Source organism: Lepidochelys olivacea (assembly GCF_965140295.1).
Source record: "Lepidochelys olivacea isolate rLepOli2 genome assembly, chromosome: 5".
NCBI classification, from domain to species: Eukaryota; Metazoa; Chordata; order Testudines; family Cheloniidae; genus Lepidochelys; species Lepidochelys olivacea.
Genome location: NC_140415.1, coordinates 30,745,819 through 30,868,275, shown reverse-complemented (window position 1 = coordinate 30,868,275; position 122,457 = coordinate 30,745,819). Strand labels below are relative to the sequence as shown.

The 122,457-nt window shown below is 41.3% G+C and overlaps 3 protein-coding genes across 5 annotated transcripts; all 3 read left to right on the top strand.

Annotated features, from left to right (window-relative positions):
• Positions 1-10,438: 10,438 nt before the first annotated feature.
• PAIP1 (poly(A) binding protein interacting protein 1) lies at positions 10,439-55,510 on the top strand. 2 transcript variants are annotated; one of them, XM_084629154.1, is made up of 11 exons: positions 10,439-10,818; positions 12,687-12,856; positions 16,826-17,014; positions 22,538-22,650; positions 32,535-32,646; positions 33,850-33,975; positions 40,847-40,953; positions 46,947-47,064; positions 47,234-47,288; positions 49,121-49,214; positions 54,172-55,510. In XM_084629154.1, the coding sequence occupies exons 1-11, from the start codon at positions 10,566-10,568 to the stop codon at positions 54,263-54,265; spliced, it is 1,431 nt and encodes a 476-aa protein (XP_084485280.1). In that variant the 5' UTR covers positions 10,439-10,565; the 3' UTR covers positions 54,266-55,510. The 2 variants fall into 2 exon arrangements, with proteins under 2 accessions (XP_084485280.1, XP_084485281.1); XM_084629155.1 differs by lacking the exon at positions 10,439-10,818 and adding an exon at positions 12,372-12,447.
• Positions 55,511-68,168: 12,658 nt separating this feature from the next.
• On the top strand, positions 68,169-89,967 carry LOC311520978 (uncharacterized protein C5orf34 homolog). 2 transcript variants are annotated; one of them, XM_084629017.1, is made up of 13 exons: positions 68,171-68,411; positions 68,927-69,154; positions 69,647-69,736; positions 71,611-72,275; positions 73,161-73,262; positions 76,374-76,497; positions 78,473-78,564; positions 78,870-78,939; positions 83,433-83,603; positions 85,299-85,393; positions 86,977-87,057; positions 88,399-88,439; positions 89,301-89,962. In XM_084629017.1, exons 2-13 carry the CDS (start codon positions 68,960-68,962, stop codon positions 89,489-89,491), a joined length of 1,917 nt encoding a protein of 638 aa, XP_084485143.1. In that variant the 5' UTR covers positions 68,171-68,411; positions 68,927-68,959; the 3' UTR covers positions 89,492-89,962. The 2 variants fall into 2 exon arrangements, with proteins under 2 accessions (XP_084485144.1, XP_084485143.1); XM_084629018.1 differs by lacking the exon at positions 83,433-83,603 and having other exon boundaries at positions 68,169-68,411; positions 89,301-89,967.
• A 4,728-nt stretch (positions 89,968-94,695) lies between these two features.
• TMEM267 (transmembrane protein 267) lies at positions 94,696-120,787 on the top strand. The gene is made up of 4 exons (XM_084628844.1): positions 94,696-94,971; positions 109,530-109,695; positions 111,862-112,249; positions 119,797-120,787. The coding sequence occupies exons 3-4, from the start codon at positions 111,926-111,928 to the stop codon at positions 120,130-120,132; spliced, it is 660 nt and encodes a 219-aa protein (XP_084484970.1). The 5' UTR covers positions 94,696-94,971; positions 109,530-109,695; positions 111,862-111,925; the 3' UTR covers positions 120,133-120,787.
• The last annotated feature ends 1,670 nt before the right edge of the window (positions 120,788-122,457 follow it).

Here is a 122,457-nt window from a genome sequence, read left to right as displayed (position 1 = left end):
AGCCCCAGAGCACCCACAGAGTCAGCGCCTATGGTATTAGGTCCTGCTGTGAGAAATCTTGGTAGGGCCCCAACAAAGATTGGGGCCCATTGTGCTAGACCCTGTACAGACACAATAAGAAAAAGTCCCTGCCCTGAAGAACTTGCAATCTAGTGCAAAATGTAGCAGTGAGTTTATGATGTGAGAGCTGAAACTGGGATCCAACTCAGCTCAAGTAGGGTCTATCAAACATCCATTTGATGGGGATAATTTTTAATCCCTGCAATGATGGGCAGGATTCACATGGGTGACTGAGAGGTGAAAAGCTCTAAAGTCCATAAACAATGCCCTGAGTCATCTAATCCCCACATAACACCTGAGAGAATGAGGCTTCTGGCTGTGTACCCTAACGGGTCAAAAGCTAGAAGGCAAATAAAGAGAAACTTCAACTTTTAAAAAAACATGATTTTTAGGCCAATCTCATTGTTTTTGGGGGGACCAAGTTTTGACAGTTTTGGAGCTTACATAGGCAGAGTCTCACATGTTGCTCTCAGCAGCTATGTCTTCACTCCAAAAAGGGCTTTTTTATTTTTTTTTTACAATGGGACAATGAGTGTGGATTAGCTATCCTGCTGTAAAATTTTTATGGAGACAAGATACTGTAGTTTTTTTTACCATGAGGTCAACTACACAAGGTCAGCACTATACCCTGTCCTATAGCTGACCTTGTGTAGTTGACATGATAAAAAACTACAGAGCCTTTTCTCCATTAGCATTTTACAACAGGATAGCTAACCTATTAGGAGCAAGAAGATGAGTAATGGGGCTAGAAGGGGTTGAGGGGCAAATGAGTTGAAAGTCTCTAGGTAAAGAGGAGGGGTGGGGGGCAAAGGGGTCATAGTAGTGGTCTACTAGAGACCACTGAATCAGAAGGAGGAGGTGGATGAGGTACAACAACTAACAGCAATATCTGAAACACAAAAGCTGGTAGTAATGGGGGCTTGTGATGGGGCAGCTGCCCCTCACTGGCAGAAAAGGGTTTAAAAACTCCCCTAAGGAGGTTGTGCCAGAGGCAGCCAATTTAAAAGGGGCTGAGAGGAGTACCCAATCTGGGCCAGGCAGGCTCGTATAAAAAGGGCTGCAGAGCAGAGTTCAGTCGCTGACTGGAGCTTGAGGGGAGAAAATTAGGCTCTTAGAAGAAGAAGCCCCCAGTGCCTGGGACACTTCAGTGCTACAAGCATGTACCGGGGGATCTAGAGAGCTCCTGGCAGGCTGCTAGGGCCTACAGGCTGAGGCCCTGAAGTAAGGACAGAAAAGGGTGCTGGAGCCACATAGAAAGTGGCCCCAGGACAAAGGACTGTAATTGCCACTGAGGTAGTGGCTGGATGGAGATTGCAAGTCCCCCAGAAGGGGAGAACACAGTGTGGCACAGCTGGATAGCAGTGTCACTGAAGAGGATGCCGCATTCCTGGAATTGGTGCGGGTCCTGGAGCGAAAGTGATAGCAGCGAGGCACCACCAGAGGAGGGTGCCCTGGTGAGCAAAGCTAATTCCCATGGCAGCCAGCAGGAGTCACCAGAGTGATGAGTCCCACCTCACCACCGGGCTGTTAACTGCCCAGACATCTGTTGGAAAAGTAATACAGCAAAACACAAAATCTCTAGTAAATTTTTGGAATATATTAGGAACAACTTCTTGTTTCAGAAGGTGAAAGAAATAATTAGGGGGACAGCTATTTCGGACTTGAGTCTGATCAGGGAGAAATTGGTTGTGAGTTTGAAAGTGGAAAGCAATTTGGATGAAAGAGATCGTGAAATGATAGATTTTATGATCCTAAAGAAAGGAACAAGTGAAAGCAGCAGAATCAGGACAATGGAATTCAAAAAAGCAGACATTAACAAACTCAGAAATAGTAAGAAAGGTCACATGGGAAGAAAATCTTCAGGGGAAAAATTCAGGAGATCAGGCAGTATCTCCAAGAGACAATATTCAAAGTGAAATAACTATCCCAATGTGACAGAAAGATAGGAAGAATTAAAAAAGCCAATATGGCTCCATCAGGAGCTCTTTAATGAAGTGAAAATCAAAAAGGAATCCTACAAATGGTGGAAACATGACAAATTGCTAAGGAGGAGTACAAAAGAATTGCGATTTGTCCGTACATATTTTTGCTAAGGGTAAGCCACAAAATGAATTACAGAAAGAAGACGTTCTATAAATATATTGGGAGCAAGAGGACAATGAAGGAAAACGTAGGTCCTTTATTTAGCAGGGAAAAGAGCTAATGCTCAATGACATCAAGAAAACGGAGGTATGTAAGGCCTATTTTGCTTCAGTCTTTGCTAAAAAGGTAAATTGCTATCAGATACTTAAGACAAGTAATGTTAAAGGGGAGAAGGAATGCAAGCCACAATAGGGAAAGAATAGGTTAAAAAACATTTAGATAAATTAGATGTACTCAAGTTAGAGGTCCTGATGAAATTCACCCTAGGGAGCTTAAGGAACCAGCTGAAGCAATCTTAGAACCATTAGCCTAGGCGCCGACTCTGTGGGTGCTCCACTGGGTGCTCTGCACCCACCAGCAGCCAAGCTCCCCTCCCCGCCGCACCTCACCTCCACCTCCTCCCCTGAGCACACCGCGTTCCCGCTCCTGTTATGCCATGAAACAGCTACTTTGCAGGGGCAAGCGCTGGGAGGAGAACCAGGGACACGGTGCACTCAGGGGAAGAGGCGGGGCGGGGATTTCGGGAAGGGGTTGGAATAGGGGCAGGGAGGGGATGGTGTTGGGGTGGGACTTTGGGGAAACGGTTGGAATGGGGGCGGGAGCAGAGTGGAGTCGAGCACCCACCGGCACCAGCAGAAGTTGGTCCCTATGACCATTAGCTATTATCTTTGAGAACTCATGGAGGACAGGTGAATTACCAGGGATCTTGAGAAGGGCAAATATAGTACTTATAGTTAAAAGGGGGCAAAAAAGGACCCAGGGGAAAAAAGAGGACTCAGGAAATTATAGACAATCATCCTAACTTGAATACCTCGAAAGACACTGGAACAAATTATTAAGCAATCAGTTTGTAAGTACCTAAAGGATAATAGGCTAACAAACAGCCAACATGGATTTGTCACAAAGAAATTATGCCAAGCCACTCTAATTTCCTTTTTGGACAGGATTACTGGCCTACAGGATGCGGTTAGGGGGAGGGAAGCTGTAGATGTGATACATCTTTAGTTTACTAAGACTTTTGACACAGCCCCACATGATATTCTTATAAGCAAACTAGGAAATATAATCAATTTACTATAAGGTGGGTGTAGAACTGGTTGAAAGACAGTACTCAAAGTAGTTGTCCAAGGTTTGCTGTAAAACTGGAAAGATATATCTAGTGGGGTCTGGCAGAGGTCCTGGATCTTGTGCTAGTCAGTATTTTCATTAATGACGTGGATAATGGAGTGAAGAGTAGGCGTATACAAATTTGTGGATGACACCAAACTGGAAGGGGTCGGAAATACTTTGGAGTACAGGATTAAAATTCTAAACAACCACGACAAATAGGAGAATTGGTCTGAAATCAACAAGGTTAAATTCAATAAAGAGAAGTGCAACATACTACAGTTAGGAAGAAAAAAAATCAAATACCCATATAGAAAATGGGGAATAATTGGGTAGGCAGCAGTACTGCTGAAAAGGATCTGGGGGGTTACAGTGGATCAAAAATGGAATATGAACCAACAATGTGATGCAGTTTCTAAAAAGGCTAAAGTAATCCTCTGGTGTATTAACAACAGTGTTGCATGTAAAACATCAGAAGTAATTGTCCTGCTATACTTGGTACTGGGGAGGACTTAGCAGGAGTACTGATTCCAGTTCTGGGCACCACACTTTAATATGGATGTGGACAAATTGAAGAGAGTCCAGAGGAGAGCAATCAAAATGATAAAAGGTTTAGTAAACCTGACCTATGAGGAAAAGTTTTAAAAAAACTGGGCATGTTTAATTTTGAGAAATAAAGACTGGAGGGGGAGGAGGCATCTGACAACAGTCTTCAGATACATTAAGAGGACTTTTATAAAGAGGACTGTGATTACTTGTTCTTTATATCCACTGAAGCAAGGGAGATTTAGGTCAGAAATTAGGAAAAACTTTCTAACTATATGGATAGGTAAGTACTGGAACAGGCTTTCAAGGGAGGTTGTGGAATCCTTGTCATAAGAGTTTAAGAACAGGTTGGATAAACACCTGTCAAGAATGATCTAGGATTACTTGGTGCTGTCTCAGTGCAAGAGGCTGGATGAAATGACCTCTAAAGGTGCCTTCCAGCCCTACATTTCTATGCTTTTGTGAGTCTATGAAAATCTGTTTGTAGGCCAGGCCTAATACTAAAGTAATAGTTTCACCATGGGTTGGTTATACCAATATAACTATACTGGTTAAATTCACACCTTAGATAATATTGAAAAAACTTTTCCATGCAGATGAAGCCTTAGCAGCAGTTATAAACGTCTTATGTAGTGCAGCTACTAGAGGATGACACAGAGCCACACCTTTGGAGTGAGGCGTCTACAGCTAGGAGCTTCCTGGGATGTGCAGCTACAGTGCTGCCAACTCTTGCAGCATTTGTTCCTGGGGGCACATGATGATATGAGACTCTGAGTCCATTAAAAAAAGAACTATGTTTTTGGCCCTCAGAGTTGCAGAGAAAAGCTTAAAAATGTGACTGATACACACCCGAATGCCTCCAAAGCTGGGTGACAAGTAAAATAAGTCCACATTCTTGATGAGTTTTTTAAATCTCAGATGTGTCTGGGAGCCTGGCTGATGATTTTTGAACATGTGGGGTGAGTCACACTGCACTAGCCAGGCAAAGTTTATTTCTTCCAGGGTAGCAGAGCCCATTTTATGCAGGGATGGCCCTAGACCAAATGGTACCCCAGGCGGGGAGCGTCTTTGATGCCCACCTCTCCCTTCCACTTCATTAGTTAAAATTTTCAATGACTGATGCACAATTTGTGTGCATAATTTATCCTTGTCATATAAGACAATAAATTTGCATGTTGGTAGCTGTAAATTTCTATTTATTCATGCCATACATAAGCAAATAAATCATTTTCTCTAAGCTTATAGAAACTTTTTAATTTTAAAAATAACTGAAGTGTACTAACATCTAGAAATTAAACTGTGCACCAATATTGGGTAGATCAGTATTACATAGTGTTAGCATAGGTGACAGCCTTAGAATGTTAACCCTAGTTGTTTAGTTCAAATAGTTGCTTTTCTCACCTTTGCCCTCATGAACTGAAGCACGGTGTCAGAGATCCAAAGACTGGCCAATGGCATTTTCAAGTGATGTCAGTCTCTTATCAGCCATCATCAAACCAAGATATGTTTTGCATGAGCAGAATCTTTAAAGCTATCCACACATTAGAAAAAGTGTCCTTCAGCTCTGCATCATGAATGAATTGGAGAACTTGGAGTGAAGAGTGCTTCCCATGTTGCAAAACATGATGGATGTTGTCCAATTCAATATAAAGATCTTTTTCATCAATTTCTGAACATCCCCCAGGTGTCAGCATCCGGTGAAGGTCTGTACAATAGATCAAGAATGTTTTCTTATTCACCGGCATCCTACTAAGCTCATTAAAAATAACCCAGCTGTTTTTGTGGTGCTTCATTTCTCTGAACTTTTCTTGGATTGGATGGACACTCAAGCAGCGTCAATGAGCAAGCAAAAAACCTCCCTCTCGAATTTTTTTTCCAAGCTTCCCATCACCTTAGCTCTGCCCTTATAACCAAACTGTCTCTTCTTCCAAGGAATACGAGTATCCTTGAAGACAGGCTCAACTCCTAAGTTTTCCACCATTTCTTTGGCAGCAGTGATGGCATCTTCAAATCTGTCTCTGTAGGCCACTACAAAATCAAGGCAGCTTCTCATCAAAGTAGTAGTAGTCACAATGTCCATCGACTGAGTTTGTAATGCCTTGCTTGCAATGTTTACTTGTAACAGGATATTGTGCCAAACCACAACTGAGACCAGAAATTTGAAGTCAATGATCTGGTTTGCCAGGCTTTATGCCTCATGTCGGATTCCAGCTTCAGCTTTAGTGCCAGGTTCATCAGGGCATTGTAAACCTCAGTCACTTGGTACCTCATTGGGCTTATGCTGTCAATGCAGCTCACCCAGCAAGTGTCATTTAGTGGCTTCACGGTCAGATTTGTAACATTGTCCGTGAGGATCTTCCACATGATAGTTGATGCTGAAAACAGGACATTTATCCTTTGCAGTATTCCAAAGAGAGACTGAATCTAAAGAAGATGACTCTGCATCTGACACAACCAGGTTGAGGGAATGGCAGCCACAAGGCATTAAGAAAGCTCTTGGATTCAGTGCAAGGATTGTTGCCTGGAAGCCACTGTTTCTTTCCTTCATGTTTGCACCATTGTCATAGCCTTGGCTGCAGCAGTCCTGAAGCTTTATTTTGTTCTCATTCAAAATGTTCAGAAACAGTTGTGTTAGGCCTTTTCCAGTAGAGTCGTCCATAGACCGGAAACCGATAAAGTTTTCCTTTACTTGGATACGGCCATCCTCGTCGTCAACAAATCATACTGTAAATGACATCTTTTCATTGTGACCAATATCGGGAGTGTAGTCTGTTATTACAGCATAGTTATTAGCTTTGCTGAGCCGCATCAATATGTTATCAAGCACCTTCCTCCTTCCCATAGGGACCAATCAATTTGTTTTGAATTGTTTTGCTGCAGTAATGGTTCATAGCTTCTTTATGAACTACTCAATGTGTGTGCTCATGCATAACATCGTATTTCCAAGGAGCTCTACCAAACCAAGGAAATTACCATTATGTTCTGTGAATAACTTATCTGACAAGCCCTGGAAAGCCATGTTATTCTTTGCAAGAGTGTAATTGAGATCAGACATCAAGCACATTCCTCCAGTGTTGGTTCTCTACATTAATAATGTGCTAGTTTTCTGCATCTATGCATTTAGTCAGCTTGAGCCTGGACTCTGCCTCCAACCATTTGGAGTAGACTGGGGTTCCCAAACTTTGTTCGCAGCTTGTTCAGGGTAAGCCCCTGGCAGGCCGTGAAATGCTTTGTTTACCTGAGCGTCCGCAGGTAGGGCTGCTCGCAGCTCCCAGTGGTCGTGGTTCGCTGTTCCCATCCAATGGGAGCTGCAGGAAGTGGTGGCCTGGCCCGTACCATTTCCCGGAGCTCCCATTGGCTGGGAATGGCAACCCGTGGCCACTGGGAACTGTGAGCAGCCATACCTACGGATGCTCAGGTAAACTGTCATGCCAATGGTCTAACAGGAAACTAAGTGTTGTCCACTGTAATAACTAAGTTATCACAGTCAACAAGGAGGGGATTATAAGGTTTGTTTTTGGCTTTTGCCATTTTGTTTGCCCTTCATGTTTGACACCCTTCTTGTTCGTCAGTTGCCACCCTTTTTTAGTAAGAGTGGGAAATAGCCTGCCTAGTAACAGGAGAGCATAAAAGGCCGGCATGCTTCACAGGGCATCCCAGAGGCAGCCCAGTGTCTGCAGAATAACATCAAGAAAGAAGATCAACATACCTGTTTGAGAGTTCCTGATCTGGTGTCGTTGTTCCTGATCCTCATCGTCCAGTCTGTGGTGTTCCTGGTTGTGGTCCTCTTCCGTTCCTGTTCCAGTCATGGTCCTGATCCTGTTGTGCCATCCTTGTTCCCCTCTTGGTATCCCTCTGAAATAGTGATGTACGGTTTTACCTGTTTATCTTGTTAACCCATTTCTAGTGTAGGGTCCTGGCTTCATGTCAAATTTGTGTGTTAACTACAGTAAAAACTTTGTAATCCAACATGTTGGAGGACAGGGGGTGCCGGTTAGTCAAAAATTCCAGTTAACTAAGAGTTATACTTACCAATAGAATATCAATTTCTAAAGAATTAGAATACAATAAAAAGAATAAAGTATAAAATGGTATACAGGTACTCACCAATCCAGTAGTAGTACTTCACTGGAGAGTGGTTGGTTTTCTGAAGCACTTAGTTGTACACAGGTAAAGTTTTCAATACAGTAAGTTCTTATGACACTACATATCACTATGGGCAGCGCATGGCATACACCCAGATTATTAAAAATACACAAACTATACTGAACATAGTTTAATCTTTCATGATTCAGAAGGCACTTCAGGATCTTCTAGTGCCTCAGGGTCATCATTCTCAACATCAATTCTTATTATTGTAGAAGGTTTAGGAGATTGGGCTGAATCTGTAATGACCTTATGACTCACCCTGGAAGCTGCTTTTTTGAATAAATCCCTGATAGCTTGCTTACTTGTCTTCTACCTCTTTTGCATAAAAGTAAAGTGCAGAATGTACAATAGCATAACCTCCTGAGCAGTATACTAGTCCTGGTTATTAGACTGAAGATTTGTATTGGGAGATATCAGAAATGCCAGTTAATAGAGCTTTCCAGTTGATAAAGTGCCAGATAAAACAGCTTTTACTGTACTCAGTTATTTTAATAAATCTTATTGTTTGCACCCCATTAATTGCCTAGTGCTCTTCCTTTGGTTGGCAGATCTGGGGGTGAAGGGGTGGGGAATGGAGGGGGATTGCTACTGGTGATCAGATACAGATCAAGGGGGCTTGGGGCTCCTCTGGCCATGGTGGGGAGGCTCAGCGCTCTGGCAGGCGGGACCTTGGGTGGAAGGGGTGGGGCCGTTGGGTTAGCCTCCCCAAAGGCAGGGGGTTCACCCGGCACTCATGGTTGTTCTGTTTCAGATCTTTTCCCATCAAATTTACCCTTTGCTGTAAACTAGATTTTACTTGAGCTTTTCACTTCCTGTACTGAACTCCTGAAGGCTTCTTTGGAGACATCTTTTATTTTCTACAAGGGAAAACAGAAACTAGTAGGCCTGGTTTACACTACACAGTTAAATCACGTAAGGCAGCGTATGTTCACTTAATTATGTCAGTGTCTACACTACAGCCTTGTCCCGCTGATGTAAGTGCCCTACTACACCGACATAATAATTCTACCTCCCCAAGAGGTGTACGGCTTATGTTGGTGTAGTTAGGGCAATGCGGTGTCTACATAGACAGTTACTTACGTTGGCTGTTAGCCAACAAAAGCTGGGCAGATAGAGCCCAGCTACCCCCTGCTCCTCATGAGAGTTGGAAGAATGGACCCTGCTCCCAGCTGGGAGCCAGGGCAAGAAGCTTAGACCCCACTCCCAGCGGAGAACTGGGAGGTGAGAAGCTCCAGGTGGCTTCCCCTATTCCCAGCAGGGAGCTGAGGGGGACGGGGCACAGTAGCCAGGCTTCCAGCAGGGAGTTGCTAGTGGAGCTGAGAGATCTTTGGCTCTCGGCTTCTCACACTGCCCCTTAGGTTGGTGGAAGTGCTCCTGGGGGGGAAGTGCACCACCAACACAAAGAAGGTAGTGTGGACATGCACAACTGCAGTAATTATAGGCCACAGCAGGCACCTGCCTGTTCTCCCCAGGGCGCTATAAGTTTACTTACCCTTAGGGAGAGCAAATGTCTATGTTCTGCAATCTTACAAAGTCATCAAACATATGTTAAGCATGGCAAAAGAAGTAACAGTATTTCTTTTATATTGTTGCATAGATAGGGTTCAATAGATACCTCTGGCATCTCATTAAAGATGTCCTTTATTAGTCACTACTTCCACTCTTCAAGTCTTAAAACACCAGTACAATTACCCAATAAAACAAGGTTCACGATATCATAGCTAGGCTCTCGCATCACTTCATTCTTCTCTCTCACTGACTGACTGGTCAGGAGGGGGATGGCTGACATCAAGGAAAATGTAATTTTATGTAATTAGATGTAAGGAGTCTAATAGGGGCGGGGTTGGGGGGGGGACGACTTTGGGGAAGGGGTTGGAATGGGGGTGGGGCAGGGCTGGAGTCCGGGCAGGGCCCAAGAGGGTGGGGGGGGGGTCTAGCACACACCGGCGCCAGCAGAAGTTGGCGCCTATGATCTGAAACATTTTACCTCAGTCTATTTTCCCTTTTGTCACTAACAACAAAAACAGCACCCGAAGCCCGGCACCCCCAAGCTCTGCACCACAGGCGGTCGCGTGCATGGCATGCCCCTAAATCCAGCCCTGTTCTTATGAATGGGTTCAGCTGGCAGGGAGCTGGCCCTTCCTTGAAGCTGCCCCCTGCTCCCCAGGAGAGTTGGGTCATGGCTGGACCCCACTCCCACGCCACCACCCTGCCCCAACCCATTCCCCGTGCCGTGAGGTGGGGAGAATTCTGAGCTATTTAATGCCCGTTAGACGCTCCTCCTAGGGACACCGGGTCGGGGCTCGCTTCCCCCTGCCCCGCCCGCCCTAGCCGCGCACCCCGACCCTCGGCGGGGTCCGGGTTACTATGGTGACGGAGCGGTGGGAGGCCTCCCGGCCGCTCGGGGGCGCTGTGAGCCGCCGCCCAGTGTGGGATGAAACTGAAAGTGAAGGGCTCAGGGCTGCCGAAGCCGCCGTGAGGGAGGGAAGCGGCCCGCGGGAGCTGCCTCGGGCCCGGCCCCTCGCTCCCTCCCCTCAGCGCTTGAGCGACCCGGCTCGAGCATGTCGGATTGCTTCGACCGGGCTCCTGGTGCCGGCCGAGGCCAGGGCCAGGGCCGGGGCCGGGGCCGAGGTGGCGGCGGCGCCCTGCTGAGCGGATCCGGCGCCGCGGAGAGCGGGAGCAGCGGGGCCCGTCTCGCAGGCAGCGGCTTCCACAGCTCGGGGGCCGCCGAAACGCAGCACAAGCCGGGCTTCCTGCAGCAGCAGGAGCCGCTTCGGCCGCCTAAGACAGCGCCGCCGGGCACCGGAAACGCAGGTACTGCCCGCCACCGGGCAACGGAGCCCCGGGGAAACCCTTCCTCCTCCTCAGTTACCGGGCACCGGGACTCCCCTCCCCCAGCTCTGGGGCGCCGCAGCCCCGGGGAAACCCCAGGGAACCCGCTCCCGTACCGGTCACTGGAGCCCGCTCCTTCTCCTGCTCGCTGGGACGCCGTCCTGCCCGCCGCGCGCCCTGCTCTTCGAGGGGCACCATAGCAGAGGCCCCGAGACCCACGTCTCGTCCCAGTGGCGAGCTGCCCTGCGCCCCTCGCCCAGGGGCCCTGACCGAGCGGCGACCTAACAGCCCATGATACAGCCGAGTGCCCCCCCACCCCCAACAGAACAGAGCCAGGTCCCCCCAGGGCGCTGTAACCATCTCGCTGGCGCCTGTACCCAGGTTGTTAGATGTGATGTTGCATTATATTATCGCCACAGGCTTCCCCTGACCATCCTCGTCTGTGTTTTCTATCCATCCACACGTCTCTTTTATTTGGCAGCAGATTGTGAGGTCTGTAGCTCAACCTTTCATAAATGGTTCCCTCCTCAGCTCTCTTCTAAAGCAAATTTTTTTCTGTAAAAATAGTTTACTGAAGCAGATAACAAAGAAACAATACTAGGTATCAAATTTTTTACTTCCATAGCTCAGCTAGCTAAAGATAACAAAGATATAAAAATACATGTGAAAACGCAGATAACTTTTTAAAACAAGAAATATCGCTTGATCTGTTCAGGCAATGACTTACAACAGGGTGAATGGGAGGGGGTGTCTGTTAAAATATAAATTCAGCAATTTTCATAGTATTTGTCAATAAATGACAGTCTTAGAAGAAAAGGAGTACTTGTGGCACCTTAGAGACTAACCAATTTATTTGAGCATAAGCTTTCGTGAGCTACAGCTCACTTCACTTTTTTTTTTTCTTTTTTCTTTTTGCGAATACAGACTAACACGGCTGTTACTCTGAAACCAGTCTTAGAAGAATTACTTTAAAAAAAGTTGAGAAATCCAAAAGATTAGCCAAATGTTTCTTCAGACATCTGTAATTTAGAAATGATGATTTTTGTAGTTTCAGATTTTTTGTATAATTGTCTTAAAGGGGACCTGCAAAAAAAGAAAAGAGGTTTTCGCTTCTTTCCAAAGTATAAAAAAGGCCTAAAATGTGTTTTGTTAAAAACAAAGTGGTTTTTTTGTGTTGTTTTGTTTTTGTTTTTAAGGTTAGAAATTCAGATCCTGTCTACTCTGGAAATTTTTGTGGTGATTAGAGAACTATTTAAGGCTTGGATCCTGCAAACACTTATGTATATGCTTTACTACCATGACTAGGCCTATTGCAGTAAATAAGCCTACTTAAGGTAGTAAACTTAAGCCGGTGCATAAGTGTTTTTATCAAAGCCTACATTATGACATCATAAGAAACTGAAAATTGAGCAACTGAAAAGAGAAGAGATTTTTAGTCAAATTGTATAGAAGTGTCTTGTTAAAACATTTGGGAGAAAATAATGTTTGCTAAAGATTCAGAGCCTTCTCCTGTTTTAGTTAAGGTACAAGAAATCACAAAAATCTGAGATCCTTACAAGTTTTCTAGCAAAACCAGTGAAGACCAGACTTGACATTTCTTAGAAATACCAGGTAAACAAAAAATCTCTTAAAACTAAAAACCTTTTAGGCCTTAAGAGCACAATACAAATTTTAAAAAGTTCTCTGCAGGTTACTTTATGTGTAACTCCTGAAGTCATCTTGTTTTCTCTTCCATCCCCCAAGAATATGAATTCCATTGTATGTTTTTTCCTTGTGTGAAATTACAGAACTTTGATAAATTCTAGGATTGAGGTGTTAACGTATAATGATGGCTTTTAAAATCTTTACAGAACATATGCCACAGACAAAAGTCCCCCCTGTATCACAAGATAAAATTGCAGCTCACGATTGTGGATCAGCAATGGCTAAACCTCAGTTGGTTGTGGCACCAGTGGCAATGTCAAAATTGTCAGTGAATGCACCTGAGTTTTATCCGTCGGGATATAATCCTAGTTTTACAGTAAGTGTTTAATATTCTGTCTTTGGTATCTAACTGGGTTCAAACTGTTTATTTTTTCTCATAATTTTTTGGTGTGAGATGTTACAGGTTTGAAAGCACTAGATTACCCCCACCAACTTCAGCCATGCCGGAGGTCCACTTCCTGCGGCAGTAAATTGGAATGTTAGGTGATCTGAATGAATATTACAGAATACGCAAAAGTCTTTGTTGTGGGTTGATTTTCTGTCCCAGATAACTTCATTCCTTCTTGATTACACTACAAATTGATTTGACCAATATCCCAGCAGGCAGTCTCTTCCTGAGACTGCAATGCTTCTTCATGACCAGCTTATAAGTATAATGCAAGGTGAACCTCTCTGACCATCTACGCTATTGTCTTGAGTGTTACCTCTGTAATAATTCCAGTCCTGGGGAGGCATGTGAGAATTCTTGGAGTCTTTCTTTCCATTTATTCCATGATAATCACTCAGATCATTTAGCATTCCAATGGCATTGTCTGAACAACCAACCCTCAAACTTCAATGCTGTTATTTTGTAAATGGTGGGACAATTATTTTTATATTATACTGAGAAACTATGTTTTGAGAAACAGGTGGAGAAATAAAAACTGGATTTTAAATATGATCCTTTAACATCACTTGTAACATATAAATGCTGATGTGTTTAACTGGCTAACAGGGTAAAAACTTTTTGTACATGGATGAAACTAAATTTATGTGACATCTGTGGTTGGTAGCTTCCAATTTCTAATCATATTCCAATTTTAACACGAGCTATATTAAAATATGGGGAAAGAGAACTGATTGTAATGGGTATAGGGTCCGTCACCTCTAAATCGGAAGCTTGTATTTGGAGCAACTATTGCTGTCAGACGTTCCATCGCCTAATAACCAGTAAGCTGAATACAAGGGGTAGCAAGTAGTATCGTTTGTCAGTTTCTGAAGACAAAGGAGTAGGGATGGAGATTGAGCTAAACCTTCCCTGAAAAAAGTGGTCCCTCCAGAGCATGGTGAAGGCACATAAATGTTGCCTTCTTTGTTCCAATTTGTCATGTCCTACATATTGATTAATGTTAATGGTTTTTTGATATGATGCTCCTGTTTAAAATGCTGGTACCCATTTTGCATGACATAAGGACCAGGACAGAAGTATAAATGGAAGCAAGAATACTTTGCTTTCTAAAGATATATTAATTTGAAATACGTAAATCAAAAGGTGCAGTACTTCAAAGCAGACTGCATAATTGGTGTAGGATAGAAAACTGTGTATCTCCTGTTTAATATATGTGAGTGTTTCTCATATGAGAATTAATTTTAAGATGTTTAATGATTTGATCAGATGACACTTACAACCAAAGGATTGTTGATTTCAGTTCATTAAAGATTCCCTTATACTTTTTTGCAAAAGTAAGCAGTTGAACTCTTATTCAGATCAAATTCAAATTGCATAATTACTTTGTGCCTAAAAGTCTCCCAGTGCTTTCACTTACAGTATTAGCTTCATAGTCTTATCTGCAGCATAGTGTTGCTGTGCACTGTTAAATAGCTGCTGTAGTTCAGAGATAACTGAAGTGATTCTTGTATCGCTTATATTTAAATTTATAAAGCCATTTGGAGTCCTTCAGGATAAGATGCTATGTGAATGTAAGAAGCTGCTGATGGCAAATCTATTTCAGTGTGCTAAGTTCCAGAGTTAATTTTTGGACTGTGTTTCTTTTTGTTAGTACTTCTGTATTATCTTCCTCTTTTTAAAAAAAAAAAAAAAAAAAGGTCATGGGTTTTACAGAGGGACAATCAGAAACAGCCTTTTTCTGGGTGCAGGGGGGCTCTGGGTGCAGGAGGGTGTGAGGCTCGGTGGAGTTGGGAGGTTTTGGGGAGCTTGGTGGGTGGGGTGTTTCTGTATGGGGAGTCCAGATGAACAGATTTGTGAGTGTTCAGAGCTTCCTGCAGCCGGGGGGAGGTTTCTGGGGGCGGGTCTGACCCAGCCCCAGCTGCTCTTTGCAGGGGAAGAGCAAGTTCTGTCCTTCCCCAACCCAGCTCTACCCACACAGGCTAGGAGCCACCAGCCAGGGCGTCCTCAGCCCCGCTCCCCGCCCCCAGTGGTGATTTATCTCTCCGCTGCCTACTCCAGGAACCCAAAAGCAGGAACCCACACTGCTGGGGTAGGGCACATGACCACTCTTGCATTTTCCCTTTGCTTCCCCATCAGAAAGTCATTTTTCTGCGGGGAAGCAAAGAAATATAGTTCAGTGGTTTGAGCATTGGCCTGCGAAACCCAGGGTTTTGAGTTCAATCCTTGAGGGGGCCATTTAGGGATCTGGGGCAAAAATTGGGGATTGGTCCTGCTTTGAGCAGGGGGTTGGATTAGATGATCTCCTGAGGTCCCTTCCAACCCTATGATTCTATGAAATATGTGGGGGACAGTGTTCACTATATCTGAGGGAACAAAAGCATTTTTCTCTCCCCTCCCAACCCTTATCTCTCTCTCTCTCTTCCCTCCCCCCCCCCCCCCCCCCCCCGCTTACTAAGGGTGGGACAGACTTGCAGCCAAGGATTTGACACACAGCTTTTCATCTGTTTCTCTATCTCTCTCTAAAACAAACAATTGGTCCTTCTGTGTATCAGGTGCCACCATGCTGGTCCTATATTGGTAGTAGTAATACGTATAATGCATTTTTCCCTCCCATTTGGTACCCAGTGTCCTCAGACATAATTCCCTCAAAACTATAGTACACTAGAGCTGTATATGATGGATGTGGTACAGAAGTTATCCTTTAAACTACAGAGGGGGCGTATTAATGCAGGGACACGTCTAAGCTAACTGAAGCTTGAGGCCACCCTCAAAAAATGAATTCAGTTTTATCCTCCTACTTCTCCAAGATGAATTGTTACCTTCCTCCCATCTCCAAGTCCTTCATCTTTATGCCAAATGAGGGTGTCCAGTACATCCCAATAGCTGCTGCTTCTGATTGTCAGCTGTTGCTTTTACTTGTTGCTGTGTCTGCACTCCCCTCTGACTGTGGAAGCAGATTTCAAGGATGCTGTTTGAATCTACACCTGTTCTTCTGTACCTGCCTAATGTGAATAGTGGTTGCTATGCAGTAACTCAGCAGTTATGGGAAAGAAGAATTTTACTTTATTTTAGAATACTTAATTTTTTTTCACATAATCACATGATAGTTTACTGGATTATTAAAGACTGCGATACTTCTTAATGTAGAAATACAATACCTAGCAAGCAGTGTAAGGATTTGTTAATTAAGCATTACATATAATAATAATTTGTGTAAAATCATTGTCAAGTTTAGTGTTGCTCAGATATTATTTAAAATTGACAATTGTGTTTCAATAATTTTTTGTTAACTCACTATAGAAGGGATTTGTCATCTTATATGGTATGAAGGAGTCTTTACAAAGTCACAGTTCCCCAAAGTACTCTTGAATCAGTTTGGTCCCTTCAGTAGGGTCTATAACTTATCAACTATTTGTCAACTTAATTTAGATAATGTATAGTCCTGTAAAATTGAACCAGATAAATATTTCTATTTAATTTTAAAACAAGTTAAGGGGAAAACATAAAATGTTTTTGGGAGACTGTTAAAAAATGTTGTTTGTGGGACTCATTGCTATAGGAAGTCATTGAGGCCAAGAGCTTAGCAAGATTCAGAAAAGGCTTGGAAATTTATATGGATAATAAGAATATTCAGCCTTATAATACTTAATACTAACAATTTTTGGAGGGGATATTAACCTTCATGCTTCCTGGTTTAAACCAATGTCTAACTATTAGAGATTAGGATGAGATTTAATGTGCGAGGAGAATCATCCCACAGGTGCCCACGGCAGGGTTCTTACACTTTCCTTGGAAATATCTGGTGCTGGCCACTGCTAGAGAGGATACTAGCACGTATTATTTTAGATTGCTTTTTAAGTAGCCTCTAACCATAGGTGTATTACTTCATTGCTCTAGGATTCCTCTTTTGAAGATGGAGGTGATGGCTATCCAACTCTGACAGAATACGTACAGGATTTCTTAAATCACCTCACTGAGCAACCAGGCTGTTTTGAAACTGAAATAGAGCATTTTGCAGAGACACTGAATGGTTGGGTCACTACAGATGAAGCATTACAAGAGCTTGTTGAACTCATCTATCGACAGGTAGCCTGTGTATTGTTCTGTTTATAGCATTGTTCTGTTGTAGGGTTTTGCTACAGAGCATGAATTTATTAAGTTGTGTAAGATACATATCACCAGGAATCCTAGTTTTCTCAGATAAAAAAACATAATCAGTGTTTCTCCAAAATTAAAATGAAATCGGACAGCGGGAGCCCCACTGCCCAGGGCTGACAGTATCAATTTCCCATATTCTTGTGCACGCGCTGGTGGTACCGGGTTCTGCTGTGTATGTTTTTATTTTTTTTAAATGCAACAACTAAAGAGTCTCTTTAAAACGCAAATTCTGTTTGTTTAATCTGTAGCAAATGGATTTCTAGGATTGCTGCATGTCACCGTATATCAACTAGCATTTCTGTGTACATGTAATATTTTTATAGTATATTCCCATTCATACGTGAGATTGATGTTTCTGGCAAAGCTTTTTCCCTGTAAATTGAAAATAGTGACTGGAAGTGGGTTACTCTTTCATAGCTGCAAGTGGGAGGATAAATATCACTTGTTTGTTTTTGTACTGCCATTTCCAGCTGTATTCATTTCTCTGTTGCTCTCTGATAATGTCTTGCAACTTAGGCATAGACTTTTTCTACACTGCAAAAAAAAAATAAATTAAAAAAAAGCACAACAGAGAGTCTGAGAGCCTGGGTCAATGGAGGTTGCAAGGTTCCTGCTACAGGGCTAAAAATAGCAGTGTACAGGCTGGGGCTGGAGTCCGGGTTCTGAAACCTGCAAAAGGGGTGGGTCTCCAGGTTCTGGCCTGAGCCCAAATGTCTTCACTGTTGTTTTTAGTCTCATAGTGCAAGCTCAATGACCCGGGATCTGAGACTCATTGCTGCGGGTCTTCCTTTCCTTCCTTCCTCCTCTCCCCCCCCCCCCCCCCCCCCATGTACATATATCTTTAGTTTGAGATTCACTGATATGTGGGACTGAAAAAGATACTTGTAGTCCTCCTTCTGAGGCTCACTTTTAGTTTCTTGGCGTTTGAGGGCTGCCAGGGGCATATGTTGGAGTTCATATAATAGAGATTAATGAAAGATGACATCAGGTTCCTTTGAATCCTCCTTTCATCACAATCAATGAGCAAGTTAACACTTCCCAGAGCTATTGTTGCATATTCTCTGTGAACTCAGACAGACGTTGCTTCATCAGTTAAAACTGAGTCAATTTTTGAAGGTTTTCCTCTTAATAACAGTTAGAGATTTACTTTTTAAAAAACAAAAGCTGAGACTGGAAAACAATTGAGGGATCTGCCTATATCCCTTTGTGTGCCTGACACTGGGAAATGCTTCTCTACTGGCTGAAGGTTCTATGCTTCCATTGGAATGTATCTATTTTGGAAGATCATGATTGAAGAAAGAGCTAATCTCTGAGGTAGGTAGGTCCAGTTCCATGGATGGCCATGAATATGAGGATGAAGATCTTGAATTGAACTATGTACTAATTGGGGAGGCATTGGAAAGAGCTGTGTTGCTAAGCTAATCATAGAACTGGAAGGGACCTCGAGAGGTCCTCTAGTCCAGTCCCCTGCACTCAAGGCAGGACTAAGTATTATCTAGACCATCCCTGACAGATGTTTGTCCAACTTGCTCTTAAAAATCCCTAATGATGGAGATTCCACAACCTCTCTAGGTAACTTATTCTAATGCTTAACCACCCTGACCGTTGGTTAGGAAGTTTTTCCTAATGTCCAACCTAAACCACCCTTGCTGCAATTTAAGCCCATTGCTTCTTGTCCTATCCTCAGAGGTTTAGAAAAATTTTTCTGTGCTAATGAGCTAATATCAATTGTTCTTTCAGGGCTTTTGGCTTAATTTCATGCAACATTTGTAATTGCTACTTGTTACAGAAAGTGAAAAATAACAAATGTTGATTGAAACAAAAATTGTATCCAGATTTAAAATAGAATTTGAGAACGATCTTAAAATATTTCAGGACGGTGTAAGTTTATAAAGTGGTTTTGGTATCTGATGTGTGAGATAATTTGAAGAATATTGAGCTGAATGAATGGTTGATCAGTCATATGGGAGACTAGCCTGTATAAAATTTCTCATATTTTTCCAAAAAGACTGATTCCAATTAAGCAAACAGTTCATCCAACCTTCCTTTATCAGTGCTTCATTTGGCAGCATCACTATTATTTCTCCAATTTTAATTCTCTATGGAGCACCATGAATAGAGAACTAGTGTATGAAACTCAAATTTATTGTGTGGGAGGGAGGGAGGGAGGAAATAGGTAAAACTTTTTTCCATGTATAAATATGGAAGTAGCAAGGAGATTTCACGTAGAGTAAAATTGTCTGACAATTTTAATTTTTTTTTTTTTTTAACAATTAACCAGGTTTTGCTTTAGTGTGTGTTTTTGAGTTGCTGTGATTTCCTCAAATGGGGTAGAGGAACCAGTGGAGATAAACCACCCAAAGTGATACAGTGCATAATGTATACGTTATGACTCCATCTTAAACATAAGGCACTTACAGTATCCACACCGAAAAGCTTGCAGTTCTGTATGTAAAACACAAGAATATAATATTTGATTTCCCAATCTACAAATTAGTTAGGCACACAATTATTCTTGTATCTCATACTAGATAAAATTATACTTTTACCAACTTAATTAATTTTTTCAGCATCTGACCTATTACAAAAATTTCAGATAAATAAATTCCGGTGTGTGATGAGCATTTGCTCAACTGCAGCTGTTCTAACTAGACAGAAGTACAGATCTTCTTAAAAAAAAAAAAAAAAAAAACCAACAGAAAACCTGTCAGTTCTGAATTCAGTTCTGTCTTCCATGATTTGACATCTACAACTTTCTACCATTTTGATGCAATGGTGTTGTCACACTGTCCTTTGGAAACATAGAATTTGGGCTTGAAACCTGAATATTCAATTTTTAAATGTCAGAGAATGACAAAATTTAGGATTACATTGCATTAACTACATTTTGGGTCTGAGGATGGGAAGAGGCGGTTTTGTTTTGGGTTCCGTTTCTGACCTTGATTGGATCAGTCATGTTGGCAAAGTATTGAAAAAGTTCCATAGAATCAATTTTCAATTTTGTTCTTGTGTGGTTCCAGTTCTTCACTTAGATCAGATGAGATTCCAGTGAAACTGCAACACTTTCTTCAGCCTGTAATCTTTCAAATCCCTCTGAAACCTCTTTCAATTATGTTTGTAATTTTAATACCCTCTTATATCAAATGGGTGCTGTTTCGATGGCCTGAATAGTGCAAATTTAATCATATTATCACTGTTGGATAGACACACAATCTTCCTAAGAGATCTAGAGTGTCTTAGGGAAGTTGAGGCATGATTTCTCCTTTTTCAACCAACCATTACACCAGTTAGTGGTTTGGGTTTTTTGTAATTTCCACAGTTGTGCTACTTGCTAAATGGGTTTTAAATAGTGTGCTGAATGCCCATACATTTTATTTTCATTAAGAAAATGGTAAAGATCTCCATGTCAGTATTTTTCTCATCCTTCTTGAATGGTATCTTTTGCATTTTGGACATAAAGCTGTGTGGTTTTAATTTCAGATGTAGAATTAATAATTAAGTAGGAATGCATTTTTCTTCTATGGCGTATAGCCATTATTCGATTATCCTGTTTGACAAACCAATTTACCTTGTCAGTATGGATTCTTAATTCTTTCCTATCTTTCTTTATTTGTAGTCTTTAGCAGTGGAGTCACAAGTATAAATTTGTCTGGTGGAGTATATCGAGGGAAAAGTGTTTCAACACTATTCAAACACTTCAATAAGTTATCTTTTAACTTATTCATTTTGTGCTACATTGAAGGTGATATTAGCATAAAGGAACTTTGTATCTTCCCTATCAAGTTCAAGTCTGGCATAATCACAGAATTTACCATTTTTGGGATGTTGCAGTCAAGCAAGCTTCTTCTGAAAGAAACTGAAATTGAAGAGTTGCTAGAAGTTCTGACTATGATGCCTGTATTGAGAATGTATTGCTTGCAGCAGCATCAAACTAATCAATTTTCTGCTATTTCATTTCAATAGAAAAAATTTCAATGACATGTTTGATTTTGAAGAATCAGAAGAAAATGGCTTCCTAGAAGAGCATGAATCCATTATTCATTCCTGAATAACTCTTGATAACATTTGTTTTAATTATTTCAGTCCAGTCATTTGTTTTGTACCACTTCCTTCATTCAGTTTTAGGCACGTTGAGTCAGGAATTAATAAGCAAATGTTTGCTAATCACTAAACAGTCAGTTTGTTTTACTGAACAATAGCTTTTCCATTTAGCTTTGCCTTTCAGAAAGAGAAACAACCATCTATGTGAATTCATCACTGAAGACTTAAAATGAACTAGCTGCCTTCATAGAGAGCAACATTATCAAATACCCAGCACACCTCCGTTTAGTTTCTAGACTCCAGCAAACCAAGCCCTCCTAACAGTTCACAATTGTACCCAATCCCATCTCTTCAGCATCTGACTGTTGATTGTAACTGCTAGCCATGACCCTCTTTCTAATCACCAATGTTATTTACCCGTTACCATTCTTCACAGGCTTCTAGAGGGCTCTTTAATTTTCATATTGCTCCTTAATAGGAATAACAAAAATCTTGATGTCCTTCCTTTTTCAATTTTTAGAATAGATTTTCATTCACAGATCAAAATGTTTCTACTGTTAAAAAACACAGCTTTTCAAATATTTTGCTCATTTAATTCGGAGTGATATAAATGTTCAAAAAATAGACCTCCCTTCCTCCCAAAATTAAGTACTGTCTTTTTTAGGAGAACGGGGAGAAAATAAAAGTTTTGCAACCTTGACTAGTTTATAATGGTTTTGACTCTGTTTCTCACGTGTTAAGTGCTTTGCCTGTTGAGTGATGCACAAGCATTTTTAGTTGAGGTTTTGGCTATTTTTATGTTCACAGCATTCTTAGGTTTCTGAACTTTGATCTAAGTATTGACATTTAGGTAAACAATAAATTACTAGTGGGCAAATAAACTGGGCATTGGGATGTGAAGGGGAGGAGGAATTAGGAGACACAGAATCATAGGGTTAGAAGGGACAGCAAGGGTCATCTTGTCTAACCCCCAGCCAAGATGTAGGATTTGTTGTATCTAATCCATCCAAGACACGTGGCTATCCAGCCTCCTTTTGAAAACTTTCAGTGAAGGGGCTTTCACAACCTCCCTAGGCACTCTGTTCCATTGTCTTACTGTTCTTACAGTGCCTTTATGCTGGCGGGTGTTGGCATTTTTATGAAGTCAGAACTTCACGGTGTGGGAAAGCTTGTTTGATATTGAATTGCCATTAGACTCTGAGCAATCCTTTGCTGAAATTAAGCATGTTACAAATAAGTTATTGAAGTTCTCTCTTTTTGCTTAGTCTGCTGCTCTATGATATAGCCAGCTTTTAAGAAATCCATTGGTGTTGATCAAGTGCTTTTACTGAAAGATAATCTTTATTTCCTAATGAGCTAATTTTCGTTTATTGTGAATAATAATTTATTTTTCTGAATTTATTTTGGAAGGCCACATCTGTCCCCAATTTTTCCTACATGGGAGCACGGCTGTGTAATTATCTATCTCATCATCTAACCATTAATCCACAAAGTGGAAACTTCCGGCAGTTGTTACTTCAGAGGTCAGTATCTACCTGTATTTTTATGATCAGGAAAAACTAGTATGCTTAAAAATGACTTGTTTTCCTCGTCTTGTATTTTCCCCCCCAAACTTAGTTAAAGGAGTCAAAATACATATTTAATATAAAGCAAGGTTCAGACTGACATTTTAAATGAAAGCTACATATTCGAGACCAAGATACTATTTTTTGATGAATTTATGAATTAATAAATTACTAATAAAGCTGACTGGAAACTAGTTCCTCCAAAAATCAGTATAGTATCCCCGACAATCTTTTTCAAATTTTTCATAATTTCTAAAGTGTCCTGAATTAGTCTCTTGTTTGAAAAGGAAAATGTGCTTCCTCGGTGAAGTAACTTGCACCTTCCCCTTGAAATTCAAGAGTGCCATATCTCTGCAGCATCTGTATCATATTGCTTCTGAATTTCTCTTGCATGTCAATATGCTCTGCTGCTGTAACCAACAGTTCTTAAATTCCCTGAATTGTTTGTGTTAAAACGATTTTTAGGATTTTGATATTTCACTTTTTTGTTTTCAAGTTTTTTATGTCTTCTGATTCAAACTGTAGAGAAATACACTTATGAGACTAAGGGAGATTAAATGCAGTATAAAAATAGGATTCTCTCTTCAGAGTTCTTTTGGCAAAGCACTTTATTTTGAATCAAGAGTTCTGTTGAGGTAATCCTGTTTTTGAAAGAGGAGTATTTTTGGCCTCTAATAAATTATGGGGAGCACTTTTTATTAGTCTGTATGGCAACAGGCTTGACAGATTAGTGCACTTGAAAGATATGCTTAAATTTACAGTTTTTCTTCATAAGATTTAGTCTTTAAAAGAAATTATTCTTCCTTTTGCTAAGGGTCCTTTGGGTCATTGTCAGAGCTGTAAAGATTTGTTCTTTTCCTCTTAAATCTTTCTTATACTGCAATCAGTAGATTTCTAGCTAAACACATGTTAATCAGCATTGAGGCTATCATCCTATCAGTGAATCGGGAGAAATCTGCTGCTGGGCAATAAGAGGCACTAATTCTTTCCCTTCTTAGGAGTCTGAATTTCTAACCCTTTGACCGCCCAGGAAAGATACTAGACATTGAATAGATGTTCTTTCTTTTAAATAACTTTTGACTTCTGTGGATTCCGAGGAACTCTCCAAAGGATCCACTCCTCTATTTCATTATTAATAAAATACTTCATTGGAGCATGTTCCATTACCATGTTGTTGAATATTTATTTCCTTCTTTCCCTGAGTGATTTGTGAGCATCATAATTATAGATTATTAATATTAAATATTACACTCAGATAATAAATATAGGACTTATATTTCTATCACTGACAATATTAATTTGTAAAGTCTACCGTGACCTTTGGTAAATTGTCCCAATAGTTAATTACCCTCATTGTGTAAAAACTTATACCTTACATTCTACTTTTTGTTTTGCTAGTTGTCAGATAATTTTATTCTAAGCAGTACTTTATTTCCCTGCTGGAAAGGCAAGGTTGACCACAACTCTGTGAAACTAAGTATAGTGCACAAGTGATTTGAGATAGAGATGGAAAGTTCAGTTGCTATTTAAAGCAAATTATTTTCTTAGAAAACAAATTAAGGACTTATTCAACCTCCCTTCTAGTTCTTCTATTCATTTGTTAGTTTCTGTTTTATTTTGTAACAAATGAAATTGGGGAAAACTCTTGGTTACACCCATGTGAGTTAAATAAACTTGTATAGCTTTTAGAAAACCATTATTTAATATATATTTATTAAAATTACAGGGTTAGTTACACCTCTGTCCCCTTTCGGGGTTGGGTCTCTTGTGCTTTCCTGTCTCAGGGTGGAATCTCATGATTCTTCCACTCTTAGTCCACATTTTCCAGTTGTTGTTAGAACTCAAGTTGCATGGCTTTGTGTGTGGAATACAGTTTTTGAAACGATGGTGTCAAGCTGTCTGAAGAGGCTCATGGACGTGAGTGCCAACCTTAGGGCAGATTGCCACAAACCAGGGCACAAGCCCCAAACTGGTTGTATGTTTTGTAGGGCTGTCAAGTGATTAAAAATATTAATAGAGATTAATTGCGTTGTTAAACAATAATAGAATACTATTTATTTAAATATTTTTCGATGTTTTTCTACATTTCCAAATATATTGATTTAAATTACAACACAATACAAAGTGTGCAGTGCTCACCGTATGTTATTATTTTTGTTACAAATACTTGCACTGTAAAAACTATTTAAAAGTAATATTTTTCCGTTCACCTCATACAAGTACTGGGGTGCAATCTCTTTATTGTGAAAGTGTAACTTACAAATGTAGATTTTTTTTATTTTTTTTGGTTACATCACTCAAAAACAAAACAATAAATCTTACAAGTCCACTCATTCCTACTTCTTGTTCAGCCAATCGCTCAGACAAACAAGTTTGGTTACAATTTGCAGGAGATAATGCTGCCCGCTTTTTGTTTACAATGTCACCTGAAAGTGAGAACAGGTGTTCACATGCCACTGTTGTAGCCAGCGTTGCAAGATATTTACGTGCGAGATGCGCTAAAGATTCATGTGTCCCTTCATGCTTCAACCACCATTCCATGCTGATGATGGGTTCTGTTTGATAAAAGTCCAAAGCAGAGTGGACAGACACATGTTCATTTTCATCATCTGAGATAGATGCCTTCAGCAGAAAGTTGATTTTTCTTTTTTGGAGGTTCGGATTCTGTGGTTTCTGCATCAGAGTGTTGCTCTTTTAAAGACAACTGAAAGCATGCTCCAAACCTCATCCTTCTCAGATTTTGGACAGCACTTCAGATTCTTAAACCTTGGGTCAAGTGCAGTAGCTGTTTTTAGAAATCTCACATTGGTACCTTCTTTGCATTTTGTCAAATCTGCTGTGAAAGTATTTTTAAAACAAATATGTGCTGGGTCTGAGACGACTATAATATGAAATATATGGCAGAATGCAGGTAAAACAGAACAGGAAACATACAATTCTCCCCCAAGGAATTCAGTAACACATTTAATTTATGCAGTATTTTTTTAACAAGAATAATCAGCATGGAATCATGTCCTCTGGAATGGTGGCCCATGCATGAAGGGGCATACGAGTGTTTAGCATATCTGGCACGTAAATACCTTGCAACACCGTCTGCAAAAGTGCCATGCAAATGCCTGTTCTCACTTTCTGGTGACATTGTAAATAAGAAGCAGGCAGCAGTATCTCTCATAAATGTAAACAAACTTGTTTGTCTTAGCAATTGGCTGAACAAGAAGTACAACGACTGCATGGACTTGTAGGCTCTAAAGTTTTACACTGTTTTATTTTTGAGTGCAGTTAAGTTTTAAAAAAAATCTACATTTGTAAGTTACACTTTCACTAGAAAGAGATTTCACTGCAATACTTGAATGAGGTGAATTGAAAAATACTATCTTATCATTTTACAATGCAAATATTTGTAATAAAAATAATATAAAGTGAGAACTGTACATTTTGTATTCTGTGTTTGTAATTTAAATCCAATATATTTGAAAATGTAGAGAAACCTCCAAAAATATTTAATAAATTTCAATTGGTATTCTATTGTTTAACAGTGCGATTAATCACGATTAATTTTTTTAATTGCTATTAATTTTTTTTTTAGTTAATCATGTAAGTTAACTGCAGTTAATCAACAGCCCTAATGTTTTGTATTAGATTCCACCAATCAAGTAACAAATGTGAACTTGACAAGCACTGTAACAGACAGTCCCCTGGGACACTCCAGTTTATCTTGCCACCCATGCAAGCCTGCCTTTGTGGTAGATGGTCCCTTCCACCAAAAATCACGACGATATTCTGGTTACTCCAAATCCCAACGAGCCAGTCACTTACCACAGGTCACTTTAGCTCTCTCGCCAAAGGCTGTGCTTGTAGCCAATTCTGTAATAAACTGAATACAGATTTATTAATTAGGAAAAAGAAATTAGTTATTTTACAAGGTTAAAGCAGATAACCATACACACAAATGAGTTAGTCTGAAATTCTAAAAAGGTGATCGTAGCTGCTCTGTCTGCAAGCATTATGTCTTTTAGGGCTAACCAAACTAAGCGACTTGGGGATCCCTGGCTTATGCTTAGAAATATTGCCCTCTCCCAATTCCAAGCAGCACAGTGATGATGATTTCTCCTTAATGTGGATTTCTATTCCCTTCCCCCAGCGTTCAAACTGTGATGGGATGAGTGCTTGTGCACCTAGAATCAAAATCGTAGGACTGGAAGGGACCTCAAAAGGTCATCTAGTCCAGTCCCCTGCTGTCTTCATAGGTGCGAGGGAAGCAATCGACAAAGTCTTTTGTCCACTGATGTTCCACGATGGTTTGTCTGGTGTTTATGGGCCTTTTTTTGTTGGGGAGGAAATGATATGGTAAACTAGTACATCGCACTTGGTAATGCTTCTCTCCTGACTGTGGGGTATACAATCTTAGCAAACTTTTTATAGTTACAGAGCAAACACTTAAATATCACCCGATGATACGGAATACGGATAATATTAGTAAGATTAATACATGCAGCATCATACAAGCATTTCATAAAGTCTAAAGACTAAATACATTCTTAGAACTCTAATATCTATTTTAACAATAGTAACACACAGGTGAGTCAGATTGGTTTCCAGCTATGCATGTGTCCGTGTTCAGTTAGGCTTAGGGACCTTGGCATGAGCTGGCACCTCGTCTGCCAGCATCACAGATGGCACTTTGGAAGAAAAGCTATAGAAGCTTAGGCTTGAAAAAAGCAGAAGCAGGGAGAATAAGGGCATGGCTATACTTTCAAATGTAGAGCACTTTGAGTTAAACCAGCCTTCTTAGAGTGCAGTAGGGAAAACGCTGCAGTCTGTCCACGCTGACAGCTGCAAGCACACTGGCATGTCCACATTTGCGGCACTTGCAGTGGCATTGGGAGCAGTGCATTGTGGGCAGCTATCCCACAGAGCACCTCTTCCCATTCTGGCGCTGTGGGAAGGGGGTGGGGAGTGCGGGGCATTCTGGGTGCTGTCCCAATGCCCTGTGATGCATCAGTTTGAATCCAAGCAATCCCTCTGCTTCCGTCCACAATTGGCACCATCTTTCAACATTTTTTGTACTGCGTGCTCTGTCTTCCTTTTCGGTCTGTGGGAATGGAGCCCAAACTGCTGAGGAATATGCTGACGAGTCTCACCAGCACATCGCATTTGGCAGTCGAGTTACTCCTTAAAATCCAAAGTGACAGTGAGGACTCCGACAATGATATCGACGCAAGTAACGCATACGACACAAGATTGCTTGTGGCATTCATGGACATGCTCACCACCGTGGAATGGCACTTTTGTGCTCCGGGAAATGAGCACTGAGTGGTGGGATCACATCGTCATGCAAGTCTGGGATGACGAGCAGTGGCTGCAGAACTTTCAGATGAGAAAAGCCACTTTCATGGGACAGTGTGAGGAGCTCGTCCCCACCCTGCAGCGCATGGACACGAGATTGAGAGCTGCCCTGATGGTGGAGAAGCGGGTGGCTTTTGCAATCTGGAAGCTGGCAACTCCAGACAGCTACCAATCGGTCGCTAACCAGTTTGGAATGGGGAAGTCGACCGTTGGAATCGTGTTGATGCAAGTTTGCAGGGCCATTAATCGCATCCTGCTCAGAAGAACTGTGACTCCGGGTAGCGTGCTTGACATTGTGGATGGCTTTGCACAAATGGGTTTCCCTAACTGCGGAGCGGCAATAGATGGCACACACATTCCAATTCTGGCTCCAGCCCACCTAGCCTCCAAGTACGTTAATCGGAAGGGGTATTTTTCTATGGTTCTCCAGGCGCTTGTGGATCACCGTGAGTGTGTCACTGACATTAACACAGGCTGGCCCAGAAAGGTGCATGACTCATGCATCTATTGGAACACTGGCCTGTTCAGGAAGCTGCAAGCTGGGACTTCTTTCCCAGATCAGATGATCACCATAGGGGAAGTCGAAATGCCCATTGTGATCCTTGCAGACCCCACTTACCCTTTAATGCCATGGCTCAAGAAACCCTACACAGGGAGCCTTGACAGCAACAAGGAGCGGTTCAACAACAGGCTGAGCTGGTGCAGAACGACTGTGGAGTGTGCTTTTGGCCGTTTAAAGGGCCGCTGGCGCTCTCTGTATGGGAAGCTGGACCTGGCTGATAACAGCATCCCCGCGGTTATAGCTGCTTGCTATACCCTCCATAACATTTGTGAAGGGAAGAGTGAATGATTCACTCAGGCATGAAACTCGGAGGTTCAACACCTGGAGGCTGAATTTGAACACTCAGAGAGCAGGGCTGTTAGAGGGGCCAAGTGCGGGGCTACAAGGATTAGGATGCCTTGAAGGAGCAATTTGAGGCTGAAATCCACCAGTAATGTTTGGTGCCCTGCACGGGAGTGAAGTGCATTGGTTCCAATGTTAGCAGGAATCTGTTTTTGCTACATATGATACACCGACTTCCAGTGCCTGTTGCTTTCCTGGGCAAGGTATCTTTCCGAAGGTATCTTTTACTTTATACAATAATAAAGAAAGTTTTCAAAGCCAAAAAATCCATTTAATGAAAAGAAAATGCATTTATTGAAAAGAAACACAACTGCCTGGGAAACACAAAGGGCAAAGGGATGGGGTGAGGAACGGTACAATCACAGGTTTGCGTATGTCCTGTTATCATACTCAGCCTTCCTGTTTGGAGTGCTGTGCAATGAGTGCTGCACTTCAGGATGTCTATACTGCATGGTGATGGGGGTTGAGTGCAGTGGGTAAGGGTTGTAGTTTTCAGGGCTGGGTGGTGAAGCTACAAGTGTTGGAGACAGCTGGTGGCAATAAGAACCCAGATGTTGGGGAAAGTGGGTTGGAGGTGACATGGGGGCACAAGGGAAAGAGTATTGGGACAAGAGCTGCGGGGGGTGGGGTGGGCATGGTAGTGCTCCGCCACGAGCTCCTGGATCGAGTCCGCTTGGTGCTCCATGATGCTTATCAGCCGCTCTGTGCTTTGGTGCCGGCAGTCCACATTCTGCTGGCGGACCCTCCTTTCACTCTCCCATCACTCCAGCACTTTTTGATTTTCATTAAGGGAGTGCTGCATGACTTCATGCAGCATGTCCTCTTTGCTTCTACATGGCCTCTTCCTGATTCTTTGCAGCCTCTCAGCCGGTGATAACATGGACGGCTGAGATCTCAAAGTTGGATCTGTAAAGGCAAAATGCAACACTTAACAGAGGCAGCATTGTTCACACCAGACAGAGCAATGATCCTCCGTACTTAAGGAGGGCAAGCACAGTCTGCACAATCGCATAATTTGCCTGTCCCAAAGTAAGCAAACATAATCCCCAGGAGCCCCAAAATGGTGAGTAAGCACAGGGTCAAGGGGGACTGATTCTTTCATGGCTGTATTGTCCTCTGGGTTTCTGTGCCTTGGGGAGAGCCAACAGCTACAGGAGGCCCCTATACTGAACACTGTCCCCACATTTTCCGCAGGAGTTCGTCCTGGAAGATACCTCGATGCTGAGGGTGACCTGGGAAGCAAGAGAGGGTCTTCTTCCACAATGCAGCTTCTGCCCTGGCCCATATGCAGCTTGCCTGTGTACAGCAATGGTCCCCCCACCCCTCATGGCACAGTGGCGCGTACATGTTAGCTTGCCTGGGACAAGGACCACAATGGCTCTCCCACAATGCCCAAGTTCTGGATGAGACCTTTGAAGGGATCACTGAGGCAGATTACCACTATGTGTGAGAGTGCATCAATGCCCTATTCCGCATCTAGGCATGCATGCAGCCCTAACCCTGCTTGCCCCAAGAGCTCTCACCGAATAACTTCCTTCCCAAAATAAAAGCCAATTACCGGGAATCTCCTATGGTGTTTGTCCTTCCCGAAGCATTGGCCGCTGCAGCTGGCCACCTTCCTCCTGGCTTGAGAACAGCTCCTGGCTGCATGCATCTAGGGATGCCAGGGTATCTTCCTCCTCAGCACCCTCGCTCCTGCTTTGCTTTTCCTCCTCCTCCGGCCTTGTTGGACTGTACTCTGAAGTGTCCATGGTGCTACTGGGAGTGGAGGTGGGGTCGCCCCCAAGTATCGCGTCCAGCTCGTTGTAAAAACGGCAGATAGAGGGAGCAGCACTGGAGCAGCTGCTTGCCTCGCAGGCTTTGCAGTAAGCATTCACCACCTATTTCACTTTAATCCTGTAGTGCAGTGCATCCTGGTCATGACCCCTTTCCATCGTGTCCCTTGATATCTGCCCAAAGGTATCATAATTCCTATGGCTGGAGCGCAGCTGGGACTGGACAGCTTCCTTCCCCCAAACACTGATGAGGTCCAGCACCTTGCCATTGCTCCATACTGGGGATCGCCTGGCATGTGGAGGCATGATCACCTGGAAAGATTTGCTGAGAGCACTCCACGCCTGGCTGAGCAAACAGGAAGGGGATTTTCAAAATTCCCAGAGAATTTAAAGGGCGGGTCTGACAGTTTGGTCATCTGAGGGCAGGGCAGTAGAGTTCAAAGTGATGACGAGAGTGGCTAAAACAGGCAATGTGGGACACTTCTGGAGGCCGATCAGAGCGCATTAACAGACCAGGGCATCCACACTGGTGCTGCGGCGCTCCAGCGGGGGCTCATCAAATGTTATTCCACTCACTGAGGTGGAGTACCAGGATCGCTCTAGCCACGGAGTCAGAGTGCTCTACGTGCCTTGCCAGTGTGGACGCATCATGAGTTAGAGCGCACTGGACTGCTTTAATGCGCTCTAACTCGCAAGTGTAGCCATGCCCTAAGATTTGTCCAAGACCAGTATAGCAAGTCCACTTCAGTATTTTGGATTAAAATTTTATCGTTCCCAGTCCCCAAATCAATCCATTAAACCGCAATCGTAGTCAGCTCTCTAGAACTGTGCTTAGAAACATGAGTGTGTTCAGGAAGATTTGCCTTGTTAGTTCATCTAGAAAACTTAATTAAGGTTGCTCATGTGGTTTTCTTATCAATGTTGACACTGAAAATCCAGGAAATAATATTAATATTTATGCCAACCTCAACTTGCATGTTCTTCAATCCAATTCCTAAATCAGTCATACTCCTCAGCTTCACAACCAAGTCCCTTTCTGTTCCATCAAATTATCACTGACAATGCTTGATAATGAAAAGGATTGGTCCATAAGATTCTCTGTTGCTGTGTACTGGTATGCACATTTCCAAAGACCTTGTTTGGTATGGGTACTTAGAGTTCTATACAAAATTGCCCCTTATTCCCTTTCATCTTTTTTATGTTCTGTATTTCCATTCAACTGTAGTCCACCATCTCATTTTGATTTACAATTAAACCATATATATCAATCATTTATAACTGATGGGCCAAGGTTATAGGGGTGATACATGTTAAGTGGTGTAAAATAGTCTGTGGTGTTGCACACAAAGCCACTAACAGGAGGATATGAGAAACTATCATTTAAAGTATCCTTACTCAACTTCTACTTACTGTGTGAAGTTACATCTTTTTGGACCCATTTACCAATATTTAACTTGTATAGGGACAATGTAGGGAAATAATATATATCAGTGATATATTTAAAGAAGTATTGTGTTCTGTTCCATTTTGCTGTCTGCTTCCATTCTTTCAGCACTAGAAAACTTGCCTTTTTTTTTTAAATCATACAATTAAGTTAATTAATGTAAAAGAAGAAAATTCCTATTGTGTGTATGAAGTCCTATACATTCCTTCATGAATTAGTCCCTTTTTTATTGATGTACTGTATTCAATGTCCTTGAGATATTTTCTATTCAGTTTAGTAGTTCAGAGCATTATAGCGTGTTAAACAGTTAACTCTTATGAACACTAGAATTTCTAGCAGTAACTGTAGTTTGATTCTGAGGATGTTTTTGTAGGTGTCAAACGGAGTATGAAAACAGAGATCAAGCAGCAAAAGGTGATGAGGCTACTCGAAAACAATTTCATGCTTTTGTGCTGTTCCTAGCTGAACTTTATCTTAACCTCGAGGTAAGAAAAAAGTTCTGTATCATGGCCCTTTTTTGTTACTCATTTAAAATTTCTTTTTAAAAAAAAACAGATTAAAATCAAATTTTATAAATCTTTTATGTTACTGAACCTTTAACCATCTAGGAACTTCAAAACTGATTCATTGTCATCAGAGTCTCAGAAAACAACACAAGAACAAGTCATTTAGAGAATAAAAATGCTTCTAATAAATTATAATAAGAGCAGCTTTCTTAAAGTCAGTATTTGATACAGATGCTTTCTCTTTCTTTCTTAAGCTAGGGCAGACTAATCAGCATGAGGTGTCTCCTTTCTCTGTTTTGAAATGAGATTTTTGCCCGGTGAAACCACCACAATATATATTATTGTACCCAAATCCAAGAACCAGCTGATAGGGGAAGTTTCTTCCTAACTCTTATTAGTTAGAATTTGTCTTATGCCTTGAAGCATGCCAGTTCATTTTCCATATATATGAGGTTTTTTTTAAATCTTACCCTGGTGAGTTTCACAGGTTAAATGTGGTGTGATTTTTAGAAAGTATATATTGCCTTTCATTGATTTTTTTAAATTTGATGCATGTTTCAAATTTCTTGAATGTTCCAATAAGTTAAGTATGTGCTTTGCTGTTTTGGAGACCTAATCACAAAATAAATGTATGTATTGCACATTAATTTGTTTATAACTAGACCTCAAAAAAGCCATTTGCTCATTTGCTGATGGCAGTCAGACAGTTTTCCCAGATGACAGCCATCAGCTCTTGCAGAGTCTAACCTTTATTTAAAAAAACAGTTTCTAGAACATTTAATTACAAAGAGAAGTTTCCAAATGTGAGGTGGAGGGGAGACAGGGCACATAATGGTGTGGTAGAAAGGTTTTTATTCTCAAGAGCTTGGGATGACCTTTGTCACTCATGAATGGGGAAGTCACAACAAGCATTTATGTAGGTCTTCCCAAACAAGTGCTAATACAATCATTATGCAATACCATCCAGCAAGTATGCTGTATGTCAAATTTTATAGAAAACCTACTTTAGAATTTTTGGGGGGTTTTTATTAAACTTTTTCATATTCCTCTACTTGTCAAGTCCAACTGCTGTATTATCACATTGAACTGTACAGAATTGAAGAGGGGAAACCTTTATAGCAAACTTTAGAAATAATCTGAATCTATTTTAAGTGTTCAGACATGGTTTTTGGTCATTTGTAGATTAAGGGAACAAAAGGACAAGTAATGCGAGCAGAGATCCTGCAGACTGGCCTTCGGGAATTACTGAACGCGCTTTTTTCTAATCCTGTGGACAACAATTTAATCTGTGCAGTAAAGTTACTGAAGGTAGGAAGAGTTCAGCATTCAGTGTTTTCTTTCTTTTAAAAGTGTATTGTAACTGCTACTTTTTGTAAACTTAAATGTTGATGAAATATTGCAGGTTTTGTCATAATATAACCAGATTGCCCTGCTGTATGAAAGTAAGTACTTGACCAACACTACCTTTTTATATGAAAATATAACTTCTGTGTTGAGATCAGTTAACACCAAGATATATTAAAGAAAATTGCTAGTTTAATATTTTCATGTTAAAATAGCTCCTTAAAGTGATTGCTATATTTTTGGATAGTTGCCTCTGAGATAAGGAGAGAGAAAACATTGCCTGCTAGTGATGCAAAGTGGAAGGAATTAACAATATGGCGGTTGCTATAGTTTCTGCTGGTAAACTGCAGACGATCTATAAAAGTATATTAAGAGCTGAAATCATTAATAGAATTTTATATGTAGCCATAACAAATGCAAATATGTTCATGTTTCAAAACATTGAAAAGCATTTCCTCCTTTGCACACAGAGCTCTTCTTCAGGTCTGGAAAACTTACTCAGGGTTTGTTCACATTTGCAGTGCTGGTGCAGCACAGCTGCACCACTTAGTGAAGACATTGCTTTCGCCTTTCTCCCATCCATCTGGGTACTCCACCTCCCTCAGCGGCAGTAGCTATGTTGAAGGGAGAAGCCCTCCTGTCAACCTAGTGCTGTCTACACTGAGGGTTAGGTTGGTATAACTTCATTGCATGGGGGGGTGGATTTTTCTGAGCGATGTAGCTATACTGACATAAGTTGGTAGTGTAGACCAGGTTTCTCAACCCGCGGGTCGGGACCCAAATTGGGTCTCCAGAATGTTTCCAAAGATCACATGGCAGCTCCTGTCCCAAGGGGCTGGCTGGGCTTGCCTACCTATTCCAGGCACTGCAACCTCTGGAGTCCCAGAGCCCCTCAGGTTTGGCCCAGTCATCATGACAACGGGAGTCTGGGTATGCCAAATTTGAGTGAGTGGCACTGCAACCCCATGAGCCAGGTCACAACTCCACTCTCACAAATTTGGTCCAGTCAAGGAGGCAGGTCCAAACGTGAGCTGTGCTGCATCCCCGGAAGTTGAAATGCCTGGAGCAGAGCGCCACACCCAGCCAGCCCCACAGCACAAGAGCTGCAGAAGCCATCACTGTTGGGTGAGTGCAGGGCAGAATTCAACTGAAACCACCCCAGGGCCTCTACCGCCAGACTATTTAGTGTGTCATGACAGGACATAAACATTTACAAATGGGTCCTGAGCCCAAAAAGGTTGAGAACCACTGTTGTAATAAGCCATAAATCCAGTGTCTCTATTCAGTCCATGATTTTCAGTGTCTAGCAAAGTTATGTTTCAGAGTAGCAGCCATGTTAGTCTGTATTCGCAAAAAGAAAAGGAGTACTTCTGGCACCTTAGAGACTAACCAATTTATTTGAGCATAAGCTTTTCTGAGCTACAGCTTTGTGCTCAAATACATTTTTTAGTCTCTAAGGTGCCACAAGTACTCCTTTTCTTTTAGCAAAGTTAAGAATATAAGCTCCTACCCATCGTCCTCTTCAAAGAAGACCTACATAACACTTTCAAAAGATGAGACTCGGAGCTTACATTCAAAACTTTGCTATACACTAAAATCATGGACTAAATAGAAACACTGGATTTATGGCTTATTACAACAATCTATAGCCCACTAACAACACCCCCTCCCACCTCATCCCGCCCAGTTGCTGCTGCCTCCTCCTGTTTCCTTTCCTACCTATGACTGGAGGGGTGTTAACAGGCCACTTTGCCTTGAATCGTCCTTTTTAAATATGCATTAACTACTTATGCTAAATAATCTGTTCCATCTTGTATTTACCTATGACGACTGATCTATACTACAGAGTTATTTGGATATAAAGCAGCTTATTTTACAGCTTTAGCTTATTACAGCTTGTAACGAGGCTGGTTCTGGCGGGACCCAGCTGAGAGTGCCAATTCAGGACAAATTGCTTAAAGCAGGGCAGTTGCAGCCCAACGTTGGGGTTTCTGTGCACACTAAGGGAAACCAAACCAGCCAAACAGAGAAGACCCACTGGCTAACCACAAGTCACACAGGCAATTCCCTTAGATACTCCAGTTTCCCAGTATCACTACCAGTGCCACTCGTTATGGGGACAAATGGTTATGAAAACCAATACCCCAGTAAAAGACAAAAGGTTCTCTTGATCCCAAAGGACCACGCCCCAGACCCAGGTCAATATACAAATCAGATCTTACCCACAAATCACGCTGTTGCTAATCCTTTAGAATCTAAAATCTAAAGGTTTATTCATAAAAGGAAAGAAATATAGATGAGAGTTAGAATTGGTTAAATGGAATCAATTACATACAATAATGGCAAAGTTCTTGGTTTAGGCTTGCAGCAGTGATAGAATAAACTGCAGGTTCAGATTAAGTCTCTGGAGTACATCCACAGCTGGGATGGGTCATCAGTCATTTGTTCAAAGCTTCAGTGTAGCAAAGTCCCTCCAGAGGTAAGAAGCAGGATTGAAGACAAGATGGAGGAGCTGCAGCAGCTTTTTATATTCTTTTGCCATGTGGTCTCTGCTTTCTTTGTCCCAAGGAAAAGCTGTCCCTCACATGGCCTAGAAAAACCTCAGAGTTCTGTCCATAGGCAGGTCCCTGCATACCTTGCTGAGTCGCAAGGTGTGTCTGCCTTCTCTCAGTGGGTCAGTTGTATAGCTGATGGTCCTTAATGGGCCATCAAGCAGGCTAGGCAGAGCTGACACCAACTGGTCTGGGGTGTCACCCAGAAGCATAGCATAAGTTTGAAAAACAGACAGTATAGACCTAATACTTATATCTTTAAATACAAAAATGATACATGCAAAAAGATCGCATAATCATAACCAGCAAACCATAACCTCGTCTTAGACACCTTATTTGACCCCCTTTATACAAGATTTGGTGCCACTGCAGGACCTTGGTTGCAACAATGTTCTATATGGTCCCAGTTGAAGTCAATAACGTCACACAGCTAACTCTGTAAGCGACTACACTGAAATGTAGCTCCCTCTCCTGTAACTTGCCCACTACACCAACTTAATAACTCCACCTTGATGAGAGGCATAGTGCTTAGGTCAGTGTAGTTAGGTCAATGCAGTGTCAGCATAGACACTCTCTAAGCAGACAGAAGAGAGCTCTCCCATCGGCTTAATAACACCGCCTCCAAGAGAAGCCCTCTCCTGCCAACGTAGCACTGGATTTTTCACACCCCTGAGTAACATAGTTATACCAAAGTAAGTGTGTAGTGGAGACCTTGCATAAGTTTCCCAGACATGAAGAGCTCTTTGTAAGCTCAAAAGCTTGTCTCTCTCATCAACAGAAGTTGGTCTCATAAAATACATTATTTCACCCACCTTATCTCTCTAACATCCTGAGACTGACATGGCTACAACAACGCTGCATAGAACAGTTGGAAGTTTTGGCAGATAAGTAAAGGAGCAATTGGTTGGTTGGTTTTGGTTGTGTGTTTTTTGGTTGGTTGTTTTAAAATGTAAAATTTATTTGCGTTGTTTGAGTCTGCACATAACTTCAGCAAATCATTGAGAGTCTAAGTAGTTCATCTCTAACTACTGCAATTTAAGAAAAATAAAATTCACCTTTTCTCTTGGGATGATACCTAGTTACAGCAGTAGTTGTGACATCACAAGTATAATTGGTGTTGGAGAACAGGAGATCATGTTGTTCTGAGAACTGCTTCTATGATATCATCCAGGGTTTTTGCAGCTAAAAATAAGCCAAAAACAGCCTCTACTTCAAATAGATATCCAAATTTGAATTTTATTTAAGTTTAGGCTTCTGAAACCATATTTAGGCATTTAATTAAGCAGCCTGATATTCATAGGTGCTGAGCTCCCTGTGATTTAGTTATGAGCTGACTGGGTGCTGCAGATGCTTAGCGCTTTGAAAACTCATTTCTTTAGGAACTAAATCTAGGCTTTTATATCTTCATTAAATGTCCAAGCTTGGAATTTTTGAAAATATCTACAGTAGAACTATATAAATTAAAAACGTGGCGCTCTTTTTGAAGGTTTGTTTTATGTCTGCAGCATTTAAGATTTGGGGGAGTTCAGCTTATTTAAAAAAAATAAGTAAGGGAGTATAGGCACAAAGACTTCTGTTCCTTCTGTAGCTTTTTTCGTATTTCACACTTCTTTATTCATTCTGTTTTCCAAACAGCATTTAATCTGTTTTACATAGATTTGTGGTTGAATATTTACTACACCTGATGAAAGATCCTGAGTAGTTCATGAAGTCTGTGTAGAAATACATGTTTGGCCTTTTCCATTAAGGTAATACAAATAACTCTCTGGCTTACGGTGACCATGGTTACAAGTTCTGCCCTCAGTTACAAGTTAAAACTGCTAATCAAATATTTGACTGTAGTTGGCTTATCAAATGATCTACTGTATTTTGTTATCTTTTATTTTTGAAGTCATCAGGACAAACATGCATTTCAAAATCATTCATCTAAGACAGTGGTACCAGTAGAATCGTTCTGTGTTCATCTGATCATTTGAAAGAAACATTACTATCTTTTGTTAATTGGGTATTATATGGGATTTAACTTGGCAACAATTAAGTGGCATTTTCTAACTACAGAAAATATAGCAATATAACTTTAAAAATATTTGACTTTGTATATAGTAACTATAATTTCAATTTCAGAGTAGCAGCCATGTTAGTCTGTATTCGCAAAAAGAAAAGGAGTACTTGTGGCACCTTAGAGACTAACAAATTTATTTGAGCATAAGCTTTCGTGAGCTACAACTCACTTCATCGGATGCATTCAGTGGAAAACTGTTAGTCTCTAAGGTGCCACAAGTACTCCATTTCTTTTTATAATTTCAATGGATCCCAAAACAGTTTAAAAATATATATTGCACCAGTGAAATACAGCAGCTCTGAGGCTGGAGGTCAGCAACCAGCTAGTGTACAGTACACAATAGTGGAGGCAGGGAAAATTTTGACAAAGATCACAAGCAAATCCTGGCTCTTCTGAGAGTGCCAAGATATTGTTAATCTCTGTACACAGCAGTCAAGAAGGCCTTGATTTTTTTTTTTTTTATACTGTCAACAGTAACGTGCATAGTACTTAATTTATATTCCTGAGAGTGAAGAAGGGCCAAATCAGTCTGGTTGGGTTTGAAGTCTGTTTATTAAGTCTAGCTTTATACATGATATATTACTCAATAGACCAACATTCGCAATTGCCATACGCATCAGTCATAACTTCATTAGGAAAAAATAGATATATTACATTTTAGTAATAAGGGACAGAATTTCAAATGAGTCAAAAGTCAAAGTTTCAGGTAAGGTCTAATCTTGCTGCTTTCTTCTCTCATACTTGTAGTCGTATTGGTCTTTTGTGATTCATAGAAGTTCTAAACTTGCATACAGACTGTGTTCTTTTTCTCTTCTTTAATTTCAGATATCCTAAAAATACATTTTTTTGAAATATGGAATTTGGGAACTTAGTACCAGTTTTTTTAGCTTTCTGTCATAAATCTAAATAAATACTACATTTATTTCAGAATTTAGTTTTGAAATAACATTGAAGTTTATCCTTCTCATGGTATTTTTGCCTAGTTGCAAGACCTATGAGGTAATGTCTACACTAAGTAATTTAGGAAGAGCTCCTCATCTCCCAGTGATGTGTGGGTTTTTGGGCAAACCTAGTGATATATCTCTCTTTTTAGGGGAAATAATTATCATAAAAATTGTAAAATAGAAAAGTCTTCATTGCTTGGAAAAACACCATCAGGTTTTGTGCACATGTTTAAAGAGTGAACCTTGCGTGGCTGCTTTAAAGTCTTGTGAGGTTACTGAAGAGTTGTTTTCAAGTTGTGGTTAGTGTAAAGTCCTGAAGATAACATAAATGGCAACAGGGCTGGTCATTCAATTTCTAAGTAGCATTACAAAGTGGAAGGTTCAGTGACCAAACTCACTTTGTTTACAAAAACCAAAGACCAGCTGTTGATGAACTACCAACACAATTTAATGAGAATTCATTAACTTATATCGGAGGTGGGCAAACTGCAGCCCGCAGGACTGTCCTGCCTGGCCCAGGAGGCTTACCCCCGGCCCCTCCGCCACAGTTACGCTGCTGCGCGAGCAGCAGGGCTACGAGATCCTGCCGCTCTGAGCGGCATGGTAAGGGGGAGGCGGTGCGCGCGGCGGTGGGGGGGTTGGGTAGAAGGTCCCAGGGGGTAGTCGGGACAGGGAGCAGGGGACGGTTAGGGACAGCAGGTCCCCGGGGCAGTCAGGGAGCAGGGGGCAGTCAGGGAACCGGGTGGTTTGGACAGGGCGTGGGAGTACCAGGGGGCCTGTTGGGGGTGGGGGCGGGGGAGGGACAGGGAGTGGGGGGGTTGGATAGGGGGTGGGATCCAGGGGGAGGGGGGCGGGGCAGGCAGTTTGGGACAGGGGACCCCAGGAGGGGGCAGTCAGGGGACAAGGAGCAGGGGGGTTTGGATGGGTAGGGGGTTCTGAGAGGGACAGTCAGAGGGTGGGAAGTGGGAGGGGGCGAATGGGGGGCAAGGGCGGTGGCCAGGCTCTTTGGGGGGCACAGTCTTTCCTACCCGGCCCTCCATACAGTTTCGCACCTCGATGTGGCCCTCAGGCCAAAAAGTTTGCCCACCCTAACTTACGCGGTCTGTAATGTTATGAAATTAAAGACATCTAGAAAATCAAGGTTAGCTTTTCCTTTAGGGTAGTCAAATAATGTGTCTACACTTGTCACAGAATTCCATGAACCTTAACTTATTTTATGTAGTGCACTTACATGCTTTTTTATTAATAAAATATGCCTTTTTTTTTTTTTTTTTTAGTTGACCGGATCAGTTTTGGAAGATGCATGGAAAGAAAAAGGAAAGACTGATATGGATGAAATGGTCCAGAGAATTGAAAATGTTGTCCTGGATGCAAATTGCAGCAGGTGGGAGGAAAAATTAGTTGATCATTAATTCTTCACTGCTTTTCTTTACTCGTGTGGGGTTTTTCTACTTATTCTTCAGAGCTGTATGTCACTTAATATTTCTGCTGTATTCAAATTATGTCAATGTACAGAATGCATTCTTTGCAGAGTTATAGTAACCTTAATGGGTCTTTGTTCTTATGGGCCATGAGGTAATATACTTTATGCTAGAACATTCCCATACAGTAAAACCTGTTTCTAAAGAATGACTGGGAAATTTGTACATGTATAAATTAGATATTTTAAGCAATTTAATATAGATTTTAACCTTGGGTATTAAAATACCTTTTCAGTGCTATACTTCTATAGTGGACTTTATAATTTTTGCTTTTGTTGAAGTAACTTTGTCAGTTACAATATTTCTTGATTTTGTTCACAGTTTACCACCTTGGTAATTTATATACCATATGCGATGGTTGGTTACTATAGAATATCATGAATATTGTATATTTCACTGCTAATATATCTCTTCAGTATATTCATTAATTTGAACCAACAGCACTTCCAAAATGTACTGTTGTGCAGAAGAGTTAAGATTAGTTTTCTAAGAGAACATTTTGGATGCTATAATTATAAGTGGCAAAACTATTCCTGCTAGAGTATCTTGCATAGAACATGTTCATTAAAGATATTGTGAGGGAGATTGACTTCGCTAGTATGAGGATTTATTGACTTTATTCAGTGTCGCTGATCATCCCCAATAATTATTCTGCCTCCACAGTACCTCCTCTGTCTCTTATGGATCTGATTAGAGGTTGGAGAAACAATGGAGGAGTGGCTGGGTAAACATCACTCTAATACAGGGGTTCCCAAACTTTAACAACCCGTAAACCCCTTTCATTAAATTGTGAAATCTCGTGAACCCTCTCCTAAAAATTAATATTTCCAGGGATTTAAGTTTAAATTTCCTCAGTGTGATGGATACGCTTGCTTTGCTCTGCATAGCTCTTGCAAGTCTGGAACCACTGGAGAAAGATAAAGTCTCAGGTCTGGTTCAGCATCAAGTCTGTTTCTGTATTTGGTTTTCAGATGTGTATATGAGGAAAATGCTTTCTCACATAAGTATGTTGTTGAAAATGGTAACAAAACTGTAATAGCTTTTTCTGCCAGAAGAGGGTACTAGTTTCTTAAACTCAGCCAAAAGTTGATTAATGACAGATTTCTGAAACTCCTTTTCAGTTCGTAATCACAGGAGATCTCAAACAATTTCTCTTTTTCTCAGTATTCAATATGTGTGTTGAGAAAGTGGTATCATCAGAAGGGTTATGAATCCAGTCATTATCGCCTGACATAGCTGGAAAATTGTGCAAAGTCCTTTTAGGTGTGCAGTTATATTGGTTTTAGTGCACTGATCCAACTGAAGTTTATGTTCTGCCAGGAAGTCATGAAGAGTACTGAAACACTCAGTTTGATTGTTTTTCAAACAACTTTCCCAGAACTGCAACTTTTTTTTTATCATGGATTCAACTCGCTCTTGCACATTGAAAACATTATACTGAGGCCTTGAAGAGATAAATTTAGGTAATTAATTCTTGAGAAAATATCTGCGAAACAAGCTAGGTTCTGGAGCCAGACGTTATTTTCCATACAGCTGGCAAGGTGGAAAGGGTGGCTGTTGAAAAAAACTAGGATTTCCATTCTAAGCTCAAACAAGCGCAAAAGGATTTTGCCCCATGAGAGCCATCTAACTTCGGAGGGGGTCAACGGACAATTGTGTATATTACCCATTTCTTCACAAAGTATGTGAAATATTCTGGAATCTGTTGGCCATCATTTTATGAAATTCACCATTTTCACTGCATTATCCAGCATTTCCTTCAGTCCCTCAGGCATGTGTTTTGTTGCAAGGGCTTGTCTATGGCTACTGCAATGAGTCCAAGAGACTTTTGATGCAGCCTTTTTTGTTTGATCTACAAATCTAGTATACTTGCCCGTCACTGATGTGGCCCCATCAGTGTAAATGCCTAGGCAATGAAACCAATCTATTTCCTTTTCTTGAAAATATGCATAAGTCAGATTGAAGATCTCTTTTCCAGTTGTACGTTCTTCCAATGGTCAGCAAAACAACAAGTTTTCTTCAACCATAGCTTCATTCACATAACGTACAAACCACAGCAAAATAGCTAGATTATCTACATCAGTTGATTCATCCAACTGTATAGCATAATATGGACTATATTTCACTCTATGTACCATTGTAGTCTCTACATTATTTGAGATGTCATTAATTCTTCGTGACAATGTATTATTGGCAAAGGTGTCAATCCTTTTTGCAGCCTTTTCTCTGAGCATGCAATGAACTACATCTTTTATACATGGACCAATCAAGCTGTCTGCTATGGTATGGGCTTCTGATGCTTTTGCTACTCAGTAGCTCATGCAGTATGATGCTTCAAGTGCATTTGCATTATCAGTACTTGCTTTGGTTATAAAACTGGTAATGTCACTTTTCCTCTCAGCTAATTTTCGCTTGAAAAAATGAATAGGCTTGTCGAGTTGTGCAGGATGCCTAGTTTCTAAATGGCTCCGAAGTAAAGAAGGTTTGAGGCTGCTGTTTGTTGAACATCACCACAAATTACACACAGTGGTTTTGGACATTCTTGATCACCAATGCAAGTAAAGTCATATTTTATATAATCATTGTCATATTTTCTTTTCTTTGTAAGTGACTTTCCAGGACCATCATGATCATTAGACTTAGATTTTCCACAGTGTGGACTTGAGGAAACACTAGCTGATTCTTGTGTCTTTACACTTTCCTTTTTCAGCCACTTATCCATTGAACTTGTGTACAAAATATTTATTGTGTTGTAATAAAAATAACAGATAGAATGCTAACAACCAACAAACTAGAAAATGAGAAGATTCACTCATGTCTCACTGAAGCAAAACAGCTCTCCAGAGAGAATGACTTAGTATCGAATTACTAAGGCACCTTAATGCTGCTACACTGGCTACAATGTGGTTCCAGCTGGTTTGGCGCTCAAACCCCTTTTCTTCCACCACTAGGGCCATTCCTAGGGGGGTGCCCCATGAGGGACAAATTAGCCTGGATCACCCCCTCACATATAGCATGGCCCCTGCTCACTCTGCCCTTTATGCTGCCCAAGTTCCCCTGTTGGCCAAGGATTCGAGCTGCCACCTGCGCGTCTGGGGTCCCAGCTGCTGCCCTGCCCACCACGGGGCTCAGGCTGCTGGCCCTCCGCGGGGGTCTGGGCTGCCGGCTCTGCCCTCCACGGGGCTTGGGCTGCTGGACCCCATTGACTGGGACTCAGGCTGCCCGCTCAGCGCTCCACTGAGCTCGGGCTGCCAGTCCCTGCTGACCACTGGGGCTTGGGCTGTTGGCCCCAACTGCCCAGCCCCTCACTCCCTGGGTCTCGGGCTGTCTACCCTGCAACTGGGTCCCGTTTGCTGCCTCCCATGCCCGGCGTCCTCTGGCCACCATTAGAGAAATTTTTCTGGCTACCCCCCTGTAATATGGTGCGAACCCCCAGGGGTGTGCGAACCCCAGTCTGGGAACCACTGCTCTACTACATTCAGCTTCAGGACTTCCACAGAGAAATCTGGACAGGAGTTTATTCCATCCCTCTGAGTTCACAGATCACAGAATATCAGGGTTGGAAGGGACCTCAGGAGGTAGTTCTTCCAAGGCTGCTATTACACAGCCATGGTGGGACCCAGACAATTGCAGCAGGTGTCCTGTCAGAGAGAGGAAGGCCAGTGGATCAGTAGTTGTCCTTGCAGGAACCTTGTTGCTGCTCAGTAGCATCTGTGGCAGGTATTACACCTGAGAGCTTCTGGCTTTGCATGGAAGGAGATTCATTTTTGTAGATACCCCAAGATCACTGGGAATGGGAGGACCTACAGCCTCAAAAATCCATGGTAACCAAAGCCTCTCTCACCAGAGGAAAAAGTCAAAGGTAAATTCAGATAAGTGAATGTTGTTGAGTTTTCATCCCCCCAGCTTTCTTATGCAGGCTTTTCGGTGGGAGGGGTAATAATGAGTGAAATTGCCCTGTTGATGTAAAATCACTGACGGCAATGCTGACATGAAAGAGAATGTTACAGACTCTGCTTGATTCACTCTTGCGGCAGGTTTGATATTTTACTGGAAACGGAAGTATTGTCTGTTGTGTATCATCTTTTCAATTATCTATTGAACTCTGAGGGAGAAAAGCAAATCCCTGATCTTGTGCCTTCTGTAGATCTAGTTGAGAGAAAGTATAAAGAAAAGTATAAAATCACCTCACTGCATCCAGATCCTGACGGGAAAAGAGAATTTATCCGAAATAAATCCCGGAACAAAACAAATCTGAAGGATTTATTGTCTTCAAGGTTCAACTGTATATTAAAAAAACAACAACATGTCCTCCAATTACCCAGTACTGTGACCACCTGAACATAATTGGATTTTTTTGTTCTGTTGCACGAACTTTATGGCTGTTAAGCCACTTCACGCAAATCAAAAGCCTTTGTAGTATCTTGGATTTTGCTTACTATTAACACTCAACTTTAAATAATTTGTGAGTTGTTACTTTTCATGATTTTATCATGCTGTATGCTCATCAGTAATTTTTTTTTAGAACAAGTGAGCTTTGAAATATGACATTTAATTTTTTTCTGTCATTGCACATATTTCATTGCCATTGATTGACTTACAATATCTTCCTTCACAAAAATAGGTAAGGGGAAAAATGGACTGTAAGCGATACTTTCAGGTATAAGTCCAAAATGATGATGATTAAGTTAAACAACTAAAATTTTGGGAAAGATTCCTCCAGCCTAGACAGTCATACAGTAAACATCTGGGAAAATTTCATGTTACTCATAAGAAGCGTAATGGGAACAGGATGATGATGACTGTTCTCGTATTCTCTTATCATCATGTTCCTATTACGCCTCCTATTATGGCATTTAGGGCAGTGATGAAGCTCCTCCACTCCTGTCTGTTTCTGGCAAGTCTTTCAGTTGTTCCCCAGCTGTGCCCCAGATTTTTCAGCTCGGCTTCCACAGCGCTTCGCCATGTTGTTTTCAGGCAGCCTCGTTTCGCTTGCCTTCAGGTGTCCATCTTCTTGCTACTCTGGTGATGGAATCAGTTTCCATCCGAAGCACATGACCGATCCATCTGCAATGCCTCCTGGCAATGATGGTGCTCAGATCCTCGTGGCTGCACTGTGTCAATAGATCTTGGTTTGAGATTGTTCTGGGCCAAAAGATACGGAGGATTTTTCTGAGACAGGTTGTATGGAACGAAGACAGTTTGGGCATGTCACACTTTCTCATTCCCCAAGAACAGTACATCCTCTAATTTTATAAATAGCTACTTACTTATAAATGTAATAGTTTTTTGTTCTTTGTTTCATATTGCACGTATAAGTGGATGTGCTAGCTAAAATAGGGAGGGAACTTGGCATTTGTAATTGTATTTTGCAACGCATAAGAAGCGAGTAAAGATGTAAAACATCATTTGAATGTATTGATATTATGTATACTGTTTAGTCCTACATAAGTGGAAAATGTAATATCCTGGGGGACGATATTTAACATGTCAATGTGATTCTCTTGCACACTTGTTTTCTGTAATTGATTACGTTATACAATCAGAATTACTTCACTACATCCGTGGTAAGAAACTAGCTCGCATATGTGTTCATTCAAAATCAATTGTGGTGGCAAAATAGATAGATTTTCTAAAACCATTTTACTGTAGATTTGTTTAGTAACTGCTAGAGTTTTGATATCTTACTGGTTTTTTAACCCTTTCTCTTCCCCCTACCTTTAGCTATAAATGTGTGTGAAACATTCTCTTTTAATTATTTTAAGGGACTTTGACTTAAATTGTAGCATATGCAGTGTTACAGAGATGTTGGATTGTAAAGAATCTTGTTTGGGTTTTTTTTACATTTTAATACAAAGTACTTAAGCAGTTCTTGGTGCTTTTTGTCTGTTTGCAGAGATGTAAAACAGATGCTTCTGAAACTAGTAGAACTACGCTCAAGTAACTGGGGTAGAGTTCACGTAACCTCAACATATAGGGAAGCAACACCTGAAAATGACCCCAACTATTTTATGGTATGAATATACTCAGAAACATCAATTGTTCAAGTTGATGTATTTTCGTAAAGAAATGCATAGAAATTTTGTTAACCTTGATAGATGTTCTGGAAGTAGTAAAGGCAATGAACAATTATCCTGTTTATATTAAATACGTATATAATTGACTGTGTCATTTCAATTTTAGAATGAACCAACATTTTACACTTCTGATGGTGTTCCTTTCACTGCAGCAGATCCAGGTATGTCTCCAGCTTAGCATAGTCATTTTCCTAAGAAAAATATAGCTAAGGGTACGTCTACGCTACTCACCGGTTCGGCGGGTAGTGTTCGATCTATCAGGGATCGATTTATCGCATGTAGTGTAGACATGATAAATTGATCCCCAATCACACTGCCGTCGAGTCCGGTACTCCACCGCGGCGAGAGGCGGAAGCAGAGTCGACGGGGAAGCAGCAGCAGTCGACCCTGCGCCGTGAGGATGCGAGGTAAGTTGACTTAAGATGCGTTGACTTCAGCTATGCTATTCTCGTAGCTGAAGCTGCGTACCTTAGGTCGATCTCCCCCTTCATCCCCCCCGCAATGTAGACCAGGCCTAAGTTGAGGAGGCCCTGTCCAAATAGGCACAAAACAATTTTTAAATAATGGAATTAGTGCAGTTTCAATGGCAAGTAGCGTGAAGACAGTAAAGCAAACAAGTGATTGAATCCTTCCAGTGTGCCTGCAGATGGGGACCAGAGAAAAAACAAAGCTCTTCTTATATCACTCCCTCTGTAAAGGGGGAGAGCTGGCTTATCCTGCTTTGTTGTTTTTCCTGTTTTCTAGCTAATGGAGAAGGAAAAAAGCCATCTTGTATTTTATGTGCACTCCTTATTCTCCTCTCCTAAATTTAGCAGCAACTTTCTCCTGTGACATGATCTGTTATCGCTGGGAGAATTTTATCCTGAAAAGAGCTGAACTAGGTCTAAAGAACCCATTATGGCTTGGGCAGACATGACTCCGACTCTGAAAGAGATATGAGGCAAGCCGCAGTGGGGGGGGTGGTTGTTAGTGGGTTATAGATTGTAGTAATAAGCTATAAATCCAGTGTCTCTATTTAGAGTCTGGGTGCTAAGACCAGGACACATCAACTCAAAGCAGCACCTGACCCTGCCAGAACAACAGATGCAAAACCTGCAGACATATCACCACTGCTACAATGATCAACACCCTCCACAACATATTTTTCTTGATCCATGAGTCCTTCACATGTGGTCTACTGCATCCACCGCACTAAATGCCCCAATAGCCCCTATGTGGGTGAAACCAGACAGTCATTATGGTCTTGAATAAATTCACACAAGAAAATGATAAAAGACAAAAACATCCTATCACCTGTGCGTGAACGCTTTTCACAAAGGGATCACTCTATCCATCCTCATCCCCAAAGGAAACTTGCAGAGCACTTACAAAAGACGAGCTTGGGAGCTTAAATTCATAACTTCACTGGACACTAAAAATTAGGAACTGTATAGAGAGACTGAATTTATGGCCTAATACAACAATCTATAACCCACTAACAACCCCCCAGCTGCTTCCCCCTCCCCCTCTTCCTTTCCTCCCTGTGACTAGAAGGGTGCTAATGGGCCACTTTGTCTTGAATGGTCCCTTGAAATATGTGTCAACTATGCTAAACAATGTGTTCCATTTTGTATTTAGCTGTGACATTTTGAGTATATTTCCCGGGCCTGAAGAAGAGCTCTGTGTAAGCTTGGAAGCTTGTGTGTCTCACCAACAGAAGTTGGTCCAGTAAAAGATACTACCTCATCCACCTTGTCATTAATATCTTGGGACCTACACAGCTATAACACTGCATGCAACATTTGAAATTAGAAAGGAAGATCACTTTTCTGCAGTATACATATCTCATTGTTTATAGAGTCTAATAAAAAGACCATGTTCATACTGTATCATTGGGTGCTGGACTAATCTTACTCTATTTTAAATTACATTCTAATTTTACAAGACCTCTGAGAAACGTTCATATGTTAAAAGTAGACTATGTATAAACTTACAATATTTTTTTCTTTTGTAGATTATCAAGAGAAATATCAAGAGTTGCTTGACAGAGAGGATTTCTTTCCAGATTATGAAGAAAATGGAACAGACTTATCAGGGGCTGGAGATCCGTATGTTTTGTTTTAGTCTGATACTTTTGCTCAAAAATGTCTAAGTTGCATTTCAGTTTTTTGTTTAAGTTTTTATTGATTTTTTCATAAAGAAGCACAGTGAAAAGTTCAAAAAGGTACATGCCTTATAGCTTGGATATATTTCCAAATATAACAAGCTTCATGGGATCTATAAAAGATTTATGTAATTTGACAGTTTGTCAAAGCTGCAAGACCAGACAATACTACATAGACATAACATGTTTGGGTGGGGGTAACAGTAATAAAATATGAGAAAACATGCATGAATAGGGAGAAGAGAGAAGGATGAGGTGAGGAGGGGTAGGTGGAATGGAGGTCTGGCATTCTTAGAGCCATCCAAGAACTAATTTTACAAAAAAATGGAAGAGTATAGTCTTATGCCCAGAATAGAGCACTGCAGTTTTGAGAATACAGGCCCTACACAAAATACAAAGCATCGTATTGAGGGTTATGGTAGACTAAAGGTGGGGAGTTCTGAACATCTTAAGTTGGAAAATCAGTATTTATTTCCACAGCAGTGTTACCTTGGCTGCATTGTACAAACTACATATACTTAATTAAACACACAAAACTACAGAACACTAATGATCCAAAGTCAAGTACTCCAAAGTTAGGAAATGCCAGAATTAAAGTTGCCTGTTCAACCTTAATTTGGTCTCCTTCTATGTCTGCATTATGATAGTCTTTAATTACATCATCCCATACTATTTTTTCCCACAGAACCCCTGCCTCATTCAATGCACATGCTGAACGACATTCACTGAATGAGCTACCATTCAGTATTTCATTTTATCCTCATTGTTCAGTATAGCCCCATGCCTTATTAACTGCATGCTGTTCAAACTCTGCTCTGCATACAGAATTACTAACTTTCTCATTGGCTTTTGTATAGTGCTTATGACTATAATATCTGAACGCTTCACAAAGGTATGTCTCTTCACAACACTCCTGTGAGTTGTATGGGTATTATCCCCATTTTAGAGATGGAGAACTGAGGCATGGAAAGACTAAGACCAACCAATTTTGGGTGCCTAGTATGAGATGCCTAGACCTGATTCTCCCCCCCCACCCCCGACCCTCTCAAGTATTTAGCATTCTAGTATTTCACTTGTTCAGAGCACAGCCCCCGTTGACATCAGTTTCAGCTTGAGTGCTTGGCACTTCTACAAAACAAACCCCACAGTCTCAAGTCAGACACCCAGAAAATGATGAACACACAGTTAGTGGCCACCTGTGAAAAATCTGGTTTAAGGGACTTGCCCAGCTTCACATAGGAACTCTGTAGTAGAGGCAGAGAGAGAATCTAATTCTCCAAGGTAGCATTCAAATGCCTTAATAGTGAGACAGACCATCCTTTGCCTTCCTGCAGGCCATTGCCTCAGTCAGTACACACCTTTCAGCTTCTGCAATGAATGAGGTGTGGCAGACTTACAGTCAGTAGCCCCCATCAGACAACCTTGATTCATTCCCAGATCTATCTTGTGCACTGAATGAGATGGGTCATGTGGAAAAAAGAGTATGTTTTCATGTAATTATTAGACTACTCATAATGCAAACGAACAAGACAACTGAATTAAGGTTGCAATCTTTCATATGTCAGCAAATTGGAGACCAGTTTGTCCATCTCAAACTTATGTACTTTATATACTCGTTCATAAGCTGAATTTTTTTAGTATAAAAGGGAAGCACCAGAGAAGGGGGTCGGCTTATGAATGGGTATAGAGGGGGGGAGAGGTGGGACACAGCCCCTCCCCCCAACAGAGGGGGCAAGGAGAGGCAGCAGAGCCAGAAGGGAAGAGGTGGGGCCAGAGTCTCTCCGCTTCTAGCCACGCTGTTCTCCCCCCAACCTCCGAAGCAGCTGCCGCTGTGCTGCTCGACCCCACCCACCAGAGCAGGCTGTGGCTGCGCCACCTGGCCCACTGGAGCACACTGTGGCCGTGCCGCCCGGCCCAGCCCGCTGGAACATGCTGCAGCCACACCACCCGGTCTGGCCCACCGGAGCAGGCTGTGTCCGCACTGCCCAGCCTGCCAGAGCAGCTCCAGCCAGGCCAGACACATCCTCCTGTAGCCCTCTCCCCAATAAGGTGGGAAGGGATGGGATGAGGAGAGGTGGGGGTCCCAGACTAGGGGTGGGGTCATGTGGGGGGGTGGTCACAGGGGTTACTCCCCTGACCCCCAGCTTCTCCCCCCAGAAATATTTCCCCACCAGTTGCTGTCCCGGCCCGTCGGGGTAAGCAGCTGGTGTTCCAGGACACTTTGTTTACTTAGGTTTACCTCCGTGCCTGCAGACACTTGAGGTAAACAAACCATCTCGGACTGCCAGTGGCTTATCCTGGTGGCCTAGGAGCCAGAGTTTGCTGACCCCTGAATTATAGGGTTAGCTTATGAATGGGTCATAAAAATTTTCCATTTTTACTTATCCATCTTGCGGGGGGGTCAGTTTATAAATGAACCAGCTTATGATAGAGTAGATATGGTACTGTTTTTTTCTGAATAAGGTTGTTTAATTAGTATTTGTTTGGGGAAATGGTGTGTATTTGAGAAAGACAATGTCAATCGATAATGGTCAGACTCCTCTTGTACTCTGCTACAAGTTGGGCTGCAGCTCTGTAGCACAGCTGGCTTCCATTTCTGTAACACTTGGACACTACATTCTGTGGTAAACTTCAGGTAAATTTTAAAAAAAGCTTTTATTGAATTTAACATGGAAAGGAATAATAAGTGCAATATCCCTTGAATTTAGTTTAACCCTGAATTTTATGGTATCACTACATTTTCAGTTTTCTACAAACGTTAATGACAGTGCATTACTACACTGTTGCTGGCGGCTTTTTCCATTCATGAGGTAACAGTTGAGGCTTTTCGGAACACAGGGGTGTGTGGGAGTAGGGTTTGGTTGTTAGTCTCCGTGCTTTCCTTCTAGAAAAAAGGGATACATCCAGTACTTAACAGCAGCCAGCCACTCCGCTGCCCTCACAGCAGTAACCACTACTGAATGAAACTGATAGACATGGCCATTAGCTGGAAGTTTTTATTACAATGAGAAACAGTGAAATAATTAAGTCTTGACTTTGTCATCAGGTTTCAGGGCTTTACCCACTGATTTCAATGAATTTCATGTGTCTCAAATACATTGTTACAGACTCTCTGCAGGCTTGGGGAGACAACACTGAATTCCTTTCAATTCAGTTTGCATTTGGAAGGTTTTTTCACAACCCAAAAGGCTAGAAATGACAGCTTAAACGCTGATTCTGCATTGAGAACTGTTGGCTGCCCTGAGGCCCACTGACCTCAGTGGGGCTCTAAGGGTATGTCTACACAGCAAAGAAAACCCTGTGCCTGGCCTGTGCCACCCGATTCAGGCTCGTGGGGCTCGGGCCGCAGGCTCTTCATTGCTGGATAGGCTTCTGGGCTCAGGCTGGAGCTTGGGCTCTCGGACCTGTGGGGTGGGAGAATCCTAGAGCTCGGTCTCCATCCCGAGCCCCGAAGTCTGCACAGCAATGAAACAGCCCTGCAGTCCTAGTCCCGTGAGCCCATGTTGGCTGGAAGGGGCCAGGCACAGGGTTTTCTTTGCTGGGTCGACCTACCCTTAATGGGTACACAGCTCCACCTGCATGGTCTGTGTTGCAGGACCAGGGTCTTAGATTATACTGAAAAATATTGCATCAGTAGTTGGTTTAAGTAACAAATTTTGAAGCTGTGGAATCTGAGTACACAAGACCTAATAATCGGCTTTCTAGACTCCTAATGGGACAAATTAATTTGTCATGATATATGAATAAAAGTTAGATACAGTATTTGAGCTGGGAAATTGACATGTCATTTTGTTACCTTAGAGACTAACAAATTTATTAGAGCATAAGCTTTTGTAAGCTACAGCTTACTTCATCGGATGCAACTCACAAAAGCTTATGCTCTTATAAATGTGTTAGTCTCTAAGGTGCCACAAGACCTCCTTTTCTTTTTATGGATACAGACTAACACGGCTGCTACTCTGTAACCCGTCATTTTGTTAGTTATGCATATAGATCGGGGTGGGCAAACCTTTTGGCCCAAGGGCCACGTCTGGGTGGGGAAATGCATGCAGGGCCATAAATCTAGGGCTAGGGCTGGGGCAGGGGGTTAGGGTGCAGGAGGGAGTGTGGGCTGTGGAAGGGGATGAGGTGAGCAGGAAGGGGCTCAGAGCAAGGGGTTGGGGCAGAGGAGGGGTGCGGGGTGTATGAGGGGGCTTAGGGAAGGGGGTTGGGTGCAGGAGGGGGTGCAAAGTGCAGGATGGGGCTCGGGGCAGGGGGTTGGGGTGCAGGAGGGGCTCATGGCAGGGGTGCAAGGAAGAGTGCGGGAGGGGGCTCAGGGCAGGGGTTGGGGTGCAGGAGAGGTGCGGGGTGCAGCAGGAGGCTCAGGGCAGGGGGTTGGGGTGCAGGAGGAGTGCAGCAGGGAGTTAGTGCAGGAGGGGTTCAAGGTGCGGGCTCCGGCCCGGCGCCGCTTACCTGGAGCGGCTCCAGGGTGGCAGCAGCACGCAGTGGGGCTCAGACAGGCTCCCTGCTTGCCCTGGCCCCGTGCTGCTCCCGGAAGCAGCCGGCACCATGTCCCTGCAGCCCCTGGGGGAGGGGCGCAGAGGGCTCCACATGCTGCCCCCGCCTCTGGGTACCTCCCCCGAAGCTCCCATTGGCCACAGTTCCCGGTTCCCAGCCAATGGGAGTTGGGGGGGGGGGCAGTGCCTGTACTGAATCTTATAAACTGAACAGATATGTCAAACCTCCAAGGATCTCCTAAGCACTACAGGAAATAGTTTTGGTTATTCACTATCCACTTTGTTACCAAACATAGTCCCAACATGGCAGTGTATTGTCTGGTGACCTTCACTTTTTCTTTTTCGTAAAAGAAAACAGTACAAATATAGCCTAACAGCAAATTTTTAAAAAAAATTTTTTTGTAGGTACTTTGATGACATTGATGATGAGATGGATCCAGAAATTGAAGAAGCATATGAAAAATTCTGCTTAGAATCGGAACGTAAGAGAAAACAATGAGATGTTATGCACAATATTAGCATAATAAAGCAGTTTAGGTATGATTAGTAAACAGGGAAAACCAAGAGAACTTGTCACATGTATACCAAATTAAGGATGTTGAGTTTCTCTGAGTATTAAAGTTATGCAATTTCCATTTTGTTAAACTGAATCTGCCAAAAATTGTAAACTTATGCCCTGTAACTTAAAATGTTGTGTATATATCATAGTTTATTTTATGTACAGTTAAATGAACAATGTTTTGGCTGCAATAAAATTGTTTTGAGAAGTATCACATGGAAATAAAATTTTACTAACTGGGAAATGTCCCATTTAAAATGCTAAATTTACCTTGGAAGAAATGAAAACCTTGAGTTAAAAATAAATTGCTCACTTATTTTAGTATACACTAGGATTGCCTCACCCTTTTTATCATACAGGAGTTTTCTGATATTACATATTTTTAGGTTAGGAAACTCAACTGCAGATGGGTAGATTTTTTTAAATGTGTATCACAATCATGAAAAAAGCTAGTTTTTTTTTTCCCAATGTGTGTGGCGGTATTTGGGGTTCGTTTCTGGAATAAACATTTTTAATATGTGACATCATTAATACGCAAGCACTGCTTTGGAAGCCAGGTGCTTTAAGGACACTTGCCTATTTTCAACTTTTACAAGCAGAAGCTTCTGCTAAATATTTTTGCATTCTTCTACAAGAATACATTAATGTAACTAGGTTTTAGCCCATGCTCTACAACGTGTGCAGCTTTGAATCTATGTATTCTTGAATGTGATTAACATGATTAACATGTCTACCCTTCTGAGAGAGCCCCAGGACACTTCTTATTCCTCTAATTAATTTATACAATTTATTGTGTTGATTCCGTAGTTTGGTTTGTATCAATTTTTATATTTCAGATATATTAACAAATTCTGAAGTCAACTGCTGCTTGTCTCCAATCTAATAATTTGTTTTGTAGTTTTTCTGAAATACCCAAAGACAATTCTTATTATTGCCTATAATTCAGTTGTAGTGGTTCATGCTATTTGGTATTGGATAGATGAAGTAGAACCCATTACCAACTCAAAATGCATATGTTTCCAACTTCCCAAGAAGTAAGTAAAATAGCTTATGTAAAGAAAACACATGTTGTAAATATGCATGTAAATAGTTCTGTTAATATTGCACTGTAATACCTTTGGTACAATAATTTGTGTCCGCTAATACTGTTAACATTGACTACATTTTCTTGCTGTTTGTTTAGCATATTAGTTTAGATTAAGTTTTGAAAAATAAAATTTAACTAGCTTTGTTTCCTTTGGAATATTTTCATTGTGCTTTTCTTTTCCTGGTTTCAAAAAAAAAATTTGATTAGAATTTTTTGTTTCCCCAGTTTATTTTAACAGTATCTGTGTACCCAGTGCCTAATGCTGAAACAACTTACTATCTCATATTCAAGCATTTATCAAATTATACTTTCAAGAAAGCAGCAAATTAACATTTTTTGATTACACAACTGGACTGAGAATTTTTTTCTGTAATACAGATTTGAAAAGCAAATTCATAAAAGAAAAATACATATATACAGGTACAGTATTTGCATTTAAAAATGTCCATACACAATCTGGAATTTGTAGGTAAGAGTAGATTAAATTTCCCTTACACATCTATTCTGCACATTTTCATGTACAAGTACATCACCAGAGAAATAATATAACTAGATCCATCAAAGCAGTTTTCTTGAAAAGAACATTTCATCCAAAACCAATTTGTTTTAACACCTCTCCCCCAATTATTTTTTTAAATCAGACCTTTATCATGGTCTCAGTTTGGGGCAAATTGCACCTGTATTTTCCCCTTAATGGTCCAGCAAGGGTATCCACTCTCAGGCTTCCTGTTTCCCTGGCTGCTGCCTCTCTTGGATGGAGACCTGTCTCTCTCTCCCTTCTGACCAGGATATTCCCAGGCTGAACTGTTCCCTGCCTTCACTGAGTTATTCTCCACTAAAGATCGGCTGCCTAAGCAGGCTTCTCTGTCAAGAAAAGTTTAGTCCATTCTTTATACAGTTCAGGGGTCTTTGATCTGGAGTTTTCCAGGAAAAGGTAATCAATAGACAATGGGTTTTTCTCAAGGCGCAAGCTTCAAAAGGATGGACTCAGAGCTAGGTCATTGCATTCCCCTGTCCCCCAGTATTTCCTAGGAAATCCACTTCAACACATATTGTCCTAAAAAGTCCTTTGACATTCCTGATCCTTTCCAGAGATTGCATTAGTCAGTCTCCGAGAGAAGTTACGTACAATTCCACAATAACGTATACACAATTACATTTTTAATACAGGAAACCCCAAACTTAATTCAAGTGTTTATCTTATTTGTTATATCTGTCACAATAATAGTCTCTCACATGGGGAGGGTTAAAGTAAGTTTTAAACTGATTTTCCTGTTTTCTCTTGTCCCTGTCCCTGCTACTGGATGTAAGCGGGAGGCTTCCAAGCTGATGACTTCACTGGTAGAAACCAGCAGGCAGCTGAGTAGTGTTCCAGTTGCTAGCCTAACTCACTAACCAGTCTGTCAAAATTCCTGTCTGCTACTTTTTTTTTTTCTTTTTAAATAGGCCAGCTGGGGAGTGAGAACAAGGGGTAGCAGAGCCCTATCAATTAATTTTGGAGAATTCAAAACCTACCTATTTTCTTCAGAGGTTGGAGGAAGCTATGCAGTAGTGTTGCTTGGAAGACTTATTTCTTTAGGACCACAATGAGTGGTGAAGGAAGGGCCTTTATCTTGAGCTGCCTGTTTCTATGTAAGTTTTATACCACATTCTTCACTATGTTGTTGTTTTATCCAGCAACAACGTTTTCTTGGTCTCTGGCTGCTCTTCTAGCATGTGACTGTACAGTAAGAGAAGAATCTGTTGCTGCCACTGCCACTACAGAGTTGACTCAAGAAAGCCACCCCAGCCACAGTCACTGATTCTCTAGAGCTGCTGGTCAAGACTCTTGAGCACCTGACATTGGCTCTGTTTTCTGGCTCTCCTCCCCACTCCTCAATGTCTGTATATGTGTATGACTTTCTCTCTCTAGCTTCCACAATCAAATGTTGCTTATTCTCCTGGTTTGGCTCTTCTATGTCGCATTTCTTTCATGTTTGTGTGTAACTGCAGTAGCTTGGTGGCTGAGATCTAGATGCCTATTGGTAGAGTCTTCCTGTGTCGGTATTTATATGGTTAATCCTCCCGTGCTCTATCCATAGAGACCCTACTTGGAAGAAGTCAATTATAGAAAGCCTACCTAATGTGCCTCTCCTTGAGGTCCACAGATTTCCTAAGAAAGATTCCTGAAAGAATGAAACAGCTACTCAGGAGTCGAACAGATGGTAACAAAAATCAAGTGACTTGCAGTCAAACTGGGAGACTTAACAATCTGTAAAGGGTATTTTAATTTAACGGTGCCCTGTCCTGCTCACTGGGACACTGCCTGCACTCTTTTGCTGATAAGGTCACTAAGCCCCTCCACAGCCACTGCTTACACAAGCAGGAAGTGGAAATTGGTAAATAATTTTATTTAAAAGTACTTGGAAAAAATTGGTTTCATTCCTAAATGCCAAATCTAAATTTTAAGACTATATTTTACAAGATTTATATGAATGATTCTTTGTATGTGAGGAAGGCATGTCCAGAATTATGGATTTGATACTATAAATGATGTGATAATTTATATTACAAATAAATAATTCTTATCAGGAATTAAGGCTTCAGTGCACTGGGCACTGTAGAAATATAAAATAAAAAGATAGTCCTTACCCCCAGAGAGCTAACACTCTTGACTCTTTATTTTACAGATCTCAGTAGGTGGACAGAACAGGTGTGTGAGAGGAGGAAGGGGGCATGAGGTAACAATGAAAATGAGCATATTTTGTATAGAATGCAGTAGTCATAAATGATCACCTGTCTAGCTCCTATCAGCTGGCAGTGCTTTTGTAGGCATGGTGTCTCTTGGGAAACAAAAGGTGGTGAAGAAGCAGATAATGGCATTCAGGGGGTGGAGGGGAACTTGAGGAAAATATATTCAGTATTTTCAGCACTTGCACTTGAAAATGAATGAAGTCTAACAGCCCAGAGAAGTCTAACAGGCTCCAGCATGGTTCCCAGAGCTGCTGCTGCAATGCAGGGACCTTTCAGCCCTGAAGCCCTGGTTCTAGTGGTATTGCTAGCTACAGCCTGGCCGTGCCAGCACTGGTACACATTGCTCCTGGAAATGTCTATTGCAACTCCGGTCACCCTACCACTCATCCCAGACCTAATCACGCAGGATCACGGCTGCCTCCGGCATCCGATCCTCAAGTCGCTCCACCTCACAGCATGGAAGCTCCATGGTTGAACGCAGTGGAGCTGTCCTGTTCTGATCAAGTCAGGCAGGTTCTCCCTGGCAGTACGAAACCCTCCACAAGGGCAACGTACCTTGCCAAGTGGAAGAGGTTCTCCATCTGGTCAGAGCAGCACCATCAGTCTCCAACGTTGCTTTGGTGCCATTTATACTGGACTACCTCCTCCATCTTAAACAACAGGCACTATCCATCTCGTTGATAAGGATTCACTTGGCTGCCATCTCTGCTTTCCATCTGGGCGCAGATGGCTACTCAATCTTCGCGAATCCAATCATCAGCCATTTCCTTAAAGGTCTTTACAGACTATACCCACAAGTACGACAGCCTATCCCGGCTTGGGACCTTAATCTGGTCCTTTCCAGACTTAGGGGCCCACCCTTTGAGCCACTGGCGACGTGCTCCCTGCTTTATCTCTCATAGAAGATGGCGTTTCTGGTGGCAATGACCTCAGCTAGGAGAATGTCGGAGCTCAGGGCCCTTACATCAGAGCCCCCTTACACCGTATTCCATAAGGACAAGGTTCAGCTCAGACCTCACCTGGCTTTTTTCCCTAAGGTTGTCTCCCAGTTCACATCAACCAGGACATCTTCCTCCCAGTATTCTATCCTAAGCCGCATTCCAGTGGTAGGGAGGAGAGGCTTCACTCATTAGATGTCCGCAGGGCGCTAGCCTTCGATATCGAGAGAACTAAGCTGTTCCGAAAGTCCGTCCAGTTATTCGCAGCGGTGGCCAATAGAATGAAAGGCCTCCCTGTCTCATTGCAGCGTATCTCATTGTGGATCATATCATGCATTCGGTAGTGCTATGACTTGGCAAAGGTGCCCGCTCCGCCGATCACCGCGCACTCCACCAGGGCTCAGGCCTCCTCAGCAGCATTCCCGACACAGGTCCCCACACAGGAAATCTGCAGGGCAGCAACGTGGTCCTTGATATACACACTTTCACCAGGCACTGTGCGATCACTCAACAGGCCAGAGATGACACAGCCGTCAGATGAGCTGTGCTCCAATCAGTGGATGACTCCATCCCCACCTCCTGAGCTTTGGCTTGTGAGTCACCTCATTGGAATGGACATGAACAAGCCCTCGAAGAAGAAAAATCGATTACTCACCTTCTCGTGACTGTTGTTCTTCAAGATGTGGTGATCATGTCCATTCCAATACCCACCTGTCCTACCCCTCTGTCGGAGCAGCTGGCAAGAAGAAACTGAGGGGGTGGGTGGTTAGCAGGGCCCTATATTGGGTGCCATGAAGGCGTGACTCCAGTGGGCGCCCAGGCCGACTCTGTGGACGCTGCTAAGGGAAGAATCTTCCGGCTGGCATGCACGCAGCACCCACACACCTGATTGGAATGGACATGAACAACACATCTCGAAGAACAACAGTTACGAGAAGGTGAGTAACCGTTTTATCTCCTCTGTATTATGCATCATTCAGTTTCACCCAGTTATTGAGCACAGTAACTTGTTTGGATAAAGCAGACCTTACAAAAAAAGCATCCAGTCTTGATTTGAAGACAGCAAGAAATGCAGTATCCACTATTTTCCTTGGTAGTCTATTCCCATGGTAAATCACACCCATTCTTAAAAATTTGTTCCTTACTTCTAATTTGAATTTGTCTAGCTTCAGCTTCCAGTCATCCACTGGATGCCAATTTCTTGTGATGCCTTTCTCTGCTAGATTAAAAAAGCCCTGTAGTACCCAGTATTTTCTCCCTGTGAAGGTACCTATATACTGTAATCAAGTCACCTCTCAATCTTTTTTGATAAACTAAACAGGCTCTTTAAGTCTCTTAGTGTAAAGAATTTTCTCCAGCCCTTGAATCATTTTTGTGGCTCTTCTGCACCCTCTCCATTTTTTTAGCATCCTTTTTAAAATGTGGACCCCAGAACTGTACATAGTAATTTTGTATGTCTTGCCATGGCATTGTACAGAGGTAAAATCGCATCTCTACTACTCCTGTTTCTGCAACAAACGATACACTAGCTTCTTTTGTGACAGCACACACCAGGTGCTTATGTTCAGTTGCTTCTCCACTCTAACCCTTATTTCTTTTTTCAGTGTCACTGCTTTCCAGGATAAAGACCCTCATTCTATAAGTATGGCCTTCGTTCCTTGTTCCTAGATATAGAACTTTGCATTTGGCTTTGCATTTTGTTTGAATAGATTCAGAGTACCAATCAATCCACATCCCTCTGTACAACTGTCATGTCTTCATAATTTACCATTCAGCTAATTTTTATTTCATCTACAAATTTTAACAGCAGTGATTTTATATTTACTTCCAGATCATTTTATGAAAATGTTGAATAGCATACGGCCTCATACCAGCCCCTGCAGAAATCCACTAGAAATGCCCCCTATTCGATGATGATTCCCCATTGACTGCTAATTTTTGAGCTGTTACCCAATTCTTAATCCTTTTAACATGTGCTTTACTGATATTGTATAGAGCTGTTTTTTTAAAAAATCAGAATATTGTGTGGGTACTAAGTCAAATGCTTTGCAAATGTCTAAGTACATTACAAGTTTGGTAACCGCAGAGAAGTAATCTCGTCAACTAATGAAACTGGGTTTTTTGACAAGACCTGCTTTCCAGGTTGAACGGCATTAGTTATATTCCTGACCTTTACTTCTCTAGTAGTTGAATCTCTTTTCAGTTTTTCTATTATTTTGCCCAAGATTGATGTCAGGCTAGGCAGTTTATAGGTACCCAAATCATCCCACTTGCCTTTAGTAGAATATTGGCACAATATTAGCATGCTTACAGTCTTCTGGAATTTCCCTGGTATTCCAAGATTTATTAAAAATAACGTAAGTGGTCCAGAGCTCTTCTCAACCATCTATTTTAGGACTCTTGGGTGCAAGTTATCTGGGCCTTCTGCTTTAAAAATCTTTATCCCTGGTAGATGTTAGCATCCTCTTCAGTTACTAAAGAACCAGAAAGTACTTCATCTTCATATGCTACAAGTTAATCATCCTACATACTTTAAAATACAGAATAAAAAAACTAGGACTGTCAAGCGATTAAAACAATTAATCGTGCTGTTAATAATAGTATACCATATATTTAAATATGTTTGGATGTTTTCTACATTTTCAAATGTGTTGATTACAGTTACAACACAGAACACAAAGTGTATAGTGCTCACTTTATATTTATTTTTAATTACAAAGATTTGCATTGTAAAAAGCAAAATAAATAGTATTTTTCAATTCACCTAATACAAGTACTGTACTGTGGTCTCTTTATCATGAAAGTAGCTCAGTGGTTTGAGCATTGGCCTGCTAAACCCAGGGTTGTGAGTTCAATCCTTGAGGGGGCCATTTAGGGATTGGTCCTGCTTTGAGCAGGGGGTTGGACTAGATGACCTCCTGAGGTCCCTTCCAACCCTGATATTCTATGATTCTATGAAAGTTGAACTTACAAATGTAGAATTATGTACAAAAAATAACTGCATTCAAAAATGAAACAATGGAAAAACCTACAAGTCCACTCAGTCCTACTTCATCCAATTGCTCAGACAAACAAGTTTGGTTACAATTTGCAGGAGATAATGGTGCCTGATTCTTGTTTACAGTGTCACCTGAAAGTGAGAATGGGTGTGTGACAGGTTGGATCACAGAAAACCCCTTGGGAACTGCCAGCTGATGTGCTGAGACTACCTCTGAGCCCGTTTTCACTGGTGGCTTGGGATTTCAGTGCCATATCTGGTTCGAGCCGGACACTCTAGCCCGCTACAAACAGACCCAGGTCTGAACAACATCCCCCAAACGCTGCAGGCTTACCTGAAAACAGCTTAAGAAGTGTTCCTGTCTTCAACACTCAGATGCCCAGCTCCCAATGGGGTCCAAACCCCCAAATAAATCCATTTTACCCTGTATAAAGCTTATACAGGGTAAACTCATAAATTGTTCGCCCTCTATAACACTGATAGAGTGATATGCACAGCTGTTTTCCCCCTCCCTCTGGTATTATTCATTAACCCAAAGTATGTATTAAGTAAAAAGTGATTTTATTAAATACAAAAAGTAGGTTTAAGTGGTTCCAAGTAATAACAGACAGAACAAAGTGAATTACCAAGCAAAATAAAATAAAACATGCAAGTCTAAACCAAATACTGTAAGAAAGTGATTACAGATGAAATCTCACCCTCAGAGATGTTCCAGTAAGCTTCTTTTACAGACTAGTCTCCTTCTAGTCTGGGTCCAGCAATCACTCACACCCATGTGGTTACTGTCCTTTGTTCCAGTTTCTTTCAGGTATCCTTTAAGGGTGGAGAGGCTACCTCTTGAGTGAGACCAAATGGAGGGGTCTCCCAGGGGCTTAAATAGACTTTCTCTTGTGGGTGGAGACCCCCTCCTCTCTCCTATGCCGAATCCAGCTGCAAGCTGGAGTTTTGGAGTCACATGGGCAAGTCACATGTCCATGCATGACTCAGAACTTTACAGGCGGCAGCCATTGCTCACATGCTACCTTGAAAGTCCCCAGGTAGACTTCTTATGTGTATTGAAGTCTTCCAAGGTTCCATTGTCTGTTAAGTGTTTCTTGACTGGGTACTTAACTCACAAATTCTTTTCTTAAGAAGCTGACCAAATGCCTTACTAAGGCTACTTAAAATCAAACAAATACACAGCCAATATTCATAACTTTGAATAAAAAATGATACATGCATGCATACAAATAGGATGAATATATTCAGTAGATCATAACCTTTACAGAGATTTGTTACATGGCATATATAGCATAAAACATATTCCAGTTATGTCATATATACATTCATAAGCATATTTCCATAAAGCATTATGGGGTGCAACATCACAGGGTGTTTGCATGGCACTGTTGTAGCCTGCGTCACAAGATATTTACTTGCCAGATCCGCTAAAGATTCATATGTCTCTTCATGCTTCAACCACCATTCCAGAGGTCATGCATCCATGCTGATGACGGGTTCTGCTCAATAACGATCCAAAGCAGAGCGCACCGACAAATGTTCATTTTCATCATCTGAGACAGATGCCACCAGCAGAAGGTTAATTTTCTTTTTTGGTGGTTCGGGTTCTTTAGTTTCCCCAGCAAAGCGTTGCTCTTTTAAGACTTCTGAAAGCATTCCACACCTCATCCCTCTCAGATTTTGGATGGCACTTCAGATTCTTAAACCTTAGGTCAAATGCTGTAGATATCTTTAGAAATCTCACATTGGTACCTTCTTTGCATTTTGTCAAATCTGCTGTGAAAGTGTTCTTAAAACGAACGTGTGCTGGGTCATCACCCGAGACTGCTATAACATGAAATATATGGCAGAAGGCGGGTAAAACAGAATAAGAAACATAATTCTCCCCCAAAGAGTTCAGTCCCAAATTGAATTAATGCTTTTTTTTTTTTTAACGAGCGTCATGAGCATGGCAGCATGTCCTCTGGAGTGGTGACCAAAGCATGAAGGCGCATACAAATGTTTAGCATATCTGGCATGTAAATCTCTTGCAATGCCAGATACACAAGTGCCATGCAAATGCCTGTTCCCACTTTCTGGTGACATTGTAAATAAGAAGCAGGCAGTAGTATCTGCCATAAATAACAAACCTGTTTGTCTTAGCGATTGGCTGAACAAGAAGTAGGACTGAGTGTACTTTTAGGCTCTAAACTTTTACATTGTTTTGTTTTTGAGTGCAGTTATGTAACAAAAAATATCTACATTTGTAAGTTACATTTTCACAATAAAGAGATTGCACCACAGTACTTGTGTGAGGTGAACTGAAAAATACTATTTCTTTCATCATTTTTAAAGTGCAAATATTTGTAATAAAAAATATCAAGTGAGCGCTACACTTTGCATACTGTGTTGTAATAGAAATCAGTATATTTGAAAATGTAGAAAAACATCCAAAAATATTTAATAAATTTCAGTTGGTATTCTATTGTTTTTATCAGTGCAATTAATCGCGATTAATTTTTGAGTAATCATGTGAGTTAACTGCGATTAATCAACAGCCCTAATAAAAACGTATTGAACATGTTTACCTTTTCAGTATCATTATTAACAATTTTACCATCTCCACTTAGTAATGGACCTATACAATTTTTTTTGTTTGGTTGGGGGTTTTGCTGTTTGTTCCTAATGTACTTACACTATTTTATTGTGCTTAGATCAGCCAGACATTCTCTCCCCCCAACGTCTTTACCTTCTCTTATCATTTTTTATGTCATAACTTCCAATTTATATTGATTGTATTCTAATTCTATTCTCCTGTTTTTCATTTGTAATATACAATATTGCTTTTTTGTTTCTAATTGCTGCCTTCTGAACGAGCATGGGCTTTTAGCCAGAGTTGCCCTTGATTATGGAATTGTAGGTTTGGGGCCCTCTCATAAACTCTTCTTTAAGAACTCCCAATTTTCATTCGCAGTTTTTCTGTCTACATTTTTTTCTTCCACTAAATTTGACTCATCATTTTCCCTAGCTTTGAGAAATTAGCTTTTTGAAGCATCAGGATATATATGTTACTCCTTGTGACCTTCTTCAGTTTGGCCATATTCCGTGTAATCGGGTCATGATCATTAGTCCCTATATATATCTATATCTATCTATACGTGTATGTATGTATAAGTTTTAGAAACTAAGAATATTTTACTACTGGTTGCATGAAACCTCTTGTATGTCTCCCAAATTGAAGTTTTGTCCATAATAGCACAATTTTGCTTTCTACACATTAGACGGGTGCTTAAGAAATAACTCCCCCTATTTGCTGATTTGATTTGCAGGTCTGTAACTGATCCAGAAACTAAGGTTTCCCCCTCCCAACCTTAGCAACCCCTGTGATGTGTCACTCCTTCCTTAGATATTTTTAAGGTCAGGCTTGACAAAGCCCTGGCTGGGATGATTTAGTTGGCGATTGGTCCTGCTTTGAGCAGGGGCTTGGACTAGATGACCTCCTGAGGTCCCTTCCAACCCTGATATTCTATGATCTAACCACCATTTTAAAATCATGGAAATAGAGAGAAATTCAAGAAAGATATTGATAAATTGGACAGGGTTAAGAGAAGAGCCACAAGAATGATTAAAGGATTAGACAACAAGTCTTATAGTGATAGATTCAAGCTCAGTCTATTTACTTTAACAAAGCAAAGGTTAAGTGGAGACTTGATTACAATCTATAAGTACCTGTATTGGGAACAAATATTTAACAGTAGGCTCTTAAGTCTAGCAGAGGAAGATATCCTGATCCTGGAATTTGAAACTAGACAAATTCAACTGGAAATAAAATGTAAATTTTTAACTGTGAGACTAGTTTACCATTGGAATGATTTATCAAGGGTGGTGGTGGATTTTATATCACTGACTACATTAAAATCAAGCTTGGATTTTTTTTTAAATATGCTCGAGAAAATATTTTGGGAAAGTTCTAGGGCCTGTGCTACACAGGTCAGACTAGATTATCACAATGTGGTCCCTTCTGGGCTTAGAATCTATGACTAAAAGATGGTTCTGCAACGATTGTGATGGTTAGTTACCATCCAATCCCTAGCAGAGACCTAGAGAACATGTTGATCACTGACAATATTGCCAACCATGAGTGCTCAAAAATCAGGCTGCCCAAAATAATACGCTTTAAAAATCATGATTTTTAAATATATATAGTTTTTACTGGTATTCTGTTTTTTAACACTCAGATCATATTTTTAAGCTTTCCTGTGCAACCATGAGGGATAGAAGATTATTATTTTATAAAATAATGAAATCCTATAGTCACATGCCTCCAGGAGCTGGGGCTGTAAGAAATACACTGAATATTAGAATAATGCAGTGATGTCACATCCATTACTGAAAAGCTGATGTGGAAACTGGTTCAGTTCATGTATCCCCAGTAATTTATTTTATTTCAAAAATGCAGATTTAGCACAATTGTTCGCACAGGTTAGGCAGTGGTTGAAAGCCTACCATTTCAGTTTTCTCTTTTGACATTTCTGCAGTGACAGCTTCTATTATTGTGCACTCTTTAAAACTATTTTGATTAGTTCACAGTAACCCATCACCAGATCTCCATATCCATTGCATATATGTAAAACAGCCAGACCATGAAAACTAGTTTTAGGAATAGTATTTCTACCAGTGGGTGGACTAGGTACAGTATCATTATACACACACGTCACATGCTGATGTCTTCAAGATCAGTGTTTTCTTACATGGGTAAAGCGCCTTATGGGGTGTCCACTGTCGACCGGGGTGTGATAGTATAAGAGCGGTAGGGTGAGCAAAGAGATGTAGGACCCTCAAACCTCTGCATTTCCACTGCAACCAGGTTCAGGGGCAGCGAGTTATATACAGTCATGGTGCCCAGGCTCCAGCAATATTCAGGGCCTGGGGGCCCAGCTCCACCAATGTTTGGGGCCGGGTCTCTCCCCTGGCCCTGCCTGCTTTCCCCCCCCGCACCTTCCCCAAATGTCCCCCAACCCCCACTCATCTCCCCTGCCTTCGGTGCCTGCTCTGCGGGCTCCCCGCATCAACTGCTGCTGCAGGGTCCTAGTACCCCCCCCTTCACTAATGCCCCTAGCCCTGAGCCTCTCCAATGCCCCAAACCCCTCAACCCCAGCCCCAAACAGAGCCCTCATCCTCCCACACCCCAGTTCTCTGCCCTAGCCCTGAGCCCCTCCCACACCCTAAACCTCTCATCCTCAGCCCTCACTTACCCCCTCCTATCCCCAAACTCCCTCCCAGAGCCTGCACCCCCTCCACCCCCAAACTATCTCCCAGAGCCTGCACCCCTCACTCCCTCCTGCACCCCCTCCCCCACCCAAACTCCCTCCCAGAGCCTGCACCCCAATCCGCAGCCCAGGGCCTGCACCCCAGACCTCCTTCCCCCATTCAAACTCCATCCCAGAGTCTTAGGCAGATTTGGGGTACGGGTAATGGAGTTTGGGGCAGGGTGGGTTCTGGGCACCACCAAAATTTCTACAAACCTGCCACCCCTGACTGTGTCCCATTCCCTGCTCCTGCTATATATGCTCCCTCACAGTCAGCTCCAGGAACAGCTCCCGCAGGGCCAGGCCTCAGCCCCTTGCACCAAGCAAGGCAGCTCTCTGGTGACGAGCATGCCCAACCCTGCTTTGCAGAGCCCTCCCCAGCGTGCTGGAACAATTGTTATACTGGGGGTGCTGAAAGCCACTGAACCAACCTGTAAACTCTGTACCGAACTCAAATCGCCTCAAGCCAAGGGGTGAGCATTACCCTCTGCCCCCCTCTTTCAAGCAGCGAGGGCCGCCCCTTCCCGGCGGCTCCTCGGAAGAAGACGCCAGGGGAACGAGCAGGTGCCAAACACTGGAAAGTGCACAATGAAATGACCCCCCCAGGCGAAGGGATGGGCAACGCCCCAGCGCCTGAACAGACCGCAACGGGAGGCCGGTCCGCCGCGGCGCGCTCGCCGGCCTTCTCCCTGCGCGCGCCAGGCCCGCCGGGCCGGGACAGCCTCCCGGCGCGCGAGAATCTCGCCGCCCCCCCACACACACACACACACACACACACACACACGAAGCCCCACCCACTCCTCTTCTCATTGGGCCCCGGCTACAGCCCGCCAGAGCCGGCGCCGCTGAAGCGGGAGGCGCTGAGCCAGGCTCGCCGGAACGTGGCGGCGCTTCCCGCTCCGCTCCGGCTGCGGTGTCTGACCCGCCGCGGGCGGGGTTGTGGCTGGCCTGGGCCGTGCTTGTGCGGAACTGCCGTTGACTCTGTGTGCTGCACGGGGCACGACGCAGCTACCCTCCCGCAAGGTCTGGCTCCTGTAGAAAGGTGGGTGATAATCCCCCCAGGGCCCCGGTATAGTGCCTGTCTGCGGAAAAGACACAGTGTAGGTCAGGAGCATCGTCCGTGCTCCTCTGTTGTCCTGATGATTGTTAATAAGCAAATGATCAGTGTGGTGAAGCAAAAGGCCCCTTAACTTAAGCCTGCACTGAGCGTTTCAGCCTTGACAGTCAGCAGAATTAATAGAAGTTTCGATATTTACTTTCCTCCGGAACTGTTGATATTTGCCCTGGGACATACTGAATCTGTAAACGAAGCTTTAATAAGGAGTGGGTTTATGTGTATTCATACATATAAAAAGGAGCTTATGCTATTTGTTTGGTCCGTGCATGCCATGTAAAGTAAAAACTTGCTCCACCACCCCATGACATGATAAATTTGTTACTTGTGGATCTAGGACTGTACTGTAATCCTTTTTTGTAGATCTGCTCCTGTTTCATTATTTGTACATGTGCATTAGGAAGATTACCCTTATAGTCTAAGTCTGTCGTCTCTTAATGTAGACTCTCTTCGACAAACATTTTCCTTTTACTGCAATGAAGACTGAAAGTCTCATGACTCTTTATGAGGATGACTCTGTAGAAGTGCACTATACAGATGGATCCAGACTGCTTCTTTCCCCCTGTGGCTCTGAATTCCTGTTTGAAAAGGCACTTCCTGATTCTGCCCATCCTCTGCAGCCAGCTGAAAGGATTCGCCAAAGGACTCAGTTTGTTATTAGTACCTACCGAGTACGTGAGTTAAATTTCTTTTTCTATGCTATCTCCAAATAGAGCAAAAATAAAGGAGAAGAGCAGGTGGGATAAGAAGGTAGTACCATGGCACATTTTTATTCCTTCCATTTTAGCAGCAAACCACATAAAAATGTTCTTTAAAAAGGTAGTCGAAATACTGAATGAACTGCCAGTGTTAGCAATCAAAGTAAACATTGTCAGTCAGCTGACATGTTCTTCTCAAATGTATAGAAGCCCCTTGTGGGTGGATGATATATCTGGCCCTTACTATTCCGAAAGTCTAGGTAGATATCTTAATGTTGATTGGTAGTTCACACAGTGCTTTTGCATTGTAGAGAAATTGTGATGGCATTGTTGGTTATCAGTGTACAAATAATGCTGAATTCTTAATCACTATTTTCCTCCCAAAAAGAGGAGATAAAGCAACCACTGAAATGTTCCCACTGCATAGCCAGTTCCATGATAACGTGTCTCATACTTTTTCCTCAGGAGCAACTCCTACGAGCACTAGATTTCCGGAACCAGTTTTGTACTTCCTTGTATTTACCTTCAAGTATCATACCTTCTGAAAGGAAAAATGTAAGTTTTGCATACCTAATAATATTTTTGTAAAGTAAACTTCAGTGGGAGTCTGATTCAGTGATTTTTTTTTCTTTTAGTTTGTTTTACTTTCATAGTATGTGTTCATTTTAAGTTTGGTAAATTAGGTTTAGAAAAAATTGATTTTAAGTTACATAAGAAGAACATCAGAATGGCCATACTGGGTCAGACCAATGGTCCATCTAGCCCAATATCCTGTCTTCCGACAGTGGCCAATGCCAGGTGCTTCAGAGGGAATGAATAGAACAAGTAATCATCAAGTAATCCATCCTGTGTCACCCATTCCCAGCTTCCTCCAAGCAGAGGCTAGTGACACTTCAGAGCATGGTTTTGCATCCCTACCCATCCTGGCTATTAGCCATTGATGGACATATCCTTCATGAATTTATCTAGTTCTTTTTTGAATTCTGTTATAGTCTTGGCCTTCACAACATCCTCTGGCAAAGAGTTCCACAGGTTGCCTGTGCGTTGAAGAAACCTTTGGTTGTTTTAAACCTGCTGCCTATTAATGTCATTTGGTGACCCCCAGTTCTTGTGTTATGAGAGAAAGTAAAGAACACTTTCTTATTTACTTTCTCCACACCAGTCATGATTTTATAGACCTCTATCGTATTCCCCCTTAGTCATCTCTTTTTCCAGGCTGAATTACATTATTAATTGAAACTTGAAAAACGATTAAAATGTTTCAAGCTTCAACTTAGATGTATTGTGTGCATGGTCTCTACTGCTGAATAATAAAGAGATCACTTAACTTTTTTTTTTTTTAGTTCAATTTACCAGTAAGAATAAAATCCAAGACTTGTTGCAGTACATAGTATATCTTCATTTTGGCGTATATCTGGGGTTTGAGGTAGATACAGGATTTGGTTTACTTTGTGTAAGATGTTGGAAACTATTTTATTTAACGTTATTTAGTTTGGTAAAAGCACCGAATATTAAAATGATGGGCACAGTAGAAAAAGTTATACAAGAATGTAAGTTGAAGCAATAATCTGTACGTGGATGTAGCTAGGTAGTTGAGGTGTAACTGATCTAACGTCAGATTTTGACACCTTTTTTGCAAATAGGTTTAACAAGTACATTTTCAGGTACCTCTGAAATGTGATACCACAAAAGGTCTAAATTCATTATTATATTTTAAAATTTCCTTCGGAAACATATTCTAGGCACTTCAAAAGAGATCCACCTCACTAAATCACCACAGCTGCTGCCCTGTTGGTAGGCTTGGAAGGATTAGATTTATTTTTTAAACGTTGTTTTCACTGTACACAAACTGAAATAAACATATTTCTATCTATCATAATTGAAATTTACAGATGGGCAAAGTTTTAAAAAAAAATGCCACTTGAGAACTTCTTAGTTTTTGATTAAAGGATAATTACTTTGTATATTTTGACATGTGATGTTGACAAATTGTGTTTTTAACAGTTAAAAAGCTTTAATTTTTGAGTTCCAGCATCTACTGTCATTAAATAACTATTGTCTGACCTCCCTCCATGATTTTGCACAACTGTGAAAATTTAAATGGATAAAAATAAAAAAATGCTTAAAAATAAACTAACTCTAGCCACTGAAATTATTTAAAAAAAATTCAAATTCTGCGAAGCCTACTTACTGGCAGTCTCAACAGAGAGGTCAACGATTAAATGAGCATGAGCATAGTAACTAAATTACTCCTTTAGCACTGGGTACAGTTCTGCTACAACAGGAAGAGGTACACTTGAGAAGTGAAGTGAGAAGTCTTATTTTATAGATAAATAGGAACCTTCACTCTTCACCACTGTCACCTTTCAGAAGAACTAAATTCACTTAAAATAGATTTTACTACCTTCTGTTCATTTTCTTCTTTTTAGATTCTTCTCTCTGATATCTCAGAAATCAATTGGCCGAGCCCCAATGCTACTGATGCAGCAGAATGTATGGATAATGGCAGTGTAACAATCTCATCCTTAGATGGTCATGCTTATCTCTGCATGTCAGAACTGCAACAAGAATTTACAGTGCAGTTTTTATGCAAAGTAAGCCAAAAGTATGCAGTGTCTTCATCTTTCTCTGAAAAAAACAGCAATAATGAAAACAAAGGTCAGCATGGAAAATCAAGCCGAAGTTTTATCTCAGAAATGTTTCCTAAACAGATGAGAATGGAGAATAAGAAAGAGGAACGTTGCTGGACTGTAAACAAATACAGGGAACTGGACAAATCAAAGGACTATTTAAACCAAATAAAGGGACAAGATGAGGCCCCATTGTCTCTTACATGCTGTTCATCTGAATACATGTGGGTTATGCAGCGCTGGTCTGTTTCCTCATATCCAGAAGAATGGAAATACCCTTTGTCCTTGGCATTAATGTTCTATCAGTTGCACACTGATAACATACATAAAACATATGTGAAGAATAAATGCACTAGAGATAGAACTGTGGGATCTGATGTTTTAAAGCAAAGTGAAAAAACAAAGGCAGTTTCTCATCTGCCTAGAGCTTTGCCACTCAGCTGTAGTGCACCACATCTACACAGGTAACTGGAAATGTTTGCTTTTTAATTTTGTGTAATATATTACAGTTCCCTAGATCTGAACAGCAGATCTTCAACAGCCTGGTTGAATATTAACCATCATAAATGTCTATTTAAAATAAAACATGTAACAAACACCCTTTTCTTACAAACTTCATGAAATGTGGTATTCATAAGACCAACAATACTTAAACCGGTGTAAGAAATTGTAATATCAATCTGAAGAAAAATGCTAAGCTTTAATAGTTGGTTTGTTATGGAGAGAGAAGCTCTACTTAAACAAATATGCAATTAATAATGAGGATATTGAAAAAATACATTACAACCACTTTAGGTTTTGGGAAAATAATGCTTGGGAAGTTTGCCAGCGGCATGGACTATTTTTTTTTTTTTTTTAAACTTTATTTTCAGAAAAAGGAAGAGGATGGGAGGGGTGTTGTTGGTTGTTCACAAAAACATGATTCATATTTGATTATAAGTAACTTTTTCCATATAAAGGATGAGCGGGAAAGTAGAGCTCTAACTTAGAAAGTCAGATTAAATGGTGGTAATTGAGCAGACTGAGTGTCCTTGAAACAATTTTTTTAAGGGTCACAAAGTTTGAACACTGTGTCACGCCAATTTACTCTGAGACCTTTCATTGACCTGAAGAATAATTTCTTAGCTAGTAGGGTGTTTCTCAATTCATCCATTTGCAGTTCCTGAATATGCGCTGCTTCTTTAAGTGAGTTGAGTATTGCATTTTATATATATATATATAATTTTTATCAAAAATTAAGCAAGTTAAGCAAAGATTTCCCTGGCTTCTTAGAACAGTGCAAAATATTAGTAATAATACTGATAAACTGCAAACTTACTGCAGCTTTTCTGTCTTTGACTTTTGCACAGATCGAGTTTCTGTGACTTCTTTCTACAGAGGAAGCAAGACAGTGAACATAATTCACACCCTCTACTAATAAAAATTGTTTGGTGCCAGGGTATTGTTTACAGGTAAGAAACAAATTTGTTCACTTTTGGAAGCTTGTGCACTTCTATGGGAATTAGGCTTTTAAAAGATGAAATTTCCAGATTCAAATCCCTATTTTACTTACTGAGGAGTTACATTTAATGTTCTGATCATGTTTCTGCTGTGTTTATCAGAGTTCATTACTCTGAAATAAAACTTTGTAGACTGTGACTGTGGCCATTGTGGTATTAGCTTGGGAGTAAACATTTGTCACTGAATTGAAAAATGTTTTATTCAGTCATTTTTTAATTATATGAACTTTTAAAAAGGTGCTTCAGAATTTCTTGTGCTTGAAAATTCTGGGCTGGGTACGTATTTTACAAATAAAGTTAGGACTCTGAAACCCCTAAATTTAAACCCATTTAAAACCCCTAAATAAGAGGACTGGTGGATTTTTTTTTTTTTTTTTGGAGTCGGGTGGGGGGAGGGGAGTATTGCGCTCCTGTAGGTCCTGTGGACATCTGCTGGAGTTTGGCTCCTCTGAAAATCATGCTCCTTGATTAGGGCTAATTTCAGGCAACCAAGTTTTAATATGCTGGTCTCAGTTTCTAAATGAATCCAGATTTAGCAATCAGCCAAACTTTAATATGGACTAATTGTATAGAGTTATATGCAAATCATTTAAAATAGGGCTGTCAATTAATCGCAGTTAACTCATGTGATAAACTAACTCAAAAAATTAATCGCGATTAAAAATTTAATTGCAATTAATTAAAGTTTTAATCGCACTGTTAAACAATAGAATACCAATTGAAATCTATTAAATATTTTGGATGTTTTTCTACATTTTCATATATATTGTATTCTGTGTTGTAATTGAAATCAAATTGTATATTTGATTATAAATATTTGCACTGTAAAATGATAAAAGAAAAATTTTCAATTCACCTCATACAAGTACTGTAATGCAATCTTTGTCGTGAAAGTGCAATTTACAAATGATTTTTTTATTACATAACTGCATTCAAAAACAAAACAATGTAGAATTTCAGAGCCTACAAGTCCACTCAGTCCCACTACTTCTTGTTCAGCCAATCGCTAAGACAAACAAGTTTGTTTACACTTACAGGAGATTATGTTGCCCTCTTATTATTTACAATGTCACCAGAAAGTGAGAACAAGCATTTGCGTGGCAATTTTGTAGCCTGCATTGCAAGGTATTTATGTGCCAGATATGCTAAACGTTCATATGCCCCCTTCATGCTTTGGTCACCGTTCCACAGGACATGCTTCCCTGCTGATGACGCTCATTAATGCATTTTTTTAATTAAATTTGTGACTGAACTCTTTGGGGGAGAGTTGTATGTCCCCGGCTCTATTATGCCATATGTTTCATGTTATAGCAGCACATGTTGTTCATTTTAAAAACACTCACTGCAGATTTGACAAAATGCAGAGGAGGTACCAGTGTGAGATTTCTAAAGATAGCTACAGCACTTAACCCAAGATTTAAGAATCTGAGGTGCCTTACAAAATCTGAGAGGGACAAGGTGTGGAGCATGCTTTCAGAAGTCTTAAAGGAGCAACACTCCGATGTGGAAACTACAGAACCCAAACCATCAAAAAAGAAAATCAATCTTCTGACTCAGATAATGAAAATGGACATGCATCGGTCTGCACTGGTTTGGATTGTTACGAAGCAGAACCCATCTTCAGCATGGACACATGTCCCCTGGAATGGTGATTGAAGCATGAAGGGACATATGAATCTTTAGCATCCCTGGCACATAAATATCTTGCGACACCGGCTACAACAGTGTCATGAGAACACCTGTTCTCACTTTCAGGTGACGTAAACAAAAAGAAGGCAGCATTATCTCCTGCAAATTTAAAAAACTTGTTTGAACGATTGGCTGAACAAGTAGGACCGAATGGACTTGCAGTCTCTAAAATTTTACATTGTTTTATTTTAGAATGCAGGTTTTTTTGTACATAATTCTACGTTTGTAAGTTCAACTTTCATAATAAAGAAATTGCACTTTAGTACTTGTATTAGGTAAATTGAAAAATCCTATTTCTTTTGTTTTTTGACCATGCAAATACTTGTAATGAAAAATAAATGTAAAGTGAGCACTGTACACTTTGTATTCTGTGTTGTAATTGAAATCAATGTATTTGAAAATGTAGAAAACATCTAAAAAATTTTTAATAAATGGTATACTGTTATTAAGTGTGATGAATCGCGATTCATTTTTTTAATCGCTTGACAGCCCTAATTTTAAAGTAAGATTATTTAAATGCTTCTTTCACATTTGCTGTTTAACTGTCTTTATTTGAAAAAGTTTCAGTTGTCCTCAAGACACTGAAATGAGAGACTTTGGTATTTTGTCCTTCACAGTAGTATAGTGGGAAAGGAAATACTTTAAAGATTCATTCTTTCTCTAGAATATCTGTTTGCCAAATAACAGTGAGCGTGAAATTATTTCTGAACTTTCCAAATGTTTACCCTACATGAGCAGACTGGCTGTTAAGGCCCCAGTTCTGCAATTCATTCCACATGTGTTTCCCTGTACCCATGTAAAGCCATTTGGACTTCAGTGGGGCTTTTTGTGGACAGAGCACACTGCACACCCAGATTAAGTTGGAGAATTGGGCCCTGGTCTAGTCATAGATCACATAATGTTATGTGATCATGTAATGAAAAATCCTGTATCATATCAAAATAACTATATGCAACGAAGAGGTGGTAAGGTTGCGAAGTTAGCATTAAATCTGAATTTCCTGTCTCTTGCAGGGTTTAATCAGAACTTCCCTCTAATGTGGACGTACACCTCACTCCTCCATCATTGCTATATTTCATTTCCAATACCTGTGGATGAATTATGTTTTTATGGGATAGCTACTTATATTTAAGAAACTAAAAAAAGGCTCTCTCCAATTTTGTAAAAACATAAAGCTAAGATTCCTTTTTAAAGGGGAAAATAAAAAGTAGCAATAAGAATACTGTTTGGGGAAACAAGGAAATAACTTTTCATGTGGTGGCTTTGGTGAAAGGATGTGTATTCACATCTAGTAAATTTAAAAAAAAAAAAATTTCCTTTAAATGGCAATACTGATAGTTAACGACTTTTGTGTTCTGTCTTCTGATCTCATAGGCTTATCCATGATATTGAAAACTTTATAGAAATTTATCCTGGAGATGGATCAGTTTTCAAGTCAGAAGGAGCATTTTTGGGAAACTATTTTACACATTATTCAGTTCACAAAGAAACAAGACAGGTGGGAATCACACTACTTAAAAAAATCAAACTGTTTTACTACTTGAATACTACTCCTAATTTTCCATTCAGTGTTATCAGCATATTTCACGTTAAGAAACTGCTATAACAGGACAGGTGTCAGAGTAGCAGCCGTGTTAGTCTGTATTCACAAAAAGAAAAGGAGTACTTGTGGTACCTTAGAGACTAACCAATTTATTTGAGCATAAGCTTTCATGAGCTACAGCTCACTTCATCGGATGCATGGACAGTTTGTACTAAGACATTGTTCTAGTTTAAGTCACACTTTAGTATTTTGCATGAAAGTTACACTGAAGATTTTTCAATAATGTATTTTTATCACTTGTGAATTAGAGAAAAATCTGGTTAGAACATTTATCTCAAACTCAAAAAAGTAGGTATTGTTATCCCATATTCTCCATTTTTTTTCCTCTGTTAAGATTTTTCCCGTTAAAAACTTCATCTTGAATTTATTTTTTTTTAAATAGCATCAAATGTCCAGAGTGTCAATTTTAAGTGGTAGCTCTCAGTTCTTAAGCTCTCTTACTAAATTCTGATCTCCTTTATTAAAACAAGACAAATAAAAGAGGCAGTGTGGGGCAGTGGACAGGACCTAGCAGACCTGGGTTCTACTCCTTGTTCTGTGACTGACCTACTTATGTTTGGACAAGTCACTTCACCTCTCTGTCTCTGTTTTCCCTCTCACCCTTTCTTTCTTATCTATATTTATTTTATGTTCTTTGGGGCAGAGCCGATCTCAAGTATTTGTACAGTGCCTAGCATAATGGGTTTGGGGATATCCTGATTTTTGCTGGTGCTGCGATAGTATAAATAATAAAGGGGTGAGTGGAAAAGAACAGAAAATACAGGAAAATGCAGCTTGTGTGTCTAGGATGCAGTTCAGTTGCTAAATGACCGCAGGTGGCACAGCAAATGACTGAGTTGGCAACTGCAGACTCAGTAAAACCTCCACAGTGAATCAGTTTATAAGATGGTCACAGCAGAGTGTTGCAAAGTGTAACTTGTTCTGGCTGTCTAAACCAGGCTCTTAAAATGAGGCACTTGAAGGGGGGCGGGATGGAAATTGACTCACACGGTGTGTGGATAACATGAACCTTAAGTTCACGTCTTAGGAGTTGCTAAGAACACAACCCTAGAAATAGTTATGTTTGGTTCTGTCTCCTTACTTGGTCTGGTCAGAATATCTTTCAAAATCAGATAATAGGAATTTAGCATCACAGTTGGGCCTTGGTGAAAGGCCTTGGTCCAAGGGGATGACCATGACAGGATGCTTGTTTGATGTGGTGGTGGTGATGCCTCCTCCCATGCTGAATAAGATGTCTGGTGTGCCTCAAAAAGAACCATTCAAAATAGGGGCGGCAACCTTCATAATCTTTTTATTCCATCAAAATTATCCAATCAAAATAAGTTTCTGATGTTCCATAGAGGCAATATTGCTTTAAGATTTCGGTGCATTGTCATGATAGTTTTGTAACCTCACCAGGTCAAGGTATAGTCATTCATTCCGTTTATATTTTCTTTGACTGTTCCCTGCTTTCTCTCAATATTTTATTTAACATGTTGACAAGGGAAAATGACTCCCTTGCCATCTTTCAAGCACTTTGGATAGTTTAAGAATTTAAAGCAGGGTAAGGTTCCACACAACAGGTCTCAAAACTGGTTCATTACTTGGAATAGCATCACATTTACAGATGATAGGCCAAAATGTGCCCTCATAAAAGTACTCTGTTCCTATTTAGTCTGTGCAATTTTTGTACTTATGTCTGAGTGTAGAATATGGTCTAATTAATATGACTGCCCTGTAGCTTTGAAAGGATATTCTTATTTGTCCTTCAGCACAAACATGCTGCTATAACAGTTCACTGGGCGAAAAAACGCCCCAAACTTGGTATCTTGCTAGTTCTTAAATACCGCAGTATCTATAAATAAGTCCTCTATTTTCTGTTATGTTCTAGAGAGAAGAAAACATGTATTCAGCAAACAGTCTGCCTCCGGATACACCAGAAAGTCCATACTCCATCTGTTCCATTATTACCCAGGCAACCAGGTGAATTACTCCTTTTGTTTTATTTTTGTTATATGAATTGCTCTAGCCCTTTGGAAGGGCATTCAGTAACAAAGATGACAAATAATGATTACCATGTTGTTCTAGTTAGACTTCAACTATAACTGTGAGTATAAGAAATAAAGAAATTAAATTATATCAACAGTATCAGAAAAATATATAAACATAATGAAATTAGGTTACAAAATAGACCCTTAATAGTAACTGTGTGTAAATGAAGCTACAGTAAGTAATTGTGCAGTGCAGCATGTTTTCTGCATATGAGAGATGTATTTTTTCCTTCTCAGAATTCTCCAGTACTGTTACAAGACTAAACTTTCATTAACCCATAATTACAGTATCTGCTGCTGGAGAATGGTATGTAACTGAAGACTTGTAACTTGTAGACTTGTAAGTATGTTAACATTTGAACTGTTAGCATGTGTTTAGTAGGGTCTATAGACAGCTTCTGGGTAAAAGAGAGGTGGTGTTGGAATTAGTAATAACATTTGAAATTCATAATATTGATCTGGCTAACAACCAAACACTAATTTAGCCATAAATTCCTTTATTAAATCCAAAGGCCATATGGTATTTACACCATTGCTCTAAACATGCCTAAAAAGCCTAACTAATAAGCAACTTACTATGTCTATAAACAGTACAAAACATTGATAAGCATTTGATCAAGATACTTACAAATGAGCTAAACTTGTGGGTGCTTAGACCCATATTGGTCAGCTTCAGTGTGGTCAGGCAGGTATTAGCAATGAAGTAAGAGTTTACTTTTTATACCCTATAACAAACAAGTAATGTCATTGCCAGTTACTGACTTCAGCTAAAAACCAAGTTGAGACAATTCCCCCTTATTTCTAGTCTTAATCCAGATAAGAATTAGACCCTCCTTTCTTCCCAAGGCCTTTCCTTTCGTACCTTCTCCCTCCCACCCCCAAGCAGAACAGTGGGAAGATTTGGACTTGTTTCTTTTAAGATAGATTTTCTTTGTCTTGTTACTATAGCTCTTTATTTTATTAGTTACTTTTGAAACCATACATTGGGGTGGGCAAACATTTTGGCGTGAGGGCCACATCTGTGCATAGAAATTATATGGCAGGCCATGAATGCTCACAACATTTGGGTTGGGGTGTGGGAGGGGGTGAGTGCTCCGGCTGGGGGTGCAGGCTCAGGGGTGGGGCTGGGGATGAAGGGTTTGGGGTGCAGGAAGGGTGCTCCAGGCTGGGACCAAGGAGTTCAGAGGGTGGGAAGAGGATCAGGGCTGGGGCAGAGGGGTGGCTCAGGGGTGCTGGCTCCGGGAGGCACTTGTTATACCAATAAATTAAAAACCAGCAGGATCTTATTAAAAGGGAAAAAGGCAAAATACCACATTTATTGTGAATACAGAAAGAATCATAGTAGGCAGTTAGTTATAGTTATAACATTCCATTCAATCTCATATTTATTCACACATTCATTCATACACACACACACACACAGAGGTTGTTATCAAGGTTGCAAGGTTGTTATCATAGTTACCAGCCTTAGAGTTGCTCGTGCCAAGCCACTGGCCAGGTAGCCTGGACATGAGGAGGGAGCAGGGGCTTGTCAGATGCTCATCGATATGCTCCCGGAAGTTGGTTTGCAGAATCAGACCCCAAAGTTCTCACTTTCTACAGTCCATTTTTATAGGAATTTCTTCCTATGCCAATCTATGGGAATTGCTTCATCATGCTGTTGCTGAATCAATCAGCAGATAGCACATTCCTGGCGGCTCCGTTCTGCTAGATGTTATCTTGTTCTTTGGCTCTCCCATTCTTGAGGCTGTTGGGTGGATTCCAGTCTGCCTTCCGGGGGTCCTCTAGTTATTTCCACTTGACGCCTTTTTCAGCCGATGGACACTGGATTCTTAGCCTGGCACCTCCCTGATCATTCAGTTATTGTCCACACCAAGCATGCATCCACATACATCCTCTATCTCTATTTTAATCACAATTGTTAATACAACAAAAGGGCAGGGAGTCTCTGGGTGCCGTTTCTGTTGTTACAGAGTATTGCTTTGAGTCTCTCTCTATGTGAAATGCTTTGAGAACAGACTCTCTTAGAATGTACTAACGCAATTAGCAGCTTGCAAGTTTCACACATAGAGGGAGAGAAACAGTACCAAAAACCAAGAGACTTCTTAGTTTAAATTCCAGGGTATTACTAATTATGGGGAATCAAATTCATTTGTGATTTTAATACAGAACTTCTTTAATATGATCCAACACACTTACCTCAAGCAGTTCCTGGAAGCAGTGGCATGTCCCCTCTCCAGCTCCTGCGCGGAGGCACAGCCAGGCAGTTCTGCTGTGCATTGCCCCATCTGCAGGCACTGCCCCTGCAGCTCCCATTGGGCATGGTTCCTGGCCAATGGGAGCTGTAGGGGCGGCGCTTGGGGCGGGGCAGCTTGTGGAGCTGCATGCATAGGGGGCCTGGCTGCCCCTATGCAAAGGAGCCGGAGGGAGGACATGCCACTGCTTCTGGGAGCCACGCAGAGTGGCCCATGACTCTGGTCCCCGGCTGGAGTGCCGGAGCGGGACAAGCCCCAGACCCCACTACCCAGCGGGAGCTCGAGGGCCAGATTAAAATAGCTGGCAGGCTGAATGCGGACCGTGGGCCATAGTTTGCCCGCTCCTGCCCTACAGCCTTCCCACACTACAATACTAATTATTCTCAAGGCCTTCTTTTACTTGCTGTTTGGGGGCTTTTTATAAGAGACACACACAGATATCTATATCTATGATCCTGAGATCAGCACTAATCTTTTACCTTCTGGATTGCTAATTTGTGAAGTGGTGCTCTGCTTCTCTTTTCTTTGTTGGTTAAGTCACACCTGTAACCAAACTTAAGATAACTTCAATTCTTTTGTGTTACATGTATTCTACAGGTGGGTATAAGCTAAGAACAAAGACCTAGGACTAGCTGGTGGGGCCTGAACCCTCTGAATGTAAGGGGATGTCAGCAAGTCAGAGAGCAACATAAGAATGGCCAAAATGGGTCAGACCAAAGGTCCATCCAGCCCAGTATCCTGTCTACTGACAGTGGCCAATGCCAGGTGCCCCAGAGGGAGTGAACCTAACAGGTTATGATCAAGTGATCTCTCTCCTGCCATTTATCTCCACCCTCTGACAAACAGAGGTTAGGGACACCATTCCTTACCCATCCTGGCTAATAGCCATTAATGGACTTCACCTCCATAAATTTATCCAGTTCTCTTTTAAACCTTGTTATAGTCCTAGCCTTCACAACCTCCTCAGGTAAGGAGTTCCACAGGTTGACTGTGCGCTGAGTGAAGAACAACTTCCTTTTATTTGTTTTAAACCTGCTGCCCATTAATTTCATTTGGTGGCCCCTAGTTCTTATATTATGGGAACAAGTAAATAACTTTTCCTTATTCACTTTCTCCACACCACTCATGATTTTATATACCCCTATCATATCCCCCTTTAGTCCTGGTCTACACTGGGGGGGAATGATGTAAGTTATGCAACTTCAGCTATGTGAATAACGTAGCTGAAGTCAACGTACTTAGATCGACTTACCGCGGTGAGTCAACTGTTGCCACTCCCCCGTCGACTCTGCCTGTGCCTCTCGCGGCACTGAAGTACAGGAGTCGACGGGAGAGCACTCGTGGATTGATTTTATCGTGTCTAGACTAGACACGATAAAATCGATCCCCATCGGAACAATTGCTGTCCGCCGATCCAGCGGATAGTGAAGACATACCCTTAGTCTTCTCTTTTCCAAGCTGAAAAGTTTAGCCTCTTCAGGGACCCGTTCCAAACCCCAAATCATTTTAGTTGCCCTTTTCTCAACCTTTTCTAATGCCAGTATAACGTTTTTGAGATGAGGGGACCACATCTGTATGCCGTATTCAAGATGTGGGCATACCATGGATTTATATAAGGGCAATAAGGTCCTCTTTGTCTTATTCTCTGTCCCTTTTTTAATGATTACAAACATCCTGTTTGCTTTTTTGACTGCCGCTGCACACTACGTGGACATCTTCATGGATAGTTCTCTGATGACTCCAACATCTTTCTCCTGATTAGTTGTAGCTAAATTAGCCCCCATCATATTGTATGTATAGTTGGGGTTATTTTTTTCCAATGTGCATTACTTTACATTTATCCACATGAAATTTCATTTGCCATTTTATTGCCCAATCACTTAGTTTTGTGAGATCTTTTTGAAGTTCTTCACAGTCTGCTTTGGTCTTAACTATCTTGAGGAGTTTAGTATCGTCTGCAAACTTTGCCACTTCATTGTTTACCCTTTTCCCCTTCTCATTTATGAATAAGTTGAATAGGACTGGTCCTAGGACTGACCCTTGGGGAACACCACTAGTTACCCCTCTACGTTCTGAAAATTTACCACTTATTCCTACTCTTTGTTCCCTGTCTTTTAACCAGTTCTCAATCCATGAAAGGATTTTCTCTCTTATCCCATGACTACTTATTTTATGTAAGAGCCTTTGGTGAGGGACCTTGTCAAAGGCTTTCTGGAAATCTAAGTACACTATGTCCACTGGATTCCCCATTGTCCACATGTTTTTGACCCCCTCAAAGAATTGTAATAGATTAGTAAGACATGATCTCCCTTTACAGAAGCCATGTTGACTTTGGCGCAACAATTTGGTTTTTCTGTGTGTCTGACAATTTTCTTCTTTACTATTGTTTCAACTAATTTGACCGCTACAACCAGGCAGGGAAGCAGGTTACTGGTGTCTCAATAAAAAAGCTGCACTGTGAATCTGGTACAAATTTAATATTAGTAATAACATAATTTTAAATATAGTAAATTTTATTTTTTCTTTAACACTTGGTTCACATTAGATACCAGGGACAGATGGAAGAGAAATGCTGCCAGTTCCGTTGCATGAAACAGTTATTCCCAATGTGGGAAGACTTGTTGCATATTCAGATAATAAAGTCCACGCTCTGTTTTGTGATGGGATGACCCTGAATATGGTTTGGGATTTCAGCTCTTGTTGTGGAAGAACACAGGTAATTCTCAGGAACAGGGAAAATAGCTGTTTTTAAAATCTTTCTATCTGAAGGTGGTGTTAGTTAATAAATGTGAAGTCTAGGGAAAGTTTTATATTTGGTTCTGATAGGCATAAAAAAGCAAATTGTGCAGTTGGGAAGCCTCCATCTGCCCTGAGTTTGTAAGTCACATTGGTTATACACTGGTTCACTGTCACGAGCTGGTAAATTGATATTTCATCTAGTTAAAAATCTGACCTTTCCTTATTTGCCACTATTGATATATTGCCAATATTTTAACAAGGGGGAAACTTTTTCTCCTTTAGCCTGTAATGGCAACCCTTGTCTCAAACCATAACTAAGGAGAGAGGCACTGGTACTTACAAGTTTGTTTGCTATTATGTGAATTTTGCTGGAACTGTTTATCCTTGAAAAATATACTAAGTCTTGATAGTATAAGAGTGCTCAATTTTTTTTTTTTGTAATTTGAAATGGAGTTTATCTCAGACGATCATCTCCTCTCAGAAAAAGTGTTAAAGTAAAAGGATGGGGTATAACTTCACTTACATTTACAAATTATGTAATATTACCAACTTCACAAAAATGAGTAAATCACAAAGACTGACATGAAGTCCTGTTTACACTGGACAAGGAAACCATATTAATTTCCTCTAGCAAGCCATACTTAAGCAAGCTTACTAGGCCAGTACTGATCGTATCTAAAGGCATGTGAGCTGTAGCTGGTTAGTTCTAGTTGAGAGCATCATTCTTGCCCTTCTTTTGCATCCTCTAAGAAATTAACAAATATTAAACACATTTCCCAAGCACACTTTTATTTTATTTCTTCTAAAAAGTTTGACACTCCTTTTTGTATTATTTTTTGGCATTAAATACGTCCTTTATCAGCAAATATTATAATAATGCAATATATGCTTCCTCTGTGATAAGTGACATGTGGAAATGGGATTCCATATTTATTTTGTAAATCAATTCAGTTTTCAAGTAAAAAATACTACTGCTTTTTTTTTTTTCCTGAGTGTCAAGTTGCAAACTCAGCGTTGATGGTGAGATTGAGAGTTGCTATGTGATTTCTAGTTCATGCATCATCGCTGGTAATAAGACTTGCCATTGAATGTTTAACAGTTCCACAGATAATGCTTGAGCTTGGGGAAAGAATCCAACTCACTCTTCTGTAGCTCTGTTGCGTTAGCATGTTAACTGAAGTAAAAAATACTTGGGGATGGGGGGAGCATTAGCAGATGTGACTAGTACATGCAGAGTAAGATTTGTTAAGAAATGATGTTTCATTTGTATGAAGTTGCTACTCTAACAATAACAACTTGAGGATCAAGACAAATCTATAACCTCATTCTACGGATGAGAGTAGAAGGAATTAAAAATTCTGAAAGACTGGACATTTCTTCACATGGGGTCAGACTGGAAGAGAAGGGGTTGAATTTTCCATTATTCTCAGACAGCACATTGAAATCGGTGTTTGGGCAATTCTTGGAACCAGGAACTCCCAGTTGGTGGTGTTTCTGTGATCATGCCACCAGACCACACCTTACATCCATAGCCAGATACAAAAGTTTAAATGAAGCATTTGCAGATATTTCTCTTTGAACTAGCATATGCTGTTGCTGTTATTTAAAGTAGGTATACCTCTTTGATTCCACTGCAGAACAGTTATGCTCTTTTGTCTGTCTTTTTTCCAAGATAAATCAAGGTGCTACCACAGGATGGTGTAAAGTAATCTGTCCTGATGGGGCACAGCAGCTAATCCAGATAAATCATCCTGGACTCTATGAAAGGTATAGCTGATGCATGGAACAAATTTAACAAATTCAGGAATTCAGTAAAAGTTTTTTGTGTCAAGAAATGTAAATAGTTGAATGTGTTTCTGTAAAACAGACTGTGGAAAAGGTTGTACCTGACTGACTAGCAAAGATCCAGATTGCACAGCTTAGGGCTTTAGACAGTTAATTTGATGGGATATTCACTTATTAATTTAATCATTTTTCCATCATTCTGAATAATAGCTATTAGGAGGTGAGGGAAGCAAAGCCTGTCACCTGAGGGATGCACTCAAGAGGGACTGCCATGGGGTCTAACTGTGATGCTACTTTTAATTGCTGGGGGGGGGGGCTCAAATAACGTATCCTAAGCAAAAGGGCTAGGGAGAGCACTTTTTCTTTGCTGAGGTACACCTGATATCCACAGCTACTTAAAGGGTTCAAAAAGGTTGCTTAACTTAAATTCTCTAAGAATTATTTTTATACAAATATTAACACAAATTTGATCAGACAGCAATTCTTGAATTATTTTAATGTTAATTTTCTTGTATCACTTCCATAAATTGGTTACGGCCAATTTTACTCACCATGATGACACAAATAGTCTAACTGAAGTTAGTGGGACTGCTGTTGTGAATATGCAAACGAGAGAAGCAGGACTTAACCCCTTAGTTTGCTCATTGGCAGGCAGTTGTGTTAATGATGCAGTATAACAGCATGTAGTTTTTCTTTTAGAAAAACAACATGCTATGTCCTTATCCATTGTTTCTTGGACAGCTGCTTAGGGTGTTCAGATGCTGCTATGTAATATCTTACATTTACGTAGCTCTTCTCATCATAAAGATTATCCAAGTAACTTGACAAACCGTGCACACCAGAAATTACTTGATCACTGAGATGCAACCAAGTGGACAACTGGCACACTTCGCAATATAGGAGTGGGAAAACTGTGGTCAAGGGCAACCTGTATTCTTACAAAAATTCCTGTGGACTTTTTAATATCCATGCAGAGAAGACAATACCTCAGTTTTAAAGTTGCATTCAAATCACATGCATATCAAACTGAATGGAACTTAATTCATGGAACTCCTATATTATGAAGTTTAAGGGCTGAGTTGACCATATAGCATTCAAAACTCTGGTTTTTGGTTCCAGTGAGTTTGGGCATATCAAATCTGATGCTTTAGACCACTAAACTGTCTCTTTCTATCTTCAGTATCTAATCTCCTCTTCTCTCTATCACCTGAAACTCTAAAGAGTGTTTCACAAGCAACAAATTAAATGCAAAGTAATGTTCCTTGTGGTTTTTTTAGACATCATAAAATGTACTCCGTTGTACGGTAAGGTTCTTTTCATTTATATACAGGATTAATAAAAGGAAAAATTTCTTCACTGGGTAATCGCTTACTGATTCTGGAAGGTTTCTTGTTTTCCTCTTTTATCAAATTCACATAAGAATATCCTGGAGGTTAGCTCTATTCTGTTCCATTCCCTACTCCAGATTTATTGTTTAATGCTGTCAGTTTTCTGTTCAAATTAAGGGGTATTTGTCTGATCTAAATTATTATTTTTCTTTTTTATGAATTGTCTTCTGAATACAGATACATTGAAACAGTAGTAGCATGGTGCAGAAGTTTGAATGATGAGGAGGGAGAGACTCTTCCTGCAACTGAGAGAAACTGGTACTCATCACATATAACTTGCTATTCATAGTATAGAAGGAAACCACCGAAGTTTTAAACCCTAAATATGACATACTGCATTTTTTTAAAGATGAAAAATTTAAACCCATTTATATTTTGACTCCACATAATTTTTCTTACAATATTTTAAACTATACAGGCAGCTTGTGTTTAAACAGAGGCTTGTTTCCTCATATCTATTTTCTGTTTCTGTATTGAAGCCATAATGCTGAAGCTCTTGCCAAAGCAGAAGACAAATATTAAACAGTGTTTTGACTTTGTTGCAAGATCAAACAGAGAAACTGGGCTATGAGAGAATCATCCTTATTAAAAAATAAAATACGTCCATAATAGCATAGGAAATCCAGAAAATTCTAGTCCCAAAATGTATGCTTCCTTGTGACAGTTTACTATAAAAATTTTATAATCAGAAGAATATTTAAATTCTGTGTACACTCCGATCATTTTGGGAAGTGCTCAGATAGCATGGTAATAGGCACTAAGAACACAGATTATAAATATGTACTTTGAAGGATAGGTACTGGCTTTGTACTCTTCCTGTTGCTAAAGTGTTTGTTTGAATAACCACTATTCTGACCCCACAGGAACACATCTTGTGCTTCTACAGAATCTGCAACGTTAGTGAAAGGGACTATTTAATCATATTTATGTCTGAATTAGTTTTATTTTTATTAACTGTTACAAGTAACATCTAAAATTACTACCTCAGAGATAGGTAAGGAAAAAATCTTTTATTGTTTGCTTTGTGCACGTCACAGGATTTTATATAAGCAGTTTATGTACAGTTTTCCGTGTGTGTGTCTTACGCAACAATAGAGGAAACATTTTTATTTTTTTTTAAATAGGGAAATGTGATCACAACCCCACAGTAACTGGCAGAGGGCTTTAGGGGCAGGTGTAGTGCTTCCAACTGACTTTTTAAATTAACTAGACTTCTAGCTGTGTCCTTTTTGATTAATATGTAAGCTATTCCCTAGCACTGTGCTGACATTTAAGAATACTGGTACACCTATATAATTTAGCATTAAAAAGCTCTAGATTGATTGAATTAAAATTGGCGGGGGAGAATAGTCTCAAAGTAGAGCCCTCATCCTGTAAACAATTGCACATATTTAACTTTATTCACGTGAGCAGTTCCATTGACCTCAAAAATATGAAGTGGGGGGAGGAAAAAGCAAATCATTCTTTTACTTGCACAGGTCATCTATAAAACTGCATAAGGAAATAAAATCATAAGGGCGAAAGTACACATGAGAAATTTTTCATTATCTATCCTGCTATATAAAATAAGTTTGTTTTTTTTTTATTTTATTTTAACAGGTCTGTGGTTGCTGAACTTGAGAAAATACATAGATTTAACTGTATCCTTTCAACAAAAATTTCTTTTAGCATATTTTGAGTGCTAAATGACCGTGTCCCTTTACTCCTTTTATTGTATAGGTCTCTGCTTTCAATGGTTACTATTTTATTGTTTTTAAAGTTTCTGCCCAGTTATTTATCCTAGGCCTGCCCCCGTGTCACACCACTGGAAACGCCAAAAAACTGGCAGAACACACAGAAATCCTCAAAAGGGAATAGTTCTGTTGTTCAAACTTCTATATTGTATCTTTTTATTAACCTTTTATTGTAAAGAGGAGTGATGTGTATGCCTTTTGGGCATAGACTTGGACTAGATAACAAAGTTATCAAGTTTCAGAGTAGCAGCCGTGTTAGTCTGTATTCGCAAAAAGAAAAGGAGGACTTGTGGCACCTTAGAGACTAACCAATTTATTAGAGCATAAGCTTTCGTGAGCTACAGCTCACTTCCTCAGATGCAACAACTTATCAAGTTATCAAGTGCCTCAACTTTGCTCCATTGTTAAGCCAGCTGAAAAAAACCTGTTACTTCATATACTCAAAACATCATGTAATTATCCCTAAATTTACTTTAGCTTTTTAACATGCCTTGTTAATTCCTTTAGACTGCACAATCTGATATCTTCCTTGATGGTTTTTCTTTTAAATACGCTTTGATATATACAGGAAAATACTAATTTAATATAGATATTTGATTGAAATAAGATGCGGACATATTAAAGAACTTTCACATATTTGATTTCATAGTTTTATTTATTGGTTGCAGTATGCGTTGGCAATTGAGAACCATGGTTAAAATATTTAAAATTTCTTTAATTATTAGAGGGAAGACAAAACAGAAATTTCCTTAACAACGCAACTGCTAGTCTTACTGCAGAACAGCAATGTTCCAAACAAGACTTCGTCTATGAAAAATAATCCATCTCATATTACTGATAGACAACCAGAAAACAGTTTACCTGAGGATATTGGTGAACAGAGCATCTCAGAGGCTTTGGAAAAAACTTCAAAAGTCATCCAAGATATTGAATCTCTCCTAGCTTCTTCTGGGAATTGACACTGGAGCAAGCACTTGAAAGACAGCTTTATTTAAATGTTTATGGGCTCTATCCTGCAGTCTTGTGCATCAAGTGGGATTTCTGGGTGTTCAAGGAGTGAAAGGTCAGGCCCTAAGAGCTGTAGTTTTTGTTCTGAATAATTGACTCTGTCCTACTGTAACAACAGAATTCTAATATGCCATACAAAGGATAGAACAGAAACAAGGTATATTTATGTAGTCTGGTTCTACTTACAGGTAGGGCTTGAGTAAAAGTGCCTTCTTTAATAGAAATTAAATGACAATGCATGTTTGTAAATTCCAACATACATACAGAATTGTTTTTAGCAGTTGTTACTGGTCAAATAACTGACTAGGCTATCGTAATCTGGTTAAGCAATTTTTAAATTTGAAAATCTTTTTTTTTAAGAGATCAAAGGAATATTTAAGATAGCCCCTGAACTATTTCTGCTCTATACTTTTACTGTAAAATACTATTTTAAGAACGTCTGAAAATAAACAGTTTTGTGTTTTATTTAATGAATACTTCCTTATAGTGCCTTGCCTAAAATGAAAATAAGTTTTAAGTTATCATACTTATACATACTGTAGATAAAGAAAAAGTCTTCTAGAACATCTTGTCTGTTCCTAACCTTATCAGCCAATACTACTAATCTAATCGCCTTCTATGATGAGATTACTGGTTCTGTGGATGAAGGGAAAGCAGTGGATGTATTGTTTCTTGACTTTAGCAAAGCTTTTGACACGGTCTCCCACAGTATTCTTGTCAGCAAGTTAAAGAAGTATGGGCTGGATGAATGCACTATAAGGTGGGTAGAAAGTTGGCTAGATTGTCGGGCTCAACGGGTAGTGATCAATGGCTCCATATCTAGTTGGCAGCCGGTGTCAAGTGGAGTGCCCCAGGGGTCGGTCCTGGGGCCGGTTTTGTTCAATATCTTCATAAATGATCTGGAGGATGGTGTGGATTGCACTCTCAGCAAATTTGCAGATGATACTAAACTAGGAGAAGTGGTAGATTCGCTGGAGGGCAGGGATACAGAGGGACCTAGACAAATTGGAGGATTGGGCCAAAAGAAATCTGATAAGGTTCAATAAGGATAAGTGCAGTGTCATGCACTTAGGACGGAAGGACCCAATGCACCGCTACAGACTAGGGACCGAATGGCTAGGCAGCAGTTCTGCGGAAAAGGACCTAGGGTGACAGTGGACGAGAAGCTGGATATGAGTCAGCAGTGTGCCCTTGTTGCCAAGAAGGCCAATGGCATTTTGGGATGTATAAGTAGGGGCATAGCGAGCAGATCGAGGGACGTGATCGTCCCCCTCTATTCGACATTGGTGAGACCTCATCTGGAGTACTGTGTCCAGTTTTGGGCCCCGCACTACAAGAAGGATGTGGATAAATTGGAAAGAGTCCAGCGATGGGCAACAAAAATGATTAGGGTACTGGAACACATGACTTATGAGGAGAGGCTGAGGGAACTGGGATTGTTTAGTCTGCAGAAGAGAAGAATGAGGGGGGATTTGATAGCTGCTTTCAACTACCTGAGAGGTGGTTCCAGAGAGGATGGTTCTAGACTATTCTCAGTGGTAGAAGAGGACAGGACAAGGAGTAATGGTCTCAGGTTGCAGTGAGGGAGGTTTAGGTTGGATATTAGGAAAAACTTTTTCACTAGGAGGATGGTGAAACACTGGAATGCGTTACCTAGGGAGGTGGTAGAATCTCCTTCCTTAGAAGTTTTTAAGGTGAGGCTTGACAACGCCCTGGCTGGGATGATTTAATTGAGGATTGGTCCTGCTTTGAGCAGGGGGTTGGACTAGATGACCTCCTGAGGTCCCTTCCAACCCTGATATTCTATGATACTTTACAGGATTATTCCCTCCAGGATATTCTCCGCTGCTTTAACTAGTCTTGTGTTAAATTACTAATGAAAAGAAGCTTGTACTACCAATTATTTCCAAAACCCACAACACTCCAATAATTAATAAAACACTCTTAACCTGCTTAATACTGAAAATTGTTTGTTTTTTTAGCATTGATACTTTGGAGCAAAATGGTGGAGGTGTGTATAATCTTCCTGAAAAGGCATTTGGGAGTCCCTGTCATGCCCTATGAATCAACCTGCAACCAACTTTAGTATTAGTTTAATTTCAAGAAAGAAAAAAAAAAACCCTTAACTTCAAAATATTAAACCTGGTGCTTGAAGTTTTTTTTTTTTTAAACTAATAGTGCTCATCTGTAGATGATGTAAAGAAACTGGAAAAGATCCAGAGGTGAGTGACAAAGCTCAAAGAGAGAGAATGTAAGCCATATGACTAAAGGCAGAAGGAACTGGGTATGCTGAGTTTGAAAAAAAGGAGATGAAGAGGGGACAAGATATCAGTCTTTAAATACTTAAAAGGCTGCCATAAATAAGATGGAGAAAAATTGTTCACTCTTGTTACAGAATGCAGGCTCAGAGGCAATAGGTTCAAACTGCATCATAGCAGATTTAGATTTTCTGCGTGGACTCCTCCTAACGGTCAAAATGACAGACTGGACTTCTACATAGAGTGCTTCCGCAGACATGCACAGGCTGAAATTGAGAACAAACAGCATCACTTGCCCCATAACCTCAGCCGTACAGAACGCAATGCCATCCACAGGCTCAGAAACAACTCTGACATTATAATCAAAGGGGCTGACAAAGGAGGTGCTGTAGTCATAATGAACAGGTCAGATTATGAACAGGAGGCTGCCAGGCAACTCTCCAACACCACATTCTACAGGCCACTATCCTCTGACCCCACTGAGGAGTAGCAAAAGTAACTACACCATCTGCTCAAGAAACTCCCTGCTACGGCACAGGAACAAATCTACACGGACACAACCCCGGAGCCCCGACCATGGGTATTATATCCGCTACCCAAGATCCATAAACCTGGAAACCCTGGATGCCCCATCATCTCGGCATCGGCACTCCTACAGCAGGATTATCTGGCTATTTGGACTCTCCTCAGACCCTACGCTACTAGCACTCCTAGCTATCTTTGAGACACCACCAACTTTCTGAGGAAAGTACAATGCATTGGTGAGCTTCCTGAAAACACCATCCTGGCCACCATGGATGTAGAAGCTCTTTTATACCAATATTCCACATGAGGATGGACTACAAGCTGTCAAGAACATTATCCCTGATGAGGCCACGGCACACCTAGTGGCTGAGCTTTGTGACTTTGTCCTCACCTACAGCCATTTCAGATTTGGGGACAACTTATATCTTCAAGACAGTGGCATTGCTATGGGTACCCACATGGCCCCACAGTATGCCAACATCTTTATGGCTGACTTAAAGCAACGCTTCCTCAGCTCTCGTTCCCTAGCGCCCCTCCTCTACTTGTGCTACATTGATGACATCTTCATCATGTGGACCCATGTGAAGGAGGCCCTTGAAGAATTCCACCTGGATTTCAACCATTTCCACCTCACCATCAACCTCAGCCTGGACCAGTCCACACAAGAGATCCACTTCCTGGACACTACAGTGCAAATAAGAGATGGTCACATAACCACCACCCTATACCGGAAACCTACTTACCGCTATACTTACCTACATGCCTCCAGCTTCCATCCAGGACACATCACACGATCCATTGTCTACAGCCAAGCCCTAAGATACAACAAAATTTGCTCCAATCCCTCAGACAGAGACAAACACCTACAAGATCTTTATCAAGCCTTCTTAAAACTACACTACCCACCTGAGGAAGTGAGGAAACAGACTGACAGAGCGAGACAGGTACCTAGAAATCATCTACTACAGGACAGGCCCCATAAGGAAAATAACAGAACTCCACTGGCCATCATGTAGAACCCCCAGCTAAAACCTCTCCAGCACATTATCAATGATCTACACCCTATCCTGGAAAATGATCCCTGAGTCTCTCAGACTGTGGGAGACAGGCCAGTCCTCACTTACAGACAGCCTCCCGACCTGAAGCAAATACTCCCCAGCAACTACATACCACAGAAACATAAACCCAGGAACCCATCCCGGTAGCAAACCTCATTGCCTACGCTGACCCCATATCTATTCTAGTGACACCATCCGAGGACCCAGCCACATCAGCCACGCCATCAGAGGCTCATTCACCTGCATGTCTACTAATGTTAAAAATGCCATCATGTGCCAGCAATGCCTCTCTGCCAGGTACGTTGCCCAAACCAGACAGTCCCTACGTAAAATAATAAATGGACACATCAGACATCAGGCATGGTAATACACAAAAGCCAGTGGGAGAACACTTCAATCTTCCTGGACATTCTAAAACAGATTTGAAAGTAGCTATATACTCTAACAAAAAAAACTTCAGAAACAGACTTCAAAGAGAAACAGCAGAACTACAATTCATTTGCAAATTTAACACCATTAATTTGGGCTTGAAGAGGGACTAGGAGTGGTTGGCTCCTTACAGAAGCAACTTTGCCTCTCCTGGAATTGACACCACCTCATCTATTGTTGGGAGTGGAATACATCCACCCTGATCAAACTGTCCACTTGTGAGGTAACTCCCTTCTCCATGTGTCAGTATATTTATGTCTGCATCTGTAACTTTCTCTCCATGCATCTGAAGTGAGGTTTTTACCTACGAAAGCTTATGCTCAAATAAATGTTAGGCTTTAAGGTGCCACCGGCCTCTTTGTTGTTTTTGCAGATGTAGATTAAATCTCAGTTAAATTGTTCTTAAGTAGGCTAGGACAATGGAACAAACTGCACCGGGCAGTTAGGGAATCTCCTTCCCTGGAGGGTCTCAGGAGCAGGCTGGGGTGAGCCCTCTCCCTTAGATGGTTTAGACACAACACAGGCTCCACCTTGGCAGGGGCCAGGGTTAGACTGTCTGAGCCTTAGGGGCCTGTCTAACCCTGTCACAAGCTGCTCTTGCTTTTCAGCTAGAAAAAAGCATCTCTGGGGCTTTTAACTGTTGGCTGCCCGGGGGTGCAGCTGGCGATGCGTTTACAGTCCCTGACCTAGGCGTGTCCCCAACGCTATCTGGGCTGGCCTGGGGCCATCGGACGCTGCCACCAGAGGGCCGGGGGCCCTGTCTACCTTGGCAGCTGGCCACAGGTTTTCCCGCGCCGCGGCAACAGGCGCCGCCCCTCCCCTGCTGCGGCGAGAGCAGCCGCAGGCGCGGCCAGGGCCCCTGGGGGCGGGGGTCCGGGGCGACGCTCAGCGGGTTTCCGGGGGGCCACCCGCAGGCCGGGCACCGCGCCGGGTGGGGGCGGCTCCTGCAGGCCGGTCCGCTAGCCGCTATCCCAGAGTGCTCTGTGCCTTTTCGCGGGGGGGAGGGGCCGCCCGCTGCGTCGCTATAGGGATACGTGGGCCCCGCCGGCGGCAGCGCCTCCCTGTGAGCCGAGCCGGCCCTTGACGCTGGGCGCCGCGCGGAGCGGGAGCCGCCGTCTGGGGAAAGAGGCGGCAGCATCAGGAGCGGCGGGGACGAGAAAGGTCTGCGCTGCTGCCCCGGCGTGAGCGGGGCGGGGCTGGGGTCAGTTCGGGCGGGGCCTCGTCCCGGCCCACCCCGGCGTTAGGCGGGGGGAGTGGAGGGGCCCTGGCGTCGGTCCAGCCTAGGTTGGGCCGAAGCCCTGGTGTCGGTCCCGGCTGGGGCAGCCGGGGGAGCTGGCGCTTCGCCCCCCCAGACGCTCTCTTGGCTGCGTGGCCTCAGAGACTCAGCGCTGCCGCGGATTCCTCTGCTGCCTTAATTAGGCTCCAGTGTCACGCGCCCTGCCGCAGGGTGAGGGAGGGTTCACACACGCCCCTTCCCTTGGCACCAAAAGCTGGGACCCCGCGGGTCACAGCCTACTCAGGTTTTGCTCGGAGCAGCCGAGAGCCAAGACCGCCTAGTCCAGGGATCTGGGGCAGAGCAAGTGCTGAGCTGCTGCTTCGTCATCGCTAGAGACTAGCGGCACCCGGGACAGCTGGGCTTTAGCTCTGCTCTGTGCAGCCAGGTAGTAGTAGATTTACTGACTGCTCTTCAGAACTGCCTCTGTCAGGCTGATAAACTCTTCCATGTGGAGTCCTCCCCCGCACGCCCAACCTGGCCATCCCCTGCTTGCAATAGTTCCGCTACCTGACTTTAGGTGCCTAAAAAATCATAGGAACAGCGCTGTGATCTATAAAGCTGAGTTAAGCACCTAGGCTCCCGAAACAAGGGGGGGTGGCGGGGGGAGAGAACTAGAGAAGCATCTAACAATATGATCCACAAAAGCTAGGGTGCTAAACGGGGACTTGCCTAAACTAGCCAATCAGAGATGCCAACAACAGGAGCGTGTCCTATACCCTGCTTCTCCCTCCAAGATAGGTGCCTCCCTGCAGCCTGGATTTAGGTGCTTATCTTTGCTAGCTATCCACAAACAAGAACCAGTCGCTGCTGGACAGTCTCTACGTAAAAGAATAAATGGACGCAAATCAGATGTCAAGAATTATAACATTCATAAACCAGTCAGAGAACACTTCAATCTCTCTGGTCACTCGATCTCTGACCTAAAAGTTGCAATATTACAACAAAAAGTCTTCAAAAACAGACTCCAACGAGAGACTGGTGAATTGGAATTAATTTGCAAACTGGATACAATTAACTGAGGCTTGAATAGAGACTGGGAGTGGATGAGTCATTACACAAAGGAAAAGGAAAAGGAGTACTTGTGGCACCTTAGAGACTAATCAATTTATTTGAGCATAAGCTTTCCTGAGCTACAGCTCTATTTCCCCATGTTTATTTCCCCCCCCCCCCTTCCTCAGACGTTCTTGTTAACTGCTGGAAATGGCCCACCTTGATTATCACTACAGAAGGTTTACTCCCCACCCCACCCCCGCTCTCCTGCTGGTAATAGCTCATCTTAAGTGATCAGTCTCCTTATAGTGTGTATGATAACACCCATTTTTTCATGTTCTGTGTGTATATAAATCGCCTCACTGTATTTTCCACTGAATGCATCCGATGAAGTGAGCTGTAGCTCATGAAAGCTTACGCTCAAATAAATTGGTTCATCTCTAAGGTGCCACAAGTACTCCTTTTCTTTTTCCGAATACAGACTAACACGGCTGCTACTCTGAAACCTGCTTAGAGTTAGGCATATTAGGCACCTAAGCTGTTTCTTACATGAATGAGTTAGGTACCTGCCTCACTCCTCACAAAACAGCTGGAGGAGGTGGTGATGCCCACGTTTTGACTTTTGGCCTTGACTTAGAGCACTCATCTGGTATGTAGGAGACAGAGGGGTGGAGAGGATTTGAACAGGGGTCTCCCACCTCTGAGGAGAGAGCTTTAACCGCTGTGCTTTTGGATAATCCAATGTGGGGTTCTTTCTGTCACTACTGTTGAAGCTCTTCCAATATGGATAAATAATGGAAGAGTGATAGGAGCAGGAGGACTGGACCCAGGGTCTTTTCACCGCCCAGGTGCATGTCCAGATTACTGGACTACAGAGAGAGGGGTAAATTGGACCTGGATCTCCCACATCCCTGGTGAGTGCTCTAACCATTGGGCTAAAAATTACAAGATGTACACCATCACCTCCCACTTCTCCTTGCCAAGGAGTTCTCCAGTGGACTCTTTTAAAACAGTGGGCCAGATAAGACTGAACTTTCAGTTCAGTGGGTTTCCTAGAAAATATTTAGGAGGGGAATGCAAATTACCCAGCTCTGGATCCATCCATTTGAAGTTGCAACCTGAGAGGAAACCCATTGTTTGCTGATCACCTGTAGCGTGAGGATGAGGTCAGAGCGCTATACTGGATAGAAGAGTGACTCTAAGATTCATGGGTGTGTTTGTTCTGAGCTAACAGCTGTTGTGAACTTGTGACCACAGAAAAACCCCTTGTTGGGGTTTGAACAACTGTTCATCAGTCAGAGCCTTTGCTGGAGTTGAGGCGATCTCTGGTAAGGTTATTAGCATGCATCACATGTAGGATCTTTAGTTGTCTTTAATATATTTTCTCTGTAATGCTTTTACCGTAGGAATAAATGTACTTGATTGGAGAGGGCTGTGTGGTAACTTACAACAGTGGCAATTATACTGTTTGTAGCCTCTGAGGAGAAAATCAGAGCAGGCCTGCTTAGTCAGTCTGACTTTGCTGGGAAATTCACAGTATAGGCAGGAAATTGTGCAGCCTGGAAATACCCTGGTTAGGAGACAAAAAGATGCATGCTTCTCTGACCAAGAGAGATGACAACTGGGGAGCCAGAAGCCCAAGAGTGGACACTCTTGCTGGACCATGGAGGGAGAATACAGTTGCAGTTGCCATGAACTGTGACAGGCACCTCCTTCCGCTCCACCTCCCAGATCTTCAATAGGACTTGATCTGATAGGCATGTTTAGTGGTTGCCTACCAGATCAGGCCCTGCATGTGACTTAGGTGGACAAACATGTATCTTCCCCTATTCGTGAATTGTTCTGGGGCTTAGGCAGGACATAGGCTCCAGGGTGCCTAGAGGGAGACAGCAGATTGCATGTCCCAGGGCACTGAAGTGCCTAAGGAATTTTTACTGCAGAAAATTAGGCTCTAAGTGAGTGTAGGTGCTTACAGGGTTAGGCAGCAGCTAAGGGAGAGTTTCGTGAATTGCAGTGGTGCCACAAACTGGGAATTTAGGCACCTAAATTGCTTCGTGGATCACACCCCTAAGATCCTACCTATGTTTTGCATATTTCTGATACATCCCACCCCAAGTCGACTACTGCTGTAACTTCTGATTGCAAAGTACACTTTTAATGATGAATGTTTATGTGGAAAAATATAGCAGATTAGATTGTTTTGGGTTTTGATCTCTTGTCCCACTAGGTAATCTCTTGCGAGTTTGCTCCAGTGTCTTGAATATTAATAGTATGTGAATGGGGTAGCTTGTAGAATTTGTTTTTTTAGGCTTGAGACTTAATAGATTTTAAGGCCAGAAGGGACGAGTCAAGTCTGACTTCTTGCATAACACGGACAATGGAGTTTTCACCCATTACTTCCTGCATTGAGCCCAATAGCTTGTCATTGAGCTAGAGCAGATAGTTTAGAAAAATACCCAGGCTTGATTTTAAAAGTTAGTGATGGAGAATTTACCACATCTTTTATAATCTTTTATAATCTATTCCTGTTGTTAATTATCATTGCTATTAAAAATGTGTACCTTATTTCCAGTTTCAATTTGTCAAGCCTCAGCTTCCAGCCATTGGGTTTTGTTATGCCTTTGCTGAATTAAAGAACCCTATAGTCTAGTGTCTGGTATCATCTTCCTGTGAACAAAGAATGGCCACACTGGGTCAGACCAAAAGTCCATCTAGCCCAGTATCCTGTCTTCCGACAGTGCCCAATGCCAGGTGCCCCAGAGGGAGTGAACAGAACAGGTAATCTTCAAGTGATCCATCCCATTGCCCATTCCCAGCTTCTGCCAAACAGAGGCTAGGGACACCATCCCTGTCCATCCTGGCTAATAGCCATTGATGGACTTATCCTCCATGAACTTATCTAGTTCTTTTTTGAACCTTGTTATAGTCTTGGACTTCAACATCCTCTGGCAAGGAGTTCCACAGGTTAACTGTGTGTTGTGTGAAAAAAATACTTCCTTTTGTTTGTTTTAAATCTTCTGCCTATTAACTTCATTTGGTAATCCCTATTTCTTGTGTTATGAGAAGTAAATAACACTTCCTTATTTACTTTCTCCACGCCAGTCATGATTTTATAGACCTCTATCATATCCCCCCTTAGTCTCTTTTCCAAGCTGAAAAGTCCCAGTCTTATTAATCTCTCCTCATGTGGCAGCCATTCTATACCCCTAATGATTTTTGTTGCCCTTTTCTGAAACTTTTTCAATTCCAATATATCTTTTTGAGATGGGGCGTGTGATGGTCTGGACCCCCAAGGTGTCATCTGGTGTGCTGGGACACCACTGAGTCAGACTATTCTACCCTTTCATCTAGTATTGCTGGGCTTGGCTCCCTAGCCTTTTCCAGCCAAGCACACAGACAGGGACACGCCCAGCTTCACAGAGAGACAGAGATCCGTTCTGGGAAGGCTCAGCTTAAGGTGCTTGCCACAGCACCCAGATGTCTACCCCCCCCCCCGTTTGGAGTACAAACCCAAAATTATATAAAATGTGCCTCTTCCTTCAATGTGGAGGAGGGTATACACAGCTTCTGGCCCCCGCCCCAGCTTAGAAATCACATAAACTAGGTTATATTGTAAACCAGAAGTAAATTTAACAACTATAACAGGTGTATTTTAAGTAGTTAAAGAGGTAGCAGACAGAACAAGGCAGATTACTAAGAAAATAAAAATGAGCACTCAAACAGCTTAATACACTAAAGAAACTGGTTACATGCAAGTTCTGATCCTAAATGTGGTTCTAATAATCTTCTTCAGAGGCCAGATGCCCTTCCAGCCTGGGTTCAGTTCTCTTCTTCCAGTTCAGTCTAAAGGCACATCTACACTCGCAAAATTACAGCGCCAGTAGTTACAGCGCTGCTCAGAGAGCACAGAAGGGAAACTGTTGTTGTGTGTTCACACTGACAGCTGCTTGCGCGATAGTGTGTTCACACTTGCAGCGCTATTCAGAGCAGTGCACTCTGGGCAGCTATCCCAGAGAGCACCTCTTTTTCTTTTGTTGCTAAGACTTGTGGGAAGGCGGAGGGGGCTGGGGGACATTCTGGATCCGGTCCCAATGCCCTGTGAAGCATTGCTTTGCATCCTATCAATCCCTGTGCTTCCGTCTGCATTTGGCACCATCTTTCAACGGTTTGTGTACTGCACGCTCTGCCTCTTTCAGGCTGCAGGAACAGATCCCAAACTGCTGACCAGAACGCTGGTCGCTCTGACCAACATGTCCCGAGTGGCAGTGGAGTTATTCCTTAAACTACAAAGGCAAGAGGAGTGCGAGACTGATCTCACCACGCATAGTAGTGTAGCGATTGCTTGTGGCATTCACCGAGGTGCTGACCACAGTGGAACACCACTTTTGAGCTTGGGAGACAAGCACTGAGTGGTGGGATCGAATCATGATGCACCTCTGGGATGATGAGCAGTGGCTGCAGAACTTTCACATGAGGAAAGCCACATTCATGGGACTGTGTGATGAGCTCACCCCAGTCCTGCTGCGCAAGGACACAAGAATGAGAGCTGCCCTGTCACTGGAGAAGCGCGTGGTGATTGCGCTTTGGAAGCTGGCTACTCCAGACTGCTACTGATCAGTCGCTAACCAGTTCGGAGTGGGAAAGTTGACCGTTGGAGTCGTGTTGATGGAAGTGTGGAGGGCCGTTAATCGCATCCTGCTCCGACAGACTGTGACTCTGGGCAACGTGTGTGACGTGGATGGCTTTGCACAAATGGGCTTCCCTAACTGTGGAGGGGCAATAGATGGCATGCACATTCCAATTCTGGCACCAGACCACCTAGCCACCGACTACATTAATCGCAAGGGGTATTTCTCAATGGTTCTCCATGCGCTTGTGGGCGTTTCACAGACATTAACGCAGGCTGGTCCAGAAAGATGCATGACACACGCATCTTTCGGAACACTGGCCTGTTCAAGAAGCTGCAAGCAGGGACTTTCTTCCTGGACCAGAAGATCACCGTAGGGGAAGTCGAAATGCCCATTGTGATCCTGGGAGACCTCGCCTACCCTTAATGCCGTGGCTCATGAAGCCATAAACAGGGCAACTTGACAGCAGCAAGGAGCGGTTCAACAACAGGCTGAGAGAGTGCAGAATGACTGTGGAGTGTGCATTTGGCCATTTAAAAGCCTGCTAGCGCTGCCTCTATGGGAAGCTGGACATGGCCAATGGCAATATTCCTATGCTTATAGTCACATGCTGTATGCGCCGTAATATTTGTGAAGGGAAGGGTGAAAGCTTCACTCAGGGCTGGACCGCAGAGGCTTAGCACCTGGAGGCTGAGTTTGAACAGCCAGAGACCAGCGCTATTAGAGGGGCATAGCACGGGGCCATAAGGATCAGGGATGCCTTGAGGCAGAAATTTGAAGCTGAAAGCCACTAATATTTGTTGCTGTGCTCGGGATTGCAGTGTTTGTAATGCTAGGAGGTGACTGTGCACATGATGCAAGAAGGGACCTTAACATTATTTTATGTTGTTTGCAGTGCTGTTTTTGCTTTCGCTTAATAGAATAAAGATTGCTTTCAAACAAACACAATTCTTTTATTAAAAGACAACAACCGGAGGAGAGAGTCAAATTAAAAAATTCATCGGAAGGGAAGCTCTCAAGAGGAGGAGGATTCTCGGGACAGCTACAGATTTGTGTATGTTCAGGGGAACATACCCAACCTTCTCCTTTGGAGTACAATGCACCCGGTGCTGTACTTCAGCAGGGCCAAACTGCTGAAGGATGGGTGTTGAGTGCAGTGGGTAGTGGGAGTCCACACTGCTGGACTGTGAGGAGGGAGGAGTGGAATTCTGCAGGTAGAGAGTGGAGCCAGGAGGTTGATAACCGTGTGTTGGCAGTGTGTGTGGGGCACATGGGAAAGAATTTTGCGACAGCGGCTGCAGGAGAGGGCGGGGGCGGAGCTGCTTGGTTTGAAGAGCTAGTATCACCTGGAGTGTGTCCACTTGGCACTCCATAACTGTTAGGAGCTACTCCGTGGCTTCTTTCTGGTGTGTCGCATTCTCCTTTCGGTCCTTCTTCTCGCTGTCCCGCCATTCCTTGAGTTCCTGTTTCTTGGCAGCTGAGTGCATCATAACCTCATGCAGAAAGTCCTCCTTAGTTCTTCTTGGACGCTTTCTATTTCTCCGCAGCCGTTCTGCCACTGATAAGGGAGGCTGGCCTCCCAAGGTCATCTCTGTGAAGTTTTAAATGCAACATTTTACAGAAGCAGTATTGTTTGCAACAGCGATTCAGTGCTTTAAAACACAGGTAGTACTCTCACACCTGTCACTAACTGGCTGACCCCAAACAAGCACACATGAGCCACAAGACCCCCAAAATGGTGAGTAGCCATAAGGGTAGGGTAAATCACTCTTTCCGGACCCTGCTGTACACTTGGCACGTGGCTCTTGGGGACAGCCAGCACTCTAGGGTGGTTCTGGTAATAATTTCTGTCCCCACACTTTCCACAGGAGGTAATCATTATGGAAAATATTTCGCTGCTGAGGGTGAGCAGGGAATCAAGGGAGGGTCTTCTCCAAACCTGCGGCTTCCACCCTGGCGCATATGCGGCTAGCCTGTGTGCAGCAATGGTTCCACCCCTCCTCCAGTCACGGCAAAGTGGCATGAGAAAGTTACTGTTAATGGGGCAAGAAACAAAGCAGCTCTGCTGAGGAACCTGCAGCAGCAGCAGCAGATTGCCCACTATCTCCACGAGAGTTTCCTGGAGATCTCTGAGGAAGATTCCCATGAAGTGAGGGAGTCTATCAACAGCCTGTTCTGCTGCTCAGACAAGGCATGCGGTGGGAGACAAGCCTGCTTCTTGCAACCCTCCTGCCCCCAACAACTCCCTTCAGCAATTCCCAAAATCAGATCCGCTTACCAGGGGCCTCCTCTCCTGTTTGCACTTTGCCAAGCTCCAACTGCTGTGACTGGCTAGGCTCCTCCGGGGTAGAAAAGAGCTCCTGACTGCATGCATCTCTGGCTTCCGAGTCATCCTCTGTGTCCCCGTCCCCCTCTTCGTCCAAGATTTCCTCCTCGACTGGCACGTCAGCCAACAAAGTATCCACAGAGGCCTTCGCAGTGGAGGTGGGGTAGCCACCAAGTATCCTGTCCAGCTCTTTGTAGAACTGGCCACTTGTGGGCGCAGCACCAGAGTGGTAGTTTGTCTCCCGTGCCCTGTGGTAGGTGTTCCACAGCTCCTTCACTTTTACCCTACACTGCAATGTGTCTCAGTCATGGCCCCTTTTTATCATGCATCGTGAAATCTCTCCGTAAGTATCATAATTCCTACTGCTGGAACGCAGCTGGGACTGCACAGCTTCCTCTCCCCAAATGCTGATGAGGTCCAGCAGCTCGGCATTGCTCCAAGCAGGGGATTGCCTAGTGCGTGGAGGAGGCATGGCCACCTCGGAAGATGTGCTGAGACCACCGCATGCATCACCGAGCAAAGAGGAAGGGGACTTTCAAATTTGCAAAGGAATGTACAGGGTGGGGCTGATGGTTGGTCACCTAGGGGCAGAGCAGTAGAGTTCAAACCAGTGACCAGAGAGGTGAGAACAGGCATTTTGCGACACCTCCCGGAGGCCAGCCACAGCGCTGTAATCGCCATGGTGTCTACACTGGCACCGCAGCGCTGTAGCCCCGGCGCAGAAAGCGCTACGCCTCTCGTCAGGGTGGTTTTTTATAGTGCTGCAACTGCACAGTTTCTGCGCACTAAGTGGCTTGGCAGTGTGTACATCTCGGGAGTTACAGCGCTCAAAGCTGCTTCAGTGCGCAGAAACTTGCCAGTGTAGAGGGTGCCTTAGTTGTTTCCAGTCCTCTTGGGTGGGGTAACAGGGGAGAACTGACCACCAGGATTACGTCACTCCCTACCCTTAAATAGGATTTGCATAAGGTGGGAGTCCTTTGTTTCCTAGTTTGACACACACACACCCCAGCTTGTCGTGGAAAAGTACAGAATTCAAGATGGGTTCCAGTATCGGGTGACATGATCACCTGCCTCTGTAGGACCCCTAAAAAGAAAAAGAGTACTTGTGGCACCTTAGAGACTAACCAATTTATTTGAGCATAAGCTTTCATGAGCTACAGCTCACTTCATCGGATTCATGCAGTGGAAAATACAGGAGGGGGATTTTATATACACAGAGAACATGAAACAATAGGTATTATCATACACACTGTAATGAGAGTGATCAAGTAAGGTGAGCTATTACCAGCAGGATCATCAAGGATCTACAACCTATCCTGAAGGACAACCCATCACTCTCACAGATCTTGGGAGACAGGCCAGTACTTGCTTACAGACAGCCCCCCAACTGGAAGCAAATACCAGCAACCACACAACAAAACCACTAACCCAGGAACCTATCCTTGCAACAAAGCCCGTTGCCAACTGTGTCCACATATCTAGTCAGGGGACACAGTCATAGGGCCTAATCACATCAGCCACACTAGCAGAGGCTCGTTCACCTGCACATCTAATAATGTGATATATGCCATCATGTGCCAGCAATGCCCCTCTGCCATGTACAATGGCCAAACTGGACAGTCTCTACGTAAAAGAATAAATGGACACAAATCAGACGCCAAGAATTATAACATTCAAAAACTGGTCGGAGAACACTTCAGTCTCTCTGGTCACTCGATTACAGACCTAAAAGTGGCAATATTACAACAAAAAAAACTTCAAAAACAGACTCCAACGAGAGACTGCTAAATTGGAATTAATTTGCAAACTGGACTCCGTTAAATTAGGCTTGAATAAAGACTGGGAGTGGATGTGTCATTACACAAAGTAAAACTATTTCCCCATGTTTATTTTCCCCCTCTACTGTTCCTCACACATTCTTGTCAACTGGGCCATTTCCAGCACCTTGATTATCACTATAAAAGGGTTTTTTTTCCTCTCCTGCTGGTAATAGCTCACCTTACCTGCAAAAAGAAAAGGAGTACTTGTGGCACCTTAGAGACGAACAAATTTATTTGAGCATGACCTTTCGTGAGCTACAGCTCACTTCATCGGATCCGATGAAGTGAGCTGTAGCTCACGAAAGGTCATGCTCAAATAAATTGGTTAGTCTCTAAGGTGCCACAAGTACTCCTTTTCTTTTTGCGGATACAGACTAACACGGCTGCTACCCTAAAACCTATAGGGCCCCTGTGGCCATTCTTCACAGGGTGACCCACAGGATCACAGGAAGGCTACGCTCTCTTACTGTCCATTGTCTCTTGCTGATGGACCGTCAGCACTGTTGGGCTTTTTCATTGTTGTACCTGAAGTGTTAGTAGTGAGTGTTACCCAGAGTAGCATAGTTGAAATACAAATACATAGTCAATAGTCCTAATTTCAGATACAGAAATGATACAAGCATACAAATAGGATAATCATATTCAGTAAATTATAACCTTTCCAATGATAGCTTACAAGAGTTATCTTGCATAAAGCATATCTTAGTTATGTCATATTCCTACCACAATCATATTTTCATAAGAATATGGAGTGTAATGTTACAGTGCGATTACATCTATACGTAGTATTCAAGATGTGGGCGTACCATGGATTTATATAGCGGCAATACGATATTCTCTGTCTTATTATATATCCCTTTCTTTATAATTCCCAACGTTATGTTTGCTTTTTTGACTTCGACTGCACATTGAGTGGACGTTTTCAGAGAACTATCCACAATGACTCCAAGATCTCTTTGAGTGGTAACAGCTAATTTAGACCCCTTCATTTTATATGTATAGTTGGGATTATGTTTTCCAATGCGCAATACTTTGCATTTTTCAACATGGAATTTCATCTGCCATTTTGTTGCCCAGTCACCCAGCTTTGAGAGATCCTTTTGTAGCTCTTTGCAGTCTGCCTGGGACTTGACTATCGTGAGTAGTTTTGTATCATCTGCAAATTTTGCCACCTCACTGTTTACCCCTTTCTCCAGATCATTTATGAATACGTTGAAAAGGACTGGGCCCCGTACAGACCCCTGGGGGAAACCACTATTTACCTCTCTCCATTCTGAAAACTGGCCATTTATTCCTACCCTTTGTTTCCTATCTTTTAACCAGTTACCAATCCATGAGACCACCTTCCCTCTTATTGCGTGGCAGCTTACTTTGCGCAAGAGCCTTTGGTGAGGGACCTTGCCAAAGGCTTTCTGAAAATCTAAGTACACTATATCCACTGGATCCCCCTTGTCGATGTGATTGTTGACCGCCTCAAAGAATTCTAGTAGACTGGTGAGGCATGATTTCTCTTTACAAAAAACATGTTGACTCTTCCCCAACAAATTATGTTCGTCTGATAATTTTGTTCTTTACTATAGTTTCAACAAGTTTGCCTGGTACTGAAGTCAGGCTTACTGGCCTGTAATTGGAGTCATATTAGCTATCCTCCAGTCATTTGGTACACAAGCTGATTTAAATGATAGGTTACAGACTACAGTTAGTAGTTCTGCAATTTCACATTTGAGTTCCTTCAGAACTCTGGAGTGAATACCATCTGGTCCTGGGGACATATTACTATTTAGTTTATCAATTTGTTCAAAAACCACATCTGATGACACCTCAATCTGGACCAGTTACTCAGATTTGTCACCTAAAAAGAACGGCTCAGGTTTGGCAGTCTTCCTCATATCCTCAGTTGTGAAGACCGATGCAAAGAATTTGTTTAGTTTCTCTACAATGGCCTTATCATACTTGAGTGCTCCTTAGCATCTTGATCATCCAGTAGCCCCACTGTTTGTTTAGCAGGCTTCCTGCTTCTGATTTACTTAAAACATTTTTTTTGCTATTACTTTTTGAGTCTTTGGCTAGCTGTTCTTGAAATTCTTTTTTGGCCTTCCTAATTATATTTTTACACTTCTTTTGCCAGAGTTTATGCTCCTTTCTATTTTCCTCACTAGGATTTAACTTCCACTTTTTAAAGGACGCCTTTTTGCCTCTCACTGCTTCTTTTACTTTGTTGTTTAGCCACAGTGGCACTTCTTTGGTTCTCTTACTATGTTTTTTAAATTTGCGGTATACATTTAAGTTGATCTTTAAAAAGTTTCCATGCAGCTTGCAGGGTTTTCACTTTTTGCACTGTACCTTTTAATTTCTTTTTAACTAACTTTCATTTTTGTGTAGTCCCCCTTTCTGAAATTAAATGCTACAGTGTTGGGCTGCTGTAGTGTTTTCCCCGCCACAGGGATGTTAAATTTAATTATATTATGATCACTGTTACTAAGCGGTCCAGCTATATTAGCTATCCTCCAGTCATTTGGTACAGAAGCTGATTTAAATGACAGGTTACAGACTACAGTTAGTAGTGCTGCAATTTCACGTTTGCGGTCCCAGGCAGGCTGCGAAGAGCTCCAAAGGGTCTCTCAGAACTGGGTGACTAGGCAACAAAATGGCAGATGAAAGAGCCCCTAAATGCCCACAGGCCCACTATACTGCAATGCATATCAGGCTTGACACATTCACTACACCCAACATAAGTATCATATTATGTGTCTAAAATGTATCGTGAGGTATCATATGTAAACTGGTGACATGCTGGTTCCAGAAATGATTGTGTGATGTATGTACACGTTGAGTACAAAGAGTTATGCATGTGTGCTGGAAATACGTTCTTTAAATGCATTTGGGAGGCAATGCATTAACCCATCCTGCCCTAGACAAAAGAATACGGATTCACCTGTCTGTCTTAATTATAGGCAGAGGACAATAAAAGTACATTACAGATGTAAGCAGGGGCTGAATGAGCTCTCCCCTGACAGCTAATTCGGGAAGGGGAGAGACTTCAGGAGCAAACTGTATTTACACAAACACACCTACTCTGTGTAGGTATCTAGCAGATAGGAGTGGTGTAGCTCCAAGCTTTGGCTGGTGTTGGGTTACAAATCACGTTAGTATGGCATGCAGGGGTAGAGAAATGTTATCAATGTTAACTTCATTGTATGACTAAAGGGGAGCAGAACTGTGCTGAACTTGTCCCAGTTGAGATGTCATCCTCAGCTGAACGGAACTTGTAAATCAGGGGCTCGAATGCCAGACCCCTGTGAGAGTAAGAGGGGTGGGGATAGGTGTCCCAGCCAGGAGGTATGGCCTCTCCTATGGGCCACCAGTCTGTTCTTTCCCACTGTTCAAAGATAGAGCTAATTAGGCTTCATTAGGAGCCTTTTGTTATGTCAAAGTGCTCAAATGAGAACTGAAATCACTTTTGGTGGGGCAGTGTTTCTGTCCAGTCTGCAAAGAGCTGAAAATCACTAAGAGACTGATATGCAGAGATCACAGCAGAGAGTCAGGAGGTAACAGAAGATAACTGACAATCAGCCAATGAACGAGCGGCTGGCGAGGTGGCTGGCCAGAGCAAGTGTTCGGATGGCAGAGCAAGCAAGGTGCCTTCTTCCCAGGTGGGAAGTGAACTCACACAGGTGCACCTCTGAACCCTGGATCCTCGCTGACCAAGGACAACAACTGTGAGTGGAGTGTGGTGAGGGATCAGAGAGGGGCACAGAAAAGGAACTTTTGGTTGTAGAACTCAAGAACATGAGACAGAAGGCCCTGCCCTACGCACTCTGGGGTGAGTGTCCTCCTCACAGTTTTATGATTATGAATTCTGCTTGTGGCATTTTCCCTAATTAATGTCAGGTGATGTCCTTCCTTTCATTAAAAGTTTCTTTTCCACACTCAGACTCTGTGATTGTGAGTGCGGAAGTATTGCCTCTCAGAGGTGCCATGGGGTGGTGTGTAATTTTCCCAGGTTACTGGGTATGGGCTTGAGCCGGTTCTGTGTTGTATTGTTCAAGAGGAACCCTTAGATATTGAACGCAGCCCTTGTTGCTGCTGGCTCCACCTGGCAGAAGGATTACACATACAAGGTAAACAAAGCAATCAAATTATCAAGAAATGGAGGAAGGAGTTTACTGAGACCGGGGGCCGAGTCTGCACCCCCAGGAAGTCTTCCTGGCTCTTGAGACAGAGATAATGGACTCTGGAAAATATAAGAAGAAGCAAAGAGATAATGGACTCTGGAAAATATAAGAAGAAGCAAAAAGATGTTCTAGTTATACAACACTTATGGGACAAAAGAGGCCCGAAGTTCTTGGAATCTGTGAAAGGTGGATCCTTCAACCATGTGGGCTGAAGTCTCTGGGAACTGACTATCGGTGAGTAATTGCCTGAGACCAGGATTATAATCTATTAAATTTTGTATACTAGAAAGCATGTTTTGTTTGTAACCAGACCTGTCTCTTTTGTTCTTGGTTAGTATCACTTAAATTCTGTTCTTCATTAATAAATTTATTCTAGTTTCATTACAAAACAGTCTCATTGCTGTGTATTAAAGTGTGGTGTGAGTCTTCACCTAACCTAACAGGCTGTTGTGTACACTGTCTCTTTGGAGTGAATGAATTTAATTATTTTTCTGTGTGTCACAGTGAGCGGGCCTGGACACTGCAGAAAGACATCTCTCAGGAACTGGTATTCATTGATTATCACCTACAAGGCCAGGTTTAAACTAGCAGAATCTTGGAGTTTGCTGGTGTGGGGCTACCCCACAGCTACCCCACAGTCTAATCTCCAGCAGAGCTCTCACCTGCTGAGGTAAGGTAGCTTACAGTTCTGGATGTTCTGAATATAATGTCATGAAATGTCAAATTAGTGTGAAATAGGCACTTGTGTTTTAAATGGGAGGGTTTCCTCTGTAGCAAGTTATCTGTTTTCCTTAGTGCCTTCTATCTTTAACTAACGATCAATTATAAAAAATGTTAAGTTTTGTTGATATCCAGAGTCTTTTATAGGTCATCTGTGGTCTAGTTTATGTCATTTCTCATTTGGTGATCATATTTGTTTAGGAACTTATCAGGTAAAAGTTTGGTGAATGGGGATGTTGGGGTTTCTTCCATATTTTGATTTTCTGTTCTGTGCTCATATATATTTTGTAAAACATTTGTAAAGCTTCTGTGCTATGTGAGTGCTTACTGTTACTTGGTTTGATTTGTGCAAAGACAGGACCAGCTGTCTGTGCTTACTGGGATTTGACTGTTTATGTATTTCCTTACCTCTGTAGTCAGAAGTAGGGAGTGTGAATATCCCAAAATGATTTGAGTACAGCAAGCAGGTGCAAATGCTATAATCTGTGGACTGTAAGCCAAATTTGCTATTGAAGTAAGTTGACGCAACTGCAATGAAGTAAATAGAGATATGTCCACTTACTCCAACTGTGCATGCATGCATATGTATGTATGTACAAAGAGCTTTTAATGTCTCTTAATGAACTCTTCCTAAACAGGAGTCCTGTGCATGGTATATTGTGAGCTGAGACAACATCCAGTCTGACATGGAAATCAAGTAGAAGTGGTCTTTTTAACTATATTTCTCCAGTTTTCCAGCTCTTTTCTCCCCTACCCTCCACGCTGTGCGAACCACTTCTTTAATAAGTGCTGCTACTTGGTTGGCTAGGAAAAGGTTTGGGAGATGCTGGGGTCACTTGTTTCTTAAACTGGAAAAAAAAATGGAATTTAATTCTTCAAAGTGTGATGTTTTAAATTATGAATCTTTAAAAAAGTACAAAGACATGCTGCAGAAAATAGTTCATGTTACATGATTACTCTGAAGGGGTACAGTCATGGTTAACAGGCTCTAAACTTGACCTACTTTTTCTCATCTCTATGCAAAGTTCATGTATTATTCATTCTTTTTTCAAATGAATGCTTCAATGAACTTTTTTCTTTAAAATGAATGTCTGGCATATGAAGCACTTTTGGACAATCTTTCAATACACTTGCATGTGCTTAGGATGGAAGAAATATTTGTTAAGAAAATTTATTTCAGTTTCAACTTTTGTACGGTTTATAATAAAGAACTTATTTGCAATCATGAAAAATTTCATAACAATGTCTTTCAAAAATCATTTTTAAGGGCACCACTTAACATGAGTATGAAAATAAATTGTCTTATTCAATTAAAAAAAAATTATTTACCAAAAAAATAATGTAGAAGAAAGGACTTTGTGCTTATCAAAGCTTTACTGCATTATAAGGAGATAGCAACCATCATGTAAAGAGTGCATTTTAAATAGAAAATATGCTTTGAAACTAATGTGTTCCCACAGATTTTTGAAATAATACAGGAGCATAACTATCAGATGTTTAGAACTAAGACTGTGTTCTGAGAGGCAGTTTTGTTATGTATGTATGCTAACAAATTGCAGGGGGGAAACAGGTGTGTGTGCATTATATAAAAATATTTCTAGAGGTGAAAGAGGCTGCATAAAAAACTTCCCATAGTAGTGAAAGACTGCAAGTTGTGATGTGAAATTCAAAGCATAAAAAGCTCTGAGGTTTTGAGGATCTAATCAACCCCAGAATCAAAACAACTTGGCTACAAAGTAGAGGCATTAATGTGGTGAAAATCCTGATATGAAAGGAAGGGGAAATCTCGGAATAAGTCTGGGATATGATTGGATATAATTCTCAGATTTTGTTTTATGAAATTGGAAATGTCAAAAGATAGTCAATGCATGAGTGTACTAAAGTGTGTGTTTGTTCTCATTAAAACAGCACACAATTTTTGATTCAGATCCATACTGTTTGGGTCAATGAATTAAGTTAATTGTACTTAGTATTTCTGGAGAATCTTAGATTTTGAGCAATGAGTTTGCTATTAGGATACGTTTTATTACAGCTGCAGATATAGTTGAGTTTAACAAGTATTTAGTGCTGGTTGCCACATTTCTTCATTAAGACTTTTCTCTTTGATAATTTACAGAATGACTGAAGATTAAAAGGATAATGGGCTGCGTGTATCCTGATGGCATCTTGTGTACAGTGACATGTTACTTGCTATGGCATCTGAGACTGAAAAGGCTCATGCTCTTCTCCAAACTTTCAGCACAGCTTCAGTTATTTCCAGTTTAGGACTGGGAATGTTCTGCTTCATAGCAGACCGACTTCTGCAGTTCCCTTTCATTCAGCAACACGACTGGCTCCGAGCTCTCTCTGATAATGGAGTGCACGGCGTGGTGGGAGTATGGTCCTGGGTGATAGTGATTGGGCTCAGGAAGAAGAGTGACTTTAGTGAAGTCATTTTAGCTGGTTTCCTCTCTTCTGTCATTGATGTGGACCATTTTTTTCTTGCTCACTCCCTTTCATTACAGGTAAGCAAGATAGATCAAAGTTCACTTTGTTTTCTTAATTATTTTTGCATTTCCACCTACTTCTAAACACTATCAGCTCTTGGAGCCTAAACTTTAAAGTCAGAGGTCTCATTGTCTTGATGTGTTTAATTGGTTACAAAATGTTTTTAAAACATATATAAAAAGCTATATTTTATGTTAAAATTCATTTACATCTCACTGCATATTTTTTTTAAGTTTAAAGGCCCAATGTGGCATTTTTTCTGCCTTTTTAAAAAAAGTGTAGTATCAGATGTAGATATTTAAGTTCTGGAGACTCTATACATGTAGCTCCTAACATTTGTATATCACTCGCTTTATTAGCCAAGTTACACTTTTGTGTGTAGCTTCATACACTTTGTGTCTATTTAAATGAGATTGTTCCTTTTTTTCTTTTAGAATAAGTAGTAAAAGCAGCCAGATGACAGAACGTCCAACTGTTATTTAGTTTAAATAAGATTGACTGTGAAATAAGAATAGGCATTGACAGGTTGAAAATTAAGCCTAGCTAGGGCTCTGTTTTGCACCTGCAGAAGGAAGTGTGGGGGGGGGAGGTGTAAATAATTACAAGCGAATTTTAGGACCACAGCTATTTGTAGCTATATAAAGTCACTTGTGTGTTGCAATTATTTGTGCTTGCAAATTGTGGAGGAAAAATGGAGACCAGCATTTGAAAAATCTCACTCCTAACAATTTGATGTTCATAGCCAACTACCATTAGGAGGTACTCAAGAAGCAGTTAGAAAAGGAGTACTAGTGGCACCTTAGAGACTAACCAATTTATTTGAGCATAAGCTTTCGTGAGCTACAGCGTGGAGAGAACCAGATTTGAGTGTTCTGTGTAACACATAAGTTAAAGCTAATAAAAAGTAAAGAACAATATAAAAATGTTTCAACTTGGGAAAAATTGAATTTTCTAAATTAAATTTGTAAGGAAGTTTTTGTGTAAAAGGCACTATTATTCGTAACAGAGATTTTAAAATCATACTTGTGATTGAAAATGTTGTACCTCTTATTCTTACAAGATATACCTACAATTGCTATAAATGAAAGATTAGAGAGGGAAATCTCAGTATTTTCAGTTTGTGTACTTTGTGCATCTGACTGTACTCTTTGGATAGTCAGTTTCCCCTTTTGTTTCTGTGGGACTTTCATATAACAGAAAAGGCAGAACACTTTTGAATTTTAAATAGAAAAATATTTTAAAACCACAAAATTGCCAGAGGGCACTTAACTCATTATTTGAAACTGGCTAGTTTTCAGGTTGTCCATGTCCCAAAAAGTTTAGCCAGAATTTATTTTAATGAATACTTGTCATCTGTTCATCCACTTATTTTTAAAAAACTGCTTTGTATATGTGAGTCACTAAATACTAATTATTTTTAAAATCTAGTATTTTTTCTTTTTTTAAAATCTATTCGCTATCCTGAGGCTTTTTTTTCTCAACAGGAATATTCTGAAAATAAGCCTTTTCTTAACTATTTCCAGTAGATGGCAAAATTTCACCAATAGTATGTCAGTGCAAAAAAGATAATATTTGCATGTACAGTACTCCAGCTTGTACTATCATTCCTGTTTTCAACTACAGTACTCTGCTTGAACCTACTTTTGTGAATGATTATACTTTATTTTTTTAAATGCATTTATTGTTTGAAATTTTGTATTAAACATGGACATTAATTTTCTTGCTGTTAGTTTGTAGTCTAGTAAAATAGTATGTTTTTTTTCAAATTCCAACTCTGACAGTCATTATATATTATGAAAATTCAACACCCAGTATTACAATAGATAGTGAAAAACAGTATGCTTATGAAAGGATTGTGACAAGAACAATTGTTTCTTTAGCTACAGTATAGAGGAACTATATTAAGACTTTTCACCTCAAGATTTGAATAATGAAAAGTACCTGCACTAATGAAGAAAGGAATAAAGAATAACATCCTTTGACACTAGTAAGATGTCATATTGCTCATTTCTTTCTTCAACATAAATCTGTAGGACCTAATCCTACACTTGAAGTCAGTGGTCACTTTACCATTAACTTCAGCAGTAGCATGATAATGTATTTTCTTCTCTGTTAGAAATGGGCACTCCTGAAGTACTTAAAAGTATCTAAGAAATCCTTTTATTCATTCTTGTTACAAAATTTTACTTTTAAGTAGCACATTTCATTCTCTAGATAAGTCAGAGTAATGAGTTAAGTATTAATAATAGAGTAACTGTAGATAAATGGATTAGTCATGGAGAATTTTGCTCAGTAGGTTTATCATTTACTACTATTAAAATGTGCCTTGGATACTTGAGACAGTCCAGGTTGCCTATTGATGGACAGCTACTCAGTTTAACATTTCGTATGTAGGACAGGAATTCTTACAATGGAATAGCCTTTACTTTTAGCACTGTGATGTCAGCACTTGGAATGAGCCCACACTCTGGTATGAGATCCTTTTACACTAAAGATTTGAATCAACAAAAATTACAAACATGATTTTTTTCATTTAGGAATGGATCAGTTCTGTGTAGCATTGTTATCCCCTTTTTGACTTGAGAGCAGTTTCCAAAATTCAGGATCTTTCAAGTTATTTTTGTTAGGAAGAGAAATTGTTGATGGAATCAGATATTTCTTGGATGCAGTTCTGTTCATTTACAAAGAATGTACCAAGTCCTGTTTCACTGAACACAATAGGAATCAGAAAAGAGTTTCTCTACTTACAGTTCCAAGCCTAGTTTCCGCCATCACTGTATTCTAAAAGCATGTTCTCTACTGTATCCAAAAAGTTTTCTCTGTAGGCTTTTTCTAAGGGCTATGGTCCCAGTGCTTGTTCTGGATGTCTCCTTGGCTGTCTGCTCCTTCTCTGTGTCTTTCTGTGTATTTTTCTGTCATGCTCACACCCAGCTCCACCAGTCAATCCCCTAGTTCCTGCATTCACTGTATCAGTCCCCAGGGAAATCCCTTGGGTCACACGGTTCAGCTTCTACACAGACTTTACCATGTGCCTGTGTTTTGGGTGGTGCTCCCGTAGTTTCACCTATCTGGTTTCATAAATGAGATCAGTGGTTCTTTACACTTATCTATGAATGAAAGGTGGCTGTTACACCATCAGTTTCAACAAGACTTAGCCCAACCTATAACAATTATATATGAAAAAAACTTTTATTTCTTCTAGGGCTGTAAAGCGATTAAAAAAATTAATCGCAATTAAACAATAATAGAATACCAGTTATTTAAATATTTTAGATGTTTTCTACATTTTCAAATATACTGATTTCAATCACAAAACAGAATACAGTACTCACTTTATAGTTATTTTTATTACAAATATTTGCACTGTACTAAACAAAAGAAATATTATTTTTCAATTCACCTATTGCAAGTACTGTAGTGCAATCTCTTTATCATGAAAGTTGGACTTACAAATGTGGAATTATGTACAAAAAACCTGCATTCTAAAGTAAAACAATGTCAAACTTTAGCAACTACATGTCCACTCAGTCATACTTCTTCTTCAGCCAATTGCTCAGAAAAACAAGTTTGTTTACATTTGCAGGAGATAGTGCTGCCTGCTTCTTGTTTACAATGTCACCTGAAAGTGAGAACAGGCGTTCAATGGCACTGTTGTAGCTGGCATTGCAATATATTTACGTGCCAGATGCACTAAAGATTCATATGTCCCTTCATGCTTTGACCACCATTCCAGAGGACATGCATCCATGCTCATGATGGGTTCTGCTCAATAACGAAAGTAGTGCGGACCGACACATGTTCATTTTCATCATCTGAGTCAGATGCCACCAGCAGAAGGTTGATTTTATTTTTTTGGTGTTTCAGGTTCTGTAGTTTCCACATCAGAGTGTTGCTCTTTTAAGACTTCTGAAAGCATGCTCCACACCTCATCTCTCTCAGATTTTGGAAAGCACTTCAGATTCTTAAACCTTGGGTCGAGTGCTGCAGCTATCTTAAGAAATCTCACATTAGTACCTTCTTTGTGTTTTGTCAAATCTGCAATGAAAGTGTTCTTAAAACGAACAACATGTGCTGGGTCATCATCCGAGACCATTATAACGTGAAATATATAGCAGAATGCATGTAAAACAGAGCAGGAGACATACGGTTCTCCCCCTATCAGCATAGAAGCATGTCCTCTGGAATGGTGGCCGAAGCATGAAGGGGCATACGAATGTTTAGCATATCTGGCACGTAAATACCTTGCAATGCCAGCTACAGAAGTGCCATGCAAACGACTTCTCACTTTCAGGTGACATTGTATATAAGAACCAGGCAGCTTATCTCCCATAAATGTAAACAAACTTGTTTGTCTTACTTCTTGTTCAGACGGTCACTAGGACTGAGTAGACTTATTGGTGCTAAAGTTTTGCATTGTTTTGTTTTTGAGTGCAGTAACGTAACAAAAAAAACGCTACATCTGTAAGTTGCACTTTCAAGATAGAGAGATTGCACTACAGTACTTGTATGAGGTGAATAGAAAAATACTATTTCTTTATCATTTTTACAGTGCAAATATTTGTATTCAAAAAATAATAAATTGAGCACTGTACATTTTATATTCTGTTATAATTTAAATCCAATATTTTTGAAAATATAGAAACATATTTAATACATTTCAATTGGTATTCCATTGTTTAACAGTGTGATTAATCGACAGCCCTAATTTTTTCTGTTAATTCCATTGTATAATCATTTATAGATTAAATCGGTATGAATCCGGATCCTGCAGCTTTGTTCTCCATAACCACCAAACCTACTCTGGATCTTTAGCTTAACAAGAAATAAGCCCCCTCACCCCCTCACCCTGAAAGGCCCAATATGCTTGCTGCCAGCTCTGTGTCACTCTTTCCTAAAGATGTCTGCTAGTATTCCCATTAGTGCTTCTGTCTGGTTTTATGGGAACAAAATCAGCAGTAATAAGGGTACTTTGTTCAACAATGGTCCCTGCTGTTTCCTTCCTCATCACCCCTTCCCACCCTATATCCTCTTCTGCTGATGCCTTCACATGCAAGCTTCTTCTGTAGGAAACTGGTCATGTTGATGAGATCACACAGTGCAGCCTACTCTTTCTTGATCACCACAAAACACTAAATAACTTGATAGGAGCATTGCCAGCAGATCGCGGGAAGTGATTATTCCCCTCCATTCGGCACTGGTGAGGCCACATCTGGAGTATTGCGTCCAGTTTTGAGCCCTCCACTACAGAAAGGATGTAGACAAATTGGAGAGAGTCCAGTGGAGGGCAACGAAAATGATCAGGGGTCTGGGTCACATGATTTACGAGGAGAGGCTGAGGAGACTGGGCTTGTTTAGTCTGCACAAGAGAGGAGTGAGGGGGGATTTGATATCCGCTTTCAACTACCTGAAGGGGGGTTCCAAAGAGGATGGAGCTCGGCCATTCTCAGTGGTGGCAGATGACAGAACAAGGAGCAATGGTCTCAAGTTGCAGTGGGGGAGGTCTAGGTTGAATGTTAGGAAACACTATTTCACTAGGAAGGTGGTGAAGCACTAGAATGGGTTACCTAGGGAGGTGGTGGAATCATAGAATCATAGAATATCAGGGTTGGAAGGGACCCCAAAAGGTCATCTAGTCCAACCCCCTGCTCGAAGCAGGACCAATTCCCAGTTAAATCATCCCAGCCAGGGCTTTGTCAAGCCTGACCTTAAAAACCTCTAAGGAAGGAGAATCTCCATCCTTAGAGGTTTTTAAGACCTGGCTTGACAAGGCCCTGGCTGGGATGATTTATTTGGTGTTGGTCCTGCTTTGAGCAGGGTGTTGGACTAGATAACCTCCTGAGGTCTCTTCCAACCCAAATCTTCTATGATTCTAGGATAACTGATCAGCTTTTGCTAGTGGTCTGTGTGCATGTGGACAAAGGTTCTTTGGAACCTTGCCACTACCATTTGTTATATAGAAAAAAGAATAGTCTTGCTACTGAAGGGCTGACAGTCACATGGCAAGACAAAGTTTCTATTTTTTTAACTTGCTCTGAAGTCTTGAATAGTATCACTTTTATTTTCTATTTAAATTTGTTGAGTGCCCGTCTTGGACTTTTGTGTGCAATTACATTCTATAAAAGCAATTATAAAAATTAATAGATTTTTGAGAGCTCCTTAAATCAAAGTACGGAGACTCTGTATTGAAGTGTACATCTGTGTTAGCTTTATTGATCATGTTTTAACCTACATGGATAGTCAGAAAGCAATGATTAACTCCCAAACTCCTATCCCAGCATACTGTGAGCTCTATGTAAAACTTGGGAAAGATTCTCTGTGGGTAGTTTCTTTTTAGTTGTTCCAAAATCCTCTTCAGGAATTCGGAGGGGTTATACACAAGGCATTCCATTAGAGTGAACACATCCTGCCTTGTTAATAAGTTCTACCTGAATTCATGTTGCAGCCAGTCAGTGAAGATGCAAATCCTTGCTTCCGGATTGCATGAGAGATCAGTAGTTCTTTTGAACAGCTATTTTTCTTTCCCTTTTAGAATATTAGAATATTAAAAAATTGCTATGCTAAAGAAATGTGTGGCTGCACACATAACGGAGAAAGTTTTAGGTATTTCTAATAGGCACATTTGCAATGTCTTCCCCAGTACATACATACATGGTGAACATTTATTGATCCTCTTGTGACAAACAGGCCACTTGATCTCACCTTAAGCAAAATCTCACACTTTTATTATTCTGTCTTGACAAATACCTCAACAGAAGCCAATATCCACTTGTTACTGAACTGAGTTAATATTAAGCAAATTCAATGTGATGGTTATTAGCCAACAATTGATCTTAAAAAATTTCATGTTGACCTTAACAATACATGTAAACAATTTTTAGCATTTGAAAATGTTCTTTGTCCATAAACAAGGAATACTGAGACAAGAAGACAGCCAAAATGAGCTGGTGGGTGTTTTTAATTGGATTTTATTCATTTTGCTTTGTTAGAAATTATTACTATGATTAAATAAGGTATATCTAATATTGACAAATTAATAGATTTCAGCACAGTAAATTTAATTTAATGCAAGATGTGTTTGGGTGGTTTTTTTAAATAGTATATTGTACAGTTGTGTATTTCCTGTTTGTTTTATATGCTGTATATTGAATTCCACCACAGCAGCATATTGGATAAGAACAAAAAGAAAAGGAGGACTTGTGGCACCTTAGAGACTAACCAATTTATTTGAGCATAAGCTTTCGTGAGCTACAGCTCACTTCATCGGATGCATCATGCATAGCTGTAGCTCACGAAAGCTTATGCTCAAATAAATTGGTTAGTCTCTAAGGTGCCACAAGTCCTCCTTTTCTTTTTGCGAATACAGACTAACACGGATAAGAACAGTTATCTCAAATCTTGAGAGGGAGAAATGAATAAAGATAATAGGAAAAACAGCTTTTATTTGCACTTCTGTGGGAAACAAATGGTTTTTGTTCACTTGATATTTTATCTGTAAACATCCAAGAAGCATTTTTACCTTGTCATGATGGTGCTGGTTGCCAACTGTATTTTTTCCTTTCCACAGGCTGCTCTGACTCTTCCACAAAGACCACTTCTTCATTGTTCTACTGTGATTCCTGTTGTGGCTGTGACATTAAAATTTATTATGCACCTTTTCAGGCTTAAGGACTCATGGTGCTTTCTTCCCTGGATGTTGTGTATATCCTGGACTTCTCACCATGTCCGTGATGGAATTCGTCATGGCCTTTGGATCTGTCCATTTGGAAAAACTGCTCCCTTGCCATACTGGCTTTATGTGGCAATCACAGCATCTTTACCTCATCTGTGTTCATTTGTTATGTATTTAACAGGTACTGGAGAACTAATGTCTATAAAACATGGAATTCGCATTGATGTCTAAGGATAATAGTCCTTGGAAGTCACTTGTTTTAAAGATTACAGAGAAGCTGATCCCTGTGCATTCCTCATGATTTCTAAATTAGGCAATCTGAAGCCACGGAGCCATTTATAATTCCAGAATTGATTATTTGTGGCTACAGAAATCTGTTGTCTGAAAGGTGTTGATGTAATTTCCAGACATCCTCATCTGTAGTGTTCAATGTCAGTTCTGTAATAGCTAATTAATATATAAAATTCAGTCATTCCTAAATATTTAAATTTCCTCCTCCTGCCATTATCTCTGCTATAGTAGTGCCATTCCTCTGGTCACCCTCCACTTTGGGAAATATGCTGTCTCTTTGAGCACCAACTTTCTTTCTATAATTAACATTTGCACAGCACTTTGAAGATGTAAAGCACTACAAAAGTGCTAAGTATTAGTAAGAATTCAGTGCTGTATATCACTTCTGAGAAATATCTAACAGCGGTTTTTTGTAACTTGTTAGTTTACCCCAGTTGAGTCTAACTTCTTGTACTCAGCTGGCTGGAAAAATAGTGCTGTTTGTTTTTTCAGGATGTGCTACTGATTGTCTGGGAACACTTAAGTTTGAACAGTGACTGCTATTTAGTAAAAAGAAAAGGAGTACTTGTGGCACCTTAGAGACTAACAAATTTATTTGAGCATAAGCTTTCGTGAGCTACAGCTCACTTCATCGGATGCATTCAGTGGAAAATACAGTGGGGAGATTTATATACACAGAGAACATGAAACAATGGGTATTACCATACACACTATAACGAGAGTGATCAGGTAAGGTGAGCTATTACCAGCAGGACGCTCACCTTACCTGATCACTCTCGTTATAGTGTGTATGGTAATACCCATTGTTTCATGTTCTCTGTGTATATAAATCTCCCCACTGTATTTTCCACTGAATGCATCCGATTAAGTGAGCTGTAGCTCACGAAAGCTTATGCTCAAATAAATTTGTTAGTCTCTAAGGTGCCACAAGTACTCCTTTTCTTTTTGCAGATACAGACTACCACGGCTGCTACTCTGAAACCTGCTATTTAGTAAAATGTATTCCAAGTACTGCTCTTGCATAGTTGCCTGATACTCAATTTCCAAACAACTCTTATCTGGGATTTTTGGTTAGAAAAGAGAAAACAATTAGTTTAGGAGTACTGTGTCTGTGACATTACAGAAGGTTTGCAAAAAGAAAAGGAGTACTTGTGGCACTTTAGAGACTAACCAAGGTTTGCATTATTTAATACTAATAAATATTAATTTAATATTTAAACAATTGTGTTAAAGGCTTATTTGCTACAGGAAAGTATGAGCTTTAAAGAATTTTCAGTTAAATCCTAAGAAAATTGAAATGTCTCCAGAAATATAGCTATTGTACTAAGAGTTTACTCCTGTATCTATTACCTGTTACTGTGAAGCTTTTTTAGCTGCAGCAGCTTCTACTAAATATATTGTTCCTCTACTTAAAAACAAAAGCACCTCATTATACTGAAATGTTATTATTTTATGCTGGTAAAACGCAACTTTTTGTGTGTGGCAAATTCATGAAAATGGCAGGAATGTGAACCATGAGCTTATTCAAAGTAACCTTTTTCATTCTGTAGAAATCTCTCAGAAAATCCCCAAAACAGAACTGTGTGTGTTAGGTTTTAGTGGATATCATTGTAAGTTGTGAAATATTTGCATCAACCTCTTTCTTAAAAACTCTTAAAACAACAAATTCCAATTTATTTATAGGAGTAAGGATCCAGATTCTTGGCTGGTGTAAGTTAGTGACTTCAGTGGAGCTATACCAACTTACACCACCTGAAGATCTAGCCTGCGGAGATGTTTTTATGGAAGAGAAACTGTAGAGTTGGATTTGTTTAAAATAATAGGAACAAAGAGAAAAGAAAAACTTCTGTATTTTGTGCATTTTAGAGCTCTCTAACTTTACCTCTGCTATTACTGACTCATGGGGGGCTGCATAGACCTGTGCTATTCAGCTGTGCCTACTGCACCCCATTCTAAAGAGTTACTTCCCACCAGTCTTTTCTCTCAGAAGCAGAAGACTCAGCACCACTTGAGTATCATATGGTAATTAGGCTTATGGGAAGAGTGTTGATGCAGTTAATCTGCTTAGCATGAAACCTAAAGGTCTTAAAGTGAGTACCCTCCTTAGAAAGAAAATTTGAGGGAGCAGTATGGCATGAAAAGAGGAAGCTTCTTTAGGGGTGCTTTGCGCAGCATGTGAATCTTTCCCTTTTACATGCAACAAATGCTGCAATGGGCGGCGGGTATCAAAGGCAGGGGGAGGCTGAGCCTCTGCAAACAGCCTTG

Excerpts from the sequence above, each read along its gene's own strand:
- PAIP1 (XM_084629154.1), top strand. The coding sequence starts at position 10,566 with ATGTCGGATTGCTTCGACCGGGCTCCTGGTGCCGGCCGAGGCCAGGGC. Across the intron at positions 12,857-16,825 it reads GATATAATCCTAGTTTTACA|GATTCCTCTTTTGAAGATGG; the intron begins GTAAGTGTTTAA and ends TCATTGCTCTAG. Across the intron at positions 47,065-47,233 it reads ATGACCCCAACTATTTTATG|AATGAACCAACATTTTACAC; the intron begins GTATGAATATAC and ends TTTCAATTTTAG.
- LOC311520978 (XM_084629017.1), top strand. The coding sequence starts at position 68,960 with ATGAAGACTGAAAGTCTCATGACTCTTTATGAGGATGACTCTGTAGAA. Across the intron at positions 69,737-71,610 it reads TACCTTCTGAAAGGAAAAAT|ATTCTTCTCTCTGATATCTC; the intron begins GTAAGTTTTGCA and ends TCTTCTTTTTAG. Across the intron at positions 76,498-78,472 it reads TTCACAAAGAAACAAGACAG|AGAGAAGAAAACATGTATTC; the intron begins GTGGGAATCACA and ends GTTATGTTCTAG.
- TMEM267 (XM_084628844.1), top strand. The coding sequence starts at position 111,926 with ATGTTACTTGCTATGGCATCTGAGACTGAAAAGGCTCATGCTCTTCTC. Across the intron at positions 112,250-119,796 it reads CTCACTCCCTTTCATTACAG|GCTGCTCTGACTCTTCCACA; the intron begins GTAAGCAAGATA and ends TCCTTTCCACAG.